Genomic DNA, 128,418 nt, shown 5'->3' on the forward strand with positions numbered 1-128,418 from the left:
CCACCATGGTGGGTTGGGTCAAAAAATCCCCTCAACCCGACCCAACCCGACCCATGCACACCCCTAGTTAATGGACTTGTAATACAAGTATATGTCTTGGCTTGCACGCCAATTATGTCTAGGCTTGGGCCTTGACTACTTGGACTAATATAAAGAAGTATCTTAACTGTGCAATAATTTAACGTTACCATTGATATCCTAATAAATATAACTGGTTGAAGAAAAATATTAACTACTAGTTAGTATTATCTATAACAAAGTATCATTTGATCATAAGTATAAAACTATGTTACTATGTAAATTTTATATATTATTATATTCGTTATGCGGGTCTATATATTTTTCAAAAAATTATGGATTAACATATTAATAATATTAGAGATATGCAATATCATTACTAGAATAAGGCTGGGTCGTCAAAACTTATAAAACATTAGAAATTATAATATGAAATATGAAAGGCATTATCAAAGTTGTGTACAGACTTGAGAGTAACCCTTCATAAAACTTTTCATAATTTGTAATTAATGGATAAAAAGTGATCATAATGACGAACCTATGTTTTAGATAATCAGAACTTATTATTTAATTATAAAAATATTGTAAAATATGTTATTTCCTTGCTTGTGCCTACGGTGTCAACTTTCGTACTTAAACAAATGAATCTCTTATTTAAAATGGGTTCATTTCATAATCACGCCCAACTTGTGGTTCACATTAAAACATAAAAGATGTGAGGTAACTTAATTCTCAACCAAAAAGAAAAACTGATATGTGAATGAGGTACGACTCGAGAAGGGGAAAAAATGATGTGACGTAATAAAACGTAAGCCAAAAATTCTTCGTAGGAGGGCAGTGGAGCGTAATTAATGTTATGTAAGTGTATGAGAATAAGTTAGTGGGTTTAGAATAAGCCAAAAACTCTCTTTTGCAAGTAGTCTAGAAACTCTTTTTTAGTGGGTTTGCCTTGGGTTAAATTACGGCATAGTAGTTTTTCTTTTGAATAAGTTATTCATTTGTTTTCCATTTCTACGCCAACTCATATATATTATTATACACTTTCTGCAGATGTATACAACATTTATCATTTTTTGTTTGTTTATAATATAAGTTTATCTTGTTTGTACAATATAATTAAACTAAAAATTTTCCATAATCATGTTTCACAATCAATGGGTTTCATACATGTGGGTTGTGAGAGACATGTATCAATAACAAAATGAACAGTGTTTATTACACTTCACAATTTTAGTTTTTTTTTTTTTTTTTTGGTTAGTGTGTAAGTGTGCCTAAAAGCATGTGTGTAATAACTTTTTCCCAAGAAACTCCTTTTTTGAGTGAGTTCTCTTCTATTTTGGGAGTTTCTACTTGTACAATCCTTCTTCTCTTTTTGCCTTTTTTTTCCACTAAAAACCATTTTTTATTTTAATTTATATATCCATATTTTCAAATACACATCCCAAGATTATTTTTATTCTTTAATATTTCATTTAATTTTTTTTTTTTCTCATCTTCTTTTCTCTTTATTCTTTAATATTTCATTTAATTATTATTTTTTCTCATCTTCTTTTCTCTTTAGCGGTTAAACATTCATTCTCCCAAATAAGCATTGCGAGAGCTTCAAACCAATTGCCAAGATCACATTAACATCAAATTTATCCAGTTCAAGATAAAAATTAGTTTGATTCTATGTGATTAATTTAATTATAATTTCAAATATATTTAAATTGATAAAAAAATTATAAATGGTAAGATGTGTGGGGCTGGGTGGATTAACACTAAGTTTTATGGGATGAGGTCTGCTAAGCCACAAGGGGCGAAAATGGAGCAAGGCAATTTGCCTGTCATGCAAGACAAGGTAAGAAAAAAATCATGCAGATGGGGGTGAAGACCCCATCCTTCAACTCTGCCACGCCCCATTGTTATCTCCAGACTTTGGCTCAACTAAACATATCGTGAATGTTTGCCAAAAGTTTCTGTCTAAGCACTCAATTTCTATTACTAATCTTGTATTTTCACTCGACTGAAATTTTTAAATATGCATTTGTTCTAACAACCTATGTCCATAGATGAAACCCTTAAGGGCTACATATTTAATATATGAGTGAAGTATAATTCATATATTATAGTGAAGCCAATACAAATATTTATAATAGGCTTAACCCTACATTAACTATAGTTAATTGACTTATAATACAAGTATATGTCTTGGCTTGCACACCAATTATGTCTAGGCTTGGGCCTTGCCTACTCGGACTAATATAAAGAAGTATCTTAACTGTGCAATAATTTAACATTACCATTGGTATCCTAATAAATATAACTGGTTGAAGAAAAATATTAGGCAAAAATGGCCCATTACCATCAATTTTGGAAATAATTTGCTCAGAAACACTGTTTCCGAACTATATAGCAATCTACCACTTTTTCGGGCCCATAGCGGCGTTTTCCTGAAAAAAAATTTTATAAGTCCCATAACAGGTTCAAGGGGCCCTATAGTGGCGTTTTTAAGCCCTATAGTGACGTTTTTGGGCCCTATAGCGGCGTTTTCCTGCAAAATTTTTTTGTAAGTCCCATAACAGTTTCAAGGGGCCCTATAGTGGCGTTTTTAAGCCCTATAGTGACGTTTTTGGGCCCTATAGCGGCGTTTTCCTGCAAAATTTTTTTTATAAGTCCCCATAACAGGTTCAAGGGGCCCTATAGTGGCGTTTTTTAAGCCCTATAGTGACGTTTTCGGGCCCTATAGCGGCGTTTTCGGAAAAAGTGGTATTTCCCTAATTATTTCCGAAACAGTGCTCTGTTGCTAAATATTTCAAAAATTAATGCTAATGGGCCATTTTTGCCAAGATATTAACCACTAGTCAGTATTATCTATAAAAAAAAAGTATCATTTGATCATAAGTATAAAACTATGTTACTATGTAAATTTTATATATTATTATATTCGTTATGCGGGTCTATATATTTTTCAAAAAATTATGGATTAACATATTAATAATATTAGAGATATGTAATCTCATTACTAGAATAAGCTAGGCTGGGTCGTCAAAACTTATAAAACATTAGAAATTATAATATGAAATATGAAAGGCATTATCAAAGTTGTGTATGGACTTGAGAGTAACCCTTCATAAAACTTTTCATAATTTGTGATTAATGGATAAAAAGTGATGATAGTGACAAGCCTATGTTTTAGTTAATCAGAACTTATTATTTAATTATAAAAATATTGTAAAATATGTTATTTCCTTGCTTGTGCCTACGGTGTCAACTTTCGTACTTAAACAAATGAATCTCTTATTTAAAATGGGTTCATTTCATAATCACGCCCAACTTGTGGTTCACATTAAAACATAAAAGATGTGAGGTAACTTAATTCTCAACCAAAAAGAAAAACTGATATGTGAATGAGGTACGACTCGAGAAGGGGAAAAAATGATGTGACGTAATAAAACGTAAGCCAAAAATTCTTCGTAGGAGGGCAGTGGAGCGTAGTGTTATTTAAGTGTGAGAATAAGTTAGTGGGTTTAGAATAAGCCAAAAACTCTCTTTTGCAAGTAGTCTAGGGCCCGTTTGGTTATAGAGTTCAAAAATTATTGTTTAAAAAGATGTGAAAATTGTAGTTTAAAAAGTGTTATTGAAATACATGTTTTTAGTATTTATAAAACAAAAAAATGTGTTTGGTATCATGGTTTAAATAACATGTTTTAGTGTTCAAAAACATAAAATATGTGTTTGGTATGTGTGTGTTAGATGATAAAAAAAAGTTGAACAAAGTACAAAATAAATATTTTTTAAATCAGTAAAGTACAAAATAAATATAAAATATTATTTACTATTGCTGCCTGTTGTGTCTGTGGGCGTGAGAGCATTATTTCAAAAAGCTGACTAGTGGGCCTTAATATTGTTCAACTTAATTACAAAACTGCCACTCAGCAATAGTTTTTGTTGTTCAAAATCAACCTGAAGGTGATTTCAAAAACTATTGTTTTAAACATATGTTTTGAGCAATATTTTTCAAACAGCCCTGTTCCAAAATGGTTTACCAAACATATTTTTTTTGTTTTTGAACAATATTGTTCAGTGTTTAAACACTGAACAATATGTTTTGAAATCAATGACCAAACACCCTCCTAGAAACTCTTTTTTAGTGGGTTTGCCTTGGGTTAAATTACGGCATAGTAGTTTTTCTTTTGAATAAGTTATTCATTTGTCTTCCATTTCTACGCCAACTCATATGTTTGTTTATTTATATTTCTTATTTTATATTTGTGGGTACCTAAGGCATGCTTGGCAACGTCCTAAGCATGTAAGCAACGTCCTTGGCCGTCCTCGGCATGCTTTGCCAGTAGTGGTACACTATTCCTTCACTTCAAAGCTTATAAAGTAGAAAGTGGGGGGATTTCTATTCGATGTGGGACGACTAGGACTTTGCAAGCATGCCGATCAGCCGAGGACGTTGCAAAGCATGCCGAGGACGGCCAAGGACATTGCTTGCATGCGTAGGACGTTGCCAAGCATGCCTTAGGTACCCACAATATTATTTTGTGAATTGTTGATTTGCGGTATATAATACTAATCTTGCAGATCATGTAATTGAGGCAAATCGATAATTTATTGATAATTTCATGCATATTTAATAAACAAGAATATTTTTTCAATTTTCCTTCTTTTATAAACCCTTAAAGAAAATAAAGTCACATCTCTTTTCATTCCATTTCGTATTTATAAACTTCCAAACATTGTACAAGAGTCTCAAATGTTAAAGAAGATGAGTAGGTTTACATTTCCTAACATTTTGACACCAGAAAAATAAATAAATAAATAAAAATAAAAAATAAAGAGATTTATAAATATTATAAATAAAAAATCCGGAAAGAAGTCTCCTAATAAATATTGCAGGGGGCAAAAAGTCGAGATGTGTCCTTCGGTAGCGAGCTTGGGCTAGATCTTGATCCCAATACAATTAATTTCTTAGAGGTGGATGTGTAGGTCAACACTTTGGTTCCTAGGATTACCAACTTGATGAGTAAAGAGAAAATATTGAGTCCAAGACTTGGTTAACAATAATGAGAATTAAATGTGTAAGGGCACGATTTAGTACCGAACCAAAACAGTATCCGGTTCGTACGTGAAGGGCCCAGACAATATGATTTTTAAAGCGTGGGTGTAAAGAACTAGGCTAACTGTAATCTAACCTCCCAAGACTCAATTTCATGAACGTTCAAGGTTTTTCAGTTGATATTCCGGATATTCCCCCTTAGTGACTAATACCAATCCTTCTTTCTCTTTTCCCTTTTTTCTCTCTACTTTCCGTCTCTTGTTCTTCTTTCTTTCTTTTTTCTGTCTGATCCCCCTTTTTCATGTTCTTCCTTTAGTTTATATATCTCCCTTTGCGCTCCATCCTCGCCGCACACGTGTAGGTTGGGTTCGGAGGATTTCTTTCTGTCCCATCTGGCACCTCCTGGAACTTCCTATAGGCAGCTGTAAGGCTGCTTCCCCACTGCTCAGGTATCACCTCCACATTAATGCGGCCAGAGAGTTGGTTGAGAGGTCATTAATGCGGAGGTAGCTGTAGCTTCAGATATTTGTTTGCCTTATCTCTTTCATCTTTAGTCGGCTACTCTACCCTTTGAGATGACTGAATTCTGAGATCTGATCGCAACGAGGCCACGTCCTGATCGTTCTCGGACGCGATCGTCCTCGGACGCGTTCTGCCGAGGACCATGGTGTCCTCGGACGGGTATATGGCCTCCGATGGGCCACTGGCCCAACAATCCTGAACCCGTTCTGAATCCTATGGGCCTATTAGTCGAACGATCCCCACAAAATGAAAGCGAAGTTCTTATTTATCTTCCTCCTCAGGCAGGCTGAGGATCTTTTTTATACAATTGTGAACTATAATTTCTATCCTAAACCTCATTTTTGCTTTTTTCTCTGAACCCTGTTCATGCGGGATCTTCCCCCTTTTATAGTCCTTCGATTTACATCTCAGCCTTCCACTTAGAGGGCTTCCAATGTTCTCCTTGATACTTGTCCCATCCTTGCATGGCTGGTGGTGGTAAAGTAGGGTATAGGCTAAAGGTGTGCGCAAAACTGAGAAACTTAAAAAACCATCTGAAACTGGCCGAATCATTGCCAAAATTTTAGTTTAGTTTCAAAGTGGCTCGGTTTCGGTTTTCATTTCTTACAAACTGAAATTTTCAGTTTCGGTTTCGGTGGCTGGTTTGTAGGCACCGAACCTGCCAAAACCGAACTGAATTATAATATATTTTACATTATATATATATAATATAAAACATGTATTGGGCCTTGCAATGCTAACACTGTGCCTTTTTTATTTTCATAAACATTGGGCCTTAGGCTATTTAAAACCCATTAACCCATTAGATTAACTAACTAACATTAAACTTAAACTTAAACTAATTACATTAAATATAAACTAATTGAAAAAAAAGAAATAAATAACCCTATGGTCCCTACCTACCCCACATTTAGTTCCTCTCATTGTCTCTCACACTCACATGTCTCCATCACTTCGTCTCACACACACCGGCCTCCATCAATCTACATTTGCCGCCAGCCTCCACACTCCGGCCTCCACACGCCGACCTCCATGGCTACTCCACATATCGGCCTCTTCGTTTCTCACAGAATGATTCTTTTCATTTATTTTTCTCTTTTCTTTCTCTGTCTCTGATTCTGATATATATCAACTTTGTTCTTGCTTCGTTTCCAGCAACCTCTCTCTCAACTGAAAACCGACCGAAACTGACCACAACCAAAATAAACCAAAACCGATTGATTCTCAATTATTTCAGTCGATTTTGGTTGAGAATTTCACAAACCGAAATTTTCAATTTCGGTTGGCCAAACACAAGAAAACCGACCGAACCAAACTGATTACACCCCTAGTACAGGCTGTGCTTGACATTGTTCAGGGGTCATTCGACCATTAATGCAGTGAGCTGGGTTGTTGTGGTATATTTAATGCGGATGCGATGGTTGCTTTATTTGGAAGTTTCATCTCCCTTGCCTGCACTTGTCACCATGCCTTTTTGTGGTTCTCTATCTCTCAGCCTGAGTTGCTTCCTCCCCGTTTCACACGAGGTGCACTTTATGGGGCCTCCTCAGGTGAGAAAATACTCCTTGGGTTGTCAGGCTAGTTTGAGCACATCATCTTAGCTGGATTAGGCCTAGTTTGATGGTGAATTAAGCCCAATTACTCCTCGGGCATGCTTGGCTAAGGGTGCTTCCCCCCACAAATAATTGGTAGAAGAAAAATATTAATTGCAAGGTATTATTATCTATAAGAAAATATCAATTCATAAGTAAAAAAAACTATGTTAATATGCAAATTGTATATATTATCATATTTGTTATTGTGCAACATTGATATCAAAGGTTGGGTTCTCAAAACTTATAAAACATTAGAAGTTATAATATGAAACATGAAAGGAATTATCAAAGGTTTTTTTGTACTTAAGTAACCCTCTCTGCATAAAACTTAGGACTGTCCATCAACCCGTCTGACCCAATTCGACCCTAAGGTCCACGGGCGGATCTAAATACCCAGACAGGTCAGGTGCGGGTCCATCAATGTTAAAAATTTATTTTTCGGTTCGGGTTCGGATTCCACATTTACTAACCCATAGAAACCAACCTGAGCCGTTAGAAACTTAAAAAGAAAAAGAATGGGTTTTCACATCTCAATCTCTCTCACTCACCGTTAGAAACCCAAAGGACTTTCTGTATTTTTTTCTATTTCACATTCCGCCTCTCTCCCTTTCTCTCTCAAATCCCTAACCCTAGCCCCCTTATTTCCGTCGTCGTTGTCAAGTTGATCGTTCTGTCGCTGCCGTTGACTCACCGCCATCCTAGGTTTGGTCTCACTCAAACCCCTCTCTCTTAAAGCCTCCTCTGATCTACAATTTAAGGTTCTAAACTTGTGCATCCGATAGTGGGTCAAAATATTGTTTAAAAAAAAAAAAATTGCACTAATCTTGTGATGGATGTGGTGATGGTGGGCGATGGAGTGGTGGTGGTACCAGTTTGGTGTTATCTTTCTCTTTGTTTCAGTTTCATAGATCTAGGTTTTGTGGTGTGTTATTTGATTTCTGAGTTTCATAGATCTAGGTTTTGTGGTGTTTTATTTGATTTCTGTAGGTTTGGATTGTGATTTTTGTCCTCTGGGTTTTTGATTTCTTATTATGTTCTTCAGGTTTTTTTTTTTTTTGGAAAAATCTCTATGTTCTTTGGGTTGATTTCTGTTGGGTCTGGGTTTTGATTTCTGTGTAACTGTGTTCTTCATATTTTTTTTGTTGTTGTTCTCTTTGTGCTTCAGACCCGAAATCACCCGACGGCTCCAACTCGCTCATCCGACTACCTGAGCCACCGAGTCCGACCAAATGTTCGGGCAGTTGCGGGTATATTCTTTGTTCACCCGATCCGACCTGACCCATGGACAGCCCTAATAAAACTTTTCATAACTTATGATTATGTAAAAATGTGCTCCCCCCTTAGATCGAGGGTTTTACATGGAGTCGCCACTTATTTAATTTAAAAAGGAAAAACAAGAAAACCTTTAATGAAAAATACTTCTGTTGTATTAATGTATATGACAATTTACATCGAATTTTGTAACAAAAATTTACAATGCTTTTTGTCCTAGGTACAATCTAAGAAAAATAAATTACATTGCTTTATTTCCTAGTTACATTCTAAAAAAGGTAAAATTGTATATACAAAAAAATTGTCTAGAACCCTTGATCTTGGTTCGGAGGCTAATTTACGAGATGGGAAGGGATTAAGCACCCATCTCGCCCGATAAAACCGGTCTCCTAGGTTAAGGTGGCCAATGTCATGTCATGTCAAACAAATACAAAGAATATGTCATATAAACATGTGATTTGCAAGAAGTGTAAATAAATATATGTTAGAGGAATTTGACATGAAGAGAAAAAAAAATAAAAAAATAAAATAAAACTTGTTAGATAACAAAAAAATGAAGGTAATGGCATGTTCATCCAAGAGATCAATATAAATAAAGAATTCCTAGCCTAGACATGTTCATCTAAGCATGTGAGGGAAAACAAAATTGTCATGTGATTTGACATCAACATAATTGCAAAGAGAAGCAAATAAAAATAAAACCTTTAGGCATATTTGATCATCCAAGCAATTATGAAGAGAAGTAAAAGAAAAACCCTAGACATGTTTATCTAGGCAAAATCAAAATACTTTGACATGTTTGTTCAAGCATTTAAAAATGTAAAACAATTACCTAGACATGTTCATCTAAGTATTGAAGAGAAAGTTGTGTTTTAGCCTAGAAGTGCTCATCTAAGCATTCAAAAGAAAATTGTGTATTGGCCTAGACATGTTCATCTAAGCATGTAAGAGAAAACCAAATAAAACATGGGCATGTTCATCCAAGCATAGCATAAAAGAAGTGAATAATGATTTGTAAACATTTATTCTAGCATGTATAAAGAATAAAAAAGTTAACTACTTACCAGCATAAATCAAAAGGGGAAATGATCACCTAAAGGGCTAAGGAGAAAGCAAGGAAGTACTCAACTACAACCAAAGTAAGAACAATGGTTGCTCAATAGCTTTTTTTTTCTGCTTTCTCACTAGCTCTTTAGAGGGAATTTGGGGTCCAGAGAATGGAAGAGATCTTCTCTATTTATAGGGGAAGGGATGGCTTAGCTTTAAAGCTAAGTTCTTAGCTTTCTTCTGAAGCTAAGGGAAGAGATAACCTGTTTAAATGAGCTGGGGACGGATTTGGGGCTGATCCTCATTCAAATTTTGAAATGATGCTGCACCTACTTCGTATTTTGGCTCCAATTTTCCGCTCAAAATTCCAATTGATTCAAGATGGTTTTTTTTTGAAAGAAAATTCAATTATCTACAACTTTTTCAGAAATAGAGAAAGCCAAATTTCAACGTTATCCATGCCAAAAATGTGTTTCAAATTGCTGCTGAAAATAGTAACGTATTTTGAGCGTTTTTGAATTTTTTCATAGGCTGTATCTGTTTCTTTACCCAATTTATTTTTTCAAAAATATTTCTTCTGAAGTAAAGGGAAAGGATAAGTCTATCAGATAGGCTTGAACAGATTTGACGTTGAACTCATTTGGAATTTTGAGAGAAAATTGAAGATAATGCTGAATTTTTGTTGTCTTCTGCACCTGTTTCGTATTTTGGCCATAACTTGCTGATCAAAATTCCAATTGATTCGGGATTGATGTTTTTTGAAAGGAAATTTAATTCTCTACAACTTTTATAGAAATAGAGAAATCCAAATTTCAACGTTTTTCTGACCAAAAATGTGATTCAAGTTACAGCTGAAGATAATGACGTTTTTTTTTTGAGAATTTTTTCTTTTCTTTTTTTTTTTTGAATTTTTCATGGATCATATCTCTGGAATTTTTTTCAAAAGAGCAGATAAGATGCCATAAAGAAAAACATTTTTTTATTATTTCCTTTAAAAAAAATGAAATAAAAATGAAATCCAATCAAAAATCACAGTTGATTAATTTTAAATTAATTCTTGTGAGAACCAATCAAAATTAAGTGTTTAGAATAGGACGCGATCAGGCCCATCGTGTAGGCAGGCCATGATCATTGAAAATTGCTTGTATGATAACTTTTGATCAGGTGGTCCGATCAAAACCCATGACATACCATTATGATCGTTAGAACATCAAGATTTGTTTTGTATCACAAATCTAAAGATCTACCGGTTGGTTAAATGCAAGTTATAAAATTGAGTGTCTACAGATTAATGGATGAAAAGTGATGACGGTGACCAACCTATTAAATAATCGTACAATTGAGGGTTAACTCTTCTAAGCCGATATCTATCAAAATCAAAACGAATGATAAAACTATTTGGGTACATCTTAGGCTTGGTCGATTCATAAATATCATGTATTCACGTTTAATGAAATTGCTTGACACGTAATATGATGATTGCCACATTAATATTCACACAAACAAATGTGACATAAATAAAAGATTTCACAATATTTTTCATAACAATTGAGTTGATAAGTTTTTGCTAGTTCTCATCTAAGCCTCCCACTAATATTATTTTCTTACCTATCACTGACAATATGCTAAATTAGTTGTAAAAAAATTTATAAAATTTTTTGTGTCTATACTCTATAGGCTTTATCTATCCAACAAGCAGGGAAGGATCCACATGTTGCTCTAGGGGTTCAAATGAATCCCCTTACTTAATATATATATATAATCTTTTTACTAGTTTAATTTACCTTTAAAATACTTTTGCACATCACGATCACATATCAACCCAGCACAAAACCAAATGACAACACAAATTAGCCCATCCCAAAACCAAACAACAACTAAGATCACATATCTCTCTCTAATCCAATTTATTATCTTATTTTTATAAATCTCATTTCATCTCTCTTCTCTATCTAACTATCTCAGTATCTCTGACTTTAGAAGTTTTTTTTTTTTTTTTTTTGAGAGTGTTTCAACCTATGACGTCCACTCCTGATGATAGCTCTTTATCATCAGACTAAGACACCAATCAGTTTTTGGTGTAGCCAATGATTGAACCCCAAATCTCTTATACAACCATTAGAGATTTTACCAGTTGAGCTAACTGGAACCCACTGACTTTAAAAGTAAAGAGTGAGTATTTGTGAGCTGTATCTCTCTCTTTATTATAAAATTATATTATATGTGTGTGAGTGTGTCATATATTGATTGTGTGCGTTGTTGTTATTGTTATTATTATTAAAATATAATTTTTTTTGTGTGAATGTATACATGTATAACTTTATATAATTTAATACTTAGGAAATACAAAAGGTTTGTTACATGTATGTGTATACTATTGTTATCATGTTTATTTTGTTATAAAGTTAGTAATTCAAGAAAAAAAAAAATGGTAAAGCCAATGAGTTATCATGTATGGATGAGTATAACTGTATATTGATAATGAATTACCATGTAACAAATTTGAAATATGAAAATTCGTAGAAAAAATTTTTGTAAAATTTCATATATTTGTATATGAAAATTCTTGAAGACGCCGCAGCCAAAAACAAGATGTATAGGAACATGGAGATAGGCACATGGCAATAACGTGCTCTGCAGTCTGCGTAACATATTATAACATCACCAATTCACCTCACCTATTTAAATTTGACAAAACCATCATTTTAGTATATATGCGATCGTTTTGTACGGTGGAGCCATCTCTTTTTGGCAGTATCAGGAGACAACCCTACAGTTAAGTCAGCGACGTGGTCTTTGGGCACAAGTTAATAGTTAATTTCATAATAAAGCCCTTGTTTTTTTGGGGGTAGTAGGAGACTGGAGATTTCCCTACATTGACTCAGTGACAGTGACACAGGTCTCCCCTTTTCTTTTCACCTAAACAGAAAGCTATATTATTTATGTGGAGTTGAAGACTAATATTATACGGTCCAGATGTGTCCAAAGTATTGAAAAAATGAATCTCTCTCTTAAGAAAAATAATTATTCTTTTTCTTGTTCCTCCAAAAAATTGTGTTAGATATATTAAATTCTAATGTTGAAATGATTCAAATTTTTAAAGAAGCAAAATTAGTCTCATAAATAAATAAGAAAAAAATTATGATATTTTAAAAGAATACAAATGTCTCATTTTCATTCACATTTTAGTAAAAAATTTAAGTCATTCAAGTTTATTCTATAACGTACACTTTCTCCAAAAAAAAAAAAAGTTTATTCTATAACAATTTTCGTATTAAGTTTTGTGTAAACTTATATGAAAGAATCAATCTAATTAAAACTCATAATGTTAAGAAATTATTAATAATAAAAGAACATAAAATTAAGAAGTTCAAAAGAGAATATTGAATCAAGAATATTTATATGGTGTTAGTTTACTCACTTCAAAAAAAAATTGATATTTTAAACACTTATTAAACAGAGAGAGAGAGAGGTTTTACCGTTTTAGACCGGTGTTGATTACTTTTAATCAAATTAATCTAATTTGATTATTTAACCAATTATGATTTGGATGGATATTTGATTAGCATCAATCCACATAACCAATATGGAATGCAAATAAAGTGTAAAAATATAAAAGACACATCAATATGGTTATGAAGAAAAATCCTAACAAAAATAAAAACCTCAAAGGATATATCGATAACCCTCCAACGGAAGAATCTACTAATAAAAATGAAGTTTGAAATATAGAATTACCCAATATTAACCCTTCACAAGCAGCTCATAACCCTACTGTAGGAGTAAGGGTCCAAGATCATATATTGGGTTTTGGGCTTCACCCGGGACAATTAACAAGTCCGAGGAGAAACAAATGGTTGTTAAGGAATCCCCAGTTAAAGTCTCATAAGCAGGGAATAAATGAAAGATGATCCGAGGAGGAATACCTCCTCGGATGCGATGAATGTAGCTCAAATGTGTACTCTAGCAATTAGAGGGCCCCTCCAAAAGGCTCTAGCGATAGGAATGTGCCTCATAAACGGGGAAGAAGGAAATACAAAATATCTAAGAAAAAGTTACTACCACCGCATTAAATGCATTGCAGCTACTTTTCTGGCCGCATTTATGTGGAGAAAACCTCTGAACAGTGCTGCCTTGGCTTTCACAACTCACAAAAGGCTAAAAGGGGGTGTCTGATGAGATGGGCACTCTCTCAACAAAAGGATCAAGATGGCCCAAAAGGGACTATATAATGTAAGAGACCCTCAGGAGATATGGAGGGGAAGGGAGAGAGAAAAAATAGTATAGCAATCTGAACCATTCTGAGATTCTAGAGTGATCATTATATACAAATTTAACCTCCTCGGACTGAAAGTTTATTGATCAGCATCCTTTATTTGTGTTTGATCGCCATACAATTCAATACTAGCCGTTATCCAACTCATTAGGATCTAGCTCTTTGACTCATTCTCTACAAATTCATTGTATTGGGCTCATTGGACCAAGACTCCATACGTTTTGGGATTTGGCCTCAAATTGTGACCCTACACCTACCATTAAACTAGCAATAATCTTATATTCCCTAACCGAATGATGAAATGACAAACAAAAAGTCACAAGAAATATATTACATATATTTCAAGAAAATGTATAACTATTAAATTAATAAGAAGAATTCTTAGAATCCATAAAGAAGAAAAACGGAAATCTCTTTGAAATTTCATTAATTAAATTTTGAATTTTCAAGGAGGCTAAAAACACAATTTAAATACTAAAGAAATCGTCGGTTAGAAAACCCTAGAAATTCTTTAGAAGAAAATTTTGAGAAAATTACAAAATCAAATCTTGTGGACTCTAAGAAATGTCTTAGAATAGAAGAAACCTTATTATGACTCTTAAATTGAAAATTATAACAAAAAAGTTAATGACCATAACTAAAAGAATTGACTAAACTCTAAATAGAAGCCTAATCGAAAGAATTTGCCTAAAAAACAAACATGGGTATAAAACAATGAGTTTTAAACTTTTAATCATCGTGGTGATTCCCCTCTGGTCGCCATATTTGACTTGATTACATCACAAAACCCCACAATCAATTCCCATTCCCATGGGAGTCCCTCAAATTAAAGATCTCCACTTCTATCAGTCCAAGGTTACCTAAGGAATTGTCATCCATGTTAACCTTTATGCAACCTACTTAGGGTGCGGCCCAAAAGAAAAGATCCACATTGGAGACATTGGAAAAGTTAGGTGGAAGGATCGGGGCCACTGATAAAATTTTCAATGTTTGTTGCTAACTATCATGGATGAGCTCCTGCGATGAATGTGGATTTAGTTCAATATCAGGCTGTGCATATTATTGACTATGATTGTCTGCTTGTAATAAGTGTTATTAATTTGTCTACTTCTATTTCAAAATTGAAAAATGTTGCTACCAACCTACTTCTCGTTCATTCTCAAAAAAAAAAAAAAACCTACTTCTCGTTGACAATGTGATTTTTATGCACAATTTTAATTTTGTTAAAATACTATTTTGATTTCTAAACTTTACCAAATGTTTGTTTTTCATTCCTAAACTTTAAAAGTATTGTTTTTCACCCCTAAACTTTTGAAAAATTCGTCTTTCATCCCTAAACTATTAGAAATATTTCACTTTTTGTCCTTAAATTTTAAAAAAAAAATATTCCTAAATTATTTAAAAATTCGTCTTTCTTCTCTAAACTATTGAAAATATTTTACTTTATGTCCTTAAATTAAAATTTTTTTTTTTTTTTTCATTCCTAAAATATTGAATTAAAAAAAAAAATTCATCCTTATTTTTGTCTTTAAATTATTAAAAAAAAAATTCTTTACAAAATTTAAGGATAAAAAATGACCTCTTTAAAATTTTGGGAACTAAGAGTACTCATATCTGTTAGTGTATAATAGAAAAATGCGTAAATTTTACACATTTTTGCCTAAAAATGATCCACATCAATAAGTGTAATATTATGTAAATTTACAAGTTTGTTACAGTAATCATGTAAATTTATGCTAATACTATTCATTTTATATTTTATTTTATATTATTTTCTTTATTTATCCAAAGATGAAAGAAAAAAATGGACAATAGTTTGTAGTATTTTACGTATCTAAAAGATATATGAAAGAGGAAAGTAGAAGGTGGTTAATTTATAGCATTTTTATCTTCTTCCTTTTTTTCTATTTTTCTAAGGCAATGTGATTCTTATGTGTGCCGTTTTTGTTGAATCGTCAATGAGGTATTTTCCTAGATGATCATGAAATGATGAGATTTGACTGCAAGAGAGAACCATGTCTGCAGTCAACGGACCAATTCGTCTGATGCCACATGCCTGAAATTTCATCTTCTTTGAAGTCATGTGGAGCTTGCGGCTTTGACGCTGTCTTCAACAGTTCAACTGCCCAATTTTTAACTCCAAGTTGACTAAACTTTCTCAAGTGTGTGTTAATATATAAAACAATTTCCAACTTCTTTATAAAAATAGTAAAATTTTCAACGACGTTTTGAAAGATATGCAAATGAAATGAAAGTGAATGTTAATTTTGTGCAACTAGTACCTGAATGGGTCTAATTAATATTATCTCATCTGTGTAAAAAAATTGACCTCAAAATGACATTGTAATTTACTAAGTTAACGTAATGATTGTCTTTGACTTCGTAACCACAAGCCTGATAATGATGTCCACTTAGCTCTTAATAGTTAATAATTGAACATCCAACGAAAACTATATGCATATTTAAAAAATTAAAATGTCGTGAACATTCATTCTCAAAAAAAGAGAGAAGAAAAAAAAGATAAAAGTCATTTAGATTCGGTTCATCGTATTTGATTCTTTAAAAAAATTAAAATTAAGAATAAGTCCATAGATGGGTCCTAAATTTCAAGGATTATGGAAGAAAAGAATTTGTCACCCGGATTTGCAGCATTATCCCATTAAAAAAAAAAATTCTCCTTTCATTATATTGTGAAACCTAATTTGAATAATATTCATATTTGAAAAGATCAAATATTATAGTTCGTTTTCTCATCATCTGTAAATCAAATAAAGATCATTTTTATTGTTTTATTATATGCCCTCACACAAATTATTTTGTTAATTTTTTTTTTATTAACGGGTTAGGCTAATATGCCCGCCCAGTGGGTGAAAAAAAAAAAAAAAACTCATGGCCAGCCGGCCAGCCCCATTAAGATTCTGAGCTACGCACAAGCCTCGACAACATTGGAATGGGCCACAAATTAGCCTAGTGGGCTAGCGAGCTGGCCTGTGGGTGATTTGGTAACCCTCATCTTAGCTGAAATACACAATCTAAACTACCATTAAACCCATTTCCAAATCCTTCCACTGGATCACTACGCCATCGTGAGCCCTGCTGGAACCATTGCCATTTGAAAATGGATGAATGATAAGGAATGCAATATCAAGGGTTGAATGGCCTTTTTCGGCTGACTGACTATTAATTACTTGTTTTACAGTCCATTATTTTCTTTCAAATTTCAAATCGTTACTATTGAGGGTAATTTGTGATTTCCAATTTTCCATTAAACATATGCTAACGTGTTAGTGTACACTAACATTTTGTCAAAAATCAACATCTTTTAATAATTTTCCATTATATTTTTTTTTTTTTTTTTACTCATTGATTAAGGTTTCTAAAATCAATTTATGTTTTGAATTCGCATTTAGTCTTGTCCCGGCCCAAACAAAATTCTGACTTTGTTAATGGATAATATTATATATCACAAGAAATCTTTTTTTCTTTTTTTTTAATATTATTTTTATGAATTCTTTCTAAATAATTTGATAGCTTTTTTTTTGGGGGGGGGGGGGGGAAACTGATTGCATTTTAAAAAAAAAAAAACAAACTAACTTCTATAAGGGGGAAACATGTATATTGTTTTTAATGATTGTGTACCAATCAAATCTTATTATTATATTTTTTTAAATATGATCAAAACTACAAAGTTATCCCATGCAAATAGCCCATTAAACAATTTAGAATTCGAGTCTATCAATATCAGACACGCAACAAAATCATGTAAAATAATTTGGAAAAGGTTTGGAGCCAAATAATTATTATAAAATCAGGTCTTTTTTTTGGGGGGGGGGGTGGGGGGAAAGCATCATGAATATGTACAATATTATTTCTGAATCTTTTCAAATTTCAACCTACAAGTGACATGCATAGACCCAGGTACCCAGCCATATACATCATATGTCACTCATTTATATATATATATATATATATATATATATGTAGGGGCATTGGGCCCGGAGCCCATTATTTAGGTATACAATGGACCTAAGGCCCAAGCCGAGGACTAAGGCGTCAGAGGAGGGTAAACGTTATCAAAAGAGCCTATGTTAGCAGATGGAGGAGTCAGTTTTGATCATAATGTTACAGGGGGTTGGGCCGAGGATGATAGCATCCTCGGCTAACCAAGGTCGGGGTCCATAGAGGTGATTCGTCGTTCGGGAGGACATCCGAGGAACACTCTACTGATACAGATAGGCACTATGGGAACACAAGACAAGAAGGTGTCCTAAAATATCTAAAAGGAAAGCTACTACCATCGCATTAAATGTCCTACAGCTAACTTTCTGACCGCAGTTATGTGGAGAAAACCCCTGAACAGTGCTGTCTTAACTACCACAACTCACAGAAGGCCAGAGAGGGTGTCTAATGTGACAAACACTCAAGTAGTAACTCAAATGATCAACAAGTGTAGGATCAAGATCATCCAAAGGGAACTATATAATGTAAGAGATCCTCTATGGGCAAAAGGGAGAGAAAAAAAGAAAAAATTACTATAGCATCAAGAACTAACTTGGTAATCAAATCTGAAAGAAAGATATAAGAACAGATCTCCTCGGACATTGGCGAGGACGATTTTATTCATTATAAATTTGTCCATTTACATCTTCTTGTCATCTAAATCTACTTTTGTATTTGTCTAATTCATTAGAACCCAGTTTTCCAACCTATTATCTACAAATTCATTGTTTTGGGCTTTTTGGGCCTTAGTTCATCTATCTGTTGGGTTAGGGAACCAAATCGGGTCCTCACAATATATATATATATATATATATAGCCGAAACCTCTAAAACTCTCATAATTTTCCACATCATCATTTTAATTTATAAAAAATTTTAATTTTTTAAACTAAATAGTGAAAGATTCCTAACAGGATTCTCTCTCTCTTTTTTCCTTAACCTAAAGTCTTTTTTTTTTTTTTTTTTATCATGAGTCTTTCTTTTTTTGAAACCTAAAGTAAAAATAAAAATAATAAAATAAAATAAAAATCTAACGTGTGGTTTGTTTTAAATTTTTTTTTTAATTTTTTAAAATAAATAGTAAGAGAGTCCTAACAGGACTCTCTCTCTCTCTCTCTTTTCCTTAATCTTTTTTTTTTTTTACGTGAGTTTTTTTTTTTTTTTTTTTTTTTTTTTTATTTTTTTTTTTTTTTACGTGAGTCTTTCTTTTTTTTCTTTTTCTTTTTTGAAACCTAAAGTGAAAAAAAAAAAATCTAACATGTGGTCTTTTTTTAAACTAAAATTTGTTTACTTTTTAAAACTAAATAGTGAGAGAGTCCTTACAGGAGTCTCTCTCTCTCTCTTCCTTAATCCTAAAGGTTTTTTTTTTTTTTTTTTTTTTTTAAACGTGAGTCTTTCTTTTCTTTTATTTTTTGAAACCTGAAGTGAAAAAAAAAATTCTAACATGTGGTTTTTTTTTAAAACTAAATAGCAAGAGAGTCTTAATAGGAGTCTCTCTTTTGAAACCTAAAGTGAACAAAAAAAAAAATTCTAACGTGTGGTCTTTTTTTAAACTAAATAGTGAGAGAGTTCTAACAAGAGTCTCTCTCTTTTTTTTCCTTAATTCTAAAGTTTTTTTTTTTTTTTTTTTTACATGAGTCTTTCTTTTTTCTTTTTGAAACCTAAAGTGAGTCCTTTTAAAAATAAAAATTCTAACACGAGGTCTAATTTAAAAAATATATATATAACTATTTTTTTAAAACCTAATTCTAATGTAAGTCTCTCAAAAAGTCAAAATTTTATGTTTTATATTATATATAGATAATAATAATGATATGGCAAGCTCTAAGGATATGAGAATGCAATTTGTAGATCTACTATCAAGATAACATAGATTAGATCGGTGGTGGATAATAAATTTAATTGCAATTGAGTATTATGTGAAGTCATCACCATAGAATAGCCCACACTAGAATGTGTTATGTGGAACCAAGAAGGAAAAAAAAAATTCTAAACATTGAACAAAAAATTACTTATTTTCATTCATTTTCAAGTTAAAAATAAGTACTTTTTTAAAGTTAAAAATAAGTACTTTTAAGTATCGATGCACGGATTAATGACTAATAAATATATATTTGTGATGATTTCGTCTGTGGTACGGGTACCCCAAGAATTTTTCTCTTCTTATTTTTCATTGCCCAACTTTCAGAATCCCACCTAAAACGTCCCATAAAAACAACAAGAAAAGACAAGAACAAACTTTGAGTTAGACTTGGTGGAGTGCGCCAGGCCCGTGCAGTAGTGCAACGCATGGGCGACGCTTGAGGACCCCAGTAGCAAGCTACTGTAGTGGGCCTTCCCCCTCAAGAAATAAATTTAATATCGTGTGACCCAATGGGCCACATATCAGATATTAAACTGATAAGAACAGATACTACACTTGATCTTAGCCAAAAGGCCGAGAAAGGTATGAGTTGTTTAGAGTCAGTGTTCTTATTTTATATCTCGGCCTTCACTCCTCGCTTCTCTCATTCTTCGGTGTGGGACTACCGAAACTTTCACTGTTGTCGTGCTATACCAAATGTAACTTTTCATCAATATCGAGAGCAAAAGCCGTTGTCAACGTGATCAAGCTGACATCTGTGGCTTTCAAGTTTCAACTACAAAAAGACAAAGACTCAAATCGAGGTTTTTTGAGCATCAAATATTTTTGCTTACCAAACCGGCCAAAAAATTTCCCATCGGTCAATAATTCAATACCACTTGCCCCTTAAAACATATTAGTTAAAATATCAGGTTGTTTTGAGTTTTGACCCTGCTAAGCTTTAAGGCTTTCAGATTGATTCAGCCAAAACAAAATCATGTGTATATGAGTCAAAATATGAAAGAAAAGTAAAATGATTGTTACAATTAATTTCTAAGTTATGAGAAGGGGAATTCACGATGTAGGAACCACACAAAAGATTAAATTAAAGACTAATAAGATTGTGCAAATATCCTTATATTCTCTTCGGTCTGGCTAATGAAGATTCTTACAAGTTAGGATTTATACTTTAGACTTTTTTTTCTTTCTAATATTTCAATTTATACTAAGTAGAACTTTCTCTCTCCAATCATTGTGTGATGGGGGAATGAGGAGGATGATACTTATCCTATCAAAGGTATCTTCCCTTCTTTTGAGGAAGTAAGTAGGTGGAGAACATTATTCTAACAGATTGTTTAATGTAAAATGCATGGTTTTAAAAACCGAACCGGTCATAGAACCGTTTTTTTTTTAATTTCCGGTTGGACCCCGGTTTTTGGCCGGTTTTCCGGTTGTTGACCGGTTATTGACCGGTTTTGGAGCTTTTAACCGGACCGGATTGGCTCCCGGTTCCCGGTTGAACCGGTCGGACCGGCCGGTTCGGTCCGGTTTTTAAAACAGTGGTAAAATGTAATCTGAATGGTAAGTATAATCATTTAATGCAAATGTAAAAGTTGGGTTTTTAGGCACGACCTTCCCTAGTTCATCAGCTGTCTAATGGTTTTCAAGTACTTAGTTATCCCTCAATTAGATAGTATTCTTGATCACGGGCCGAGAATAAGATTCTCCTTAGCCACATGCCTAATGAGAGAGGGATCCTTTAGTGGATCGGACCTTATTACCCATAAAGGTCCTTTGCTTGCTCCTCCCTCTCCCTCGATGCTTGGATTGTTTCTTCTGCAACTGTCTTAGGCTAGACCTATTGCTTCCCTTTCCTTATTCTTATTCTTATGGCCTTTGGGCCCATGGGCCTCTTGTACTTAATTCATTCCCCACAATACGTATTTTTGTAATTTTTTTTAATATTGAAGAATAAAATCTTCTGAATAAGATTTTATGAATCTAATTTTATATAATAATGATTTAAATGGAATTACTTAAAATTCTTTTATACACACACATGTAATGTGTTAAATTAAGCGCTAACTTTGAAACAGGATGTTGACACTAATTTGTACCAAGATATTTCATCCTCAAATTAAATCAAAAATTTTCTCTAATACGATATGATATATGAATTTTAAATTTTAAGAATTCCACCATTATATTACTATAGGGACTGGGTTTGAGCACTATTCTTAAGGGATAAGTGAATTCAAGCCCAACAAGTCCAATATAATAAATTTGTAGAGAATGGGTAGAAGAATTGAGCTTTAATGAGTATAACAACAATTGAAGATGATTTAAAGAATGAATAAGCAAAACAAATATGGACTTGAGCAAGCAATTTAATCCTCGGCACTAGTCCGAGGAGCTTCAACTTATTATTTCTTGAGTGACAGTGACAATGGTTACAAAGTTAATTCAGATTGTTACAGTGTTTTCTCTAGTAAAATCTCCGATCCTTTTTCTCAAAGCTCCTTCTTCATTATATACTACTTTCATCATTCATCTTTACCATACATGTGCAGGTCAGATCTACTGTTGTTGGTCTTTGTCACATCAACCTCCTCCCGAAGCTCTTAGGTAGTAGCTGTGAGTCTGAAAAGCCACTGCTCAAGTATCATTTCCACATTAATGCGGCCAGAGTGTTAGTTGTGGAGCATTTAATGTGGAGGCAACAGCTTTTCCTGGAATTGCTCTACCGCCATGCTCTAGTGTGCTTATTTGCTGTACTTATCTTTTTCCTTGGAGTGCTTTGGAAGGTTGTCTTTGCTGGTAAATCACTTTTCTTCTACCTCGGCTTTGGCTAGCCGAGGACAGAGTTGTCCTCAACACGGTTTCCTGGGTTGCCATGATCACCACTGTCTTCTTCATATGCGATTATGGGCCTCGACATGGGCCTCAAGCCCAGTACAAAAGGTGAATGTATATCACTAGGCTCTATGACCCCACAATTACCATAAAACTTAGTTCATTAACCCTTACCCCCAAAGCACTTGTATGACACCAATTTTTTTTTTTAATAGTATTTTTGGCTTATTTGCTTATGTACAGTTTTTTAAAATCTTACTTTCCTTTAAATACAATCATACATTAACCAACTTTCAACAAATAATTTTAAAGTTTCTCCTTGCTCACAAAAAATCATAAAATAGATGGTTTAGATTATTTTAGAATAATATATTATATAATGGCCTAAATTATTTTCCAAAAATAATACAACTATAAAAAAAATTTTAAAAACTATTTTTTGATGGGTAGCTATAAAAATGACGAAGTTTTCCTTCAAATTGATTTAGAGAAAAGTTCTTCCAACCTTTTATGTGACAACTCGATCTAAGCATACTTGTAATTATATGATTATGATCTACTCTAATAGTTATGTGACTTATTTAAAAGATTTAATGAATCAAGTGGTATAATTCAATTTGGGTAGAAAAGTCTACAAACATGGGCTTGTGCTAAAGTTAAATACTATAATTTCATGGGTTGAACATCTGTCCATTTTTGTGCAAAGTAGCTTTTTTTTCCTTTTTTTTTTTTTTAGAATTCAATTCTTGCAACAATAAAAAATAGGAGATTTGAATCCTAAAAATATTGGTTGAAAATATCAGAAACTGTATGATCAACTATAAAACTCTTAATGTGCAAAAGAACTTTCAAAGGTTCATATTTCACATATTTTATTTCTAAAACAGGTCAAATTAGTACCCATACAAAGCCTCGTATGCATGTTTTAAAATGATAATATATTAGTTTCATCTCAAAATTCCACTTAAAAAGTGTAGTATCTTTCTTAGAAACGAAAGATGATGAAAAGATAAATTCCACACTTTCTGAGTACACGATGAAAAGAAAACATATGGGTCAATTTCTACAAAAATCGCCTTCTTAGAGCAAATTTCATTTCTGGCATCTTACTTAAAAACGAAACTACACTTACGTCAGCTTAGCACATATTTTACGTATAAAATACTACAATTTAGTATCCATACAAATACACCTATGTCTGCTTCAAAATTATACTACTATATTAGTTTCATCTCAAAATTCCACAATTTCTGATGAAAAGAAAAGAAAAGAAAACGTAGGCCAATTTCTACCCCCCCCCCAAAAAAAAAAAAAAAAAAAAAAAAAAAAAAAAAACTGCTTTCTTAGACCAAATTCCATTTTTGCCATCTTTCTTAAAAACCAAACTACAATTATGTTGGATTAGAGAATGCATTATTACCAAAATTTGCAATATTTGCAGCCAACATTTCTCAATAATCATCATAATGAATTTGAGGATTTAAGGACAATTAATCAATACAAAATTAGGTGTCTACATTTGCAATTCTTCAATATTTGATATTGTACACACAAAAAAACAATATTATATATCTTCCTCTGGCATTCTTAGAAAAAAGCTCTTTGCATAAAGCTCATTAAGGAGGTAACCCACCATCTGTTGGAGGAGTTCTGCGTTTCATAACTACCACTTCTAGGATGCCATCAGGCCGAAAAGTTGGAGAAGACAATCGGGGGTCTACGGGTCCAGGCAGATTAAAGGAAATAGAAAATGGTCCAGGTGGGCATAGTTGCTGGACTTTCATCTGGAATACAGCTGATGACTCTTTCGGAACTCCTACACCTGTTATCACTCCTTCTATGTGAACCTTCCCGTCACGTTGGATCTCACATTTTACCTTAGCTGCTAGAGTAAACATAATCCAGTTTGTCATCTCTATCTTTTCACTATTTTAAAAGGAAACCCAAGTTCATGCCATGCAGCGGTCATAATAGACACCAGTGAGTTTTAATTTTGCTTTTGCTGAGGAACTTACAACCACCCCCACCACCCCACCCCACCCCCACAAAAAAATAAAAAATAAAAGAAAAAAGAAATTGATGAGGGATGAAATCTACAAATGTCATTTGTGCACCTGGCTCACTTCCATTGCAAAAAAACAAGAACGAATGTCATGCATAAATAATGAAAATGGAGTAAACTTACATTGATCCTTTCGGACACCAGGAAGTGCAACTCGAAATAGGTAGGCACCATCACTAACACCAATGTCAACAAGACCAATAGGAGGTGCAGCACTACCTTCCTTTGCTGTTCCAGTTAAAACAACAGCTGGCTTCAGTTGTGAACGATCTGCAAAATCTTGCCCATCCATGCTGCCTATTGTAGCTGCTCTGTTTTGAGCTCTTCTCAAGGACCACCTTCAGACTATACAAAAGCAACCAATGAAACTTATAGTGAATCATGTGCACAATCACAATGAAAAAAACAGGTAGGGATAAGCATGTGATATATGTTAAATGGCAAAAAGTTGCTTCTGCTTCCAATCGCAGGTTACTATGCGCTTAATAAAACAAGTCCAGAGGGAACTTTGTGAATACATATTAATTTTGACAAATATATGTACAAGAAATTATTCACCAATAAAAAATATGACATGAACAAAAAATTAATTCTTTTTTCTTCTGGGCTAAAATATTTTATAAACAATATAGACTGCAAAACTGTCCGCCGCCTATATGGGGAGAAGATCTTACCTCACCTCTGAAATGGCAAGGCCAAAATTTACAGGCTGAAAACAAAGGAAAGAAGCCTTTTGAAAGTACGAATAAGGATTTGTCCCCCCTGGTTTTTTCATCCCTAAATATAGCTGAAGCTGTATTTTCATCCTTAAATTTAAAAAGTTCTATTTCTGTTTCTGAAAATGATAGCTAAAGATTTTGTAAGTTGTTCTTTTGGTTGGATCATGGGTAACAGAGCTGCCCATGTGTTGGGCAGATGGGCTTTTTTGAATTCTTTCTTGGGCTCCCCCCTCCCAAAACCCTCTCCTCTCCCTAAGTTGTTGGTGGTTTTGGAGGAAGAAGAAACCTAGTCTGTTGTGGGCTTGTTTTGTTTTGTATCACTACCCTTTCAATAAACATAATATAAAAATGTTCCACATTCTACTCTTCCGTTTACTCTTGTTTAAGTTTCAGGGATAAAAATAAAACCTAGATGATATTCTATGGATAAAAATACAACCTAAACTATATCTTTTTTGTCCCTGAAATATAGTTTAGGTTTTATTTTCGGCCCTAAAATATATATATTGTTACATGTTGACAAAAAAATTTAGCAAAATGGGTAACATCTTAAATTTTCAATGACGAAAATAGAAAATTCTAAAATTTCCAGACAAATATAGAACATGTAAGGATAAAAAGAATATTGTTTTCCTTTTTTATAAGGATGAGTTGTTCTAGTAAACACTTGCAAAGTCCAAAAGACGTGTCCATAATAAACACTAACAAATAGAGAGAACAGGTTACAGGGCTGTTTATGATGTAGCGAATAGTTTGGAGACCATTGTCTTGAGTGTTCTGCAAGGTAAAGACTGGCACTGGAAGCCTGCAAGATTAGAAGTTCTGGTATCCATCCAAAGCAAGCTTTCTATAGTTGAAATTGATGAAAAAGAGAAGCCCATTTGGATCCCTTCCAAGTCAGGTAATTATTCTAGTGCAGACACTGGATATGCTATCAGATTCCAACTTCCAGAGGACAAATGGTGGAAGATCATTTGGAAATACTGCATTTCCTAGACAGCATGTGTACAATGATGATGCATTGACTACTAAAGACAGATTACTCCAATGGGGCAACAATGGTTATGCAGCATGTGCTTATTGTAGAAGTCTGGAAAGCAGGAATCATCTGTATTTTGAATGTGCATTCACAAAAAGATTATGGAAGGAGGCTATGAGATGCTGTCCGATAAGCAGGCTTGAAACTGGATGGGAGAAATTTGTTGAATGGTTTTTAAAGATCTTGAAAGGGAAAAGCCTAAAAGCTGTTCTTTACAAGCTTGCTTGAGGAGCTACTCTGTATCCTGTTCAGCATCAAAGAAACGCAAGGACTCTGGTGGTCAAGTAAAATCACAGTTGATCTTTGGTTAGGTTGCGTTTGGAAACTTGAATTTGGATTTGGATTAGGATTTTAAATCAAAAGATTTGGAATGCCTTGATTTCAAATCCATTGATTTTAGATGTCATTTCAAATCCAAGAATTTTAAAGGTTTAAAATCCTTGGTGGATTTGGTCAAATCCAACTCCTTGATCTTTCAAAACTATCCAAACAAAGTATTTGAATTTTAATCATTCAAATCCATATCCACATGCCCAAATTCTGCTATCAAGTTGGAAGTCAAAGCTCAAGTAAAAACAAGAGAGAACTTCAGTAATTTAGTCATGAATTGAGTCTTATGTTGTTAGCGGGATAGTCCTTTGTCGGTCCTTAGCAAAAAAGCCTGTGGAAAAAAGTAATTTAGTTTTTTCTTTAGTTGCTCAGGTTTAGAGGATTTTTTCTTTTGTTATGAGTGGTGCAGGTCTGTCTGATGTCTTTTCAGTGCTTGTGTTAGTAGCCAATTAAGCTGCATGACTTGCATGTAATTGTGTTCTTTTTTTTTTTTTTTTTTCAATCCAATTGTTACAGCAAGTGTTTTGGGGAAAAAAAAAGGGGGGGGGGGTGTTGAACCCTTGTCTCCTTATAAAGGAAACCAAGTAATGCCACTGAGCTATAAGACTCTTGGCACTTGTAATTATGTTATTCGTTAATGAAAAGTACTAGCTCATTAAAAAAAACAAACAAATAGAGAGTACAGCTTTGCAATTCATTTCATAAGTAACTAGAAGACGATACCATGTAAAGAAATAACTAGCCTTAGACAAGCCACAAGGTGCTAAATAATTTGACAAATTTAACATGTATAAAATTTCACTATTTTACTCATCAAGTATGGGTGCCAGAGACAGCTCAACCACAGACTTTCCAAACATATGAAAGATTGGAATATTAGGGAGGAAAATCCAGTTTTAGAAACTCTGCATGCCTGCATCTTGATAAATAGCTAATACAGAAAGCACCTAAACATTTCAGATATAAAATTCACCAGCAGTAAGGTCCAGTGTTGTAAAAGCTCAAAATTCAAGACCTCAAGCATGCTTTTCCGAAACTTTTTGAAGAAGCCAAAAGTCACACCTACGTGTGTTTTTCTATTTTTTTGCTGAAAAATATATGGACCATTAAAATAACTGCTCGATCTTGAAGGATATGACATGGACATTGATGTAATATACAAAAACTATTCTTGGTGTTATATTACACAAACAATTTGTTGTTTACATATCAAGAGACATGAACAAGGATAATTTACTATTCTTATGCTTTTTGGTCTTTCCCTTTTGAATATATTTTGATCAAATCAAATACTTTATTTGATCATATCTATCACGGTCATATATTATTATAAAACAAAAGAGGATTATATAGAAATTTTATGTTTATATTTTCTCTGACTAGATTATTATACTATCATCCATTAACAACTGTTATTACCATATTGAGTTTATAAACTTTATTATTATATGTTATGTATCTTTTTGTTTTTAATATATATATATATATATATATATAAGTGATAGTGATAATTTAATGAAAAATACTAGTTCATAAACAATGGATATAAAGAAGTAGTAAAATCTCTAATAAAGGTCCCAGTACTTTCTGCATCCTCAAATATATGCCAATTACATCCACATCAAATAACCCACATCAAGCATAATGGAACTAAGTTCCAAATCGTTGATGAACACTTACTAGTTTCTCCATCCAAAAAGCAAATCAATGATCTCTTTCGGTAACACCCATTGAATCCCAAATGATCAAACAACAAAATTCCACAATTTGGGACCTTGGATGCCTTGGCTCGAATTTTATGTTGTAAGGTGGGCTGTTTACCCATGTCTTATTTGGGGATGCCCTTGGGGGCCCACTATAAGGATTCCTCAATTATGAACCCTATTGTTGAAAGAATGGAAAAAAAAACTTGCAGGTTGGAAGCAGTTATATTTGTCAAAAGGAGGTAGACTTACTTTATTGAAGAGCACTTTATCAAGTCTCCCTACTTATTATTGAGCACTTTATCAAGTCTCCCTACTTATTATTTATCTTTGTTCACTATTCCACAACATGTGGTGGACAGATTAGAGAAAATTCAAAGGAATTTCCTTTGGGGGAGATTTAATGATGTCTTTAAATTCTCACTTGTTGCTTGGGAGAAAGTTGTGTGGCCAGTGGAGTCTGGTGGCTTGGGGATCTGGAAAATTGGGCTGTTTAACCAAGCTTTGCTTGGGAAGTGGCTCTGGCGATTTGGGAATGAGGTCCCTCGTTTATGGAGGCAGGTTATAGCTTCCAAATATGGGGAGGACAATGGGGGATGGTGTACTAGAGTTGTTAGAGGGACACATGGATGTGGTATGTGGAAGAACATTAGGAAGGGGGCTGAGAGTTTCTTTGGTCATGTGTTGTATGTGGCGGGTGAGGGTTTCCGTATCAGATTCTAGCATGACCCTTGGAGTAGCCCTTCTGCCTTGAAAGTTTTATATCCGGCATTGTTTGCTATTGCTGTGAACAAGGAAGCTATTGTTTCTGAAATGGTTGATTATGCTCTGGATGGGGGTGGTAGAAGCTGGAACTTATGTTCCCGTCATGCATTTCAAGACTGGGAGACAGAGATCTTTTAGGATTTCTTTGCGTATATCTCCTCCAAGTTACCTAGGGGGGGTGATGATACCATGATATGGCAATTGAATCGTAGTGGTGTTTTTAATATGTGCTCTTTTTATACTTCATTGCTAGCAGCCCCGTTGGTGTCTTTTCCTTGGAAGAGCATTTGGTATGTTAAGGTACCTAAAAGGGTGGCCTTTTTCTTACGGACAGGTGCTAGGGGTGGGCTTCTTACTATAGACAACCTTGTTAAGAAGAAGTTACCTCTTGTGAATTGGTGCTGCTTTTGTCAATGTGAAGAGGAAACTGTGGATCATTTATTGATCCATTGTAAGTATGCGTATACCTTGTGGAGTGAAGTCCTTCGTGTGTCTGGGGTTCAATGGGTGATGCCGAAGAATGTTGTTTCTCTTCTTACTGCATGGTGGAATTGGTTGGGGAGTCACACTTCAAAAGTGTGGAATATGGTTCCAGCATGTCTTATGTGGTTAATTTGGAAGGAGCACAATGCTCGTACTTTTGAGGAAACTGAGAGATTTGTAGACTATGTGAAGTCTTTGCTACTTAGGACTTTGTTTGAGTGGTCCCGGATTTTGGGGTTTACACATTGTCATTCTTTGTTTGACTTTCTTAATTCTGTTAGTCTTTCTTTTTGATTGGTTTATACTCTTTTCAATGCAGTGAGTTTACTATCGTAAATTCATTGTGCTTTTATTATCAATAAAGCTGTTATTACCTATCAAAAAAAAAAACATGGCAGTGCCTACATCAAACGCCCCATCAACAGTCATGCTAAGACTGAATCCAACTACCAATGCCTACATCAAAATATATGTACTGTATAAATTTATCCCACCCCACTCTAGTGCTCTTCCGAAAACCACATCCATGAGTTCCTCAAACAGGTTTTGAACTCCACTCAACCACACACCCCCATAAACTTGTTTCCTCCACCCCCAAGGCACCAAAGCCACTTCCCCAACAAAGCTTGGTTAAAAGTTGCAAGCTTCCTAATAGTCAACCTTCCCTAAGCAACAGGAGTACACACTGTATCCCATCCTACCAAATGATGTTTTAACTCCTCTGCCACATCTCCCAACAAGAAGTTCCTCTATAATCTCACAATCCTTTTTGCCACCCTAGTTGGGATAATAAGGAAGGATAAATAATAAGTAACCTATCAAAAAAAATAAATAATAAGTACATAAAGTCAGCAAAGTGCTATTCCAAAAGCATCATCCTCCCCCCTTTCGACAAGTAAAGTCTCTTCCAACCAACCAACGCACCATCCTCTCTATAATAGGGTTCCATATCAATGTTAATTTGAAAGATGTCCCTATAATAGGGGTCCATCTTCTCTATGTATCTTTTTATTAGAGTTTATATATATATATATATATATATGTAAATAAATTAGAGGTTACTCTATTTTATATTTGAAAAATGTGTGCTTTACTTCAATTAGATGTGCAGATGCACTTGGTGCTAGCCTCCAAGAGGCCTGTACACTCGAGTGTGCTTGACGCTTTTATCAACTCTGGTGAGGTCAAGAGGATTCCAGCTATCAGATGCATAAAGCACTGTGATATATCACCAAAAGTGAGGTCAAGAATATTCAAGCTATTAGGCTTCATTGATAAGCTATAGACATCCCACAGATACAAACGTCCCAAGTTAATTGTGTTATAGCTCTCTCTCTCTCTCTTATTTCCCTGAATTGGGCCAAAGAGAGCAGCATTGAGAGGAGAGGGGTACAGAATGAGTCCCAATGACCAAATCTCACGTCATTCAGGCAGTGCCGAACTCTAGCAAAGTCACATTTTGGTACTTAAATTACATAAATTTCATGTCATTCTTCTACTGACATGCGGATGTTATAGAGCAAAAGGTACATCCATAATTGCTTCCTTCTTTACCAAATAAGATAAAAAGAAATCAAGCCAATTTCCTCATTGATTGCATGACAAGGAGGTTCAGTTCCGCATTAAATGGACAGAAAGTAACAATCAATTTTATGTCATTACTAACATGATCACTTCTTATAACTCTAAAAAGGCCCAAGAAATCCTAATTAAGCTCTTCTCTAGTTACATATGTAATGTTAAGATCTTCTCCAATTACCTCTAAAAGTTGAAAGAAATAATTGACCTCTCAATAGTTAAGCTACCGAATTGACAGAATTAATAATTAAGATACCAAAAAGAACTTTGGCTAAAATTAATAATTTAAACCTTTTTTTGCTTAAATCAATAAGTTACACATGTACCCATTTCTTTCTTAAAAAGGAGGGGGAGTGATTTTGAGGTAGAATCCATTACAGCTTTGGTAAAAGCATCAAGTGCACTTAAGCGTGAAAGTCTTTTAAAGTCTAGGTGCAAAGCGCGAAGCCCAAGCACATGCTTGATTGAAGTGCACATTCTCAAAATATAATTCTATAACCACTAAAATTGTCACCAACTTCTTCACATAATTTCTTTCACCCTTTGTTTTGTGGTGGGCCCAAACTGTGAGTGTGTGAGAGAGCAAGTGAAATTTTATGTGAAAATTTCGGTGTCAGTAGCAGAACATATAAGGGGGAAAAAAAAAGCTGGTAATATATATATTTTTGGCCTATTAGCTAAAATGAATATTGCAATTGCACAAAGTTTGTAAGTTCAAATTTTAACTAAGTTGTTTTGATTTCTTAAAAGTTTTTAAATAGTAAATTCGAAAACAATTATTATTGGAAAATATGGTAATAATCTAGTCACAGAATTTTTTTTTTTTTTAATAAGTCGACATAAAAGTTTAAACATATCATTTTTACATAATTATTCAGTGTTTTATAAAAATGCATAACCAAGTATATGCTTCAATTAAGATATATCCAAAAGGCAGAGGTACAAAAGTACAGGGAATATTAAATTATCCTAATTCAATGTTATGTAAACAAAAAATTGTTTGCGTGATACAATTTAAGAATAGTGTTTGTATAATGAATCAATGTCAAAAATATCAACACCATTTCCTTCAAGATCAGGCAGTTAACGGTTTTAACAGCACTGACATATTAGCCCTTGCAATTATTAAGGTTGCGTTTGGATACTTGAATTTGGATTTGAATTTTAAAGTAATGGATTTGAAATGTCTTAATTCCAAATCCAACCAAATATTTAAGTATGTCATACGGATTTCTAAAATTCTATAGGTTAAGAAGTTATTTCAAATTGAAGGACCTTAACGGATTTGTATTTAAATTTTAGTCAGGGCCGGCCCTTCCCTTAGGCGAGTTAGGCAATTGCCTAAGGCCCCCAAGTGGAAGGGGGCCCCAAAATTTTAGAAAAGAACCAACCGGGTAGTTTCAAATGAATTACAAAAATAATCTGGCACATCCTTTTAACCAAAAAAAAACAAAAATTTTGGTAAATCCTATTAAAAATTGGTTCTAAACAAAATCATTGACCAAAAATCAACCAGATAAACTACAAATCCGATCTAAGAGATTAACCACAAAACAATCACAAATCAAAACAAATAAATCCACTCAAAACCCTAAAAATTTTACCTTTCTCTCTAGTCTCTGCTCTCCGCCTCTCTCTAGTCTCCAGTCTCCACTGTCACTGTTCAGTCTCCAGCTGAACCGCCTCAGCCTCTCTCTGATTCTCTGCTCTCCGCCTCTCTCAAGTCTCAACTGCTCACCTCACCGTATCAGGTTCTGAGGTTCAGGAATCAGGTATAAAATTATAAATATTTGGGCACAGGGCACTGCATTTTATTTGTTAAGAACTTAAGATAACTTTGTTTGTTTGGGCCCTCCCTGGCTGGTTTTGTAACTTTGTTTATCACTTATCAGTTTATCATTATGGCTGCCTGGACCCTCCCTGGACTGGGCGTTAAGTTTGGGCCTTCAAGGTTTTTTTTTTTTTTTGTTTTTTTTTTATATTATTATTATTTTTTAAAGTCTGCATTTTTTTTTTTTTTTTAGTTATAGATAGGATTTGTTTTTTGTTTGTTTGTTTGTTTTTTTTTATTATTATTATTTTTTTTTGGTGGGTGGGCCTTATTAATAAGTCTTGTGTCAGTGTTATGACTGTGCTTAAATTTTTGTTATGCTTGTGCTTATTTTTTTTTTCAATTTATGTAGGTTGAGATTGCTAAAAACTTGTTATTGTTCAGTGAAACTACAACAATATTTTTTATATAAATCAAGTTCTATTTCTCATTTGCTCTACACTTGAAAGTTATTTTTTTATTTTAGTCTTTATAAATATATTGTTTGATTAGAAATGTCTACTAGAAAATATATATTTGGATATGAAAAACTTAAAAAAAGAAGAAAAATTAATTGAGTCTCAAAAAGGATCAATGGATAAATTTATTATTAATAATAAACAAAATATAACACAAAATTTAGATGAAAATATCACAAATGAGCACAAAATTCACCAAAATAATTTAGAAGAAGATGATGTTCAATTTTGCAATACAACAAATCTTGATAATGAACTTCAAAATAATTTAGAAGAAAATGAAAATAATTATGAAAAATATAATATAAAAATATTAAATAAACATTAATTTAATTAACATATAAGTATAAAAAAAATGCCCAATTTTTAGTTCTCACCTTAGGACCCAAAATGTCTAGGACCACCCCTATTTCCCTCTCATCCTCTCTTTGCCTCAACCCACGTCACACCGTGCTCCATGGCTGATCACCAAGCTCTCCTTCTAAACCTCCATGGTCGGAGCTTTTTAAGCTCATCACCTCTAATCATGCATCACTACTGAAACCCAGTTAAAATCAAATCACAACCACCACCACGGCCAAAACCCAGCCAAAATCAAATCGCAACAAAAACCCAGAAGCCCACCAAATCACAAATCAAATCACACCCACCGAAATCAAAACACAAAACCTACAAAACAACCAAAATCACAAAATGAAAACACTGAAAGTGAACCCACCATTAAAAAAACATATATTGGTTTTGTTATTATATTTTAGAAGAAGAATCATCTTGTTAAACTAATTTTAGATCCAAATTAATCAAACAAATAAATAAATAAACAAAAATCACACACCATAATCTGGTGAAGTTTCGTGAGCCACAATTTCACCTAAATGGATCGTCTGAGTTGAGAGGAAGAGATTTTCATAGTTTTTGGCTCGGCAGCACAATCTTCGATTTCCTTTCTTGATGTGGCTTTCGCTCGCTCCTCTCCTGTCAGCCTAGGCGACGTATAAAGAGAAATAAAAGGAAGAAGAACAAAGCACCGTATAAAAAAGAAGAAAAGAAAAATAGTAAGAGAAGAAAGACGAACTGAGATCAGGTGCACTGTCGCATGTATTTTTTTATACATTTTTTACTTTTTTTTTTTTTTTAACTTTAACTCTCCTTTAATATATTTTATTTAATGGTTGAGATTGAAAGTTGTTTTTTCAACTTTTAATCTCAGCCATTAATTATAATTGCATCAGGGTATTGCACCTGAATCTGAAAAAGACAAAGAGATCTACAAATACACATACACATACAAATACACATACACATACACATACATAAGCACGCATAAACACATACACATACACATAAACATACATAAATATAAGCATGCACAAACACAAACACATACACATACACATACATAAGCACATATACACACACATACATAAACATACACATACACATATACATACACATACAAATACACATAAATATATACACACATACATATAAATATACATATACATAAATATAAACACACATACACAAAAACACGTATAAACTCAAATAAACGTAAACATACACACACATAAACTTAAATATAAACATAAATACACATAAAGGCTCGATTTAGCACACTAAAGTAACTAATAAAATTGTTTGAGCATTGGTGTTAATTTGCAATTTTTTCTAGTCTATATGAAGGTTTAATTTTTTTTCAGTCTGTATGTGTGTTTATGTATATGTATGTTTATGTTTATGTGTGTGTGTTTATGTGTATGTGTGTTTATATTTGTTTATGTTTGTTTATGCGTGTTTATGTGTATGTGTGTTTATGTTTGTTTGTTTTTGTGTATGTTTGTTTGTGTTTGTGTTTGTGTTCATGTATGTTTATGTAAATATGTGTTTATATTTATATTTATGTTTATAAATATAAATATATATAAACATACACACATACATAAACATACACATGTACATACACACTCATACACATACATAAACATACACACATATATAAACATACATAAATATAAATGAACATAAATATAAACACACATACACATAAACATAAACATAAATATACACATACACACACATAAACATACACATACACATACACATACACACTCATACACATACACATACATAAATACACATACACATACACATACACATATATTTCTAATTCTCGCCTTAGGCCCCAAAATGTCTAGGGCCGCTCCTGCTTCAAAAACCAAAAGCAAAAAAACATATACTACTTTGTTGACATTCAATGCTTTCCGGCAGAAAAATCCTTCCTTTTTTTTTGTTTTTGTTTTTGTTTTTGTTTTTGTTTTCTGAGAAGTAAGTACTAACTTAATGAAAAAAATAGGAAGGAACTAGCTTTTTCTAGCGTTTTCTCAGTATTCAAGCACTGCTCTATGTATGTTTATGTTTATGTGTGTGTGTTTATGTGTATGCGTGTTTATATTTGTTTATGTTTGTTTATGCGTGTTTATGTGTATGTGTATTTATGTTTGTTTGTTTTTGTGTATGTTTGTTTGTGTTTGTGTTTGTGTTTGTGTTTGTGTTTGTGTTCATGTATGTTTATGTAAATATGTGTTTATGTTTATATTTATATTTATAAACATAAATATATATAAACATACACACATACATAAACATACACACGTACATACACACTCATACACATACATAAACATACATAAATATAAATGAACATACACATAAACATAAACATAAACATACACATACACACACATAAACATACACATACACACTCATACACATACACATACATAAATACACATACACATACACATATATTTCTAATTCTCGCCTTAGGCCCCAAAATGTCTAGGGCCGCTCCTGATTTTAGTTACCCAAATCCAAATCCAAATCCATGCGCCCAAATCTTACCATCCAAACACACCACAATTACCCCCAAATATTTTAGAGTTAGCTTGGTTTAGCAAAAAAAAAAAAAAAATTAGAGTTAGCTTGCTTTAACAGAAACCCTAAGTTAAATTTAAAAAATCAAAAATCAAAATATAAAGCAGGACATGATATATAAGTAAATAGTAAGATCGAAGAACCAGAAATGAAGGATTGTAACAAACGGAAAATAAATTACCGGAAAATTTGCCGGGAGGAAAACGACGGCGTTTCGGAGCAGTGCCTCTCTTTCTTTCACACTGTGAGGGGAGTGTGTTTGGTTCTTTTTAGAGGAGAGAAAAAATACAGGGGGTTAGTGAAGAACGGCCATTAGCAAATCGGAGAGTGCCACGTCAACGTTCGTCTCTCCGCTGCCATTTGGGCGGGAAGAGAGTGAGCGAGTGAGTCCAAATATGTGAGTTTCTCGAGGACTCCCTTTTATGGCAATGACTGATTAGGATTTTGATTTTCTTTATGTAACGGCTTGATTTGATTCGTTGTTGTGTGTAAAAACTTAAAAAAAAAAAAAAAAAAAGGTTCTATTTTGCTTAAACGACTGCCGTTTAGACGCAGCATAATCTATGGCATGGCGTTTTCATAAGGAAACACTAAAGAGCACTTAAAACTTTTAAATTATGGCATGTAACCAAATTAAAATTAGGATGAGAACAAGACGGGACAGTTGGAATAGGGTCGGATTATGATTGTCCCATCCTCACCCTAATAGGGATTATCTTATCTTGTCTTTTTTTTTTTTTTTGAGAAACCACCCTCGAAGAAAGAGGGGGGGATCATTTTATAACTTCAGAAACATACACGTCTATCACTCCTGGAGGAACATCCTCCATCCAGGATTGGAAATTTACAAAGTTACATGCCATTCTAGCAAGCCCGTGGGCAACTCTATTGCCTTGTCTACGAGTATGATTAAAGAGAACACCTCCAAGCGATGAGGACACCGACTTGATATCCTGCAAAATGTGACCAAAGCTGGAAGCAGAGAGACCATTACTGCTAAGGGCTTTAATGATAATCTCAGAGTCACCTTCCACAACTACCTTGTTGAAGCCGAGATCCTTTGCAAAGCAGAGGGCACCCCGAGCTGCCAATACTTCCACCATCTCTACGGATGTAGGCAGTGGAATGTGTTGTGTAAAAGCAGCCATAACTAGACCCATGTCATTGCGAATTATTGCTCCCAAACCAGCAGAGCTAGAGTCGCCGAATGTTGCTCCGTCGAAGTTAACTTTAACCCAGTTCGGGGGAGGAGGCAACCATTTAGTGACCTTTGGATGGGAGGGAGATTTTGGATGGTTAAGGGAGGATTGTTGGAATTCTAGAAGGCTGGCAGACGCCAGCTGGTTGAGCATAGCTAGCGGAGCGACTGCATCACCCACACGGAGCTTGTTGCGCCGAGTCCAAATCTGAGAAACAATCATGGCAAATAAATCCATATGGTGACTCCTATCAAATCCCACTTGCAGAACATCAAGAAAGCTAGAAGCCTTACCCGCTTCTTTAGTAAGCCAACTAAAGTGAACATTCCAAACCTGCACTAGTGAAGAGCATGACCAGATTGCATGGAGCGTAGATTCCAATTCCAGGCCACAGGAAGAGCAAGTAGCATCGATTGGAATTTTCCTTTTCCTGAGGTTAGACTTCGATGGTAGTGAGTCAAACCCCGATCTCCACATTAAGTTCTTTACTCTGTTCGGAACTTTTAAATTCCAAACTCCTTTCCACAGCCGCCTAGCACTGGAGGGGTCTGAGGCCCTGGGGAGCTCATCAAGTTCCATATTTACCAGCAAATGATAACCGGACTTAACAGAGTAAATACCATCCCTGTTTAGCGGCCAGAACCTTACATCTTCGCAATTGCCAAAGCTGAGAGGAATGGCCTTGATTATGGCTGCTTCGTAGGGAAGGAAGTTTGTGTCAATTAACTCCTGTGCCCAGCATTGCCCCACATTATCGATAAGACTTGATACCTTTTCCCGGCTGTCCAACAAGAGGGGTTTTGAGATGATTTTCTTGAGGCTAGGATCAGGTAGCCAATTATCATGGTAGATCTGGATTGATGCACCGTTGCCCACCCTCCACAACATGCCTTGTTGGATAATCCCTTTGCCCTTGAGGATGCTTTTCCAAGCAAAGGACCCTTCCCTTCTTTTGCCTCAAGAATGCTACCCGTAGGGAAGAATTTGGCTTTGAAAAATCTATAGAAAAGGGAGTCCTCGCATGCTAGCAGGCGCCACACTTGTTTCGCTAGCATCGCGTCATTAAACTTTTGAAGATCCCTAAAACCCATGCCGCCTAAACTCTTTGGTTTACAAAGCGAGCTCCACTTGGCCCAGTGGATTTTCCTCTGCTCACCACGCTGCCCCCACCAAAATTTCTTAATCAGGGATTCAATTTCATTGCAAAGGGTGATTGGTAGCTTGAAACAACTCATGGCATAGGTCGGTATTGCTTGGATGACTGCCTTGAGAAGCACTTCCCAGCCAGCTTGAGAGAGGAGCTGCTCTTTCCAACCTTGAAGCTTCGCCCAAACCCTTTCCTTAATGTACCTGAAACTTGCCTTCTTGTTTTTTCCTATTAAGGTTGGTAAACCCAGGTATTTCTCGCATTGTTTCACTTCTTGGACTCCAAGAGAAGCCTTAATTTGGTTAAGGGTGTGCGGGGGGGGGGGGGGGTAGACTTACTAAAGAATAGGCTCGTTTTGTGCATATTAAGGAGCTGCCCCGAAGCTTTCTCGTAGCAAGAGAGGAAAGACTGAATTTTTTGGCATTCAAGCATGGAAGCTCGGCAGAAAATCAAGCTATCGTCGGCAATAAACAAGTGGGTGAGCCTTGGGCCTTTTTTGCAAATGGAGATTCCTCGGATATGACCCAAAGCTTCTACTTGGTGTAAAAGGTTGTGGAGACCTTCTGTGCACAGTAGAAACAAATATGGGGAGAGAGGGTCCCCTTGTCTGATGCCTCTCAATGGTCGAATCACGGATGAAGGTTCTCCATTAATAAGAATGGAGTAGCTCACCGTAGTAACGCATTCCATCATTAAAGCTACCCAATTCTCAGCAAAGCCCATCTTTCTCATGATCTTCTCAAGGTAAAGCCATTCAACACGGTCGTAGGCCTTACTCATATCCAACTTCAAAGCCATGAAGCCCGTCTTGTCGGACTGGTGGTTTTTCATATAGTGAAGGGTTTCAAAGGCCATGAGTACGTTATCTGTGATGACTCTCCCAGCCTGGAAAGCGCTTTGATTTTCTGAAACTACAGCAGGTAAGATCACCTTAAGTCTATTAGCTAGGACTTTGGAAGCTAGTTTATAGACTACATTACAAAGGCTGATTGGCCTGAATTCAGTAATGTTTTCTGGAGATTTCACTTTTGGAATCAATGTAATATTTGTATGATTAATCACAGCAGGAATTTTGCAATTATTTAAACATTCTAGGACTGTAGAGCATACCTCATCACCAATAAGAAACCAAAAAGATTGATAGAATAGAGGGGGCATACCGTCAGGGCCAGGGGCAGTGGCAGGTTCATCTGATTCATGGCCGCCTCAATTTCGTCCCGAGAGAAGGGTCGAAGGAGTTGGTCATTCATCTCCTGTGTAACTGATGGTTGGACGGCTTCCAGAATATTATCGAATTCTGTGGGTTGTGAAGAGGAGAACAGAGTATGGTAGTATTGGGTTGCAATCTCCTTAATTTGGGAGTCCTCCGAACACCAGGCATTTTCCTCATTTCTTAAACCCAAAATCCTGTTTCTACGAAATCTCTGGGAGGCTTTACTGTGGAAGTATCTAGTATTACGGTCTCCCTCTTTCAAAAACAGAATTCTTGACCGTTGGTGCCACATTTGACTTTCTTTGTCCAGCAAGTCATTAAGCTCAGCTTTCAAAGACCAAATTAAATTTGCATCACCCCTCCCTACTGCAGCATCTAATTCGGCTCTGTTAAGTTTCTTCGAATTCAACTCAATTGATCTCTTAATGTTACCGAAAGAAAGGTGACTCCATGAGAGTAATTTATCACCACAGTTTTTTAATTTACCTGCAACCATGGTCATTGAAGCATCTGGAGAGGAGAGGCCCCATGCGTCCTTCACAGTCCGGCTACATCCCCCTTCACTTAGCCACATCTTTTCGAATTTGAAGGGCCTATTCAGCTTCGGGATTATACCTTCTGGGTAGATAATAATTGGTTTATGATCTGAGGAGTGGGTATTAAGATGGTGAATTGCCGTGCCCGGGTTGAGGAAGTACCATTGGTTGTTGGCTACTGCCCTGTCAAGCCTTTCAAACACCATACCGCCCTGCCTTCTACCCTTCCAGGTGAATTTATCTCCCTGATATCTAAGGTCCTTAAGCCCACATTCGTCAAGGGTATCGCGGAAAGCCTTCATACAGCCCTCATGTCTTGGACCGATACCCAATTTCTCATGTGACCACAGAATTTCATTGAAATCCCCTGCGCATAGCCAGGGAAGGGAAACAGTAAGATGTAAGGACCTGATCAAGGACCAAGTTTCTGGTTTTCTTGCTGCTTCCGCAAACCCATAAATACCAGTAAAACGCCATTGAGTTTCTGGACTACTACCAACAATAGTATCAATATGATTGGGGGTGGAAGAAATTACCTCAATGTGGACCGATTTTTTCCAAAATAGAGCTAGACAACCGGTTTTATTCACCTGAGGAACAATCCAAAAATGATCAAATAGAAGTTCCCGACATAGCCGCTTCAAACGCTCTTCTCCAGCCCAAGTCTCGGCTAAGAAAAGAGCAGTGGGATCTTGACTTCGAACCATGGATCCGAGTTCACGAACGGTGCGCTGGTTCCCAAGCCCACGCACGTTCCAGCACAACCAACTCATTGGGCTCAGCGGGGCTGGAGAGCAGCCGCCGCCGTTGGTGAGAGGTTGTCATTTTTGCCATCGCATGGAGAGGCTCTGCGTTTTGCTGGAGAGAGAACATCAAAGGATGGAGGGAGAAGACGCTTGCCCAGAGAAATGTTTAGAGATTGATCTTCAGAGAGAAAGGAAGGCCTTTGGATACGGGACCATTTTTTCTCTTCATGGGCTTGAGGGGTGGTTTGGGGACGGTTTGTAATGTCCTGGAGGGGCTTTGATGTAATGGGTTGGTGTATTGGGGAGAGAGAGTCTAGGCCTGGGACAGATTTTGAGAGAGGCCCATTGCTTTTCATTTGGTGGGCCTCCGCATGGTCAAAGCAAGATATCTCTTGGTCAATCTCGTTGATTAGCTCTTCAAAGTCTCTGGTGGGGGGAGATTTCAAGTTGGTGTCAAAATTTGAATTTGACTTGGTCAGCTGAGCCCCTGATTTTTCGAGATTGGACATCTTGAAGTCATTTGCATTAAAAGTTGACAGAGGGGGAGGGGTGGACACCGAGGCCCTTCCTGTGGCCATTGTGGGCGGTTGAGTGGGCGGATCCGGTGAGTAATGGCCTGAGTTTTCCATGTTTTTCTTTGCAAAAAAACCTGGAACATTTATTACATTCTTTCTTGAAGCTTGAAAAGGCGGGGCCCTTAGCCAGGGGCCATATTGATGATCTTTTTGTTGGAGAGAACCTTCACTGTCAATCCATTTATTGCAGTCTTTATCACCATGGGTAAGGAGCCCACACCAATAGCACAAGTTGGGTAGACGTTCATATTTAAATGAAACCCAGTGCTCTCTGCCATTCTCCAGCGTGATGAGTCTGCCCCTGCATAGAGGTAGAGAAATATCAACTAAAACTCTAACTCTTATGAAGCTGCCACCGTCACTGTCAGGGGCATCTGAGGGGTGGATGATGGTTCCTATGGCTTCACAAATCTGCTCTGCTACTTCTCTGTTTCGGAACCTAACAGGTATATCAAAAACTTGTACCCAGAAAGCTACCTTCTTCATTTCTATGGGGTTGAGGGTTGTATCTTTATCATATTGGGTTAACACCACTAAGTGTTTGTCAAAGGACCAAGGTTCCGTTTTGATGATTCTATCAATGTCACCCCTGTTGTCGAAAGAGAAAAGCATCAGATGGTTTCCTAGATTTTTTATTTTAAATCCTGACTTGGATCTCCAAAGAGGAGTGAATGTGTTGGCTATGGCTTCAATGTTGAGTGGGCGTTTTGTGAGGAATCTCGCTGCAATGGCGAACTCTTCTATTGCTTGCTCCTTTTGCAGACGGAGACCGGATCCTTCTTTTTCAGAGAGGGAAAGCGAGCTCCAGTGTTTTGTAATGTCCTCCATTGATGGTGTTCTAGAGATTAAAAGCTATCCTAGGTGTTTCCCAGACCCCTGAGAAAAAACCCACAAGCCTTGGGATAACGTTGTTATCTCAAGGGACTAACTCACCTTCACTAGGAAGGGACGACAATGTCACTGTCTAGGCGAAGTTTCCAGGAGGAGACTTTCCTAGCAACAGGACAACTTTGGTTTCCGCTCTTATCTTGTCTTGCCCCTCATTATAGGTCAAATTAAAACAATTATACTTCAATATATAATTCATTATTTTTAATGAGCAATAATACAAATCAATGTGATGTAGTAACTTTTAGCTTACCGCTTATAATTGTAACAATTAGTCTTATTGTAACAAGCTGAATTGGATAAAATATAAGCCAAGTTAGTTAAAGACATTGTTGTAATCTGATTTACAGTTTATTTCATGAATAATTTAAGTTAGAGCTCATAGAGACTAAACCAAACCAAGGCTATGCATTTATAAATAGCCTCACTATTGTAAAGTATAGTAGTTTTTGGAATAATAACCTTTTGAATAAGTCTAAGAGCTTTGTTTCCAAGAAAGTATTCTTGAAGAATTGATATTCTTTCATTCCCTTTAACACAATTTAGAGTCATCAACCAATCTCTTTCTACCACCATGCATTTTTTACGCGATAGTCACTCTATAAGTACAAATTCTTGTGAGGTGTGGGAGGGTAAACGCTAGGCTTCATACAACCTAGCCTAGCCTTAAAAATAGTCTACATCACGGCATTTTACACACACAATAGAGGGAGGCTGGGAGGGACAAACAAATTCTGTTCTTAACCAACCCACCCGGTTATTCGAGGCAAAGAACTCACCTGTCCCCACCCCATTCCCTCTTCAGAGGAAGAAAACTCACATAGGTCAAGGACTATTTTGATTCAAAACAGTCTGCCCATTTCCAAGATAATCTTCTTCTTTTTTATTTTGGAATTTTATGACAGTTGTTGACTCGACTTAGAACTACCATTTAGCTAAGTGCAACAACAAGATTGTTTAATTTGATAATTGTGAATTAACAGTGGTCACAGTATGCGAATCAAAATCATCCTCATTTGTTTTGAAATTGATATATGGTCATTTCCTGGCGAAAATTTAATTTCCATGAAATTCCTGGTATACTTGCTACATAGTCTCGTATGATTTAAAATCCCCAGTCAAATTAAGTACGATAATTAATTTTACTTAACATAACACCATGTACACTTTTAAATTCCTGAAAAATTAAATCTTCACATTGAAATTATCATTTTTTTTTTTTTTAGGTACGAGGTGTCACAGGAAAAGCTCCTGTCTATCAAAGCTTGAACTGGGATAAAGCCACATCCAAACAATAGTGAACTATAGTTCTTCCAATTAGCAGCAGATGTATAGCTCTCCCCAAACAACCCGCATAAAACAGTCAACACACAAATAGTAGTATGCAAAGTTGCAGCACATATATTGCAAATTAGCTACAGTAGGCATTGCACACATTTTCTGCAGTTAAATCTCCATATTTTGCTTTAATTACATGCAAATGTTTCTCTGCATCTTTGCCAGCTATTAGCAGACCATCAGTAATCAGACACGACGTTCAAAATCCGAGCACCAGGGTTAGTCCTTCCTCCATTACGCTTTATTGCGCTATGGACAGTTAAATGGCATATGAAACACGAGCCAATTCTACTCCAGAACATGCTACAAGAAGGGCTGTACTCCATTGTTTATGGTTCCAGAACTGACCATCTACTGAAAGCCAAGGCATCACTCATGTTTTAGAACAACAGCTTCGAAAATGCCATCAGATCTGAAGTTAGGAGCAAACAGCCTCGGATCAACAGGTCCTGGAAGACTGAAAGAGAGCGTGAATGGTCCAGGTGGGCATAATTGCTGGAATTCCATCTCAAAAACACGGGACCGTTTCTTTATAGTTCTTCCACCAGATGTTGACCCTCGGAGATGAACCTTGCCGTTAGATTCAATCTCACAGCTGAATGGGCCTGCAACAACAAATGATATCAACTTGAGGAAGTTCAGAAAAGAGCACGCCACTTTAGAAGAATAGCATGAAACCAGGAAAGGAAAGCAACAAGTTGAAGCAAGATAGTTGGATTTGCTGAGACACTGATGCAAGCATGTGTTACAAAAGCATGCATGATATAGTTCACAAGACCAATAGATATAGTTCCATTATCAAGAACCATGAATTGCCTTGAATTTGTAAAATATTGTCAGATTATTGAACTGTTCTACTTGAATGATGCGCATATGACTTTTTATTTTCTTAATAAATTACTAATTACTGAAACATAACTTATAGGGCCAAACTAAGCTCTATGAACGATATACACAAGGCATGCTCACAGCGCATAATTAGAGGGTTCAAGCAGAAAAGAAAATTGTATATCCTCCAAGTGGATTCCTTTCTACCGTAATTTACCTGGGAATAAGGGTAGTACATCATGTGCACATATGCAGAGATAGCAACATGGTCTGCTGCTTATTCCAGAATGTGCAGTCTTTTGCACATGGATATACTCCAAAAACCACTTTTATGGATCTAGATTATCAGTCTAGCAAGCTGGAAGTCTTTACTTATCTAGGATCTAATGTCATCTTATGTGCAATACTTTGTTTTTTATTAGCAAATCTGAGAAATTCTGTGAAGGAAAGGAAAGAAAAAATTTGAAATTAAGATTCATCAGGTAAGCATATCTCTGTAGTGATACAGCAGTAAACATGTCACTAAGATCAATAATCCAAATAGGGAAAAAAGTATTTGTATTATGTTTAATAATACCTAACATTGCTGAGAAACAGGAGGGACATACAGATCTATCCCATGAATGGATGTCAGCAATAGATTTTCAACTCTCTTTTTTTAGGCACGTGTGCAGATGGGAGACAAGTGAGTCTGTGCTCAATGCACAAGAAGAGACTTAAACCCTTGGGGCATTGTCACAAAATACGAGACTAACTACCAATTTCTATGTCAGAAAAACTCAAAGGAATTGACAGGGGCCGCACAAGCAGATGAACCCAAAGACATGATAGATGAACTAAAAGCGATACAGCATACCAGAAAATATTTTCTATTGACTAATATGGAGAAACACTTTACAACACACATCAGAACAGATTATAAGCATCACTGACCAGAATACGCTATGAGTCTATGACTAATTTAGAATGCAGCCTCTGCAAACATCTATGGTCTTGAATCAAAAAGGCCAATCCTCAGCTTCTGAGGTCTTTCACAGGACATCTCTATGGCCCATTATAGAGGTGCTCACCAATATGAACACAAGGATTTGTAATTTAACAGAGCAACCATACGCAAATGGAAGCATGCAGAAACAGAGAGCAGCCAACTGATATATGTTATATAGTGAGCATGTCCATAAGTGTAAGACTTATCAATTACCAACGTAATAAATATCAAATATTAGCATGAAGAATTGAAGGGAAATGGGGAAAGGAAACAATCATACAAAAATCCTTCTTAACTCCCGGTAGAGCAACTCGAAATAAATATGCAGCTTTGCTGATACCAATGTCCACAGCACCAATAGGTGGTCCAATTTTCCCCTTTCTAGCAGTCCCACCCAAAACAATAGAAGCATGCAAGTTACAATCTTCTACATTTGGAATAGAGAGAAGAGGCATCATGACAGGTCCATCTAATTTACAAGTCCTCTCGTAAGTTCCTCTTTTACTTTGATGTTTTGACACAGGAACTACATGGGGAAATGCTGGCATTGACAGAGGATCATTGCGGTGCCTTCTCATGTATTTTTGTCGAAATCTTGTTGATGAATTACCATTTCCATTGGCAGTGTATTTTGCAGCTTTCTCCACACTACCATTCATGCAATTCTGCTCACCATCGTTGCCAGCTTGGTACTCGTGCTTGTAACATAGGGCTTCATTTATGTCTATTTGCAAATTATCAATACCAGCTAAAGATCTGAACCTTTCCAGATCCTCCTCTTTCATATATGATGTAATAGGATCACAAATAAGAACAATTCCCTTCACAATCCTGAAGCTTGCAGGGAACCATATCTGTTTATGAAGATTCAAAGGGAAAAGACTAGTGAACTGCTTACTTTCTTCTATCAACCCTGAGCTTGGGGAAGGAAGGGTTCCCTTTAGGTACATATGCAACATATTTGGTTTTAAGACGAGGCTAGGACTAGCTTTCCTCAGTACATAGTAATATAAGCTCTCCAATAGAGAAATGCTGACATATGAAGGGCCGAGATCGCTCAACGTATATGTTGCTAAACCTTCATTTAATTTTTGAAGTGCTGAGCACCTTGGGTTATCAGACTTGACATCAGGACCAAAGTAAGTGCTCATGATGAAATTGAGCAAAAAATGCTGGTTATCAAATGGTGGTTGGACTGAGCTTCCAGGAGTTCCATTTTCACCTTCTGAGCCCATGCCTTGCATCAACTTCTTTAAAAGTCACAAAAGCCTGCTAAAACACCTAAAAATAAGTAAAATCAAATTATTATTTTTTCCTGTCTAGAAGCATCACATTACATATTTCTTCTATAGTTTTTAATGTTTTATTGACTTTGATTACTATCATGATTAATAATAATCAAAATGCAACAAAATGCTACTAGGCTATTTAAAAAGCACTCCTCAAGGCTCATTGAATGCAATATTTTAATGAATGAAGAAATGGAATATGTTCAATCAAGTAATCATTTAAAAAATGGGTCTAAGTTGGTTTACCTATGAACTATAGAACGCTATGAAGCCATAAAGGAATACAAAAATACATATATTCACACACACACACATATTTTCCCTTGCTTTGTAGACCACTAATATCCAAATTTTAGTCTTTCAGATGAGTTAATTCTGCTTTATAGAGTTTAAACAAGTACATATGTTTCTTAATTCTTCAAACAAATATAGACAATATGGGAAAATTCTCTTATATCTTACTTGGCAATACAAAGCAGTTCTTTACAATGCCATACCAACATTCTCATATATTTATTTACAAAGTAAACCCACATTTTTACATCCATTTTTTCACATCCACTTTTATGTTTTAAATGTCCCACTTTTTAAAATGTGTACAGTTTCACATCAATTGTGGATATATGTGTAAAATAATAGATGTAAACAAGTGCGAAATTTATTGATAAAAAAATTAAAACAAAAAAACATTCTCCGTTCACACCGTGAAACATGATTTCCGTTAAAACTGTAGAATCGTATTTTAAAAACACAATTTCAGTCATGCGACGGTGTGTGTGTGTATGGTGAGTGTGTGTAATAAGGAGTGTACGACCATCATTACTCATTTATCTTACGCTGCCTCCAATTTTCATCACCCAGTAGCCCTAGTCAGTCAAGACAAAAAACAATACATGCACTTTCAGATTTTATTTGCCATCAACTTTACCCATGAAACTGTGGTCCTAAGCTAGGCATTTAATATGGTCTAGACCCACACTCTCACTCCCTTGCCCCCACAACCGGACCCGGCCGTATCAAACAGTAATATTGGAAAACATTTTAGAACAATGGCCAATTTCAAAACTTTAGAACAGTGAACACAGTTTTAAAACGAATTCAACAGTAATTACTACAAAAAAAATAAATAAATTTCACTGTAATGTAAATATTAAAACACCTAAAAAAGGTGGCATTAAAATTGAGAATGTAAGCGTGGGCTTAAGTTTACCGTATCTATTGTGGGGAGAACGGAATGTGGTCAGTAATTTGCTCCTGTTTTGGCCCCAATGTGAGTTGAAAATGGGAAGTAGAGGTGTTTTGTTTTTCAGTGATAGAAAGTAAAAACACAATTTTGGAGCGTGGAGAAAGCGGCGCAGTGAGAGAGTCTCCTCTAGTCTAGTCTAGAGACTAGTTTTTTTTTTTTTTTTTTAGTGGGATGTAAAAGTTGGGTGTACCAGAGGAGAAGGTATTAGGTGAGACAATGGGCTTAAAAGCCCGTCTCACACAGAACCAGAATTTTGTCGTACCAGAGGCAGCGTGTGGAGTGTGAGGGCGTCCACTGTAGTTGTAATTTCAGTTTGTAACATCAGGAGCTCGATTGGGTCGACGTCGTTTTGTGTTACTAAATCCTGCGCCTTCTTTTTTTGAAGTAATTTTAGTGGCGATGTGTTTGTTAGGTCAAAAACCCGAAAGTTCTCGCCTTAACAAATGCTTTTGGTAATAATGAAATGATAACGCAAGCATTTACAGTAGTTATATAAAAAAATTTAATAATAATTTATATAAATAAGTTGAAGAGTTCATAAAATAAATATGAAAATTGATAAAAATAAGCATGCCTAAATTATTAATTAAAATTAAGTCTAAAAAATAAGCCACTTAATATAATTCAAACCCTAAATCACATAAGTAACATCACTAAAAAAAAATATGAAATTAAAGGATGTCATATTGTAGCAAAGTTTTGGCTAAATAAAATCTTATTGCATTATATTTCTTAAAATTCTAGAAATAAAGGCATATCTTACAAATCAAAGTCATATTCTATGCATATTTCATATCTCACTGGTTGCTCTATTCTCATGGATTACGATCTAAACTAAAACTTGAAGCTCTATCTTTATTGAAAAGTCAAGCATCAATCTCATTATAAAATTATTGTTTTCATTATACTTTAAATTCAAACAAGGGTACTACAATAACCCATAAATGTAATTTAATTCAAAATTACAAAAGTGGATGAATCATAACACCTCGTTTAGCTTGCATAGGTTGCAAGAAAACCATTGGGTCTTACTAGGTTTAATCAGTTCAATTGTATAAGTGGTCCAATTAAACAATTGGATCAGTTTAAGCACCAGTTCATTGGGTTACTAGTTCCATTAATGAGTCGAGTCAAATTTAATAATTATGTCAAACTATATAAGGCCAAATCCAAATGAAAAATTGGTCATCAGTAAGTTTAGTGAATGAAACCCAATCCATCAATTTTATAAGTTTTTAATTTTTAAGTCTTTTTGTAAACCCGGTTTATAACACTAATATTACTATTTTCGTGTGTGTTCTAATAAGTATTACTGTTTACTAAAAAAAAATATCTTTTTATGTGATCGCAGTTAATTCAATCTTAGATTCTCTCACCTCTTCTTGATTGGCTTGTAACTACCCTGTCTCCATATTTATCCTTACACAACACCTACTCTCTCTCTCTCTCTCTCTCAATTTTTCAATTAAAAAAAAAAAAGAAAAAAGCAACATCCAGTAATAGATGTTAATCTGTGTACAAATGCTAATCTCTATACCTAACAAAGAAACAATATAAAAATTTTGAATTATCAATTGTTTGAATAACATCTGGTATGGGATATGTACGAGGATGGTATGGATTCACGAAGATCAATGTCAATTAAGAAATTAGGAGTTTTTTGGCTAAATATTATAAAAAAATGAAGTTTATTTTTGATATGGGCATTCTTCAAACTTATTTGGAAAATGAGGGGAGAAACAAATTTAGTCAATAATGTTGCCGAAATTCTAAGAAAAAGTATGAGAGAGGAGAGAGAAATGGTGTGATGGAAGGAGAGAAAGACAATTGAATTTCAATGATGTAGTTACCGAAATTCCTACCCAAAATGCAAGCTACCCAAATTAGAGGAGTGCCGAAAAAAAGAGAGAAAAAAAAAAAAGAATTATGACAATGGAGTTGCTGAAATTGTAGGGGAGAGGAGAGGGATAAAAAAGAATCAAGGCAATGGAGTTGCCGAAAATGTGGAGAAGAGAAAAAAAGAAGAAGAAAGAATTATGGCAATTGAGTTGCCGAGAATGTAGGGAGAAAAAAAAAAAAAAGAATCATAGCTTGCTGATAACTGGAGAAAAAAAAAATTATGGCAAGCCACAATTTAGGCAACTCCATTGATCATTGCCTTTTTTTTTCTTTTTTTTCCCAGTTTCAACAAGCCACAAATTTTTTTTTTTTTTTGGTGTACCTATGAACTGTAGAACTCTATGAAGCCATAAAGGAATACAAAAATACATATATTCACACACACTCATATTTTCCCTTGCTTTGCAGGCCATTAATATCTAACTTTTAGGGCCCGTTTGTTACAGTTATTTAAATAATAATTTTCAGTATTTAAACAACATTACATGTATTTTTATACATTTTTTCACCGACACGTATTTCTAAAAAATATTAATAGCATTACTAGAACAATATTACCAAATGGGCCCAAAAGTCTTTCGGATGAGGTTATTCTGCTTTATAGAATTTAAACAAGTACATATATTTTTCTTAATTCTTCAAACAAATATAGACAATATAGGAAACTTCTCCTATATCTTACTTGGCGATACGAAGTAGTTCTTTACAATGCTATACAAAGTACTAACATTATATATTTATTGGGGCTTTTATTCTCTAACATCCACATTTTTACATCCATTTTTTCACATCCATTTTTATGTTTTAAATATCTATGCTTTTTCCCACTTTTTAAAATGTGTAAATTTCCGCATCAATTAGGGATATATGTGTAAAATAATAGATGTAAACAAGTGTGAAATAATATTTAATTTATTTACTGATCAAAAATAAAACATAAAAACATTCTCATATATCTTCAGAAAATCTTATTACACACTCACTATGTTGCACACTTCGTTCACGCTGTGAAACATGATTTCAATTAAAACTATAAAATCATGTTTTAAAAACATGATTTCAATTATGTGACAGTGTGGATACAGTGAGTGTGTAATAAGAAATGTATGACCTTCATTACTCATATATCTTGCGCTACTCTTCATCACCCAGTAGACCATCAAAGTCCTAATCGGTCAAGACTCAAGACTAAACCATACATGCACTTTCAGATTTTATTTGCCATTAACTTTACTCATGAAATTGTGGTCCCAAGCTAGGCATTTAATATTTCCTAGACCCTCATTCTCACTCCCTTGCCTCACAACCGGACCCTTTGTTCTAAAATTGGTAAACATTTTAGAACAAAGGCCAATTTCAAAACTTTAGAACAGTGAACACAGTTTTAACACGAATCAAACAGTAATTACTACAAAAAAATTTCACTGTAATGTAAATATTAAAACACCTAAAAAAGGTGGCATTAAAATTATGATTCCAATTGTTTTCCAATCTAGAAAACTATAAAGCTAAATGGACAATTTGACATATCTGCTTCTTTCCTTCTTTTACTTCTCTCCACTCATCACGTAGCTATAATAAATGGCAAACTAACCTTCATGACAGCAAAGGCACTATTTATATGTTTATGCTTTTAAGGCATACCTCTAACCGAATCCTGATCCAAACAAATGTGTTTCAAAACTGGTGAACAGTAGATAAACGAAGCACCCAATTTGATCATCAAATATAACAAGTTGAACTACAGCAGTATCTTCCTTCAGAAAAGCCTGTGGAGAAGAAAGTCAAGTAACCTGCTGCAGTTTTATAACTAATCATTGAACGGAATGATGATAAGCATTTGGTTTACAATGACGGAATGTGGGCAGTAATTTTGCTCCTGTTTTGGCTCCAATGTGGGTTGAAAATGGGAAGTAGAGGTTTTTTTTTTTTTTTTTTTTTTTTTTTTTTTTTCAGTGATAGAAAGTAAAAACACAATTCTGGAGTGTGGAGAAAGTGCGAGTGTGAGTGGGTTTTGTTCCCGGTAGCGTAGTGAGAGCATTCACAACTGGGCTTACAAATGCCATATGTAAACATATTTTAGCATTAAGCTTCAAAAGTACTCAACAGCTGTGATGCTAAACTTGTAAAATTGTAAATTTTTTTGGCATTGTGCTACAGTATCATCGTAAATGTTTAATGATACTGTAGCAACTTGGATAAATTTTATATTCTTTTTCTCTGCCTCTGTCAACCACTGCTTCTTTCTTTTCTTCCTTTCCTTTATTTTTTTCTTTGATTCTCTGTTACTTCACATCTCACTCCCTTGCTCACATCTCTCTCTCGTTCAAGCTCGCCACCGAAGTGGTCACGGTGTGGGCCGGGCGTGGAAGAAAACAAAGTGGTCACGGCGTGGCAAGATCGGCGTGGGCACAACGAATTCCGATGGGTTTGTTTGATTTTTTGCTATTAATTTTTGTCTTTTGGGTTTGGATGGGTTGGATTTTGGATTCCTATGGATTGGTATTTTGGATTCTAATGGGGTTTGGGTTGGATTTGGATTGGTTGGTTGGTTGGGTTGGCGTGGTGGGTAGTGGGTTGTTTGGTTGTTTTTGCTATGGGTTTGCTGGGTTTTTGGTGGGTTTTGTTTTGTTTTGTTTTTTTTTTTTTTTTGGGTTTTTGGTTCCAGTGGGTTTGGTGAGCAGAGGCCAATGGTGGCGTGGTGGGTAGTGGGTTGTTTGGTTGTTTTTGCTATGGGTGTACTAGGTCTTTGGTGGGTTTTGTTTTTTGTTTTTATTTTTTTTTTTGGGTTTTTAGTTCTGGTGGGTTTGGTTGGTGGAGGGCAGTGGTGGCGTGGTGGTGATTGTTTGGTTGTTGAGAAAGTGAGGGAGAGGCGGGGACAGAAATGAGAGAGAGAGAGAGAGGGAGAGAGAGAGAATTTGTTTATTATTTTATTGTATAATTTATATTATTTTAATATATTGTATAGGAAAATAAAAGTTGGGATGTTGGGTGTGTTGTAAAATACTATGGTATAATTGATAAAATAGTTTTTTGGGATGGTAAAATAGGATGGCATTTCCAGATGGGAATGCTCTGAGAGTCTCCTCTAGTCTAGTCAAGAGACTCTAGTTTTCTAGTGGGATGTAAATGTTGGTGTACCAGAGGCAGTGTGTGAGTGTGAGGGTGTCCACTGTAGTTGTAATTTCAATTTGTAACATCGGGAGCTCGATTGGGCCTAACGTCGTTTTGTGTTACTAAATCTCGTTCCTTCTTTTTTCGAAGTAATTTTAGTCGCGATGTGCCAATGTGTTTGCTAGGTCAAAAACTTGAAAGTTCTCTCCTTAGAGCAAGCATCTAGTCTCTCAAATGCCATATGTTGGTATGTTTTAGTATCAAAGCCCCAAAACCCCTCATTACCCGATCTCTCAATTCTAAAAGTTTTTACAATTGTGCTACAATACCATCATAAATTTATGATGGTACTATAGCAAGGTTGTAAAAATTATAATATATTTAATCTAAAATATCAGCCTCTTTTTCACTCTCTTCACAGTCTCTCTCTCTCTCTCTCTCTCATCATAGCTCATCTCACCAAGCCTCTCTCTTTCTCTCCTATGCCTCTGTCGAGCACTCTTTCTCTCCTCATGAGTCAACTGGGTTAATTTTCTCAGTTTCATCAAGGTGGTCCCTCCCTCTGAACCCAAACCCACCCTTCTCTCTTTCTTATCTCGCCCAACTCATTGATCCGAAGCTTCATGGCCTCTATGGCCAAAGCTTCGAGCTCCACGACCTCCATGGCTAGAGCTTCGAGGTCCATAAACTATTTGATCTTTGTTTTGGCCATGCAAAGGCCATGGGTGGTTGAATTTGTGGTGGCTGGGTTTTTTTATCTTTGAATTTTTATGATTGCTTTTTTTTTTTTTTTTTTGGAGGTTTATTGCTAGTTTTTTGTTTAGGATTTATTGATGAGATTTTATTGCAATGGTGGTTGAATTTTTCGGGCGTGGTTCGTGGGTCCGGTGTGTGGGTGGTGGCTAGGTTGCTGGCCGATGGGTATGGCTGAATTTTTCTCTACTCTTTCTTTCTTTCTACATATGGCTAAATGAACAAATCAATGGCGTTAAATCTTCATTGTTTTAAGACTTGTTTGTGAGTATTAATTGGCATAGGAGAGAAAAAAAAATTAAAGTTTTTTTTCAAAGTTGCAGCAAGGCGTGTATTGGTGGGCGGTTGTTCTGGGTTTGGGTTGGTGGTGGGTGGATGAGAAAGAGAGAAAAAATGGAAAGACAAAATTTAGATAGAGAACAGAGATGAAGAGAGAAGAGAGATAGCTTTTTTTATATTAATTTATTGTGTAGTTTATATTATTTTAATGTGTTGTATGTAAAAATAAAATATGGGATGTTGGATGTATTGTAAAATGGTATGGTATAATAGATAAAATAACTTTTGAGATGGTAAAATGGAATATTTTTTACATACGGGATGCTAATGCACTTAACAAGTGCTTTTGGCAATAATGATATGATGACACAAGCATTTAAAATATTAATGCTTCTTAGGACGACTTTTACCTTATTTTTATTTTGATTCCCCTTTGGCAAAGGAAGGGAAAGGGGGAGGACTGCGCCCAAAAAAAAAAAAAAAGATAATACATCTTCTTCATATTTTGTTGGGTCATTGGTCTAACAGTATAGTTATATAAAATTTTTAAAATTTATGAAAATAAGTGTAGGGATATGGTTTGCAGCCCAAGCCCAAGATGTATGAGATTTTGGCCCAATGAGTCCAATACAATAAATTTATAGAAAGTGGGTCGAAGAACTAGGCCCTAATGAATTTGACAACGGCTAGTATGGATTTAAAAGATGATCAAGCAAGAACAAAGAAAATAAAGCTAAATGAATTCACTGTCCGATGAGATATTTTGTCATACAAATCAATAACAGTTGGGTAAAAGTATAATTTTGATTGCTACAGTAATCTTTCTCTATTTTTTTGATCCCTTCCTTATGGAAGGTCCCTTACATTATATAGTTCTTTTTGGATCATCTTGATCCGACACTTGTTGGTCATCTGAGCCCTTACTTGAGTACATGTCCCATCAGACACATTCTTTGGCTTTCTGTGAGTTGTAGTGGCTAAGGCAGCACTCTTCAGAGATTTTCTCCACATAAATACGGCCAGAAAGGTAGCTGCAATGCATTTAATGCGGTGGTAGCAACTTTTCCTTAGATATTTTTGGGTTCCCCTCATTTTCGTATGTTTATGATGCACGTCCCTATCAATGGAGCTTCTTGGAAGGTCACCCTGATTGTTGGAATACATATTTGAGTTGTACTTATCGTATCCGATAAAAATAAGCATGCCTAAATTATTAATTAAAATTAAGTCTTAAAAACAAGTCACCTAATATAATTTGTAAGGACACGATTCCTTTGCGGCCCACTAACATTTTTGGACTCACACAATAAAGGTCCCTCACAATATTATTTGTAGAGAGTGGGCTTGAAAAGCTAGCCGCTGGTCAAGTGGCGATGCCCGGTCATGGCTTTAGAGGAATTTATGTAGAAAAAGGGGATTGGGTGTGAACATTTAAGCCCTAAGGCGTCGTACCCCGTGGGGTGGAACTCCTCGGAGCTGATCCGAGGACCTTTTGAGGCCTTATCTCGGTTACCCCACGACGGATTTTCTTCCGTGAAGTCCGGTGTTGTTGAGATGTTTTCCCCATGTAGTCTTCCTCTTTTCGGAGGTGGGATCGGCCTCCTCCAGATTTTACTTACTTCCTTATTTTATACTAGCTTGCATTCGCTGTCCTTCGTCCACGTGTAGGGTCAATCTTTGCAAACACTGACATTTTTCCCATCAGTCCAATCCCGGAATTGTCGGGGATGGTTTGATAAAGCTGCAGAGTACGGCTCTGTCAGGCGCTAGGTCTTATCTGGAAGGGTAGTAAGGATAACTTCCCCAAGGTATTTTGGATCTTACAAATTCGTCCTTATGCCAGTTTTACCCCTTTATTCCGGTGGGATTATGGATCTGCCGAGGACTAAACTGTCCTCGGCTGCTTCTCAAAATTGTTTTGTGCTCTGCATTGTAGAGCTTGGGCCACAGCTCTCCTCGGATTGGGCCTTCAGACTCTCTAAGGGCAAATGGGCCTGGTCCACGAATTGTTGGGCCCCACATAATTCAAACCCCAAATCTCACAAGTAACATCACTAAAAAGATATGAAATTAAAGGATGTCATATTGTAGCAAAGTTTTTGCTAAATAAAATCTTATTGAATTATATTTCTTAAAATTCTAGAAATAAAGGCATATCTTACAATTCAAAGTCATATTCTATGCATATTACATATTTCACTAGTTGCTCTATTCCTATGGATTACGATTTGAACTAAAACTTGAAGTTCTATCTTTATTGAAAAGTCAAGCATCAATCTCATTATAAAATTATTGTCTTCATTATGCTTTAAATTCAAACAAGGGTACTACAATGAACCCAAAAATGAAATTTAATTCAAAATTACAAAAGCGGATGAATCATAACACCCCATTTGGCTTGCACAGGTTGCAAGAAAACCACTGGTTCTTACTATGTTTAATCGGTTCTATTGTATAAGTAGTCCAATTAAACAATTAAATCGGTTTAAGCACCAGTTCATTGGATTACTAGTTCAATCAGTGAGTCGAGTCAAGTTTAATAATTATGTCAAAAAGTATAAAAAGAGAATATGTTATGCGACCTAAGTAGGTAAGGCCAAATCCAAATGAAAAATTGGTCAACATTAAGTTTAGTGAATGAAACCAATCTATCTTATAACTTTTTAATTTTTAAGTCTTTTTATGTGATTGCATTTGATTCAATCTTAGATTCTCTCACCTCTTCTTGATTGACTTGTAACTACCCTGTCTCCATATCTATCCTTACATAACACCTACTCTCTCTCTCTCTCTCTCTCTCTCAATTTTTCAATTAAAAAAAAAAAAAAAAGCAAATATGGAATCAAAAGATTTTGATATGGCATCCTCTCCTTATACATCACCATCATCAATTCCTCCGCATCATGATCGCAATCACTAGAAGATCAACCTAATACCTCACCTCTTACATCGACAACCCATGTTTGTGTGGGACGGAGCTGATGTGTGATTTTTCTTTTAATATTAAAAATGTTGCCCCTTAATTTAAAAAATGACACATCATCACTTTATTAACCACGTGAGCAATGACACTAACAATGCACATTTTTTAAGCTTCAAATACCAATATCTTATTTGAAACTTTAAAAGATAGAACAAAGCATCACGTATTAATTCATACTTCATAACTTTGTCGTGGCTTCGTCGGCATTTTAAAACATTAGTCCCCCACTCCCCATTGCAGCGGCCAATGCAGCATGCGAGATAGAAGAAGTTTGAAAAAGCACAAGTTTATGAGTATGACCAAACTGTGATGATGTGATGTGATTTTCAAGAAAACAAAAATGTAGTATGAAAATTCGAGATCCTGATTCTAAAAATTAAAGCTATTCCCTATTCTATTCCTTCATTCTTCACAGCGATCCCCAAGCATTTGGGGTTGAATCTTAAGGGTCCCCCTTGATCTGATCCATTTCTTTATCGCTTTCTGTACATAATGGAGCCCACCCACACTCTCCGACCTGGAAATATGACATCAAATTTTTTGAGCATTTAAAACAAAACAAAAAAAAGTTCTTATCAAAAAAACAATACAAGAAATTTTTAAAAAAATGGGGTGAGAGAGGCTCGAACTCTCGACCTCAGGATCACTCAGAAGCTATGAGACCTACGCGCTAGCCAACTGCGCCACCACCCCTTGTGCTATATTATGTGCAATGTTTTAATTAGATACGTAACAAGGAAGTGTATGATACTGCCATTTCGAAGTTCACAGGGGTCTTTAAGATATTCCCTCCAACCTGGCTATATGACTGAACTCATTGGGATTGCACATCTAATCATTTGGTCCATCAATGTTGGTCCTTTAAATCTTATCTATAGTATAAGGCTAAGCAAAAACTACACTATCAAAAAATACCAAACTTGCAGTGTAGTTTATTATTTCTTGAGGGTGTAGAAGTTTTTATTCTCTTTTCTTTTTCATTTGCTCTTTTCCTTTTTTCCCACCTCGCTATATCCAGGGCTAAGTATATGGTACATACTGAGAGTAAACTAACAAGGAAAGGATTCACTTTATGACATAAAAGAATTGTACAAACGTGACAAATGTTGAATATGCAAGCTGTCACAAGGTTAGGCCCACCAAGAACCGATCTTAACTTTATCAAAGTGTTTGGCATAACCTATTAAACCAACGGCTGTGATCATCTCTGATCACATATGCATGCACCATGTGAACTAGATGTGGATTATATACTATACTTCTTTCTAAATTTTCCCTTCATATGATCCTAAATTCTCAAACCCATCTCCAAGAAAAAAGCTAAGTTGGACCCGTCAAAGCCAATCATTTCAAATGCTTGAGAGTTGAGACTTACATTGCTTTGAGCTGACGGGAAGCCTTGAACCTTGAGCTCACACAACTCCTAAATCCCCCTCTCTCGATATTAACTGTTTTCTTGTTTTCTGGTTTCTGTGTCTCTCTTTGGAAAAGCAAAGCAAGACAAAGCAGATTATTTCATCTAGTTCTAGTAGCTGACCAAAAACCAAGACCCACTTTACTGTCTACTCCCAACTTTAATTGCTTATGTTATGTCTTCTCTGCTATATATATGTGCCTGACATTCCCTGTCTGTCTCATTCATTCCCACCCATCATTTCAATTGTTTCTTCTAGACCATTGTCTTTGTTTCACTTTATTGCTCCATTCCTATTGCCAGTAGATCATCATCAAATTATCGTCTTTCCAGTCTAAAATTCTTCATGGAGGTACATTATCTACATTTCCTATTGTTTTCGTTGCAATCTTAGAGGCCTTCTGTGTGCATGTGCATGTGCACTTTAATGACATTGCATATCACTAGAAATTGGACAATCATTGATTTCCAAAGCATTATTGATGCATTTCTAAGATACGGGACAATGCATTTTTCTCACCTAACCACCATTTGCAAGTGGTTTTACTTATCTCCTATCACTCCACTAGTTAACTGCCAACAAATGCAATTGTTTTCTCTGTAGCACGTTTTAGTCAAGACTGAGCTTTTTTTTTTTTTTTTTTGGCAGACTGTTGAATTGAAGGTGGAGATGGTTGGCATACATGAGAAAAGACTCAGGAAATGCTTGTCAAAATTGAAAGGTATATATATGTTGCTTTCTTTCCGAGTTATTGATCAGTGCAGCCAGCATGACAGGCAGCTTTTTAACAAAGCTAATCATGACTTTGCATAATGTAGAAGCAACTTGGCAATCGTATCTGTTAGAATTATGGTTAATTGATTAAATACATCATTTTCTAACAACTCAAACTTTTGAGACAATCGATAATTTATTAATATCATTGTTCAACAAAGTTGATGATTGATTGATTGCTCATTCCCAAAAAAATGGTCTTCATTTTAATTAGCAGGACAATGCCATGCCAGCATTTCATCTTTATTGCACCTCTCTCTCTCTCTCTCTCTCTCTCGTTTTTTTTTCTTAACCAATTAATGTAATTTGCTTTATGTTTGATCCTTGGTCACTTACAGGGATAGAGAAAGTGGAAGTTGATGCAAATAGTCAGAAGGTGGTGGTCACCGGATATGCACACCGGAACAAAATTCTTAAAGCAGTAAGGAGAGGTGGCTTGAAAGCTGACTTCTGGTCTGCACAAAACGAGCTTCTTAGTACTTATGCCAGTGCCAGTTACGGAAGCTTGAGATTCAACAATTTCAACTTGTTTTAGGAGTTTTTTTTTCCTCTTTCTTTTTGTTTTCTTTACTCTTATGGGATCATATACCGAGGTTATGTTTGTGTTTTTCATATCATTTTATTTTTTATTTATTTTTTGTTTCCCCTTTTTCTTTTACAAAAGAACTGTCCCAAGTTCAATGATGATACATAGAGTGAAATGGAAGAGTCTTAAGTTTTGCAGCTTTGCCCGGTACCTTGGACTCGATGATCGATATAGTATTAAATTAAAATTCTTGAATTATATATCAATCATTATTCATTATGATGTGGAAGTGAATGGTTGGTCTAACATGAAAAGAAGATTTCTGTATACAACTCTCTCTGCCTCTGGTCCCTCTAATTCCCACTAATCGAATTCGAATTCTTGGAGTACTGCTTGATTCGCATTGTTGCTGTTTTGAGGATAAATAATTTTTCCATTTTTGTGAAAAATTGTGTCCCTAGACAATGTAAAGGAACAACAGGTATTTGCTGTCAACCTTGGTATAAAGTACTATCTCATACTCGTTTCTCTCATATGCATACTGACCCAAATGAGGAATAGTATAACATATCAAAGAGATATTACATAAAGATTACATACGATACCTACCCCTACCCTCTTTTTTTAATTAAAAAAAAAAAGATTACATAAGATACCATGATCTTTATCAAAAAAAAAAGATACCTTAACCTATGCAAACAAAATATATTATCCCTTTATTTTTTATTTTTTTTGAAAATCCCCTTAATATTTTGTTAAACATATAAAATGGTCATAATTAACTCGTTATTATAAGAATAAATAAAGTCATTAATGTGCAGTAATACTCTCTGAGAGGAGTCAGTCACCATTTTATTTGTAAATATAAGCAGTTAAGCACATGAATTTTCACTTCTTTCTGTAAAGGTCTAACTCAAGATATTGCACTCAAGAATTAAATAGATTTAATATAAAATAATCAAATTTCCCATCAACCTTTAACCCTTGTTTTAAAACGACTTCTATCAGCTCTATGCCATGAAATGTTTCACTTTATATTAGTCTTTATATTTTTAAAATGTTACAAAAAAAAATCTTGAAATCAACAGGTATATAAAAAATACTAACGTGACAAACAAAATTCATGTAATTGGGGTCAAATAGATGCATGAAGCTTATGTATCATGAACACTGTAAAGAGAGAGAGAAAAAAAAAACCAATTGTAAGGTCTGTTTGGGATTCACTTATTTTGCTGAAACTGAAAATTTTTTACTGAAAATACTGTAGATAAAGGTAAAAGTTAACTGAAATAATATAGTGGAACCTATGAATAGTACCAAAAAGTATAGTTGGACCCATGAATAGTAGCAAAAATAAGTTAATAGTAAAATAAGCTAGCAAAAAATAAGCTCTCCAAACAGACACCGTAGTGTGGTTCACTAAATTTAATGATAATCAACAACTAAACCAAGCCAATCTGAATCCTAACTAGAAAGTGTGGCAAAATGAGGACTCATACCTCATCTTCTCACATCATATTTACATAATCAAATAATTTTAAAATTATTTAAAGATCAATCAAGAAAATTCAAAGGGTATTTAAATTCAATTATCTTTGAGTTAAGAATCTTGTAACCCAATTGGTACTAACAAAAATGTTCAAAGCTCAAATCCCCCTTTTCCCCCTTATAAATATTGAATTATTATATTTTAAAAAAATCAAGCAACTCAAAAAACAAGAAGGACTAGGTCGAAAAGGGAAATGCTACAAGTATACAACTCTCATATTGGCATCATAATTTTATGAACGCCAAAAATTTAAAGAAATTTTCACAATTTCTCTTTGTTATTTGTATTAAGGCAAAAATGTAAAATTGACCTTCTAATTTTCACTGTTTTTCATTTCAGTTCTCTAATTTTTAGTTTTGTCAATTCAGTCCTCTAACTTTCAATTTTTGTCAATTCAAGGTTCCATTACAACTGAGTTAATGACTGCCGTTATTAATTGCCTAATATTTATGTGGTAGTAAAATTCAATTGGCTCATTCTTTTCTAAAATAGATGGGTTTGAGCACAAACCAATTTTCAGTTACTCGGGGTGATTAGAGATCGATCAAGTACAATTATTTGTTTTCTCAACAAAAAAAAAAGTACAATTATTTGACTTCCCGAGAGAGGATATGGGATTGGTACAACCTAACTTAATCGGACTATTTATATAAATGCATAAGTTAACGATAAGAACAAAGATAAATACTTAGATTACCAAGCCTAAATTACAGTGCTTAAATTACAAAGCCTAGTGTAATGACACATTTACAAGCATGAAATTACAAGTCTAAAGATAATCCTAATACAAAGAGAGTCAATTCTTTGGGTTTTAATATTTGAGGATGCGTGTTTTGTGTGAGAATATTCTTCTCTATTTATACTTGAGGTTTTATCGATTAATTTTGTCCTTACTGCCATGCATCGCATGATTGCCTTTCACTCGTTTCCAATAACATGAGGTCACTTGTTTTCTTTAAAAGCTTCAATGTATTAGTATTAGCCAAGTAATGACATGTCAAATTTATGGCATAAGAAAAAGTTTATTACACACAGTATGTGTGTTTCAATCATTGAAATCGAGAATTTGACTTACGAATCTGGGTGTAATAACCTAAGGCAGTGTTTAACTGAATAATGAACATATATAACTAATAGCTAATTGTAAGGACTAAAATTGACCTTTAGCCCAAGAGAAGTGAGTGATGGTCCAACAAACCTACAATAATAAATTTGTAAGAGAGTGGAGTTTACTTAATGAATCAAGTGTGGGCCATAGTAGATTGATTTAGTGTTAAAATGATTAAGAAGTATAATTTGAAGAGAAAAACACTCATCGATCAAATTCGAGAAAGATAAGTTCTTATCCTTATTCTAATTTTTTTCTAAGTACAGAGAATTCTCTTTTTTTTTTTCTTTTTTTTTTTTTTCTTTTTTGCGGACTACATGCCCCCTCTTTTATAGAGGCCCTCCCCTTGCATAGTCTTCTCCTCTACCTTCACGCTAGCCTTTCACTTGTTGATGCTTGTCTCATCAAAACCCTCCTAGAAGCTTTGGGTGTAGCTGTAAGACTAAATATCTCTGTTCTAGCGTCATTTTCACATAAATGTGACCAGGGGATTACGTGCAGAACATTTAATGTGGTGGTAGTAGTCTTCTTCTCAGATATTTCTTAGTTCACTGTTGACTCCTTTATCTGAAACTTATCCTCAAAAACATGGTTACCTCTTGTACAGTATTCTCTAGGCGGCCAGACTCCACCCCTCCACAATGCATACCGAGGAGGTTCGGATTCTCGAGAGACACCACTTGTTTGTCGCTATTTGTCCTCTTCCTTGGTCCATTAGCCCACATGCTTATCTTGTTGTCTGATTATCCTCGGGTTCCTTGGCATCCTCGGACATGGCCCATGGCCCAATACTTCTACTCAATTTTTTATTTTATTTTTATTTTTTATCTTCACACTAATAGTGCCAAGTGTGCCATTAATAATATTAAATATTAAGATAAATATGAGATGATATGCTATAATTAGTGAGTAAGAAAATGATATTAGCGGTGGATACAAATATATCTGAGATTTGTATACGCAACATTACTCTTAAGCCTCGTTTGGATAGCTAATTGCATTTCACGTTTGGCGTTTTTTGCTTTTTTTTTTTTTTTTTTTACCAGCGTCTCTTGCACTATTCATGAGACATGAACAGTTCAAGTATACAAATGAACAATAAACCGCCCATGAATAGTAATTTTTTTTTTTTTTTTAATTTTAAGTAAAATAAGCAGTATCCAAACGTAAAAGTAAATCCTAATTCTCACAAGACGGTAAATCTACAAAATCCTAATTCCTAATCTATCTACCGCCAGCACATCAGATCAAATTCTAATTTGTCATAATATGGGCTAGTCTACATTCACCATTTGAGACTCAAGTATTAAAACAGTTGCAGCTGCAAAAGAGAGAGAGAGAGAGAGAGAGAGAGAGGAAGAAAAAAAAAGTCAGAGAAACCCCCCCCCCCCCCCCCCAAAAAAAAAATGCACTTAAGCGAGAACGAAGGAATAGAGGGAAACACCTTCGTGGTGACCGGTGGGCTTGGATTCGTAGGCTCCGCTCTCTGCTTGGAGCTCGTCAGAAGAGGGGCTAGCCAGGTCCGAGCCTTTGATCTCCGAACCACCTCCCCTTGGTCCCAACACCTCAAAAACAACGGCGTCCGCTGCGTCCAAGGTAATAATTTTAGATCATTTTTTTTCTTTCTGGGTTTTGACTTTTGAGTTTGTTTTCATAGGACAATTTTGGTGGTTGGTAGGTGATATTGCACGGAAGAAAGATGTTGAGAAAGTGGTACGAGGTTCGGATTGTGTGTTCCACTTGGCCTCGTACGGAATGTCGGGGAAAGAAATGCTCCAGTTCGGTCGTGTCGACGAGGTTAACATAAATGGGACTTGTCATGTGTTGGATGCTTGTCTTGACTATGGGATCAAAAGGCTTGTTTATGTCAGTACCCACAATGTTGTTTTCGGAGGAAACGAGATTGTCAATGGGAATGAGGCCTTGCCTTATTTCCCAATTGATCAACATGTTGATTCCTATGGACGCAGTAAATCTATTGCTGAACAGTTGGTTCTAAAGAGCAATGGTCGTCCTTTTAAGTGAGTTCTTTTTTCTTTTTCTTTTTTTTTTTTTTTTAAGGTTCAAACATGCTTTCAATTTTTTTTGTTTGTAATTTCATATCTCTAATATTTTGCTTCTTTTGGATATGGGATTTCAATTTATTAGTTTAAATGAGTTGAATAGTCTATGAAATGATTTTTTTTTTTTCGCATGGATGAAATTTATGTATGAATTTGAGCTTTATTAATATGTGATTTGAAATGATTTGGGGTAAAATGTCATTTCAAAATCATAAATTCACAGGTGGTGTTGTTCGAGCTTTATTTATATCAAACAATTGATACTTGCAATTGTTCTTTAAATCCCTTAATTTTAAATCCTCAAATACAAACGCAACAAAAGGTATCAATCTTGTTATTCCTATTTCTTTATAGGCAAATGGATGGAAATTGAACTTGGACCATATTTCAGGGATGAAAAATGAATATAAAACTCTTTTTTGAAAAAATTTCTATCTTTAATTCCTTGATGGAAGCCTATGAGTTATTGTGCTGGAGGTATGGTTTATTTGTTGTGCATATTAAAATCTGGCATGGCATGAGACCACCTTTCAAATTGATATTCATGAGCATGCTTTTGTGATGATTATATCAACTGATATGGCTGTGAGTATATTTGTAGGAAAGAAAATATGGGAATAAATGGAGAGAATTTGAATTGCCTCACTGCAAGATTATGTGATTTTGGTTACCAATTGTGGCTCCTTTCTTTAATTAAGTTTGAACTTTGTATCTGAATTGTGGGGTTTCCATGATGTACAGGAATAAGGATGGCAATTGTCTTTATACCTGTGCAGTTCGTCCAGCTGCTATCTATGGACCAGGTGAAGAAAGACACCTGCCAAGGATAGTATCATTAGCAAAGTTAGGTCTGGTGCCATTTAAAATTGGTAAAGCAAGTGTAAGAACGGACTGGATTTATGTCGATAACCTGGTTCTTGCACTAATATTGGCAAGCATGGGACTGTTGGATGACATTCCTGGAAAAGAAAAACGTCCAGTAGCTGCTGGCCAGCCATACTTTGTATCTGACGGTAAAGATCCAATTATAATTTCAAAGTTGTATTTCTATTTCCCTCCAATCTCTGAACTAGTGCTAGCGGTAGTGAAGTGCTTTATCCTTGAGGCATTTCTAATAAATTGGAAATTTTAGAAAAATTATTTGAACTGCGCCTGAATTTTCTTAGATGATGAGAATAATGCTTAAACTGTGACAGGAAGAACTAACTGAACTGTTTTTACAGGGTCTCCAGTCAACACTTTTGAATTCATCCGGCCTCTGCTTAGAAGCTTGGATTATGACCTGCCAAAAGCTTCCTTAGCTGTTCCCCATGCACTTCTTTTGGGAAAGTTTTTTTCGGTGATCTTTACAATCTTGTATCCATGGTTGAATCAGTGGTGGCTTCCTCAACCACCCCTCCTTCCTGCTGAAGTATACAAGGTTCGCTGTATCTTCATTGCTGAATATAATTCACGTTCATATATGGGTTCATATATGTGCATAGTCATCAGGCAACTAGTCTCCAATTCATTGTATCATGCTTCTCAAGGAAAAGGATGTTTTGCCTGCATTATGAAGGTTTTTTTTAGTTACATGTTGGTTTACTTTTTTCTGAGGTCTGACCTTTCTCGAGTCCACAATGCATCTTTTGCTGCCCATGTAGATACATGTTGATAATGGTGCTTCTCCACATTCTTGCCAAGTGATCCAGGAATTTGCCTTCGATTTTTTTATATTTTATTTTCCAACCAAGAGGTCAATATGGAAAGAAGCATAATGCATTTTGCTACCATAATTAAGATGGCCAGCAATGTATGCTAATCTTTTAGGCTAAATCATTGATGAATGGACTGCTCTTCAACGTTGATAATTTATATTGTTATTCTTGATCAAAATATCACTGCAAGGATATCATTAAGGTCCCTTCCTTTTCGTTAATAATATGGATGGATTTCTGTAGTGTGCCTATTTATGTTATGGTGAATACCATGTCATATTTGCTGAATTTGTCACCTATCGACAGGTTGGTGTGACCCATTACTTCTCTTTCCTTAAAGCAAAGGAGGAGCTGGGCTATGTTCCAATGGTAACCCCTCGAGAGGGCATGGCTGAAACCATCTCTTACTGGCAGGAGAAGAAAAGGAAATCTCTGGATGGGCCAACGATATATGCATGGCTATTCTGCGTCATTGGAATGAGCATGGTATTCTGTGCTGCTTATGTACCTGTGCCACTCTTCACAGCTACTGGTCTTTTCTTCTTCCGGTCCATGAGGGTAGTAAGGATGGTATTTCTTGTATCTACTGCATTACATATTGGTGAGGCTATATTTGCATGGCACCTGGCAAAAAGGGTGGATCCTGCTAATAGAAGAGGATGGTTTTGGCAGACTCTTGCTCTCGGGATCTTTTCATTGCGTTTTCTGTTGAAGAGAGCTAGGAAATAAAGGGACGCTCCCTTTATGTGTGTTCATCTATAGTTGTAGAAGATGTTCCCTTGATTTAAAGATGATGAAAACAAATGTGATTCTCTCATGTTCCCGAAGAGAAATGGAAAGAAATATCATTTCTTATTGTTAGAAGGAAAATAAGGGGCTTCACGGGAGGTAAAAATGGTGAAGGGAGCAGTTTGCAGCTCATGTTAAAGAAGGATAGCAGTTAGCACTCAAAAGATTTAAATGCCCGCACCACCAAGCCTCAGTCATAGCATGGTTGATACCTCTGTCTATTCCCTTGAAATAATAATAATCTGTAGCAACAAAAAATAATGATAATAGTAATGCCATTTGTGCATAAATTAATTAATTCTATTTTGCTCCCTCCCCTCTTAAGATCCGATTGTGGCATCATTTGATCATGGGTACGTTTGATAACTGTAGAGATTTGTACATACTCGAATGTGTACCAAAATTAAGCAAGTTTATGGTCTCTCACAACTCCCAAAATCCAAAAAAATGTTCTTGGTGAATTTTCTCTATGTTTGGATGGAGGGAGATGAGAAGAGAGGGAAGGAGAGGAGAATAGAATATGATTAAGTTGTACTAGATTTTAGTATATTCATCCACTCCCTTCTCCATTTCTCTCCCTCCATCCCTCTTTGTTCCAAACATGCCCTTACTGGAAAATACGAAACACTATGGAATGTAGGCATTTAGTTATAGTAATACGTGTGCCTTGCATTGCCTTTATAGGCTCAATGCTTGACATGTGCCAGTGACCGAAATATGCTGCAGCCTGCATTCCATTATGAATTCTCATGCCAAATGCCAAAAGTCACGCCAATGGTGAACCTGCAACTAAATAATGCCGCACAATCATACGACTCTTGCCATGCTTCGTATTAGTTTAGGGGCAATGTTATCATTTCACAGTCGTCAAAATTTTTTTTAACTCAACTTACACTTCTTGTTGTTTGTTTCTAAAAGAGATATCTAAAGTTCAAATCTTGCATCTCTCAATCATCCCCAAGCCAAAAAAAAAAAAAAAACAATGGCAATCCATCTGGGTAAAACGGTCCCAAAAATGTTGGTTTTGCAAGTAATTAACAATAGATTAATAGTTTACAATTGAATAATTTGCTGCTTAATCCACCAGAACAAAAAACAATTATTTTCCTATTTCTTTAGGAAACTAAATAGAGTTCTAAATTAAGTGGAGACTGCTCCTGTTTTTGTTGATGTAATTCTTCTTGAGTAAACACCTTAATCTTGATATGTAGCTTTTGTTTTTCCGGTTTCGGTTTTGAATAAAAAGTTTACTGCTTTCCATCAAAAAGAAAAGAAAAAAAGATGGAAACTGGTATTTAAAAAGAAAAAGAAAATGGAGGCATCTCCCTATCCAAAACAAAGGCATGAAAGAAAAAGCATAGTCCATGCAAAATAGAGAGAATCAAAGAGAAAATTGATACAATATTTAGCCATGATCAATTGCAAAACAAAGGGAAACTCCGGTATATTTGATGGGCGACAGCAACAAACTACAGTAAGCCAACACATGACAAGCTAAAACACCATCTCAATCTAGAAATTCCTAAACGCACAAGCTCCTCTCTAATTCCTAGCTTACAACCTCAAAGTGCATAGGGCACCTCTCACTAGCTGGTTGGTACTTTTCAGCTGGCAATGGCCAATGAAGTCAAACAAAGAAAGCATTCTATAGTCCTTATTCTACTCACCTACACAAAAGGCCTGAGTTACAAATGGTCTAGTACGGCTTAAAAAATAGATAGAAACACAACATTAGAGCCCATGCCTACAACACAAATCAGTGAAAAGACTCCAAGTTACAAGGGGTTTTACTTCCATGCCATGCTAGACATGCCCTGCGGGTTACTGTTATTGCAAGCTCCAGTGCTATGGTTAAGTGGGCTACCAGGTCCGCCCGAGGATTCGCTAAGAGTTCCACGTGATGGTGGGCTGCTGGCCCCTGTATGCCCACCTCCAGGGCCAAGCTTTGATGGGGCATTCAAAGGCTCCATATGGTTTGCTGACTTTGATTCCTTCCGACCATCTGTGATGAAACTCCCCACAACCACCTGCCATGGGATAGGTCAATATTGTCAGTTCGATTAGATTAGATGACATAATATGCTTAAAGAACCAACAGCAGAGAGAGAGAGAGAGAGAGAGAGAGAGTGGGGACTCTAAATATTTCTCTATCATGGATATCATATAATTGAACAGAACATGAGGATTCTTGAAAAAAAAGAAGTTACTAAAATCTTACCAAATTTAAAAGAAAAGTTTCCGACAAAGAAAAATTTATAATTCACAATGTTTTGATCCACGTATATTCTGGGAATCTTCAACATAGTTTTAACTCAAACTATTTTTTTTTTTTGATACATAACTCAACTATTATTGATTGTATACAAATCAACCCAAATATTATTGGTGTATCAGAAAATTTGCAAAAATAAGATAAAAAACATTAGGCACCATGCAAATAGGTTTCAAAAATACATTCTACAACTGAAAATTTAAAATAACATAAATTTCACACAAAAGAAGAAAAAAGAAAAAATAAAGCACCTGAATAGGGGTTGCAGCTGTAAGAAGGCCAGCCACGCCACCACCTAATACACGTCCATCTGGACCAGATAAAGACACACTTAAACCCCCAGTTCTGCTCCGCTGACCACCATTTTCAGTTAGCAGGAATGAACCAGAAAGGGACAGAATTTCGAATCGCCCCTGCATATTAAGGAAAAAGAAAAGAAAAAAGAGAGAGCATGAAAATCAAGAGCTAGCCAAGCAAGGTTCACATGTAGCCATAAACATAGCATGAGCCCAAATCCATATCATAGCTGTCTATGATTGCAAATAGGCCATATAACTGGAGGGGTAAAATCCATGTGAAGCACTGAAGCTAAGCCAAGGCCAAGGGGCAAATAAGTCAAAAGATATATTCAACTTTTGACCAAAATGTACAGGTAAGTTGAACTCTATATTCACAACTGCACAAGTCAAAGTTGATTATTAGGATCCTTTTAACACCCCCACCCCGAAATCCCAAAACAAAAGTAAACCCTCCTCTTGTGCTCTCTATTTACAATTAACAGTGTTCAAGAAATTCTTCATGTATGTTGAATGATTCCAATGCAATGGCTTTATTGCTCTTCTATTTTTATTTTTTTTTTAAGATTCTACCAGTTTACTATCTAATTCTTTTTTGTTTTCAAGTTTTCTTTTAAAGATTGGCTACGCCTTTATCTATATAGTATAATAAATTGCTACCAGGAAAAACAGGCTTGGTTGTAGAAACAATGGGTTTGCTAGCATAACTGCTATAATAGATAAGTAACATCTTTCATGAATATCTCTTGATTGTCATGTCAATTCCAATGCAGTTACATACCCCAAAAATATTAAGACGCTTATAACACTTCCAATTATAGTTGGCATGTCTTAGAAATTGCAGTTTCTCCACACTAAGAGGGAAGGTCAGAGAAAAGTTGTTAGCAATCTCACAAACCTCATAAGTTACAGTTCCACCAGATGTGGCTGGTTGGCGGAGAGTCACATTAGATATGGCTCCATTAGCTGACATAATGCAGACAGCCCTTGGACCATTCTGAGAAAATGCCATAATTTTTGAGGATACATCCTGAAAACCAAAAACAAGTAACGTTGAATTGCCTGATGAACTTATTTTTCATATATATAATCATAAATCTTCAATTTGCAAGCACCATACCAAGTTGGAATATATATAGCACAAGAAAGTCAAGACTTTCTGAAATGTACTACAAAATCCACTAAACTAGCAAGAGAATGTCAACCATCCATAAGAATCATATATCCTGAAACTTCCATTTCTGTTTTGCACTTAGCACTTATATGACGGAAACTTGTCACTGGGATCTGCCCATTATATCACAAACCCCCCCCCCCCCCCACCACTCTTTTTTTTTTCTTTTTTTAATGTTAGGACTTCTTAAGTTGTAGGAAGGATAACTGATAATCGTCTTCTGAAGCAAATAAAAACCTTATGCTGGTTCTGGAATTAATAAAATTGGTCCTAACAAATTCTTCCTGAAATAGCAGCACTTAGATTTCTGACTCTTGATTATGAGTTTAGTATTTACCTACTATTTATGACAAGTCAACAAAAATTATTAATTCAAGTTTAAGCTTTGCTTAGTTGACCTCAAAGGATACGTATCACAGAAAAGATGTCACATCCAGGACAGAGTATGAAATGCTGGTAATTATGCTGCACAAAGTTTAGAATTAGTAAGAATAATATACCCATTTCATACAGAAATCAGATTCAGACATTACATGGTATCTTGTTGAAGACTCCTAAAAATCATCTTCAATGCAGACCATCAATTATAAATCAAGTACCTCAAGTATAACAATGATGTTAGTAACTACTATATAAAATAATATTAAAATCAAAGCCCATTGTCATAAATATTTGAAAGGGTATAGATGTGGGCTTATTTGGCACAGTTTCCTAATTAGTACCAAATGACTTGTACCAGAGCCTTCTTCAGAACCTCTTTTTTTTTTATAAATCTTCTTCAGAACCTTGTTTTATCAGCCTAAGGTGAATATTCTAGTAATACAACTATACAAGTGCCCTTTGCATTATTAGACTTTTTCTCAGACATTTTACTAAGGTTGTAAATCTACAGATCAGCCACCTAAAAGTATAATAATAAAGATTATGTAATGAAGAAAAATCAAATACTAACTTCTTGCAGATATAACATTGGAAGCAAACACTGCCAGACTATAGTTTTTTGCCATGTAATTATAATTATTTTTAAGGTATTTAATATTCAGATACCTTGGGGCCAACACTCACTTGTACACATGGGTTCAAGTCACACCTTTTTTAAACCGTAGATTTATAAGAGATATGACGGTTAAAGAAACACTATCGTCCATATCATTATTAAATAATAACTGCTTTCCACATCAACTTACCTACTTCATGGGAGCATATCACCTGCAATTAATGGATATGCAATTTCTGCATATCACCAACTAAGCAAACTGAGATGTCAATACCAACCAAACAACCCAGCCTCCATAGCTCCACTGGTTTCAAAGATGCGGCCGCTACTTCCTCTACAAACCAGTGCCAGCAGCCCATTATTTTTCCTTTCCTCCTTATAGATCCCCATTGTGGTCATTTGGCTTGTCATAGAGACTGAGGTTGTTTGGCTACAGAAAATTAGCAATATTTGGGATTTGACACCTCAACTTGCTGAAATGAATACAACACCGAAAGATATGCATGATGTTTATGAACAGTGTAGCACTAATGGCATTTGTAGAATAGCAAAAGACTAGTTTTGAGAGCTTGAAGGGATTTGTTCTAAAACAGAAAGAGTGGAAAGTGCTTAATTGGACCGGTGATGGGGTGAGAAGGATACGACAGTTTTTTCCCCTCTCTCTCCCTCTCTAAATGTTTTATTTGTTTTTCAAGGAGAGGAGACTCTCTCAAAACGTTAAGATAGTTGTGAATCTAACGAGTAAGAGAGAGGGAAAATGCAATTTATTAGGTAAGCTAAGATGGAAAGCAATATATATTTAATAATGATGTGGACAATAGTGTTTCATTAAACACCATATCTCTTAGAAATCTACCATTTAATAAAGGTGTAACTTGAACCCATTTCATATATAAGATACCTAAGTCATAATTCAACACTCCTACCCCACATCATTAGGGCCCCATTTGGTAATGGTGTTTAAACAACAGTTTCGTTGTTTAAACACCACAATACGTATTTCCACACACTTTTTCACCCACACGTATTTTCACAAAACTTAAACAACGGTACTAGAAGTCTTTTACCAAATAGGCCCTAGATATTTGCGAAAGCTATATCTACAAAACTATAAAGTCAGATAAGTTTTATTTTGTACAGCCTTTCATAAAGGCAAAAGGAAACATAGAAACTCAACGAACTGAAATTGCATTATCCTTAAGTAATATAAGGTATTAGGCATCCAGTTTTTCTTTCTTGCATTTCCTTCAATTTTAGGTATTTAGATATAGCAAATTGTTTCATAGTTGCACAGAAATACCATTAGGCTAACATTTAACAGTTTTGCATATTCATTATCTAACAGCCCAAGCAGTGCAGGTAACAGCTTCGAGCACACTTAAGCGCACAGGCTTCTTGGAGCCTAGGCGCAAAGAGCTTGATTGAAGTAAAGTGCACTTTTTAAAATACAATATATAATAAACTCTAATAAATAAATTTATTGCATACAATTAAAAAAAAATTATAAATTCAAATAGTAATTGTATTTTTACCTAATAACTAAAATAGATATTAAAATTTTTATATAGTAAATTTGAAAACAATTATCAATGGACAATTCGATAATAATTTAGTCGTAGAAAGTTTAAATACTGTCTTTTACATAATCCTCTTGTGCTTATTAGAAGAATCATAAGTGTGATAACTATGATCAAAAGATGTATATGGTTCAATCAAAATATTTGCAAAAGGCACAAGAATAATAAATTAGAGCGGTTAGTGTCTATTGATATGTATACATATTTTGTGTAAGTCAGCAGCTTAAGAATAGTGTTCTATAATAAATCAATAGTCCACGTCATTCCCTTCAAGTTTGAGCAATTAATTTTAATGATTCATATATTTATTAACCCAAAAAAAAACGCTTATTCAAAAATTTCCGGAAAAGCGTGCCTAAGGCGTGCTTTATTAAGTGAGCTTTGCTTTGACCAAGTGAAGCGTGAAGACATTAGGGCTTTGAGCTTTAAGCACATTTAAGCGCGCTTCATTAAGTGAGCTTTGCCAAAGGCGCGCTTCATTAAATGAGCTTTGCTTTGACCAAGCGAAGCGCGTAGACATTAGGGCTTTGAGCTTTAAGCGCGTTTAAGCACGCTTTTAACAACATTGAGTCCAACTAAACAATAAACACGTTACTAAATTTGCATATAACTTGTTTGTTCAAATAAATAAAGCCTTCATCTACATAAAGTAAAGGAACTCTACAACTCTCACATTGATTACAGCATCCATGTTGTAATTAAGATGACTGAGCAACTAGAAGAAACATCTCACTATGCATGCGCAGTCATTTACGTAGAGCAGAATAGCAGCTAAGATATAAAAATGATTACACTTGCAACCAAATATCAGCAATGTTCAAGTGCAAAATAAAAATGTAAAGAAAAGATATATATGGTCAATAGGAAATAATTAAAAAGGACAAACAGACCTCTCCAGCCTTCACGGTGATAACATGAGGTGTAAACCCAACACCTGCTGATCCTGCAAGCAGAAACCTCCATTTAAGATACTTGTTATGATAAAGTAACTTACAGGCCAATAGCACATTGAAACTACATTTCAATTAGAAGGTAATAAAGATTGATTCAAATACAGTGCATGACAGAACCCATTAGACATGCATTCCTATCTTTTCTGTTTTTGTTTTTGGTTGACATAGAAATTTTTTATTTAAATATGAAGGGTCATCTTCATTTTTTCCTTGATCTTTTTCAAATGTTTTTAGTTTGGAGGGGAAAGTGCTGGGGAAGTGTACTTGCTTATGTGAAAAAAATTCTTCTGTATCATCAAAGGAAAAAAAAAAAAAAAAAAAAAAATTGGAGATAGAAAGTTTAAATTGACCTCAATATTTATGTAGTCATAAAATAGAGAACATTTTTTAAAACAGTTAGAAGAAAGTGTATTGATGTGATACAAAAACAATTCACAGAAAATATTGGAATTAAAAAACATTTGTTCTTTGAATATTAAAACTCACTATTATATGTCCCATTACAGTAGTTACGAAAATAACAGGAAAATGAAGAATCAAGAAAATTCTGATAGCCAAGAGTGCCAAAGAAAAAAAAAATAGCAAAGAGGGACATATATGTAATTTTGGCAATTAAGAATCTAACATCAGGTCGAACAGGTCCCCAGGTTCCAGCATAACTACATTATCTTCCTATTCTTTTAAGCAGAGTCATCAGCATACATACACATCACCTATATATCCCTTTATTATTATCAACACCAACCATTTCATTCCCTGTCAGAAACCCAAACTAAACAAAAACCCCATACAGCTGAGAATAAAAAGAAAGAAAACCAAAACCAAAAATAAATAAAAATATAAAAACACTCCGGGGAATCAATTTAAGGATGAGAACAAGCCAAAACTACTATTGTCTTTAAAAACCAAACATGTCAAATATTCCAATCGGGGCCACGTGAAAGACAAAATAAACTGCAAAAACAACCCAAACACACACTGTACATGACAACAACATAAAAGAAAAAAACCCAGTAAAGCTTTAAACTTTAAAAAGCAAACCCAGATATAGATTCAAAAAAAAATTAAGTACCCAAAGCTTCCAATTGGTGCTTCTTGCTACTAGAACCAGGCGGTCTGCCCCTAGCTTTCTTGAACGAAGTGGGTGGCGCTGATCCTCCAGAAGGAAGCGATGTGGGAGCCGAAGGAGGAGGAGTTGGAGCTGGATGAGGAGATGAAAACCCACCTCCACCACTTGACTGAGTCTGAGCTACAGGTACGGGCTGAGCCGTAGGAGTGAGACCCAAAGCCATAGAGCCATCTGGGCCATACTTTCTGGGTCTCCCTCTTTTCCTCTTAGCTTGCTCGCCGCCACTCATACTCCCCATATTCACATTCACATTCACAGCCCCACCACCACCACTTCCACCATCAAGCTGGTAAGTCGGTGATGTTGCTGCTGCTGCTGTTGCTGTCGTCGTAGCAGCTGTGGCGTTTGTTGCGGCGGAGATGGGCTTGTAAACGGCGTTGCCGTCGGAACTAAAACCCAAGCGCATGTTCTGAACCAGTGGCTGTGCCGGCGGCGGCGACGACGACGACTGTTGCTGTTGTTGATGTTGTTGAAGTGCACCGACGTTAAATGGCTCTCTACTTGTCATCACTCCTGTCTCTGATCCTGACATTTTTTTTTTTTTTTTACTGATTTCTCATAAAATCACAAACCCTGCAATTTTTTTTTTTCACACATTAAAATTCTACATTTTAACCTATAAAGAAAGGAACTTTAAAAACCTTGCAAAATTCATTAGGGTCATTAAGAACCCTAAAGATGAAAATTTTTACAGTGAGAATAGAAAGATTCACACTTGTGTTTAAGTGAGTGAGTAAAAGCAGTGATGAGTGGGTTTTAAACTTTGAAGTGAGTTTGGAATCAAATCTTTTTGGCTGAAATCTAGTGAAAGTGTACAAACAAACAATAAAACCCTAAATTACTTCAAAAAACTTAGTTTGAGAGAGTGAAGGAAAAAAAAAAATTTTCTTAAATTTCAAGATGGGATCAATAAAAAAAAAATTATTATTATTAAAGATTAAAACCGAAAATAAAATGAACAATATGAAAATAAATTGAAAAAATAAAAAAAAATAAAAAAATAAAAATAAAAACTATTTTCGAAATTCAGAGATAAAGCATGTCGAAAAATACAATGAAAATTAAAGAAAACCATAAAATATCAGAAAAAATTGCTGGGACTTACCAATAATTCAGAAAAAAAATAGCAGAGGAGGCTGAAAATTAGAAGAGGAGGAATTCTAGGGTTTTTGGAACGAAAACGCAGAGGAACTCCAGAGGGCTTTTTCTAAGAAATGCGAGAATTGTGAAATTTATTTATATTTTATTTTCTTTCTCCTTTTTAATAAATAATAAATAAATTTTGTATTTTGGGGTTTTCCACTTTTTAGTGCCTTGCTTCTCACGGGGAAGCCTTTAATAAAAAATTAAATTAAAAAAAAAAAAAAAAAGACAGGTAAAAAGCATTCCTAATTTGCTTTTGTACAAAAAAATAAAATATTATTTTTTTCAAACGCTTTCATTACTCTTTCTTTTCTTTTTTTCAAATTTTATTACTTACTATATATCAAGTATTTATTTTTTTACTCGCTTTAATTCTATACCACGTGTTAGAAATAGGTAAAATATCTTGATAAGGATTGTGTGTCATGAATAGAAGGCGAGTATCTTAATTTTCTTTACTTGCGGTATTGTGTGAAAATGGTTTGTGTCAATTTTGTATTTTCTCTCTTGTTCTTTTCACACTTTTTTTTAAAAAAAATCTTCATTATAACTCCAATTATAATAATAATTACTCTGTCTATTTGTAGTTGTACAGTTGTTGGCTTTGTGATTTGTTGATTATTTTTGTTCAAGTTTCCTATTTTTTTTTTTTTTTTAAGAAAAAATTAAAGATCTTTTGGTAATCAAGCTGAGGTTGGTGATGGGTAGTTGGTCCATAAAGGAATAAACAGTAGTAAACAAGTAAGGAATTGAAGACCCAAGATTTATATTGACTTATTAATATCCTAGCATATGCCTTTTTACTTGGATTAGATATCTAGATCCATCTATTTTATACTTGCCTTTGCAATGCAATGCTAGCATCTACTAGGCTTTGAAAATCTTGTCATCCCCTCATGTTCCTCAATACAAGATTAACTTGAACCCCACGGCACCTAGTTTACTCCACTCTATCCTGTCCATTGTACTATTGCCAATGAGCTAAAGCCTGAAGGAAATACTATTGTATATATTAAAAAATAAATAAACATTCTTGAATAGTTTATCCATTATTGGATAGATAAGGCTTATAAAATATGTTTTATTTGTAAATTTTCAATTATTCAGCAAGAAGGGAAAAAAAAAAAGTGTAAATGTTCAATTTTAATTACCTATATCATGCATTAACCAAAACTTGCAGACAAAAAAACTCTTCTTCTTACCCAAAAAAACACACACACACACACAAGATAAAATTGACTAATGCTTAAGATTTATGGTTAGAAATTTAGAATATACTCAACAACTTAACTAAATTCTTACTCATATTTTAACTGAACATCTACTTTTCTATTTTGGCTGAAACCGAATCAAAACCAACAAACCATGTTGACCAACCTAGTCACCCAAACAAAACCCACAACTAAAACCATGAAGAACAATCGCCAATTACTATAAATAGTCACTGTCGTACCTATAAAAAAACCATGAGTAGACTCGCAGAATTCTTACTCAAAGCCAACAACATCTCATTCCATGAACACACTCTAGCCAACACATCATCTCAACCTCTAGTAACCAGAAGCATTGGATTGAGCTACTATGATCCACCTAACTCAATAATGAAGCAAACCAAGCAGAGAGAGAGAGAGAGAGACTGGTAAGAGAATTATTAGATATTTCCGGATTACAACCGACATAGTATTCCATACCAATAGAAATAAATTATTTAATACAAAAATATGACATAAGCTTAAAAAGTCATGCGAAAAAATATTAAATTTTGTATTACGTCACTTGCTTTTATTGTTAACGTGTATCATGTGCTTATATTCCAAAAATATCTAATAATTTTTATGAGCAGAAAGCGAAAAATACCTAACAATTATTTTCCCATTAACACACATCTTGATGTTTTAATATTATAATCTATATGAGTGTGAAAGTGAAACAAATTATTCAACCACTCGGTCAAAATATTCTATATAAATAAATAAATGCATACGTATACATAGATATAATTTGATAAAACAATACATAGATGTAGAGAGGGGGGAGGGGATGGGTGGTTATAGAATACTACTCCATTAAATACTCAATATCTAACTAAACTTTTGAGCACTATGGCCTACACCGTGACCAACAGACCAGGTAATGTACTCTGGTTATATAATATATTATAAATTTGGTTTAAAACACTAGTATTACTATTTTTGTATATATTCTAATAAGTATTACTGTTTACTAAATACATACATACATACATATATATATATATATATATATCTAACTGAACTTCAAAGCCTTACCTAAAAGGAACACAATAGTAACAAGGTAAATAACTTTCTCATATTAGGTTTCAAGTTTTTGATATGATCAATTAAAGTCTTAAACATACAGTATGAAATAAATTCAATTTGAATCTATGTTCATCTTTGTTATTCATTTTTATTATTTTGAACAATAATGAGGTAAACAACTTTCTCATAAGTGTCGATTGTAACATATGTGATCTTCCATTAATTAGTAAAAGAATGAAGAGGAGTTAAAGTTGAAAACTAAGTTTTAGTGGCTCACTTGAGCGAAGTCATACAACAAGACCTGTCGTCCAAGAAACCGATTACTTAGTTTGGCATACAAAATAGTGATATCAACATTTTACTTATCTTGCTCAAGCTAGACGAAGAGCTGGCTAGAACAAGGTGCCAGTTAAAAACAAGACGTCTTCATTGAAAATATTATAAAAAATTAGTTAAATTACAAGACTATTATCAATTAATTGCCTACTTAATGATGCATTGAAGTTTTTTAATGATGCATTAAAGTTTTTTTTTGTTTTTTAAAGCAAAAAATTATTGTTCTTAGCTCTTATCCAATGGATAATAAAAAGTTGGACCTATAAAAAGCGGATTCAATAAAGAATAATAAATTTTAAAAAGTTTTCCTATTCACATGAATAGGCTATTGCAAGTTTCGCCCACAAGTTCAAGTCGGCAAGATGGTTTTTTATTTTATGTCATGAATTCATGATTACCTTGGAATCTTTTTGGTCGGAAAGAAAAAGACGGAAGTAATGGACAAATGACTTTTAAATTTTAATTACACTTTTTAGGCTTGAATCCACTTTGCTATAATTTTAAATTAACTCTGTCAAATCCTTCTCCGTTATCTGCTTCTTCATCAATGATTGAACAACAAATTAAACTGAATAAGCATCTGATTAAAAACATATTAATTCCTAAAAATCCGTACATAGACTAGCTGAACATCTCAATTAACTAGAAACAACTTGAAAAATACCCTAAGAGTGTTTACCGTCCAAACGGATGGAGGAGTGAAAAATTAGGAGGATGGAAAATTAATAGGAGAATGGAAAAGTGGGAGGATAAAAAATATTTAGTTTTCCCTCGTGTATGTTTGGTTGGAGGGATGAAAAAGTGGGAGGGTGGAAAACTCTTTAATTTGGTTGAAAAGAAAAGTGAGAGGATAGAAAAAGTAGTTTATATAAATTGACTATTATACCCTTGTTACATAATAGATAAGAAATAAATTTATTTGTACTCGTTAAATAATATTGTGAAAAATATTGTGGTAATATTTCTCAAAAAATTTTATTCTTTATATCATTTGTCCTTTCTCAACCTTCTTCCCATCCATATGTTTTTCTTCTTTTTTCTTCTTTTTTTATTTTTTTTATTTTTCTCCTCCACACGTTGTCCTTATATCTCTATCCCCCTTCTTTTATTTGTTTTGTCTTCCTCATTCAAGAACGTTCCAAGCTTCTAGCTAGTGCAGGTGCAGCTCTCATTCTCCAGCGCTCTCTCTCTCTCTCTCTTTTACTTGATTCCAGAGGGCATTTGTGTAAAAATGCCATAAGTCCACTTTTCTGAGTTTTCTCCCCCACAATTTTCCTCCCGATTTGGGAGGATGAGATTTGTGGGCCCGGGAGAGAAAATTTTCTCCCGGGTTTTCTATCCTCAGTGTTTTCCATCTTTTGCCAAACAGTGAAAAACACTGTTTTCTACCCACTTTTCCTTCCTATGCTTTCCATCCTCCCTAAAATCACCCTAACCAAACACAGTGTAAGAGTGTTTACATCAGATAATGCAAAATAGAAAAATGCTTAATTTTACACAATTAAGTCCTAAAATCATTCATATTAGTCAAGTTAAAAATGTTTGGATTTGTAAAATTACTGTTTATTTACACCATTACTGTAATTTTGTATTTTAATTTTTTTCTCTCCTCTTACTCTCATAAGATTCTCTCTTGATAGGAAGATAATAATAATGAAAGAATAAATATAAGTATTTATATAAAAAATAAAATATAGAATAGATAATTTAATGGAGTGTTTTTGAAAAATAATTATGTAAAATAGATATATATTTTTACACAGGTCAATGCCAATGGTAATATTTTATTGTGTTGATATCTTATTTTATTTTTACTGTTGATACTTGAGAGGACTATGTCAGTCTATTTTTGCATTAATTATTACACTTGTGTTAATATTTAACTTTATTTTTACTGTGTTAGAATTTACTTTTCGGAAAACTACTTGCAATTAAAAAATAAAGATTTTGGAAACCCAAAATTATTTGTGATTGTTTTTTTTGGAGAAATTATTTGTGATTGTTTTAAATATTAACTATCCAATTCAACTTACTCCTCAAAAAAAAAAAAAAAAAAAAAAACTATCTAATTCAACTTAATTAACAAAAGTTTATTTTAAAAAAATTAATTAACAGAAGAAAATGATATCTTTATTTGTTTTTTAGGTTTTTTTTTTTAATCATAAAATAGTAGTAATAAATAATAATTTAGCTTAAGAGAGAAATATACGCCCAAATAAAAATAAAAACAAAAACAAAATAGAAAATATTTGATAAAAATAAATACAAAATACCCATAATAGGAATATTCGATTAAATTACACACACACACACACACAAAAGTACTAACAAGCGGATACGAGAAGCCCATCTAAAAGTCATGGCGTCTGTTTCTTCACTACATCGTTTGCTCCTGCGACCTTCCAATTTCATCTGCCACTACACAGCTTTATCCAATAACAAAGCTCCACCAACTACAAATTCAAACTCTACTTTCTATGTTCTTGGTTCAGTTTCTCCAGCCACCAAACATAATGTATTATGTTGCAAGAACAGTGAGCAGCATCAAGAACAAAGGTAAAAGTCTAAAGAAACTTTATAATTTCTATTTCATCGTACTTTTATTAATATTATTTGGGTTCACTTTCTTCTTTGTTTATGTTTATGTATTTTTTATTCGGGTCAGTTTTGAGGTTGAAGAACTATGTGGAGCTAAAAGAAGAGAAGTTGTACTTCAGTTGACAATTGCTGCATTTTCTTTTCCAGCAATCATTTCAAGTGCAAAAGCATTTGCTGAGAACGGTGTGGTTCTCATCTCTCACTTTCAATTCCTAGTAGATTCCAACTTTTTCTTTTCTTTTTTTTCTCAAATTTTTACTTGAAATTAATTTGTTACTCAAATTATATCTTATATCATTTTTTTTCAGATGTACCTGAGAATTTTCGTGTTTATACCGACGATGTGAACAAATTCAAGATTCTGATTCCACAAGGTGAATAGACTAAAGCGAAAGCGTAAAGTGAATTAATAATATAGACATTAGCCTCGATAGTATTGAAAGTACTAGAAGTCTAGAAAGCACTGTACTTTGTGTTTCCTTTGTCATATGATATGATACATATTTCTCATGTATGATAATGATACACCAGTGAATGATGATCATGGTTTGATCCTACCATTGTAGTTTTTGAGTCAAGAGCCTGACTCAATGACATTGCTCAGTTCTCTCATAAAGGAGAATCTAAATTCAAATATGATCTCTCCCAATTTGTCAAAAAATAGAAGTAATTTCTGGGATATAATATACACTCACACACACTCACGCTCAAAAAAAGAATAATGAAATTTGTTGTTAGAGCAATTATATAGCACAACCTGAACATAGTGATTGAGTGACTTCTTGTTTATGCAGATTGGCAAGTAGGTGCTGGGGAACCTAATGGATTTAAATCGATAACGGCTTTCTACCCAGAAGATTCTTCTAATTCAAATGGTACACAAAAGTTTCTTGATGGATCTGTCTCCAGTAATTTACTAAACTTTCTTTTAATATTGAAATTGCTCACTGGGTTGCCTCAGTCAGCGTTGTAATAACGGGGGTTGGACCTGATTTTACAAGGATGGAATCGTTAGGCAAAGTCGATGCTTTTGCTGAGACACTGGTGAGATCTTATTCTCAATTCTCAAATATTCTAATTTAGTGTGTTTAAGTAGAGAGCTTGTTTAGGTAACATGCCAATTTTTTTAACATTCCAAATGTGTCAAACAGGTTAATGGATTGGATAGAAGCTGGCAAAGGCCCCCAGGTGTGGCTGCGAAGCTCATAGACTGTAGATCCAGTAAAGGTAATTGCAGCCACTCTAGTCTGACAATGCAATGAAATGTGAACTTTTGAGAAAATTTGTTTGGGATTGTCTAAAATCTAATTGGTGCACTTCATTCAAATAAAACTGTCGGTGTATGTCAAATTCAGTATAAAACCCTATACCTTATGCAAATTTACTTTTTTGTTGACCGTCGAAAATCAGAGATTACTAGCGCCTAAAAAAAAAAAAAGAAAAAAAAGAAAAAGAAAAAGAGAGAGATGGAACTCAAGGAAGTTTTGACCAAGTTCTCATCTAGGAGGTGGATTTCCATCCTGCATTTTCTATGTATCACTTCACTTTCGGCTAATGTTCTTTAAAGGAAAAAACTTTTAGATGCATAAATATTCTACACATCATTCTTTATATTAAATCTGTCTCTGTCGATTATCAAAAAATCTCTGTCTCTGTCTCAGTCTCAGTCTCAAAAAAGTAAATTTTAGTTCCAAGAATAGAGGAAAGGAATATAGTCAAACTAGTGACTTCCATGTCATGTCCTGAGGCTCATTCTTTATATTAACCTAATAAACTTGATTCCCAATTTCATTTATTGAGTATTCACTACAAAACACTGGTGGAAGTCGCAGACATATGTTTTCAGTCTCTCTCTCTCTCAAAAAGTAAATTTTAGTTCCAAGAATAGAGGAAAGGAATATGCAAAATAGTGACTTTGTCATGAGGCTCATTCGTTATATTAATCTAATAAACTTGATTCTCAATATCATTCAATGAAACAGGAATCTATTACATTGAGTATTCACTACAAAATCCTGGTGAAAGTCGCAGACATTTGTTTACAGCAATTGGGATGGCATCCAACGGCTGGTATAACAGACTATACACCGTGACAGGCCAGGTAGATCTTACCACATTGTAGTTCTTGTACTTCCATAGCAGTTAGTCCAAGGTTCAGAGCGCACGTTCAATACTAAGTACATATAATTTTATATTTTGCTGCAGTTCATTGATGAAGAATCAGATAAATACAGTTCCAAAATTGAGAAGGTGAAGTGATGTAAACTTATAGCTCCTTATTTCCTGTTTTCACTCACTAAAGGTTTAAGTTTTGGGCTTGCTCCACGAAACTGGCGGATAATTCACTTATTGAAATGCACATCTTATTTGCAGGCGATAGCATCCTTCGGGTTCATTTGAAAAGATTTTGGCAAGTGGAATGTAAAAGTTTTGGCTTTCAATTTTCAAGTTCTGTCTCACTAGCTTTGAATATCAAACATTTTACACGGAATTTTAATTTATTTTTTTTAGGTTGGTCATTCTGAATGATATTTAGTTACTAAATTCACTGCATTCAATCCAGAAGTTAACCAGCACACAGATTGCTAAATTTATGCAAGTTCTGAACAGATTTATATAGATGAGATGAGAATCTTGAGATTGCTTTTTTAAGTATTATATATGAGATTGCGTTGCAGCTCAATCATTTTCTTCCCATAATGATTTTGGTAAGGATTGGAATCTTGGATAACTGAAGCAGACAAACACCAATCACAGTTGAGAAATCCACAACAGAGTATTAACTTCCTAATAATGTTCTTTGGGCTTTTCCCTAAAAGAAATGTAAAAACTAAAGCCAACTACAGCAGATTACTGAAGGTGAAAAATTGCAGGTTACAAAGGCAATCCACCGACTGTTCAAGGTTATATTTCATATAAACTTCTAGGATCGATGACATGACACACTTGTTCTTAGAAATTGTCTACACTTATTCAACACTACACACAGAACCGGAATGAAACAAGCCAAGGGACTACCCACTTATAACATACTTTAAAGCTAGTGTTTAAACTTAAACACTATATCTAAAAATAAAAACGTGATAGTTTAAAAAATAATTATATGTGCTCATCTAGTAGCTACAGCCTACAAAAATTAATAGTTTTGCCATTATAAATGATTTTTTATATGACAAAAAAAAGATTATAGGTATATAATATTTACTCTATATAGTTGCTTTTTCAGAAAAGGTCGAATTCAAGTTTTACACTTCACTTTCATGAATACTTACATATGTCAGAATTGACGACTTCTCCAACCTAAAATGTAAGGATTAGAATTCTCATGTTCATGAGAATTAAAAGATTCTCAGGAAGTTTTACAGATAAATACAAAACCTTCATGAATTATTGGAAACAAAAGTAATAACTCAGATTCTCAGATTCTCAATATAATAACTCAATAAAAACAAAAGTAATATACATGTAGAAAGATATTGGCAGATGCATGCCAATGTTGCCAAATGATAAGTGTGATTTTTAAAATTGAGCACAAACCTACAAGAGGGACAGGAAAAGAAAAACCTACATGGGGGACAGCTGGGCAGGGAAGAAGCTTTGCATCTCCAACCAATCTAATTTGATTGAGAGTAAGTTTTGCAGATCCAGAGAGAAAGTCAACTAACAGGCATGGGGGAAAAATATGGCATTTTTGGTAAGTAAATAGATAACTAGGAAAAAAAGAGGATAAGTATATAGATATTCATGAATCTTGGAATATCAATCTATTCTTACACTCTTCTGCTCCATGCGTTCATCAGTTTTTGGTGCAGAACTTCTATGAAACAAGAGGGTAAGCTGATCAACAAAAAGCATGTTCTTCATTTGCTCCAGTTGTTGCCATTCTTTTTCCATCTGCATATCTAGGTTCTCAAAATGAACAAGCTTATCTTGGATCTCCTTCATCTGCATTGACTCCTAATGTTTAGCAAATAATCTATGTGACAGGAGCACAAAGCAATGACTGAGAATCATACAAACCTGAACTTCTGCAATCCTAGAAACTGCTCTCTCCACATCCAGCTCTTCCTTCTGAAGCTGTGAATTTGCTTCCACAAAAGCTCCTTCTGATGCATTCCCAGTGGTGTCGCCATTAGGTGTAACATCAGCTTCTGCATCAGAAATATAGAGCCATTATTCCGCTGAAAGTTGAGTGGTCTCCACAATAACACATTCCCCAACTAGCATTCTCTGTAGCTTTTTACTAATTAATAGGTATTTGGCCAAAAATTTACTCAGTTGTAAATTTTTAAAATTTCCCAGACCTGACAGGTTGAAGGCTGCCATACATTAGTAATATTTGCAATATGGTCCCAACTGACAATATACTTATATCACAAATCAATTGGGTAACACCTCCTAGAAAGCACTAATTGAATAGTTGCATACTTAGTACTTATTAAGTTTTACAAATTCAAATCAGTAACATCCTAGGCACAATTCCAGCCCATATGCAGCAAAATATGTCAGTCCAAATCCTAAATGCCTGAGAGCAGCTCCAAATAAGAACTTAGTATACCTTGCAATTTTGTAATTTTCGCAAGAGAAGCTTGAGGCTCTTTATTAGCTCCACGGCCCACCTGAGAGAGACTTGTAACTGCCGCTCGGGCAGCAGCTTCTGCAACATCTACACCCGCCAATGCTGAAAGAAATGCAGCCTGAGAAATGTTCCAAGCACAAAAGTCAATGTTGACCTTTGGAATAACCCGCATTGGTTCAAAATAAAAAAATAAATCAAGAATTATACTGCCAACCACATATACTTGGATAAAGCACACTTAAGATTCAGTAATAGGAATAAACTACAAAAGATCACTAGATAAAAAGTCCATAATCTAAATCCATTCTGGTTGAGCACTTGTTATCTATATAGATTTCCATATGTAACACTATTAGATTAGAAGTGAACCCTGGTACCCTTGAACTAAAAGACATGGTGCAGCAAAATCATAAAGGGAGGGCGAAGGCGATGACTATTGTTAGAGCACTTTATGTTCAGCCCATTGAGATTTTCACAAGTCAGTCCTGCAGCAGTCTAACCAATCCTAATAAAATTCTCCAGAAAGAAAGACCCTGTTTAAATAGCAAGGCCTACAAAATGATTCCCAGACAAAAAGTAACCCTTGTTATGGATTCAAGCATACACTAATCCGTCCTAATCATAAGGTCCTGCTTATTGGAGTTGTAATCAAGTTCTTTAAACAAATTAAAGCCATACCCATTACCAAGATTTGAAAATAACCCCATAAATATACCTGAGCCATAATTGGGTTGCTTGCATCAGCAAGAGGTGTGAGACACAGTCTTTTACTGGGGAATGATGCACCCGAACTCTCTAATCTGCATTCAGCATCAACATGATCCTTCATTTGATTATATTTGACATCAACCTCCCCGGAGTCCGCATGTCTAAGATATTCCTCCCCAAAGGGAAGCTTAAGGAAATGAGCGACACATTCCTTCTCGCTTCTACCACCAACATGTTGTGCCACCCTCCTCCAGTCATCACCATAATGCAAAATAGCTTCCATGAGATGCAAATTTTCTTTCTCCGTCCAATCTGTCTTCATATCTTCACTGATCTCAACCCGCCTGAAATCCGAAGAGTTGACACCAACCCGGTAGTTCCCACGGACATAGCATCTTGCACAAAGAGTCAAGTCATACTGCTCAACAAAAAACGAATTCCCAAGGCTCAGACCTTTTGGCACCAATCAATTAAACAACAAATCCATAAACAGATGAAATTGATTACAAAAAGGCATCCTAAAGATCAGTTGCAAGCACTATGCTGCCAATTAAGATTTGGGTAGTTGTTATTTATTCGGAAAACTTAAAATAAATATAAAATGTATGAACTTAACAATGTATGAAAAAAAAAGCAGACACATTATATAAAACTGACCTTATCACAAGCAAAGCAAGCAATGCTGCAAACAAGCTTGCAACCACTACACACAACCTTAGAATTTTCCTTACTAGGACCCGCCGACGAATCAGCTGCTGCCGCGGCCGCAGCAGCAGCAGCGGCTTTAGCTTCGGCGCCCTGAGAAGAAGAAGAAGAAGACTTGGTGTCCTTGTCTTCCCATTTGAGTGGCTTGTTTTGTGCGGAGGGAGAGTAATTGATCAAACCCCAAGCCTCGAGAAAATCGAAGACCCTACGAATGGACCCCACGTCGCCCACAAGAGTCTTTCTAGCGTCCGTGAAGGTTATTTTTCTCGAAGGGGCTTGTTGACGTTGATGTTCTCTGAATTGCTTGACGATGGAGTTTCTGTAGTGCATGTAAACCTGAGGGTTCTTGGAAGGAGAACGAGAATCGAAGAATTCTGGGAGGAACCGAACCTCGCATTCATGAATGTTGTCCCATGAGAACCACCCTAATCAAAATTCAAAATCCAAAATAATTAATTACGTAAATTATAAAAACAAAATAAATATAAAAAAAAAAAAATTGTTAGTTGAGACATACGGGAATAACTGGGGATGTGGATGATGTCAGCATCGGAGGAGGGAGGTGGATCAGGGGGTCTGGGAGTGGCAATGGCGACGGCGGTGGCGGTGGCGGTGGGAGTATCGGGTTTAATTGGGGTTGGGGTTTGGGTTTGGGGTTGTTTGGGATTGGAAGGGGTTTCCGAATCGGGTTCGATTTCGGTGGTGGAGGGTCCGGGGGGTTGTAATATAACCGGTGTAGTTGTGATAGTAGTCGCCATTTACAATTAGCCTCTCTGACTCTGAGTCTGAGAGGCGAGAGGGAGAGATAGAGGATACAAATTTGAGATCGCGAGCGAGTCAGTTCGGGTGGGCAGAAAAAATAGAAACGGGTTTGTGTATCACCCACTTCGGAAGCGGACCTTGGATTTGGTATGTAATATGTATATATAGTTACCCAATAGGCTTAGATTTGGGTTTTGGTCCTTTTGGAACTTATCATTATTATAAATAGGCCCATTCCTATAAGAAAAGGCCCTGAGCCCAGGACCACGTTTTTTGACCGAAAGGTACGACCTTAAGATAATTTTTTTGAGTCGTCCGGGTTAAAGAAATTTTCTTCTAAACTGTTTTGAAAGAAAGCATTGTCCAAATAGAAGAGACTTCTCTAGTAATAGTATATCAAAATTATAAACTAGACTTCCATAAAAAAAATATATATATATTATAAACTAGAACCTTAAAGCATAATCTTGATCATTAGCCAAAAAAAGCAAACTACCAATCCAAATACAAACATTGGTTCTTATCAAAAAAAAAAAAAAAAAATACAAACATTGATTCTTAGAATATAACTACCCATGTTTCTCAATATATATATATATATATATATATATATATATATATATAACTACCCATATATGTTGGTCCTTACCCATATATAGTTATTTTCCTTTTATAGGAGAAGAGTAGTAAAAGAAGACGAATACAAGTTAATAAGAAACATGTTAATAAGAAAAATAAGAACAAGTACATTGTTAGTTATTTGTAACTTTACATAAAATAGGTTTATTCTTTTTCATGAGTTGATACTTGATACTTTACTTTTGTAAAAGAGGTTTCACATGTTTATCTCATTCCTTTATTTTGTTGATAAGATTGAGATATTATTCATCATTTATATGACATAAGGCTTATATCATCTATACGATATACGGCTTATGTCATCTGCTCAAGATTTTTTTTTTTTCTTGTTTTTAATGGCTTCTAGCAAATTTCCAACTTTTTTTTTATTTTACTTGTAGTGGATGTACTTAATTGGGATTTGAGTAACCATAAACCTCTTACGATTTGTTAGCATAAATATTTTGAAATTTGATTCCTTAATTTCTTTTGCTTAATTGAACAAATTAATTAGGGTTTGTGCTCTTATCAAAAAAAGAAAAAAGAAAAAGAAAAAGTAGGGTTTGTGCTACAATAAGTTATTTCCTCAACATGTGGTAATTCAAAGGAATTAATCATTCTATCTTCACATAATTCTTTCTTCGCTTGTTGCTATTAGAAACTGAATCTAATATGGTTGGAAATTTGTTTTATCTAACTCACCCTCTTGCTGAAGGTGAAATACTTACCCCATTTCAGATTCTTACTAAATAAGAGAGCAATGTTTTAAACATAGCAAAAAACTGATATCATTGGTCTGTTGTTAAAACTAAAAAAATACTTGGTAAGCTATTCCCCATTCTATGTGTCTGTTTGGTTTGCGCATCCGTGTTCACGCGTCTGGCGTTTTTGGTTTTTTTTTTTTTTACCAGTGCTTGATGTATTGTTCATGGAACATGAACAGTGTATTTTAGGTCAATGAATAGTGCTAAATAGTAGTGAACAATAATAAACAGTAACTAGATTTTTTTTTATTGTTTTCAGTTTTCAGTAAAATAAGCGGTATCCAAACGCACACTATATCTTCATTTTTCATGATTAAAAAGAGATTAACTTTGTTATTCATTCATGCATATTGATATATCATGACTTTGAAGCAAGATTTTTCTAGTCATTTATTTTCAAGCCTTTGTTGAAATGCTTCAAAAATATAATGAGTGAGCAAGCCTTTTGCTTTCTCAAAAATTTAGAAGAGAAAAAAAAAATTTCTCCAATTTTTCTATTTGAAAATATTGAAGTAAGAAATTTTGAGGTTTGCTAGCTTCGTTATTTGCTCAACTATTTTTTTTTTCTACCAAATTACTCAAGTTATTTGAACTTTACCTTTTTGATTCAATTTAGAAATTTCATGATTATAGAAATAATTTATTTCTAAATAGGCTTATTTTGTCGTTTGCAGAGAAATATCCATCAATTTCATTGCGCTTTAAAAAGCTTGTCTGGCGTATTTATAGGCTTTGAAGCAAGCGCCTCTAAACTCTTAAAGCCGTTAAATTGTGAATGACATGACTTCATGTTGCATGGATTTCTAGTTGGAATCCTTCATCATGTTTAGGTGCTCGTTTGGAGCTTTTGGAGCCTTTTTGGCTATAGTAACCAAATAGTATCTTTTTATGAGGTTCATGGATTCTTGTATATAGATGGATCTCTATTAGTTTCTTGTTTAACAGTTTTTCATGATGTTTACTACTTAAAAAAAAAAAAAAAAAAAAAAAAAAAACTGAAATTAATAAAGGTTATATCTATCAGACTTCAAAGATATAATTTACAATATTATTAGACCATTTTAATATTCTTCCTTTTTTTTATTTGTCATTAAATCTTTAACAACTTCGATACCTATTCTGATAATGGTCAACCAGGATGAAATTGGATCACCCTAGAGGATACATTAGTAAACAATTTTAAAAAATATTTTATGAGAAAATGAAGAAATAAGATAACTAACTTTTCATGTATTAACCAGACCCTATTTTTATGCATTTAAAAAAATAAAAAATAAAAAATTGAGGATGAGAGGGATTGGGTGGGTGTGCGTGAGCGTGACACTAGCTCAATTTGATGAGAACAATTGAATTCAGTAAATTGAAATGGAATCCAGTCTGTTTGGGACAAATTAAATTCTTTTTTAACTTATTTCACTTAGTACAAATACAAGAAGTCGCAACAAAGTTTGTCAACACTACAAGTGTCGTGGGTTTCCACGACGGGAACTAACAAAATATGATCCCAACAAATAACAACTGTGACAATGATAATAACGCATGCCACCAAAACAAATTGGACCGAGACCGAGTCGACCGACCTAGCCTACTATGACCGACCACAACCATAATTTTTTTTTTTTTTAATTTTCCGAAAGGGACCACCTCGAGCAAAATGAATAATTAAAGTATAGAAGATATCACCGCCAACGATGTGTAGAATATATGACGTAATAACAACCCACGCACAATGTCATCATACTCATACACAAACAAAACTTTTATGAAAAAATAAAACAAGTTACAGCACAAAAATACAAACTTTAATTGAAGAGGATTTGTATTTAAAGAAGTTTATTTATTTACAATCGAATGTGGATACACATTTTGAAAGAATGCAAAACAAAATTATAACCTTAAAAACTGAAAAAGATACAGAATCAAGGGGGTAATGAAATGATCTCCTATGCCTCTAACGAGGCTTAGAGCAGAGGACAGTGACATACATACTATAATGACATTATCCAACAACAAAGGTAATGATGCCACTCGAGCAAGTAGCAAGCAAACATTCTCTACAAGGGACAGTCGACTAAGAAAACGAACATCGACAAAAAACATTCATCATGATTTAACACATTTTTAACTACGACATGCACGTGCTGGGACCTATTATTTCTCTTTCCTTACCACCTGGCTCACACATCACATGCCAATGCCAATGCCAATGCCAATGCCATTGTTAATTAACACATGGATAGGACAAGATCAGCAAAAGACATCCTCCCCTATGTATAAAGGGCCCTACGACCTTGAATCAAGGCACCGAATATGGCATTTAAATTGCCACCTAGTTAACGAGGTTCGAGAGCAAACAGTGAGACTCAATTGGAAGTTCATCAAAAAAATAAGATTAATTTCTTGACCATTAATCTTAGCATAAATTGACGATTCCTAACCTTCCCATAAGGCAGGCAATCAAAAATCGTAACGAGAACTAGTAAACACACAAATTCTTCTCAAATAGGATATATACCTGAAGCTTCTCCCATGTTTTGAAGCCAGGCCCTCAATAAAATCATCCAAGATGCAAGAGTTAATGTTTTTCCAATAAAAATCCTAGCACTAATATGCACAGAACAGAACACAAATCATTTATAAATACAATGGACCCAACACCACACAGAGCACCAGAGACTATCTATACACCCAAAATGCAGGGACTAGACTATAAAAGAATCATATGTTGATTCTAAAGGATGATTTTTACAGAGTTTTATTACTACATGGGTGCTAGAAACCGATTCCAGCACCCATCAATCCATGAATGCCTGCTACTCTTCCTGAGCAGGGGCATTATATGAGGGTTTAAATAAACTAGGGTAAAGGTCCTAATGGAAGTGCAGCCCGCATCTTCCACATCCCTTCTCCGCCATCTGGAGCGACTCAGACATTTGACTTCTCTGGTGAGCATGACTATGTATGACCTGCATGACATGAAAATAACATAAGAATGCCTGCGGCATAAATACTCATCAGAAACTAGTTAATTTAGGGATTCAAAGTGTTGGAGTCTAAGAACTGTAATTGGGTTTCAGAGAACCTCATTAAAATCAAGATATAGACCAGAAAAATAAATATGAAAATATAATTAAAGAAATTCAATAAAAAATTGCACCCATCATACAGTCTACTTCTCCATCATATCATATTAATCGGACTAAATATTAAATTCGTATTCAATGAGGCTACAAATAATAAATTTGAAACTTGTACCTCTAGAATGCAAAATATTTAATTTGCAAGGCTAGATCCGAAGCCCGCCACTCAAGTAGCAGTTCCGCTGCTCTTAGTCCTGCTGCAATCTAAGGATACCTGAAAACAAGAGACTCTAACAATAATATCATACAGGTGGTAAATATAAGCAAGATCATGGCAGTATCTATCCTGCAATGGCACTCACCTTGATCAACCCCTCACCCAGTTGTTTGGTCCGAACCGCTACCTTGCATATACTGAGGAGAAGGAGCAGGAACTATAAACTGTGGTTGTGCTGCAACAGGTGCTGCTATACCTGAAAAACAAATGTATTTCCCTGCTCAGGTCTATATAATGTTATAATCTTTTTTGAGAATTTTACGGAGCAAATTTCATTTTGAATTTTCACCTCCCTTTCACATCAGGAGTGGAAGACTTGCTTTATGACCTCATTTTTGGTGAACTTTTTCTTTCATGAATGTCACCTCCATATCTTTTTCCTACTTTAATCATTTATCTTTCTCCAAACTTTACTTCATCCAGTCATCAGATGTATAATTTTATGAGATTCCATCACCATTTCACAACTCCAAATTAAAACACTATTCCAAATCTTTTTCTAAAGCTGATTCCCAAGATTCCAATCGAACAATGGCCTCAATTCATGGTATTTTACAACTTTTTGCATTCTCATTTCTCTATCTTATGGGCTGTACAGACACATGCTACAAGATAAGATTCTTTTTGGGGGATTTAGTTTTGGCCTCAGGGAGAGGAAGATAGAGAGAGGAGGGGGGGGGGGGGGGAAGTGGATTCGAACTAGTGAACTCCATTTCATGAGGTGTGGTCTCTAGCTGATTGTGCTACCCTTTGGGTTCACAAGAATTTGGCAAATCATTTGAATGTTAAGCAGTTGTTTCAGCACATTTTCTATTAAAACAGTCTGATAACTATGGTAAATTGCTGAAATAAACATTAAAGGCTTGACTCAAATTTGTAAGGTTCTTCAATATGGCTTGCATTATTGCATACCATAAAAAAACTGCTAAATACATCGACAAATAATTATTTTACAAACGAAAATTGCAAATTTTTGTTTTCCAGAATGTTGATAGCAGAGAAAAGGATTAAAATCTTTCATGTTGTAATCCTCGTTGCGAGGTGCAAGTGGCCATTCATGTTATAAAGAAACAGAGCTACTTTGCAGGACATGAAGTACCTGTAGGATATGGTGATTGAATTGTAGGCATAGGCGAAGTTGTTATTGCATTAACACCGGGTCCACCAAACTGTACTATTTGATGACCTGGCATAGCATAACTGGGCACTGCTGTATAACCATGACCACCAGGAATTGTTTGACCCATTTGTCCATAAGGATAAACAGCAGTGTTAACTGTCCCAGGTACTCCATAAATCTGAAGATATTGCTGACCTGCATAAGGGTTGTAAACACCACCCTGCAGGAAGAAATAAAACACAAAAAATCATTGCAAGAAAATCACAGTATTCTCACTCTTTTATAACCCTACTTAAATGTGGGTTTCAACAACTGCTACAATTTTGGAGCAATGCTGACCTGTGGATACACATATTCAGGTCCATATGTTGCATACCTGCACAGAAAAGACACCATTGGAATTTTTTACAAGATTATATATTGACACAAATTGAGGCTAAAGCGATTGTTCTTAAGGTCTGGACAGTGGCTACCACATCACTTTCCTTTAAGCAAATGTTGGAATTTTTGTATCTTTTCAAATTTAGATGCTAGATTTGCTTTTAGGTGTTTCTCTTGTACACATCCTGTGTACTTGGGTTGCACCCTTTATTGCAATTTTTTAGATGAATTTTATTACTTATTAAAAAAATTCTTGACTCAAATTGAGAATGTTGCTTAGACCAAAGTCATTTGCAAGATGAACAAGAACAACATGCAGCACCATTCATAACCATGAAATGACCAAGGTTTTGCAAGCAACCACAGGTTGAAGTGATCTTTCCTATCAATGAGCCATCTCATGCAAACCTAAGGAATAAATCAAGAAAATGGTGAGACTAACAACCCTAATCTGTGTTTCTTATTAAACTACCCCTATCATGATTCTTGCCTGTTCAATAAACATTGAGCTGGGGTACATATCCACCGCGACTACCACTTTTTGCATTCCTGCAATTACCAATCACAATATGTAACATCACTGGACGAAACCAACCCTGACATCTGAAGGAATGACTAAGTATTCTTATTACGATTCTAAAAGTGAGGTTGCATGTTGTGATTGGTATATGCAACACAAAAAGAAATGCAAAAGATAAAGTAGCTGCAAAGGGGTGTACTGAATTGAACAGAGTGGTCACCAATTATTCTAAGGCCACTGAACCAAGAATACATAGGCCTAAGTGGAACACATTCAGCTCCAATACACATCAGCCCCAAGGCTATCACTTAATTATGAGAATAGTGATAGAACTTTCGCAAGACAAAACCCAAACAATATTTTCAGGATTGAATCAACTAAATTATTCTTCCTATTGCAAGTGAACATCTAAGTAAAGTTATTACATCAAGACAAATAAAAGGGGCATGTCACTATTAGCCAAACAATGTTCAATGAACACAGTTTTAAAACATAATTTCAGTTAACCTTCTATTCCCCCCCACCCAAGAAAAAAAAACAGCATATATACTCACACATACCTTTCTCTCTCCCCCCTTCTAATTATGGTTTAGACATGAAACTTGAACCTAGCTAAACTGAGCTGACTAGCTGCTTTGAAATGCACAACTTACCCATAAGGAGGATACATTAATCCTTGTTGGTAGCCATAAGAAACTGGTTGCTGGTAGCCAAAACTTCCAACATAAGCCCCCCGGGCGGCTTGCATATTTCCGATGTATGGGCCTGGTGGTCTCAAACGTCCTATGATGAACAAAAGCAGAAAGAAAAATACAAAAAATAAATCTTACTTAAAGAAACTGACACATATAGATGATTTTAAGGGCTGAAAGTTAAACTGAGTGAAATTAAAAACCACACTAGCTCAATTATCTCCAATTTTAGGCATTAGATTAAGTGTTTAATAACCTTTTTTTTTTTTTTTGGGAAAACAACACACACACAACTCAACATTGATTCCACATTTATTGCACTAACAACTGCTACTTCATGCACATACAAAAAGCTTCCAGATTGGCTTGAGGGTAGCATAAAGAGAGTCCACTACTAACAAGGCAACACAAAGTGCATGTCAAATATTCATTCCCCCAACAACATAGCTCAACCATATCTGCTTTTAAGAAAACTGCAAATCCAATTACATACAGCTATGCACAAAATGACATTGTAATTTTGTAATTACAATGCACCCTCCACATGTTTTTATAGGGGAGGAAGTGCCATTTGAGCTAGAGCTCATATTGGCACAAGGACAGAGAGGTCTTTGGTACGAGTATATAGCATAACATACATGGTCATGAATCTTCTAAAAAATGTATAGAAAAAAAAAATCCACCACAAAATATTGAACAATATGACCTCACAATGAAACCAGCAACAGGGGAATTATTAGCCAAATGCCAAATATCATACCATAATGCATAGGAGGCCGAGGTCGCCCTAGTGAAGCCAAATTACAATTTGCTCGCCTGCCATCAATAATTGGGGTAGGATCAGCACAGGCTCTCCTAGCAGAATCCGGGTCGCGAAAAGTTACCTAAACCCTCCATGTAAATACGGGGGAAAACCAAGTCATTCAATAGTGAAACAACTACCCCTCATCAACGCAAACTAACACAGATTCAAATACATTGACTAGCAGAACCAATTTACTCAATCAAGCAGATACTGATAACTAAGAACAGCTAAAATTTTCAAATTTCCAAGGTGGCACACATTACAGACCGTTCTGATCAATCCTAGGATCATTGAAAGAACAACCAATATCGTTTACATCTAGGTGTACTAAACTAATACTCATTTCAAATGAAAGACATTTATTATTAAAAATTTTAAAAAAACCCAGAAACTGAAAACAATAAATACTCACAAAACCATAGCCTTTTGATCGACCGGAATTCTTATCAGTGATAACGACAGCCTCAAGAATCTCACCGAACTGCTCGAAATAGCGTCGCATAGTCTCGCTCTGTGTCTCCCAAGCAAGTCCCCCAACAAACACCTTCGTATAAGTTGTATCACCAAAAGGGGAATTCAAGAATTGATACCCAGAACCCGAACTCGATCCCGAACCTGGACCCGGAATCGACTGGTACGCCATGAATGACAATTTTAATTTTTTAATTTTTTTTGCCACTTAAAAAAAAAAAAATTTACCCAATTGAAATTCAGATAAGGAAAAAGATTCGATCAAATTGAGTGATACTAAAGTCGACCCAGTAAACACTAAGCCACATATTAAAGGAAAAACCCTAGAAAAACCCTAGATTTTGACGGCGAGATATACTGAGAATCCACATAGAATTTAAAGGGAATCCGTGAAAGATAGAGAGTGAAGCTAATCTTCAAAGAGAAGTAAGAGATCGGAGGAATATATGTATATATATCAGCCTAAAAAAGAATCAATAATTACATAAAAATAGAAAGAAAAAAAAAAGAAAAAAAAAAAAAAGAGAGAAAGTAGAAAGAAAGAAAGGAAAGGAAACCCTAGAATAGAGGAGGTGAGGTCGGTGATGGGCCAAGAGGTCGGTGATGGTGGTGAGAGATTGGATAATGGAATTTAACATATAGAGAGAGAAAGAGAAAGCATGGGCTTTTAGGGTTGGGCTGTGTGTGAAAGAAGAAAAAAAAAAAAAAAAAAAAAAAAAAAAAAAAAAGAGAAAAGGTTGGTCTCTCTCTCACTGCTCAGGTCAGCTCAGAGAGAAAGAGAGTTATATAGGTGAAAGAATCTTTGGAGGGTACTAATCGAAATAGAAACTTGATAGTACAAAAATAGTGTCTAATTATACCTACTAATGGTATTTGAGGATTTAGTGCTACATGGATAGTAATTGTTGTAGGAGAATTGATTTTCTTCTTCTTTTTGTTTTTTCATTGTTGGGTTGAAGAAAAAGAAAGAAAATGGAAGAGGAGTGTAGGGGATTAGGATTTAGGGAGAGGAGGAAAGAGAGAGAGAGAGAGAGTCATGATTTGCACTGAAAGAGGAGAGAGAAAGAGAGAGAGAGAGAGAGAGAGTGAAAAAGAAGGAAAAAGTTGGACCCTTTTGTCTTCGAGAGTTCTCAAAACAAAAGAGAAGCAGGGTGTGGATTGTGGGTCCCATGTTATTGTTTTCCGCCAACCCAGAAAACCTCGTTATTCTCTCTCTCTCTCTCTCAAATTAGAAAAAAGAGAGAAAAGAAACCTTCTTTCTTTGTTATTTCTAGTTACTACTACTGCTCTCTCTCTCTCTCATTTGATTTCGCTTGTCCGCCTTGCTTTACTTTACACGTACTGGGTGGGATAAGTTTATGGCGGTTTGGTATGTGTATTTAAATAATAAATTTTAGTTATTATAAAAATATGTATAAGGAAAAAAATGTGTAATGTTGTTTAAAAATTAAAAATATATATTTAAAATGATATATTAAACAAGACCTTGTATCACAAGCTTTTTCATAGCATTGTCACAATTTTGTTACATAGACTAGTGAATAGCAGAACCATGGACTTACATGGATCCATAAATAAAATTGTGACAAAGTTTGTGACAATATACTTTCTCATTTGATAGAATGGGATAAGGTTGTCCAGCGCATACAAATTTAACAAAGGTCCAAACACGGACCTAACGCGGATGTTTTTTTGCTTGCCCTGTTCTGTTGCACACTTACGCACTAATTAGCAACTAAGTTTCTTCTTATGATGACAAGACAGATTTTGTATACATATATATATATATACACACACACGCACAAAGAAACAAACTTTATGATACCACAATTCGGCTCACGATTCTATTTCAATTCCACTATAAATAAATAATTGTGCTACGATCTAAATTGATTTAGGGATATAGGGTTAATTGATTTAGGGATATAGGGTTATAGGACACTTATAGTCTGTATTGGATTTGACAATTGAAGTTATTTGGGTTTAACATTAAACTTATATAATTCTAACAAGAAATTTAGTAACATAAAGCTTTACTTTTTTTTTTTTTTCTTTTTAAAATTTTTTATAACCGTTAAAGTTATTGTGATTTGTGAATAATAAAATTGATATCAGTAATGTATCAATGTGAGAGTAATATTACATTAATAATAACTTACCAGATCAAAAGTAATGGAAAAAAAGTTACCAACTTTCTTATTAGTAACTTTTTTACAACCTTATAAGAGAAGAAAAGAAAAAATGAATCTTTCTTAGTAACCTTTTTTGCACATATAATTCGGATTCTATTGTTTTTGTAATATATTGTGGAGGATCTGATTTTGTAATATTGAAGTTTTGGCTACAATTTTAGTCCATGAAATTTTGGCAGATATAAAGAAGAAAATAAAAGATGACTTAGGCAAATTATAGGAGGTTTTTTTTTTTTTTTTTTTTTTTTTTAAGGGAAAAAAATTATAAGAGTTAAGTCTTAACTACTTTGAAGAGAAAAAACACTTGATATTAACGAGACAAATTTTAAGTGAGAGAAAGAGTGAGATTTTTGTATTTATAACACATAAGTAGAAACAGTAAGATCTAAGCAGAAACAAAACGTAATATTTATGAAGTATATTCTCTATAAATTGATAACGTCCATGATGAAAAGACTCTTCCCTATAAATTGTTGCACATCTTTGTTATGTCATTGGATTTTGACATTTTTTTTTAGTATACCATGAATTTATGAAATCTCCATCAAATGACAGTGAAATTGATCATCGTTTAGCTTAATTGATGGTTCCTTGAAATGGGAGATAATTCTTTAAAACACTTCCATTTTTAACAAGGCTTGTACATTCAAATATATTTATAAAAAACAAAATCATTAATGTGGGCAACACTATATATTTAGGCACGCTAAGAGCTTAAATAAACTAATTTTTATTGATTTTAAAAAGTACAAATAGTGAGATGATACCGACTTTTTTTTTTTTGACTTTTTGTTAAGGGAGGAACCAATCAAATAGAGTTAATTTTTCCCCCTCATTTCATGAATGGTTTTATTTATCCATTTATTGTGAAATTATTTATTTCAATTTTATGTATTAATATACAGAAGCGATTGGATAAAGCTGACGGAGCTGTCCATGTTACTATAGTCAAGAAAGGGACCCTCACTTTGGTTGATGCAGGTTGTGACATGAATCATTGTTTCCTTCGTTAACCGGGTAGGTACGCTCATAAACTATTTTATTGGCAGTGATCACAAGGGCTCGGCCCCATTGTAGGCACTAAGTAACTAACCATATGGAAAACTTGATTGGCTCAATATATATATAACGGAAAGGTAAGGTTCAAACTATAGGCACAACCCACGCAAAGAATGTTATTATGTTGAACTATCATTAAAACTCCAATTGTCTCAATATTTAAAGAAAACCAAAAGTGATATCATGGAAGGCTTGTAAATGAATATAATTATTTATGAAGAACCGAAGGGAAAAAATTTGTTTAAGTTTGTTTAGATAGTAAATAAGCTAAACTTATATCCAGGCTTAGGTTGACTATTAAACAACCAAAATTTAAACGTAATGATGTATATGGTTATATGTATGCATAAATACATACATACACACACACATATATATATATATATGATTGTATTTTTTTTTTTTAAATTTTTTTTTCATTAGTTACAATGATGGAAGGCAGGGATTCGAACCTTGATTCTTTGTGTAACGGAGATGATACAATGTCATTAATCTACAGTACTCTTTGATAAGATTAAACTGCAAATAAGTTCATAATTAAGATATCACATTGTTATTCATTATTTATTACTAGTATATATAGTAATTATCAAATAGTTTATTATTTGGTAAAGTTTATGATGGTTGAATAAGAGATCTAGGGTTTAATCCCCGCCTACACCAAAAACCGGTTGGTGTCTTGGTCTGATGATAAAAAGCATTATCAGGAGCGGACGCTATAGGTTGAAACTCTCTAAAAAAATAATTATTATTATTATCATAGATTTGTGATGGGGTAAAAAAATTTAGATGTAGTGTTTATTATAGATGGGAAAGAATAAACTAATCAAGTAACTTGTGAACAAATTTAAACTTGTTTTACAAGAAATTGAATTGAGTTTAAACACATTATTGATTTTAGTGATGAGATTGAGCTCAATTTGTATTCGAAATAAAATTAAATAAATTAATTTTAAACTTTTAATACTCAGTTTAGCTCCATTGATTTACTATCCTAAGAACTTCCCACTTTATATCCACTACTTTTTTGATAGATATAACATTTGTTCCACAATAATTTTTTATATATTTTATAATCAAGTCAAAACATTAATTGCTTTTGAGGAATGGAATTCAAAGATAGTCTCCTATTAGAACAATCTTGTATCCACCTCTTTAGTATAGCCTTACCATGGAAATGGACTAAGTAGCCAACTTAGGATTCTCTTAATAAACAGAACAGGACTATTTTACCATTAAAAGATTAATTTAAACATTTCTATAAAGGCTTATCATTGAAAATCCAATTGCATTTCATAATAAATGATATCCGCTGCACAAAGCTTACGTGAGGTCGAGTGTATTTGTTTGTCCACTGTTATTGTAATTTTCTTGGTTGTGATCAGATACTGTTCCTAAACTGGGAAAAACGAAAGGGTCACAATCCATGGGTCAGTGGCTCTGCAATAGAGACATGTTGAAGCTAGTGGCTGGGATTTGGGTTCGATAGGGGGCCCAATTACACCTGTCTTGGGCCACACTTGTTGCCCTGCAGCATTGTAATTAAAGGGACCACAGCACCAGCGTATCTTGGGTCAATAACATTTTTTGTGGTCCGGGTCCTCATGCTTTTAGACTTCCACTCTATAGATAGATACTGAACATTGCTAAGGGCACAAGAATCTGGTTAGGTGTTAAGAACTATTCATTCGAAAAACAACAACTAGTTAGATGACTGGTTAGGAGAAAGGAAAGAAAGGTTGCCTCTGTTTCTTTCTCAATAATAATGAAGCCTCAAACTGTGTTTATTTATTTATTTTTTCTGATAGAGTTTTATAATTTATGGTGTCAGCTGCTGATGATTGCACTCTATATCATCAGATCAAGATATCAATCAATTTTTGATATAGGCAAAAGAAATAAGCTATTTGATTGCATGCTAAATTCTCTTTTCAGACCTAACATAGTAATATGGAATGTCTTGCAAAATAAATGTATATCGATATTTTGTAATTCCCTTATGTCCTTTCACCTATTGAGCACCAAGATTTTTGAATTACACTGCAATAGCTGCCTACTTACAAACAATTGGACTAAACAGAAATAATGAAATTGTTTGGGGGTGCTTTGGACTGTTAGTACCTCAATTCAATTCATAAAGAGGACGTTCACCTTTGACGTTTTTAAATATATGAAGATTTTCCAACATGCCCAAGCTTGATTGAGTGTTATTCCTATAGAAAAAGATTGAGTAGGAAGAAACTTGAACGCATAAGAAACTTGAACGCATACATTGAATTGTACTGCTAATTATACTGCTTATAAAACTGATTTAGATGACAAGATTCATGAGAAACAAAAATGAAAAACTGTAATGTAACCATCATTTCACACCGTTCATATTTTATTTCTTAGATTTAATAATATACAAAATGTCATGTTATTTAAATGACACTTAAATATATAATATTAAATCTTAATCATGAAATGAGTCCTTATTTAAAATAGATACAAAATTTTACAATCATTGAATAGGACCACGCTAGCATTAAGATATTATTTATTTGAAATGGATCAATTTTATACTTCAGATTAAAAATTACAAATCCAAAGATATATTTGACATAAGCTGCATAAGCTATAACTGATTTGAGACCTTTCTTGGCCAAAGCAGGTGGCTAGTCCCGTAGTCCTGGTCCTTACTCAGGAAACCGCTCTCTTCATATCTCTTCACAGCATCGACAATTGTCTCATCTAGTGGCCGATACTTCCAACCCAAATTCTGCAATTTCTCTGAACTCATCTTCACGTCTTCCTCTATAGCAGTGAAACTATCATGGTACACATGAAGTCAATGAAAATATCAAAGAAGAAGAAGAAAAAGATAGTGTTCAAAAGACATTAAACTAGATGACTATTGAAAATAGGTTACTGGAAACGTAAAACACATCCATATTAGGGTAAAACTGATTTCAAGCTTTCTAGTCTGGACACATTGCTTGAAATTGGAAGTTACCTTTTAGGGTAATTGTAGTTAGGATACAAGCTCTTCAGTTTGTTTACCAAATCTTGCATTCTTATTACATATGATGTGCATATATATCTCCCTTTTGCTTCAGGCTTCTCATATGCAAGCAACAACGCTTCAGCCACATCTCGCACGTCTACAACAGGTCGGGCCTTATTTTCCAGTGATTCGATTCCACCTGATCCCATGGAACCCAATTTTATTAGAATTTCAAAACAAACAAGAAATAGAAAATGTATGCGTGTGTATAAACATGACATGGTAGCAATCTCCAAAGCCTCATTTTCTTAAAATGTACTTATATAATCTATCTGCAATTGTTATAGTCATCAATCAGACAGAAATCAACTCAACTTAACGCAACAACACACTCTGTTTTATGATTAGTAACTGCAATGATTGAAATATACCAACACAATTTCCTTCACTTAACATTGCAACACCTCTCATTTCACTTGTCAGGCATTTTGACCAATATAAATTGTTATGGAATGACTAAATATAACACAAATAGACGCGGAAGTAGGAGGGGAAACCTTTCAAAAGTGTTAGGAGAAATAAGCTACTGGCATTCATTGTAGGTTGCAGCAGTGGCCCGATAATAATGGATGGACAAACAGTTATAATGCTGAATTCACTACTCTTTGCATACTCCAAAGCTTCACTTTCCGCAACTGTTTTGCCAAGGCAATAATATTCCTGGAATTCATACGAATAGGAGTTACCTTATATGTACCAAAAATTAATAGATGATTATACATTTATACCATATAAAGAGGGTCCTTTTATGACATCTCTAACGTTTTTAAGGGGTGACATGGAGTCATTGTTTAAGGTGACACAAGTTACTAAAAATTGTGATAAATTTATCGTCGTATACTCGTATGTGACCTTAATATTATCTATCCAAAATCAAAATAATCGATTTTTTTTAAAAAGAAATAAAATTAAAAATGGGTTATTGTGCGGCATGGCAGTTTGTATTAGCAAAGTTGATGCAGACACCATCTTATTAATTTGACCTTATCACAGTCTAATGTGAAAAGGAGAAAAAAGTGGAGTTATTACTTAATCGGTAATTACTTGTTATGATCCTAATGTTCCACACAGATTAAATGTAAAGTGTAAGCTTAACTATGCGTTTAAAAGCTCTTGGCACCCTCCCCTTGCAAGCCAGTTTTCAAGGGTGAGTTTTACCCATGAATTCCTAACATTACTCTTAGTCTGTTACAGACACTGTACACACTTGTTTTTAAACATGACTTATCAAGAGATGTGACAAAGTTATTGTCATGTGTAAATCTGTTACTAACAGAGGTATCATACCCCCAAAGAAAGTGGGTGTATCCTAGAATTTCCTAATGTAAAGATTAAGTGACAGCAGAGTTAGGCCGTGTGCTGGAGCCTGGAGAGGAAAAAGAAAAATGCTAATTCCAGACATTTAAGAAACAATTGTAAACGTTGCATATGAGATACCTGAACTGCTTTGCAGAGCTCCGTTTCAGACCAACATTCCTCATCCATGGGCCGATCCTTGGGCCAACTGCGGTTGAACACAACAGCGCCAATAGATGAAACAACCACGACTCTCTTCACTTTTGCCTTCGTACATGCATTTAGTACATTCCTTGTGCCAGTAACAGCTGGTTCAATTAGTTCTACCTGTGCAAAATTTTATTTTCATGTCATTTGGCAAATCCAGGTTACAATAACCATACTTCAGTTCAGACTTCAGTCCAATCTGAACAAGCAACAAAGCCTTTACCAAAATGTCAAAGTTGTCTCATCACACAATCAAAAGACTGAGAAGGGAGTCTACTGAGGATGTTGGAAATTAGTTTCCCATCTTATGGCAAAATTGGGTCCAAGTCATTCAAATGGAAAAAAAAAAAGTTGATTTATATGTTACACTTAAATTTTTTTATTATTATATAAATACATATTATATGCATGTGTTACTAAAAAGACTAGACTACACAAAGAGTAAAAGTGAGATGAAAAAAAGGTTGAATTAATAGTGACTAAAAAAGTTTTGCCTCAGGGTTAGGAACATTGCTTCGGGCAGGAACAGGGCAGGCAACATGGAAAACCCCAGTACAACCATCAGTGGCAGCACAAAGACCTTCATAGTCAAGCAAGTCCGCCTTGAAAAGTTGCAAATTCTCTGAAGCGTTTTCCAATTTTGTCAAGTGAGCATTCTTCATATCACCTGAAAAATTTTTAAGTTTTGTGCATATGATATTTATAGTAACTGATTAATGGCACTTTTTTTCTCCAAAAATCAAAACACTCAATGAAATAAACATTCCTAGCACTAAAATTACATGAACCAAAACAAATCCTTACTCGTATAGAACATAGGATTACCTGGGTCTCTAACAGTTCCATGGACCATGTACCCCTTTGAGAGAAGGAACTTTATGACCCATGATGCCAAATATCCTCCTGCCCCAGTCACACACACTCTTTGCTTCCCTTCTACCTCTGTCATCTCTCTCTCTCTCTCTCTCTCTCCCCCCTATGAAGATACCTTTGACACTAACGTCAACTCTTGCCAAGAGGTCTCAGTGGTATTTCTCAGTTCCATCTATAAGCATGGAGGTTCGAATGGAATAAAAATCACGGGGGAAACAATACAAAGAGAAAGAAAACAAAGCAAGAGAAAAATATAAAGGGAATCAGACCCACATGAAAAGGACCAAATTCATTAACAGAGTAGGCCCAACTTGCATGGTTGTGAGTTGTGACCAACCGTTAAAGCCGGCAAGCTGTTCTTGAGTTTCTGAGATGAGACCAACAGACCAGCTTGCTGTTTTGCTTGATTGCTAAAGTTGATTAAACTTTAAAGTATACTTATTAGTACTTAAAAAACCGAGTATATATAGTAATATAACCAAAAAATCCAAAAACTAAAAAAATCAAACTGCCGTACCTTGTTTTTCTAGTATTTGGTGCTTAGTACATACCTTTGGGACTATAAAACTAGAAGGGTATGAAATCAATGTTGCAGAAACAAACAACAGAAATTAGTAAAACTAATCTGCCCAATAGGGACAGACTTCCTTGACACTTTGATTTGAAAGCACATTTGGCTTTGTTGGATTCGCTGTCCTGCGTACCCAAATCAGTGAACCGTCAAAGACTAGAGAAAGGAGCTTCTACCTCTCAGGGATTCAGTACACAATAATGCACCACTACTTACAATTCTGTGGTAGTCAAACAGGCAGAGGTGATGATTTGATGTCAAGTCTTAAAAAAAGAAAAAGAAAATTGTGAACCTTCTTCTATTGATAATGAAAAAAAGAAAAAAAAAAAGTAGTGTATTAGGTATCGGATGTATGTTTCTTCTCTCGGAGGTAGAATTCTCACGTATATTTGGCTTTGTTGGATTCGCTGTCCTGCATACCCAAACCAATGAACTGTCAAAGTCTAGGGAAAGGAGCTTCTACCTCTCAGGGATTCAGCACACAATAATGCACCACTACTTACAATTCTGCGGTAGTCAAACAGGCAGAGGTGATGATTTGATGTCAAGGCTTTAAAAAAAGGAAAATTGTGGACCTTCTTCTATTGAAAAAGAAAAAAAGGAAAAAGAAAAAAGAGTAGTGTGTTATGTATCGAATAAATGTTTCTTCTCTCTCATATGGAGGTAAACTCTGTACGTATAAGGTCTACCTTTATGTGAGAGGAAGGAAACATACATCCGGTATGTATGATGTATTTTTTTTTTCAAATTAGATACTCAAATTCAAATGGATAAGCTTTGCACCTTAAAACCAATCGATAATGAGGAAGAAATGCTCAAATATTTTATGAGATTTGACATTGTGCCTGGTAAGGCATTTGCAGGGAGTCAAATTATAGTTCCCAACAAGGCTAAATGTGACATTATTCATTCATTTATATTTATTTTAACAAAATAAAATTGAGTAGCTAAACTTTGCATACTAAAAAAAAATTTAAAGTAATCAATCAAATTAGATAATCAAAGTCACAGTTCATTAATATTTATTTTAACGGTTAAGTTTGCACCTAAGTTTTCTTCTCTAAAAAAAAAAAAAGTTTTAACTAATTTAAAACTCTTCTAAAAACCATTGTGCACCCATAGTGCGGTGGTCACTCTACAAGTATAAGTGCTTGTGGGGTGTGGAGAACAAGGGCCGGAGTTTAAGTCTTCATGAAGGAGTTTTATACACATATACATTTAGATAATTCTATAGTAGAATTTCTATCTTGTATTAAAAAAAAAAAAAAATCCTCTTCTAAAAAAAAACTAGGGTAAATTGCAAATTACACCCCTAAAGTTTGGGGGTATTTGAATTTCACACCCTGAAATTTCAGAATTTAGATTTTACTCCATGAAGTTTGGAGGTATTTGGATTTTATACTCTGAAATTTCAGAATTTGGATTTTACTCCTTAAATTTTAGGGGTGTAATTTGCAATTTACCCAAAAAACTACTTTAAAACGAAATGAAGGCTCTCTTCATTTAAAATTGGTCTCATTCCAAATTCGGATTAAATATTACTGTAAAAATATTTTTCCTTTTTTAAATATCATTATTTTTTGTTGGTATCATGGACACTTTTAGATTACAAAATAAAATTTTAAATGTGCAATATATCACAAATGACAAAGCCATTTAAAGTTTTAAACTTGATAACAAAGGCTCGAACAAATTGTAGACTTCAGATGCATGGGAATTGGTTGGCTTAATTTTTTAAAAAAGCCACAAGAACCCATTCAACACTTGGAACATTTGGATACAACCAAGGAATTGGTTGGCTTAATTTTTTTTTTTTTTAAAAATAAAAAATAAAAAAGCCATAAGAACCCATTCAACACTTGGAACATATGGACCCAACCAAGGACTGAAATATTGTGAGGAGTTATTTTAGGATCACAATTAATCTTACACCCATTTTTGCAACTATCCTATACGGATTGTTTATTACTTTCACCTAAACTTATCATTTTTTTTTTCACTATTAACAAATAGCCACATTAAATAGTTGTGAAATTAAGTGTGAAACTAGTTGTGGTCCTATAATTTTCTATTGTTGTGAGCTCCATGAAAGCATTGTGTTGGGCAAGAGGTTGGCATTCAAGCTATTTTCCATGTTCAGATCAGAATCAAAACCCGATTTTGAGGTAGAATTGTTTAACTTTAACATAATCATTTATGTACACTACAAGCTCCAAGGGAAGTAGATGTTGCAAAGCTAGACAGGAGAAGAATATACCCAACAAGGTATATATATATATACATATAATCACTCTCTCTCTCTCTCTCTCTCCGACTAAGCGTACTAAAGCAATTAAAGTAGAAGTGTAAAACACTGCACCCACATTGTGTCAACCTCAATCCACATCCTGCTCAAAGTACCTAAAGTCTCAACATGACATAAAAATTCTCGTATATACTACCACAACCATGAGTGTCACAATAATTAGTTAAGCCTAAATACACCAACAATGAGTAAGAACCCACACCTAGAGTTCCTTTTTACTCTAAATAAGAGGTATAATGAAATAGGATTCAAACTCACATATTATCTCAAAAGGTTACCACATAGGAGAGTATAATAAGATTAAGAATAAAACTTGGTATAACAGAATTAAATCTGATAATCACTTATTATCCAAACTTAGGTTTGCTTTGCAATCATTGCATTAAGCCAAACTGTGGTTTGCTTTTCAATCAACTATTCCAGCTTTGCGATAGCTTTCAACAGAATCAGTAAGAGTTTCCTTCAATGGCCGGAAACTCCAACCCAATTTTTGCAATTTCTCAGAACTCAGCCTTCCTTCTTCTGGAACTTCAGTATAGCTGCCAATACAAGCGAAGTCCATAATCAATGAGTTGAGACAGTCAAATATGTTACATAAACGACTAGCAAAAGAAAAATACATGGGATCATTGTTAGTTGTTCACCCTTTTGCATGACCACGTAGCCATGTTGATCAATAAATATATACCACATTGAAAAATCACCTTAATAATAAATAGCATCGATAGAGAAACTTACTTCTTAGGATAGTTATAATTGGGGTATATACTCCTTAGCAAGTCAACAATATCCTTTGCCTTGATTGTGTGTGCCGTGCATATGTATCTTCCTTCAGCCTCAGGATTCTCATAGGCTAGGAGTAGTGCCTCAGCTACATCACGTACATCTATAATCAATCGAAGCTTGTTTTCCAGTGATTCAAACCCATCTGCATAGTAATTAAGTGAAGAAGATGAGAGAAGCATACCCTTCATTACAAATCAAAAAGAAGCCGTGTTTAGGTAAAAAACTAAATTCTCTAATATACTCAGAATCATTGGAGCCACTTGTGGCAAAGCAAGGCACAATGAAAGGGATGGAAATATATAAGAAGCAGTAGCAATCTTAGAAATATGGACCTGAAAAAATTGAAGCATGAAACTTTAAATTGAGATGTTATTAGTCCGTTTCATAAATACATGCACAGCGCGAGATACACATTTTCACCTGTATATAAAATTATAAAATGTGACATGTATTATCATATTTATATTTATAAACACTCATACATTTAAAAGCACGGAAAGATTACAATAAAGATAATATATTACAGGCAAGTACCTTTCAGAAGTTTAATGAGAACCAAGCTAGTTGTATTCACTGTAGGCTGCAGAATTGGGCCCCAAATAAAGGAAGGACATACAGTTACAACATCAAGGCCACTACTTTTTGCAAATTCTAAGGCCTCACTTTCTGCTTCCGTTTTAGAAAGACCATACCAGTTCTGGAAAAATTTAGAACTAGGTCATTCAGTATAGATATAGAAAGAATTTATCAAAATCTATATTTCAGAATTGGTATGCAATTTATTTTACTATAATTTGTATTGGAATCACGCGATGTACAAAATAGAGCAACAAGCTCAACATACAATTATTCAGCAAAAAAAAAGCTCAACATAAAATTGTATTTTGTGGTCAGTTACCTTTGTAGTTCTACAATATTCCTTGTCAGACCAACAAGTTTCATCCATCACTTTATCCTTGGGCCAGCTTGAATTCAACATCAAAGCATAAACAGAGGACACAACAACAACCCGCTTAACTTTTGCTTCAACACATGCTTTCAGTACATTTAGTGTGCCCTTCACAGCAGGCTCAATCACTTCCACCTTCACAAAAGATATATGAAAAAACTGTAAAAAGGAATGCAACAAAAAATCTATGCATATTATATTAAATAACTTAGGAAGGTAATATAATTATATTATTAAGGTTGTCTTGGTAGATTTGTACTAATTGATGCAAAACTATTTATTAATGGGGAAAAAGAGGCCATAGTTAGGTAATCTTGCCTCAGGGTTTGAGATTTTGGTTGAAGGAACTGGACTAGCAACATGGAATACTCCAATGCACCCCTCAACTGCAGAACATATGGATTCGTAATCCAGTAGGTCTGCCTTGAATAGTTTCAAGTTTGTGGATGCGTTCTCAAATTCGCTTAAATGAGCATACTTCACATCTCCTACACAAAATTTCCAAGAAGTTCATCTTAAGAAGCATCCAAAAATAATTGAGCAGCAAATTAATTATAGTTCTCCTAGATAGGAGGAATTTTTTTATAAAAAAATTATGTCTGATACAAATCTGTTGTAGAACTGAAAGTGGAAAATGGCATTTATAGTTTATATATACGGTCATCCCATGAAATAATTCTTACTATATGTTCACTTTTGATGGTTCTTTAAAGTCAGTCCTTTTGTTTCTTAAAGTATTCAACATGATTATATTTCACCTATCAAAAAAATTTTAACATATTATATTTCATTTCAAACAAATAGAACATGAAGAAAACTTGAGTCTATTCAATTTGCAACTGATATGAGAAATGTCCGATTTTCCTTTTTCTAATTGAAATGAAATTCCTTCACACACATTAGTGGGATATATTTCTCAAAAAAAAAAAAAAAAAAACATTAGTGGGATATAGTAGTCAAAGGCCCTGTAAGCTTATTGCGGTGAAAGTAATAGCAAAATTTTACATTAGAAGGAAAGAAAATGTACATTAGCATTTTCGGATTCTATTGTTATCGATAATTCATTTTATAGTTTATATTACCATTTCATTTCATTTCATAGAGAAATTATAAGTTGTTACAATACAATAGACAAATACAAGATTGATGAAACAGTAATACTAGTTAAGAAGTCAGGCATGCTAAGAAACAAATATACAAAAGAAATCCCTTCTCCTCTAACTGTATCAAAAAGATGTAAATTAAAGATGAGAAGAAAGTAAAAGAGAGAAGGTAAAGTGAGTGAATAACCGGGTTGTCTAACGGTTGCGTGTACAAAATAGTTCTTGGAGAGAAGTATCTTTATGACCCATGAAGCAAGGAACCCTCCTCCACCTGTTACACACACTCTTCCCTTCTCGTTCTCAGTCTCAGCGGCCATTTCCAAAACGAGTTTTCAAACACAACGATCAGCGACCTCAACAAGTCAAACCGCTCTGTTCTTCTCTCATTTTTTCTTTTTTTAAGTGTGTTTGTTTTTTTTTATTTAAAACGTTTTTGATAGTTTTTTAGTGTTTTTTTTTTCCGCTCAAAGTTAGAACTGGAAAAGGCCGAAAGGACCCGGCCCATCCTAACCTAAGAGGACCCAACTGGGTTGGAGGAGACTGAGAAACGAAGTTTTTCTCCCAAATAAAACACTTTAAATTCTTTATATATCTTTATATTGAGAGTAAGTTTTAAAAATCTAACCATTTGATTGAATGTTCTTATTACATATTTCATGTTTATAAAATTTTAAGAAGATCAAATATTAATTACTATGTCATTAAACAAATAATAAAATTTCAAGTTTTTGTGATTTAAAATTGTAAATAAAATATAAGTTTATTGATCGAATAGTAAATAACATCCGATTAAACTGATGTTTGATATATGTAAGGACACGATTCGTAACGAACCGCAACGGTGTTGGGCTCGTTCGTAAAAAGGCCCAAACAATATCATTTGTAGAGCATGGGTTTGAAAGGCTAGGCCTTGGTCACCAGGCGGTGGGTTTTTCGTGGTGTTCATACATGATTAAGTTGACTTCGCCCCTGGAGTCTTTCTCCTGGAGGCGGGCTGGGAGGCTCTGGTTTTTGGCCATTTTTCCCAGCCTCCTCTTTGGCGCACTCATCTTTTCATTATATCGTCCTTCTTGGATGATCCTAGCTCTCCACTTGTTGGTCAAGCAGGTGCAGGTGCTTACTTCTGTATTCATCCCATCAATCGTCCTCTCTTACTTTCTGCTAGTCGCGAAGATCGAAGTTTACACCGTCCAAGTGTCTTTTCTCATTAACCGGATCTGGACGCTGGCAGGTGCATTTAATGCGGAGGGGACGCATTTTCCTTGACCCAATTTTGCACCCTGCTTCCTTATGGGCCCCATTCCACTCACATCCCCTTCAGGGGGCTGTTTGGGGATAGCCTTCACCAAGACGTTGATCTTCCCATTGAAGCCCTGGAGTGCCGAGGACAGGATAGTCCTCAGTCGTTCCCCTTGACACCTCGGCCTTCGATCATCCGTCCTCGGCACACGACATCCTCGGCACGGGCCCTGGGCCCAGATAGAGTTTGGGCCGAATTGTAAACTTCCCGGACCCACAATAGCCCCTCAAAATCCTGCTATCCGTCTCCTCGGACGGATAGGAGGGTTTTGATGACATCAGATATCTGCCAATGCCTGTTAATCCTTGTCACCTATCAGTTCCTGAGGCTTTTCATCTGCCCGAGACACGTTCCTAGAGCCCTTGGAAGGCGAAACGTGGCCTCATTAAATACGGGCGACTTTGTGCTTCCCACATTCTACGGTATGATGGAAATCGAACGGTGGTGATCTTCTGGTCTTTATGGGCGGGAAAAGGTGTGCAGTTACCCTAGAAAGTATAAAATATTTTTTGGGGATGGATCCGTCTCTTCAGTTCTGCACTTAGGAGTTCTAGTGCGTGTATTCTGGGTTCATCTAAACTTCCACCCAAATTCAAGTCTATCTCAAGCACATAAAGCCTGTCCGAAGCGTAATTCTTCTCTTATGTAAGTTCCCTACCTCCATTAACTCGCGCTTTTTCTTTTCTAGGTTTATTTCTTTTTGACTCTCTTTCTTCTCCCGTCACGGGTTGGGTTTGTTTAGTAAATCACAGAGATGACTAAATTGAGACTGAGGAAATTAGTCGATACTGAAGAGGCGATGAATAAGTTCATCGTTGATTATAGGATTCCCCCCAACGTAAGTCTGAAGCACTGTAAGATGGGGGAATGACACTATAAGAGGGAAACGGGCGCGGTAGTAATTCCCGTCCTCGCCTTTATAGAGGGAGGTATGAGAATCCCTATGGGGCCAGTGACGAGGGGTTACCTCAGGCACTTCCGTTTAGCCTCCACCCAGTGCGTCGACAACGTTTTTAGGATTCTGGGTTGCGTGGATGCTTTGAATGAGAAGACGGGGTTAAGACTGACCCACCATGACGTGAACTAGTGCTATAACCTCCAAAAATTGAAGGGGAAAACCTACTACATGAAGTCGAGGGACGAAAGGGTTCGGTTAATCCAGTGCCTCCCTGACTCCAACAAGGGACTGAACAAGGATTTCCTTATCGTCTCTAGGGAATGGCACGATGGCGATCCGTGCCCCATAGTAGAAGGAGAACCAGGTGGGGTACTGGGAATGGAAGGGGGATGACCCTTTACGCCATTCTAATCTAATGTTGTTCGGTAACTAACCATGCATATGTGTTTGTCTTTTTGTAGATCTACACGCCTACACACGGCATTTTCACTTAGTCAACCGGGCGGACTTGGAGACCGTTTTGCAAGCAGCAGTTTTTGTAAATGACGGAGATGGTCAAGTCCGAGCTGCTCACAAGATATTAGGGTACCCCCCTGTTCAGAAGTCTTTTACGGACGCAAGGCACGTGATCAGCGCCAGCCGTCCTTGGCTTCCAAAAATTACCATGATTGAGACAGGATTCCTTATTTCCCAGGAACCATCCATCCCTGTGAACATCCCACCGGTGGGCCCCTCCTCGTCTCATCAAGTAACAGAGGACGAAGGCGAGCTAGACCGGCTCGAGGAAGGATTTGGGGTTTTTGACCTAGTCTACCAATCCGAGGATCCTTCTGGTGATATAGGTGACCCAGCCTTGTCCGAGGCGGAATTGTCATCAATAGGCACCTCTTCTCAAGCCGAAATGGGACTCAAGAGAAAACCCCTGACCCCCCTTCTCCAACTCCTCGAGGGCCAACCTGGGAAGGATATAGAGGGAACGACACAACCCGATGCTCCTTCCCCACCACCTCGGCCCCCTACTATCCAGACCAGGTCATCTTCCACCAAGTCACAGCCACAATCCCCCCGCCCCGAACTTCCTGCTTCCTCCCAACCAGCTCGGCCTCCTCGACCTGAAGGCGCTGATTCAAAGAGAAAGATGAGCCCCAAGGGCAAGGAAGTCACGGACGGGGGAAAATCCCAACCTTCTAAGGAGAAGGATGAGGCTCCGCACACTAAACAACTGAAGATTGGACACCAGGGCAAGGGCAAAGAAACTGAAGTCCAAACTTCTCAAGGCAAGGGAAAGGGGATTGAGGCCCAGTCCTTACCGAGTGCCTGGCTTCCTGCCCCAATGCTTCACGGGGGTCCACTACTGGAAACGGCATCCATAAGGGACCTTGGAGATGGCGAGGGTGGCTACGTGGCAGACGCATTAGGGAGAACCATGTTACTCCCTAATGACATGGATGAACTGAGGAAAATGAGGATGCAGGAGGTCTTCCTCAGTACTAAGAGGTACTTGGGCATGATAAGATTTCTTGAAACCTAAAATTTTATTAACTCTTGCCACTGGTTTGTCACTAACCACACGCTCATCTCCCTTGCCAGGCTCTCCAGGCAACCTATAGGATGGAGGAAGAGGTAAATAACAGGAGTAAGGCGGCCGAGAACGAACGCAAGAAGCGCATAACGGCCTCGAAGACTCTCGAAGCCTCTGAGGATGAACTTGCCAAAGTCAAGGCTGACTTAAAAATAACTATCCGTGAGAGGGATAACGTCTCGGCGGGCCTAGCTAGCGCCCAAAAACAGGCCGAGGACCAAACAAAACGCATACTTGAAGCCGAGAATTAGTTGCGAATAGCCAAAGATCTGATTGAGGGTTTAAATAAGCAGCTGGCCGCGGCCGAGCAGGACAAAGGGGTGGCGGAATACGCCCGTGATGAAGCCCTAAGGGCCAAGAAGGAGGCCGAGTTTGCCAGAAACGAGGCAGAGGTTGCCAAGGAAACGACCGAGGATGATGGTTATAATGCGGGGGTGACCAAAACCCAAGCCATCCTTAAAGCCTAGATTCCTGGAGTGTGCAGGTTTTATTGCTCCCAGGTTTGGGAAGAGGCATTGAAGCGAGCTGGAGTGGATGCTTCATCTGATTTGTGGAAGGTGGAGAACATATTCTACCCTACTGCCATCCGCGAGGCTACTTCCACCAGCTCCGTGACTATGGATGACCAACCCGAGGAAGGGGTCACCCCATCGGAAGACTTACAGGTCAGCGGTTCTTCTGGCAAGATGCTCAAAGAGGGAGAACTTCAGGATGTGATAGAAATATCTCAGCATATGGATCCTGAGGCACCTAGAGAGGTTACTGAGCCCGTGGTTGACATTTAGGTGTCTAGTGCTGAGGAGCCAGCCACACTTGCCCAGCCGCCACAGGCAGTTCCCCTTGCTGTGGTCCCCCAGAGTACCAATGCTGACCCTGTTCAGCCTTCCCCAGAAGGGACTATCCTCCAGGGCGTCGAAGCTGATCCCGTTCCTTCCTCCCAGGACGTGACCGACGCAAAACTAAAAAAGTAGAAATCCTGGCTAGGCTTTTGTATTCGTTTTTAGTTTAACGATTAACTTGTTTTCTTTTTATTTCGAAAACTTTCTAATCTGTTAATAATTTGAAAGCATTTGAACATGTATATACGAAATCTTGTTCTTCCTTTTTCCTTCTAGTTACTTGTTAGCTGTCCTCGTTGATACGTAATATTATTTATGAATTCTGCACTGATTCATCTTAACACGTACGAATATTTGTGCATGCAATACATTTAACATCATGTTTCAAAACCCTAGCTTACTTGCACCCGCAAAGCCTTTAGACTCATTTCTAACCCTCATTCAACTAAGATATAGGCATCATTTTAGATATCACGTGTAGATGCCAAGTCCTGCTTAGTGCCTAGGTTTCATGAAAGTGGTTGGTTTCCCCATAGGTTTGAGTCCGAGGACCATACAATACCTTGGTTCTGTCCAAAACTCAGTTTTCCCATCAAAGTAGTTGGTTTCCCCATAGGTTTGAGTCCGAGGACCATACAATACCTTGGTTCTGTCCAAAACTCAGTTTTCTCATCCAAGTAGTTGGTTTCCCCATAGGTTTGAGTAGTCCAAAACTCAGTTTTCTCATCCAAGTAGTTTCCGAGGACCATACAATACCTTGGTTCTGTCCAAAACTCAGTTTTCTCATCCAAGTAGTTGGTTTCCCCATAGGTTTGAGTCCGAGGATCATACAATACCTTGGTTCTGTCCAAAACTCAGTTTTCTCATCCAAGTAGTTAGTTTCCCCATAGGTTTGAGTCCGAGGACCATACAATACCTTGGTTCTGTCCAAAAACTCAGTTTTCTCATCCAAGTAGTTGGTTTCCCCATAGGTTTGAGTTCGAAGACCATACAATACCTTGGTTCTGTCCAAAAACTCAGTTTTCTCATCCAAGTAGTTGGTTTCCCCATAGGTTTGAGTCCGAGGACCATACAATACCTTGATTCTCCGAGGACCATACAATACCTTGATTCTATCCAAAACTCAGTTTTCTCATCCAAGTAGTTGGTTTCCCCATAGGTTTGAGTCCGAGGACCATACAATACCTTGGTTCTGTCCAAAAACTCAGTTTTCTCATCCAAGTAGTTGGTTTCCCCATAGGTTTGAGTCCGAGGACCATACAATACCTTGGTTCTGTCCAAAACTCAGTTTTCTCATTCAAGTAGTTGGTTTCCCCATAGGTTTGAGTCCGAGGACCCTACAATACCTTGGTTCTGTCCAAAACTCAGTTTTCTCATCCAAGTAGTTGGTTTCCCCATAGGTTTGAGTCCGAGGACCATACAATACCTTGGTTCTGTCCAAAACTCAGTTTCTCATCCAAGTAGTTGGTTTCCCCATAGGTTTGAGTCCGAGGACCATACAATACCTTGATTCTGTCCAAAACTCAGTTTTCTCATCCAAGTAGTTGGTTTCCCCATAGGTTTGAGTCCGAGGCCCATACAATACCTTGGTTCTGTCCAAAACTCAGTTTTCTCATCCAAGTAGTTGGTTTCCCCATAGGTTTGAGTCCGAGGACCATACAATACCTTGGTTCTGTCCAAAAACTCAGTTTTTTTGGTGTGGGACCTTGGCTTTAGGGGAGTTAGCTCCTCGGCCAAACCCCTAGAACCATCCACGCGATTGACGCTATCAAGCGTAGCCCCTAGTCAAAAATCATAGCCCCTAGCGGAACTTTACACTAGAACTCTATAACCAGTTGTTAGAAATGACAAAGGAACTCTCTCGACCTACCGCCTATGCCAACACACAAGCCTTCCCCACAGAAGGCGCCAATTGTAAGGACACGATTCGTAACGAACCGCAACGGTGTTGGGCTCGTTCGTAAAAAGGCCCAAACAATATCATTCGTAGAGCATGGGTTTGAAAGGCTAGGCCTTGGTCACCAGGCGGTGGGTTTTTCGTGGTGTTCATACATGATTAAGTTGACTTCGCCCCTGGAGTCTTTCTCCTGGAGGCGGGCTGGGAGGCTCTGGTTTTTGGCCATTTTTCCCAGCCTCCTCTTTGGCGCACTCATCTTTTCATTATATCGTCATTCTTGGATGATCCTAGCCCTCCACTTGTTGGTCAGGCAGGTGCAGGTGCTTACTTCTGTATCCATCCCATCAACCGTCCCCTCTTACTTTCTGCTAGTCGCGAAGATCGAAGTTTACACCGTCCAAGTGTCTTTTCTCATTAATCGGATCTGGACGCTGGCAGGTGCATTTAATGCGGAGGGGACGCATTTTCCTTGACCCAATTTTGCACCCTGCTTCCCTGTGGGCCCCATTCCACTCACATCCCCTTCAGGGGGCTGTTTGGGGATAGCCTTCACCAAGACGTTGATCTTCCCATTGAAGCCCTAGAGTGCCGAGGATAGGATAGTCCTCAGCCGTTCCCCTTGACACCTCGGCCTTCGATCATTCGTCCTCGGCACACGACATCCTCGGCATGGGCCCTGGGCCCAGATAGAGTTTGGGCCGGATTGTAAACTTCCCGGACCCATAATATGTATGTTAAGAACATAAGGAATATAAAATTCAATGGTTAGATTTTCAAATTTCACACTCAAATATATGAGAAGTTCGACAAATTTCTCTTTAAACTAGTTTGAAAAGAAATTTTGTTCGAGATAGGAATGGTCCGTAGTTACTACATTTTTTGAGAGAGAGAGAGTTAGTTTTGGGAAACAAGAAGAAAATGTAGCGTTAGAGCATTTATATCAGTGGCTTTATAATAGAAAATGTGTCAAATTTGCACAATTTTACCTAAAAATAACCCACATTAGTTGGTGTATAATTATGTAAATTTACAATTTTTGCTACAGTAACCTTTTCTGAAGCCTTTTTCACTTGAGAACAAGGGTTCCAACAAAGTAGACTTCATATGCACAAGAATTGGTTGGCTTAATTTTATTTTATTTTATTTTTTTAAAGCCAAAAGAACCAATTTTGCACTTAGATCAAATGGTGGCAGACTATGACTGATTGTTTGTCATTTTCATATGGATTCATCGATTTTTTTTTTTTTAAGCACCCACAGACAACTACATCAAATAGTTGTGAAAATGGTGAGAAATTAGTTGTGCTCTTATAATTTTTATTATTATGATCTCCAAGAAAGCTGTGTTGGATAAAAGAGGTTGGCATTCTAGCTATATTCCATGTTCAGATCATAATCAAAACCTAGTTTTGACGAAGAATTGTATAACATAATCATTTTTGTACACTATAAGTTCCAAGGGAAGTAAATGTTGCAAAGCTAGAGAGGCGAAGAAATATACCCAACAAGGTATAAATATAATCACTCACTCTCTGTTCGACCAAGCTGTAAAAGTAATAGTCTAAAATGCCATAATTAAAAAGCCAAGTATATCATTTATTGTTGTTGTGCTTTTATTGAGCCACATCAATATAAAATTTTAGTCCAATTTGGTATGACTAAATTTAAATGAAAGTCTTTTTAAACACAAAGGTTATGAATATACAAATGTAATCTTTAGAGCAATATAGGCCTAGCTTCGAAAATCAGATTATACAGGAAGGGTGGCCATGCTCAAAGCATTCAATGTCAAGTATATGCCTCGAACAACTATGAAGGGTCAGGTTCTAGCAGATTTGGTGGCAGAGTTTACTGAGGAACTGGGAAACTCAGAGGTGGGAGGAAGATTCGAAGGGTCTATGCATTTGGAAACGGTAGTAGCTGAGTGTACCTGACAGTTATTTGTGGATGGTGTAGCAAACAAGAAGGGATCAGGAATAGGAATTGTGATGGTTTCACCAGATGGCATTACTTTGGAGAACTCATTTAGGCTCGAGTTTGTAGCAACAAATAATGAAGCAAAGTATGAAGCTTTGTTGGTAGGTTTGAAGGCTGTGCAAAAACTTGGTGGCAAAATTATAAGAGCATATTGTGATTCAAGACTTGTAGTTGGACAAGTCCAAGGGGTGTATGAAGCGAAGGATCCAAGGATGCTTTGGTATTTAGGTCGGGTAAAGCTATTGTCAAGGGACTTTCATTCTTTTACGCTTGAGCAAGTTCCTCGAGGCAAGAATTCCCATGCTGATTCACTAGCAATTTTGGCCACGGTTAGTAGGGAAGATTTACCTCAGATCATGCTCATAGAGAGTTATGTGTCGCCCACTTATAATGAGTCGCTTCCAGTAGAGATTAATTCTATGAGGGTAGGCCCTAGCTAGCAAGACCCATTGGTTGCATTTTTAAAGGATGGAATTTTACTCGAGGACCGGGTTAAGGCGGAGAAGGTTTGTAGAAAGGCGCCAAGGTTTTGGATTTCTAAGGTCTTAGCTTTCTAAGGTCCAAAAACTGTACAAACGCTTATACTTGGGACCATACTTGTTGTGTGTTCATCCCGAGGCAGTTGAAATGTTGTTAGAAGAATTACATGAAGGAATTTGTGGTAGTCATACAGGGGGCAGGTCACTTGCTCATAGAGCTTTGACATAGGGGTATTGGTTGCCAAGCAGGCAAAAAGGCTAGCAGGAGTAAGTTAAGAAATGTGATTAGTGTTAGAGGTATGCTTCTAATATTCATTAGCTAGGAGGACTGCTGAACCCACTGAGTAGCCCTTGTCCTTTTGCCCAATGGGGATTGGACATTGTAGGGCATTTCCCTAAAGCCACAGGGAATCAGAGGTATCTCTTGGTGGCTATTGACTATTTCACTAAGTGGGTAGAGGCTAAACCACTAGCAAATGTCCGAGATCAAGATGTAAAAAGGTTTGTATGGCGGAATATCTTCATAAGATTTGGGGTCCCGAGCATCCTTGTTTCGGATAAGGGACTTCAGTTTGACAGTAAGGCTTTTCCGAAATACAACTGCGAATTAGGAATAAAGAACAGATACTCTACTCCATCATATCCTCAAAGTAATGGGCAAGCTGAGGCCACAAACAAGGTTATACTGGACGGTTTGAAGAAGAGATTGGAAGATGAAAAGGGAAGATGGGTGGATGAGCTACCCCATGTTCCGTGGGCCTATCGCACAACACCAAGAAGATTCATGGGTGAGACCCCTTTTTCCATGACCTATGGAGTTGAGGCAGTTATTCCTACAGAAACAGGGTTCCCAACTCTAAGGTCCAACCAACCCTTTGGTGATGGCAATTCCTTGCTCAAAGCCTTGACTTGGATGAGGAACTGAGGGAGGTGGCCGTAGTTAGGTTGGCACAATATCAACAAAAGCTTAGGCAGGGGTTCGAAAAAAAGGTAAAGGTTAGAGCTTTTATTCCAGGGGATTTGGTCCTGCGAAAGGTTATTGGGAGTGCAAGAAACCCTTCTTGAGGAAAATTAGGTCCTAATTGGGAGGGACTGTATCGAGTAACTTTAGTAGCAAAAGTGGGGGCTTATAGGTTAGAGGATTTGGATGGACTTGTTGTACCTCGTTCGTGGAATGTAAACAACTTACGAAAGTATTATTTCTAATCCAGCAATATTGTAAGGGTTTTTTTTTTTTTTTTTTTTAATTATTTTTTATGCAATCAGATGTGTTTTTAAGATACTTGTTGTCTCACTTAGATTATTTTCATGTTAAACAGAACCTTGGCCAGGTTCGACTCCTCGGGTCACCTGCCTTGGGTAAATTAACATTTAGATTATTTTATATTAAACAGAACCTTAGCCAGGTTTGACTCCTTGGGTCAACTGTCTTGGGTAAATTAACACTTTAGATTATTTTATGTTAAACATAACTTCGGCCAGGTTCGACTCCTCAGGTCACCTACTTTGGGTAAATTAACATTTAGATTATTTTATGTTTTAATAGAACCTCGGCCAGGTTCGACTCTTTGAGTCACCTGCCTTGGGTAAATTAACACTTAGATTATTTTATGTTAAACAGAACCTCGGCTAGGTTCAACTCTTCGGGTCACCTGCCTTGGGTAAATTAACATTTAGATTATTTTCATGTTAAATAGAATCTTGGTCAGGTTCGACTCCTTGGATCACCTGCCTTGGGTAAATTAACACTTAGATTCTTTTTTATGTTAAACAGAACCTCAACCAGGTTCGACTCCTTGGGTCACCTACCTTGAGTAAATTAACACTTAAATTCTTTTTTATGTTAAACAGAACCTCGGCCAGGTTCGACTCCTCAGGTCACCTGCTTTGGGTAAATTAACACTTAGATTCTTTTTTATGTTAAACAGAACCTCGATTAGGTTCGATTCCTCGGGTCACCCTACCTTGGGTAAATTAACACTTAAGCTATGTTTGTTGTGTTCAATCTAACCTTGGTTAGGTTTGATTTCTCATATTGCCTACCTTGGAAAATTAACACCTTGGTACAAATACTTAATTATGTATGGGTATGGTAAACAAATAGTAAATCATAAAGATATCAATACAAATTAGTAAGACAAGGTTCCAAAAAAAGTCTTTCACTAAATGAAGTTCAATTGGGTACACATAAAAAAGAAGGTAAGTAAAGACAAAATGCCTTCTGCAAAAAAAAAAAAAAAAAAAAGTAGCAAAATAATCCTACTATTAAATTCCCTAAGCCTTAGGAGTCTTTTGTTTCCCCGTTCCCATGACAGGTTATGCCTCAGCAATCAGAGTTAGAGCAGGGGAAGCCACTTTAGTCGTTGAGACAGCTGTGGAGGAGCCTTCTTCTATTTGAGGCACCTTAGCTACCACCTCGGTGCTTTGTGGAGCCGCTGCACTGGGCTTGGAGACAGATGGCTCTGTTTGCTTAGCTTTAGCAGGGAAAATAGTGCTCTATTGTTGTTCAGTTGGTTTGGGTTGGGCAGGATCAGTAGCACTAGACTTTGGTGCGGGGTTCTCGGTGGAGCTTGTTGGAGCTGAGCCAGAAGTACTACCAGGAGGCTGAGTAGCTGGACACGCCTTAATAGTTGGAGGATAGAAGGCTCTCTCTAGATTCCTTAGCTCAGAAGCAAGGTTTACTCCAGTAGCATTGAGGGCCTCAATCCAGGTTTGAAGGCAAAAGCTACAGCATACGACAGGGAGTTAAGATTTGAGGTGGGCCTCAGTTTCCTTTTGCCCTTGGTCATATGTGGTTGGCTCGACCTTGCTCATCTCTTCATCCTTCTGGCTTAGCTCCTTCTTTAGCTCGGAGATGGTCATCCAAGTAATTGCAAGCAGGCTCTCTGCCTCCCTTAATTGTAGGAGCTGCTCCTAAGCTTGCCTCTTCGTGCTCTCTATTGAGGCTTCAGCACTCTTTCTGGCCTTGTCGCATTCTGCCAACTTGAGGAGAGTCTCCTTCAGCTTCTTGTCCGTTAAGGTTAGAGACTTCTGCACGGCATAGCGCTTGGACTCCTCTTCCTTTAGATCACGGAATGCTTGGTCGACCCACTCCTTTGCTACATGTGCTGCTTAGGTGGCTTGTGCGTGAATAGTTGAGATAGAAATTAGTAGAAAAGTATGCATATAATGGACGAGACTATAATAATGAAGTTTTGGAGGTAGAAAAATTAGTATAAGGAAATCTTACTAGAGCAAGGTCCCTCTTTACGAATAGGAAGAGCTTGTGCTTCTTCAGGTTTCGAAGTTCATCCATATCCTTCAGGAGAAGAAGCGCTTGTTCCACAGCATTGGCCACATAGCCCGCTCTTCCATCGTCAAAGTTACGGATTAAAGCATTTTCACGGAGAGGTGAGTCGTCCAGTTCAAACGCAGGATTCCAATTCAGAACCTAAGATCGTCGCTCAAAGACAACGTTCGAGCTTTCCCCTCCCCTTCTTTGTTAGGCTTGGGTCATCTTCGCCACCTTAGTAGGCACAGGAAGTGCTTCCTCTTGGACTTCGCCCTCTTCGATGGGGCCATTACCTCCTTTCTTGTCCCTTTTTCGTTTTTTATCAACTGGTTTGGTTTGTGTAGGGGCTGGAGGACTTGGAGTTGGAGGCTTGGGAACTATTGGGACCTCGGGAGCTGTGGTCCCAGTGTGGGATTATAGTAGGGAGAGTAGATCTGGTAATCTCTTCTCTATCACCATCCTTTCAAGTACTTCGATAGCCTCTTGGTCCTCACTAACTAGGGCTGCAGCTGGATGTGGGCTAAGTCCTTCCTCTTCGGACTCATCTGTACAGTAAAAAACCTCAAAATCCTCGTCTCGAACGGGATTTTCAGTGTCTTCCTCTGAATTATTATCCTCAGATCTTGTCTTAGTTTCTTCGTCCGAGGATGTAATTTCCTTTACGATGGGTTGAGGATCCTTGAAGGTAGGAAGCTCGACTAATTGTGTTCCCTTTGAAGGAGGCTTGCGTATAAATCCTTCAATAGCCATGTGAACTAGGACAAGACAAGAATCTTGGGCCTTGATTATGTGTTTGGACACTTGGAAGTGATTGGAGATGGGTTTAAAACCCAAAATCATATGAACTATGCGGAGCTGACCGTCCCGATGTAGGAAGATCTCGGACCTCAGAACTGGGTTCAGTAGATCGAAGTTCACCAAGCTTCGTCTCTTGGTAGTGGATTTTTTATCTGAGGAAGATCAAATAAGAATTTATGTTAATTTGCGGGCCGGACAAGCTCAAATATTAGCAAGTAAGACAAAAAAAAAAAAAAAAATTTACACAAAATTGGAATGATGATGATGTGGATATGTAAATGAGCTGTTCATAGAATTCCCTAAACTAACATAGACTTTTTAAGTGTCCCTAAGCCATCCCACCTGGAGTTCCATCCTGCTAAAACGATGAGAAAGTCCTCGTCTATGCCTTTGTTCGTCTTAAGGAGACAAGAGATTAGCCTAACTGCGGGAACCCTAGTTTTTAAGTAATACCCCCCGTCGACACCTTTCTGACAACTGTACACCCAGTTTATGTCGTGATGGGTAAGATGTATACCCAACTTTTCATTTAGTGCATCTACACTACCTAATATTCTAAATATGTTTGGAACACATTGGGTAGGGCACAGCCTAAAAAGATTTAAAAAATCCCTAGTGACTCTACCCATAGGAATCCTCATACCACCTTCAATGAAGGCAATCATGGGAATTGAAACGGCTCCAATAGGCCTCTTCTCATGCCACTCACTTGGGTTGCAATGTTGTATTGACACATTTTTAGGGATCCTATAGTATCTCTTAAACTCCTCTCGGTGTTCGGGAGTGTCAACCAAACTAAAAAATCTACCCATTTGAGAAAAAGAAAAAGAAAATCTACTAGTATGAAAGAATAAGGGAAGAACTCTTGTTAACAAAAATGCACACTTACGAATTTGAGGAAGAAGGACTCCTCAGATGAGGTTATCGAGTGTGAGGAGCATATTTATGTTCCTTTCTGCTCCTAGGGAGGCGAAATGGAGATAAGAACCTCACATCTCTCTATATATAGGTTGGGAAAAAAGGAGTGGTAATCTTCCCGCCCCTTCTGATGACGAATTTAGAGTCGTTCGATCATGATCTCACCGTAGAATGTGGGAAACAGCAAGCTGCCTGTTGCATTTATTGCGGAGATGGGGATTCCAAAGCGTCAAGAGCGGGTCACAATCAGTTGAAAAGACATGCTCACGTAGGAGCATATTTGCGAGTGTGCCATTGTCAACAACTTTTATTCGCCAAAACCTCACTTTTCTAGGTTGGGAATGAAAAATGAGGTTCTGGGGGGCTATTGTGGGGACGAGGATCCCAAATCTAATTTAAATGGGAAGTCAAGTTTATTTTCGAAGATGCACCTCGGACCTCGGCGACGAGTACTAGTTATGTGAGGCGTATAAAGTTAAAAAATCAAAAAGGAAAAAAAGTAGACTTGGCACAAAATACGAGAAGGATGAAGAAAGAAGGGTATAGAAGCCATCCCCTCCGCATTAAATACGAGACAACCACTCCTCTGGCCGCATTAATGAGGTAATGACCGTGAATAGTGGTAGCACAGCTAAGATTATAAGGTAAAACTTGCTAGTATGTTTTGGATGGGACCACAGTTTTGGAAGGGCAATCTCAGCCCTCCAAGTATAAGATCCAGATAAGTTGTATGTGGATATAAAAGCAAGAGGAAGATCCAGATGCAGAGTAAGGATAAAAAAGAAGGAAAGAAAAGAATCTATCCATTTGTAAATCCAACCTCGGACTAGACCCGAGGTCCAACACTTGTATTTTTTCTTAACTAGTTCTTAAATTGTGAATTAATAAAAGAGGCACCCTTTCCTGTTCAATTCTATGACGTAAACATTCTAAGTTCGCGTACTAGATATCATAATCAGATTTGACTTCCCATCTCTAAACAAATTTATTGTGATAGCAAGCAGTAAAACCTTCATTTCTTTCCATTTGTTGACTAACTACTTTTTTTGTCGTTACACACACACAAACACACACACACACACACATATGTATGTATGTATGTATGTATAATTTTTATTTAAATAAATTATTCAAATTATTCATTCTCTTAAAAGAGATTATCATGGTAATCAAAACTTAAATTAAGCTTCTACTGAATATGTATAATTTATTTTCTAAATTTTATTTTAGAGAGAGAGAGAGAGAGAGAGAGACTACTTGTGATTGAGAAATAAAAAATATAGAAAGAGACTACTTGTGATTGAGAATTAAAAAATATAACACCAAAACGTATGAACCCAAAATAGAGTTTTAAAAATCATAATGATTCATTAATATAAAGTAGAGTTGCAAAAAAGAACAAAAGATCAAGAGAAATAAAATAACCACTTTTCAAGAGAGAATGTGGCGAGAATAAAAAGAAATTTATTGAAAATAATATAAGAAGAAAAAAAGTAAAAATAAAAAATATAGTAATAAACACCAAATTATCCAAGTCATGTTAGATAATAAAATAACATTATATTCTTATATACTATCTTTATAATGCAATATGGTAACATCTATGAAATCAAAGAGAATAAAAAAGACAACAATTTAAAAACACAAAACTTAATCACATCAACTCAAAGAAGAGTTCCAAATAATACAAAAACTCATCAACGTAAAGTAGAGATGCAAGAAAAAGTATTAAAAAAATTCATCAAAAATATGAGAGAGAGAGAGAGAGAGAGAGAGAGAGAGAGAGAGAGAGAGACAACATTTTGTGTGTGAAAAAATAATGAATAGAATGGAAAAGAGAATTGTAAATTTATAGTAAGAGAAGGGAAATAAGAAAAGCAAAAAATAAAAGAAGATAAAGGGATAGAGGAAAAGTGATATTAAGGTAGATAGTAGTGGGCAAATGAAAAGAAAAAAATTAGAGAAAGTATAATAGTAAGTTGATAAATTAATAATATAAAAAGAATTAAAAATAAGAGAGAATGTTAAAAATGGGTGGATGATGTGGCGTTGATGTGGCTCAATAAGAGCGTAACAATAATAAATGCTACGCTTTAGCTTTTATATATAACTAGCCGCGAACCAGCGCGTTGCGCGTGATAATTATTTTTATGGTGGTTTTATTAAATTTTTTTTTACAATTTTAACTAATCTAATAATAAGTAATGTATTTCGTAATTATATTTTTATTTATTATAGGAACAATCATAAATATAATATAGGAATAGTCCAAAACACCAAAAAAACGTAAACTAAAAAAATTAATAAAACTTAACAATGATTAATTGAACCAATATTAGGATAAAATTTTATTTTCGATAATCTATTAAGGTTATTTTCTTTGTAGAAATTATAATTTCGGCCGCCCAAAACATATTATCAAATAAACAATTATTAGCAAAATCTAAGAAAGAAATTTCTATACATGCATTGTTATAAAATAATAATAATAAAAATAAAATTGCAAAAGTTAAAATATAAAAAA

At 35.6% G+C, this 128,418-nt stretch overlaps 11 protein-coding genes and 2 non-coding genes across 22 annotated transcripts; 3 read left to right on the forward strand and 10 right to left on the reverse strand.

Annotated features, from left to right (window-relative positions):
• Window positions 1–20,026: 20,026 nt before the first annotated feature.
• Window positions 20,027–20,222, reverse strand: LOC115978470. The gene has a single exon (XR_004088746.1). It is a non-coding gene; the product is annotated as a U2 spliceosomal RNA (small nuclear RNA).
• Window positions 20,223–23,902: 3,680 nt separating this feature from the next.
• LOC115974705 (increased DNA methylation 3) lies at window positions 23,903–36,839 on the reverse strand. 3 transcript variants are annotated; one of them, XM_031095186.1, is made up of 3 exons: window positions 36,552–36,839; window positions 24,654–24,875; window positions 23,903–24,350 (listed from the first exon to the last, which is right to left on the reverse strand). In XM_031095186.1, the coding sequence occupies exons 2-3, from the start codon at window positions 24,820–24,822 to the stop codon at window positions 24,085–24,087; spliced, it is 435 nt and encodes a 144-aa protein (XP_030951046.1). In that variant the 5' UTR covers window positions 24,823–24,875; window positions 36,552–36,839; the 3' UTR covers window positions 23,903–24,084. The 3 variants fall into 3 exon arrangements, with proteins under 3 accessions (XP_030951046.1, XP_030951044.1, XP_030951045.1); XM_031095184.1 differs by lacking the exon at window positions 36,552–36,839 and adding an exon at window positions 32,752–33,033 and having other exon boundaries at window positions 23,903–24,353; XM_031095185.1 differs by lacking the exon at window positions 36,552–36,839 and adding an exon at window positions 32,752–33,032.
• Window positions 36,840–37,143: 304 nt separating this feature from the next.
• Window positions 37,144–41,172, reverse strand: LOC115960098. The gene is made up of 4 exons (XM_031078801.1): window positions 39,877–41,172; window positions 39,277–39,826; window positions 38,460–38,944; window positions 37,144–38,298 (listed from the first exon to the last, which is right to left on the reverse strand). The coding sequence occupies exons 1-4, from the start codon at window positions 41,170–41,172 to the stop codon at window positions 37,144–37,146; spliced, it is 3,486 nt and encodes a 1,161-aa protein (XP_030934661.1).
• Window positions 41,173–44,052: 2,880 nt separating this feature from the next.
• LOC115974706 (increased DNA methylation 3) lies at window positions 44,053–52,145 on the reverse strand. 4 transcript variants are annotated; one of them, XM_031095189.1, is made up of 4 exons: window positions 52,091–52,145; window positions 48,328–48,353; window positions 46,109–47,109; window positions 44,053–44,617 (listed from the first exon to the last, which is right to left on the reverse strand). In XM_031095189.1, exons 3-4 carry the CDS (start codon window positions 47,070–47,072, stop codon window positions 44,382–44,384), a joined length of 1,200 nt encoding a protein of 399 aa, XP_030951049.1. In that variant the 5' UTR covers window positions 47,073–47,109; window positions 48,328–48,353; window positions 52,091–52,145; the 3' UTR covers window positions 44,053–44,381. The 4 variants fall into 4 exon arrangements, with proteins under 4 accessions (XP_030951049.1, XP_030951051.1, XP_030951050.1 ...); XM_031095191.1 differs by having other exon boundaries at window positions 46,109–47,097; window positions 52,091–52,144; XM_031095190.1 differs by lacking the exon at window positions 52,091–52,145 and having other exon boundaries at window positions 46,109–47,097; window positions 48,328–48,628.
• Window positions 52,146–57,999: 5,854 nt separating this feature from the next.
• On the reverse strand, window positions 58,000–58,084 carry TRNAM-CAU. The gene is given in 2 exon segments: window positions 58,000–58,035; window positions 58,047–58,084. It is a non-coding gene; the product is annotated as a tRNA-Met (tRNA).
• A 646-nt stretch (window positions 58,085–58,730) lies between these two features.
• LOC115956780 (heavy metal-associated isoprenylated plant protein 28-like) lies at window positions 58,731–60,323 on the forward strand. The gene is made up of 3 exons (XM_031075079.1): window positions 58,731–59,157; window positions 59,455–59,527; window positions 59,919–60,323. Exons 1-3 carry the CDS (start codon window positions 59,152–59,154, stop codon window positions 60,113–60,115), a joined length of 276 nt encoding a protein of 91 aa, XP_030930939.1. The 5' UTR covers window positions 58,731–59,151; the 3' UTR covers window positions 60,116–60,323.
• Window positions 60,324–64,130: 3,807 nt separating this feature from the next.
• LOC115974707 (short-chain dehydrogenase/reductase family 42E member 1) lies at window positions 64,131–67,733 on the forward strand. The gene is made up of 5 exons (XM_031095192.1): window positions 64,131–64,359; window positions 64,442–64,784; window positions 65,568–65,839; window positions 66,050–66,246; window positions 66,830–67,733. Exons 1-5 carry the CDS (start codon window positions 64,170–64,172, stop codon window positions 67,250–67,252), a joined length of 1,425 nt encoding a protein of 474 aa, XP_030951052.1. The 5' UTR covers window positions 64,131–64,169; the 3' UTR covers window positions 67,253–67,733.
• Window positions 67,734–68,695: 962 nt separating this feature from the next.
• On the reverse strand, window positions 68,696–76,988 carry LOC115974708 (AT-hook motif nuclear-localized protein 10). Its single transcript, XM_031095193.1, has 6 exons — window positions 76,816–76,988; window positions 75,654–76,283; window positions 74,519–74,571; window positions 70,779–70,910; window positions 69,836–69,997; window positions 68,696–69,339 (listed from the first exon to the last, which is right to left on the reverse strand). Exons 2-6 carry the CDS (start codon window positions 76,240–76,242, stop codon window positions 69,100–69,102), a joined length of 1,176 nt encoding a protein of 391 aa, XP_030951053.1. The 5' UTR covers window positions 76,243–76,283; window positions 76,816–76,988; the 3' UTR covers window positions 68,696–69,099.
• Window positions 76,989–81,767: 4,779 nt separating this feature from the next.
• Window positions 81,768–84,708, forward strand: LOC115974710 (psbP domain-containing protein 3, chloroplastic). Its single transcript, XM_031095195.1, has 9 exons — window positions 81,768–82,024; window positions 82,134–82,249; window positions 82,375–82,440; window positions 82,861–82,941; window positions 83,028–83,110; window positions 83,218–83,293; window positions 84,049–84,167; window positions 84,272–84,316; window positions 84,440–84,708. The coding sequence occupies exons 1-9, from the start codon at window positions 81,828–81,830 to the stop codon at window positions 84,464–84,466; spliced, it is 810 nt and encodes a 269-aa protein (XP_030951055.1). The 5' UTR covers window positions 81,768–81,827; the 3' UTR covers window positions 84,467–84,708.
• A 781-nt stretch (window positions 84,709–85,489) lies between these two features.
• LOC115974709 (SWI/SNF complex subunit SWI3B) lies at window positions 85,490–88,938 on the reverse strand. The gene is made up of 6 exons (XM_031095194.1): window positions 88,576–88,938; window positions 88,011–88,483; window positions 87,361–87,771; window positions 86,625–86,763; window positions 86,087–86,217; window positions 85,490–86,011 (listed from the first exon to the last, which is right to left on the reverse strand). Exons 1-6 carry the CDS (start codon window positions 88,814–88,816, stop codon window positions 85,826–85,828), a joined length of 1,581 nt encoding a protein of 526 aa, XP_030951054.1. The 5' UTR covers window positions 88,817–88,938; the 3' UTR covers window positions 85,490–85,825.
• Window positions 88,939–92,576: 3,638 nt separating this feature from the next.
• On the reverse strand, window positions 92,577–98,751 carry LOC115974712 (RNA-binding protein 24). Its single transcript, XM_031095196.1, has 8 exons — window positions 97,490–98,751; window positions 97,033–97,156; window positions 96,234–96,363; window positions 95,019–95,055; window positions 94,659–94,899; window positions 93,645–93,755; window positions 93,458–93,556; window positions 92,577–93,168 (listed from the first exon to the last, which is right to left on the reverse strand). The coding sequence occupies exons 1-6, from the start codon at window positions 97,718–97,720 to the stop codon at window positions 93,658–93,660; spliced, it is 861 nt and encodes a 286-aa protein (XP_030951056.1). The 5' UTR covers window positions 97,721–98,751; the 3' UTR covers window positions 92,577–93,168; window positions 93,458–93,556; window positions 93,645–93,657.
• A 4,489-nt stretch (window positions 98,752–103,240) lies between these two features.
• On the reverse strand, window positions 103,241–107,330 carry LOC115974713 (cinnamoyl-CoA reductase 2-like). Of its 5 annotated transcripts, none has more exons than XM_031095197.1 (7): window positions 107,009–107,330; window positions 106,174–106,917; window positions 105,843–106,015; window positions 105,283–105,468; window positions 104,343–104,505; window positions 103,795–103,984; window positions 103,241–103,609 (listed from the first exon to the last, which is right to left on the reverse strand). In XM_031095197.1, exons 2-7 carry the CDS (start codon window positions 106,295–106,297, stop codon window positions 103,417–103,419), a joined length of 1,029 nt encoding a protein of 342 aa, XP_030951057.1. In that variant the 5' UTR covers window positions 106,298–106,917; window positions 107,009–107,330; the 3' UTR covers window positions 103,241–103,416. The 5 variants fall into 5 exon arrangements, with proteins under 5 accessions (XP_030951057.1, XP_030951062.1, XP_030951058.1 ...); XM_031095202.1 differs by having other exon boundaries at window positions 106,174–106,393; window positions 106,739–107,330; XM_031095198.1 differs by having other exon boundaries at window positions 106,174–106,646; window positions 106,739–107,330.
• A 1,895-nt stretch (window positions 107,331–109,225) lies between these two features.
• Window positions 109,226–112,328, reverse strand: LOC115974714 (cinnamoyl-CoA reductase 2-like). The gene is made up of 6 exons (XM_031095203.1): window positions 112,123–112,328; window positions 111,151–111,320; window positions 110,782–110,967; window positions 110,418–110,580; window positions 109,836–110,025; window positions 109,226–109,636 (listed from the first exon to the last, which is right to left on the reverse strand). Exons 1-6 carry the CDS (start codon window positions 112,250–112,252, stop codon window positions 109,504–109,506), a joined length of 972 nt encoding a protein of 323 aa, XP_030951063.1. The 5' UTR covers window positions 112,253–112,328; the 3' UTR covers window positions 109,226–109,503.
• Window positions 112,329–128,418: the final 16,090 nt, after the last annotated feature.

Source organism: Quercus lobata, chromosome 2 (genome assembly GCF_001633185.2).
Source record: "Quercus lobata isolate SW786 chromosome 2, ValleyOak3.0 Primary Assembly, whole genome shotgun sequence".
Classification (NCBI taxonomy): domain Eukaryota; kingdom Viridiplantae; phylum Streptophyta; class Magnoliopsida; order Fagales; family Fagaceae; genus Quercus; species Quercus lobata.

Coding starts and splice junctions, on each gene's coding strand:
- LOC115974705 (XM_031095184.1), bottom strand. CDS start 24,822: ATGGATGGGCAAGATTTTGCAGATCGTTCACAACTGAAGCCAGCTGTT. Junction 24,354..24,653: donor TGGTGTCCGAAAGGATCAAT/GTAAGTTTACTC, acceptor TGTTTACTCTAG/CAGCTAAGGTAAAATGTGAG.
- LOC115960098 (XM_031078801.1), bottom strand. CDS start 41,172: ATGGTTCGAAGTCAAGATCCCACTGCTCTTTTCTTAGCCGAGACTTGG. Junction 39,827..39,876: donor CACTGCCCCTGGCCCTGACG/GTATGCCCCCTC, acceptor ATTGGTGATGAG/GTATGCTCTACAGTCCTAGA. Junction 38,299..38,459: donor CAAAGGGATTATCCAACAAG/GCATGTTGTGGA, acceptor TGCTGGGCACAG/GAGTTAATTGACACAAACTT.
- LOC115974706 (XM_031095189.1), bottom strand. CDS start 47,072: ATGCAAGGCATGGGCTCAGAAGGTGAAAATGGAACTCCTGGAAGCTCA. Junction 44,618..46,108: donor GGGAGTTAAGAAGGATTTTT/GTATGATTGTTT, acceptor TTGTTGTTGCAG/GCCCATTCAGCTGTGAGATT.
- LOC115956780 (XM_031075079.1), top strand. Junction 59,528..59,918: donor ATGCTTGTCAAAATTGAAAG/GTATATATATGT, acceptor GGTCACTTACAG/GGATAGAGAAAGTGGAAGTT.
- LOC115974707 (XM_031095192.1), top strand. CDS start 64,170: ATGCACTTAAGCGAGAACGAAGGAATAGAGGGAAACACCTTCGTGGTG. Junction 64,785..65,567: donor AGCAATGGTCGTCCTTTTAA/GTGAGTTCTTTT, acceptor CATGATGTACAG/GAATAAGGATGGCAATTGTC. Junction 66,247..66,829: donor TTCCTGCTGAAGTATACAAG/GTTCGCTGTATC, acceptor ACCTATCGACAG/GTTGGTGTGACCCATTACTT.
- LOC115974708 (XM_031095193.1), bottom strand. CDS start 76,242: ATGTCAGGATCAGAGACAGGAGTGATGACAAGTAGAGAGCCATTTAAC. Junction 74,572..75,653: donor GCACCAATTGGAAGCTTTGG/GTACTTAATTTT, acceptor TTCTGCTTGCAG/GATCAGCAGGTGTTGGGTTT. Junction 69,340..69,835: donor CAGCTGCAACCCCTATTCAG/GTGCTTTATTTT, acceptor ATCCCATGGCAG/GTGGTTGTGGGGAGTTTCAT.
- LOC115974710 (XM_031095195.1), top strand. CDS start 81,828: ATGGCGTCTGTTTCTTCACTACATCGTTTGCTCCTGCGACCTTCCAAT. Junction 82,942..83,027: donor AGATTCTTCTAATTCAAATG/GTACACAAAAGT, acceptor GGGTTGCCTCAG/TCAGCGTTGTAATAACGGGG. Junction 83,111..83,217: donor ATGCTTTTGCTGAGACACTG/GTGAGATCTTAT, acceptor TGTGTCAAACAG/GTTAATGGATTGGATAGAAG.
- LOC115974709 (XM_031095194.1), bottom strand. CDS start 88,816: ATGGCGACTACTATCACAACTACACCGGTTATATTACAACCCCCCGGA. Junction 86,218..86,624: donor GAAAATTACAAAATTGCAAG/GTATACTAAGTT, acceptor TTTCTGATGCAG/AAGCTGATGTTACACCTAAT. Junction 86,012..86,086: donor CTAGGATTGCAGAAGTTCAG/GTTTGTATGATT, acceptor GAGTCAATGCAG/ATGAAGGAGATCCAAGATAA.
- LOC115974712 (XM_031095196.1), bottom strand. CDS start 97,720: ATGGCGTACCAGTCGATTCCGGGTCCAGGTTCGGGATCGAGTTCGGGT. Junction 97,157..97,489: donor GATCAAAAGGCTATGGTTTT/GTGAGTATTTAT, acceptor TGGAGGGTTTAG/GTAACTTTTCGCGACCCGGA. Junction 94,900..95,018: donor CTGAATATGTGTATCCACAG/GTCAGCATTGCT, acceptor TTCTTCCTGCAG/GGTGGTGTTTACAACCCTTA.
- LOC115974713 (XM_031095197.1), bottom strand. CDS start 106,297: ATGACAGAGGTAGAAGGGAAGCAAAGAGTGTGTGTGACTGGGGCAGGA. Junction 106,016..106,173: donor TGGAACTGTTAGAGACCCAG/GTAATCCTATGT, acceptor AAAATTTTTCAG/GTGATATGAAGAATGCTCAC. Junction 105,469..105,842: donor GCAATGTTCCTAACCCTGAG/GCAAAACTTTTT, acceptor AATTTTGCACAG/GTAGAACTAATTGAACCAGC.
- LOC115974714 (XM_031095203.1), bottom strand. CDS start 112,252: ATGGCCGCTGAGACTGAGAACGAGAAGGGAAGAGTGTGTGTAACAGGT. Junction 110,968..111,150: donor CCAAAATCTCAAACCCTGAG/GCAAGATTACCT, acceptor TCTTTTGTGAAG/GTGGAAGTGATTGAGCCTGC. Junction 109,637..109,835: donor AATTATAACTATCCTAAGAA/GTAAGTTTCTCT, acceptor TTGTATTGGCAG/CTATACTGAAGTTCCAGAAG.